The sequence below is a fragment of the Acartia tonsa genome, chromosome 4, assembly GCF_053477335.1.
Source record: "Acartia tonsa isolate MP-2025a chromosome 4, ASM5347733v1, whole genome shotgun sequence".
Taxonomy (NCBI): Eukaryota; Metazoa; Arthropoda; class Copepoda; order Calanoida; family Acartiidae; genus Acartia; species Acartia tonsa.
In genome coordinates this window covers 16,997,266-17,141,444 of record NC_137263.1, presented here as the reverse complement: position 1 = coordinate 17,141,444, position 144,179 = coordinate 16,997,266, and the positions used below count along the sequence as shown (strand labels likewise).

The window sequence follows — 144,179 nt, the reverse complement described above, 5'->3', positions numbered from 1 at the left end:
TACTCCATATTTTCATCAAGTTTCATTAGGATTTGCCAAAAAACTGGGGTGGGCTATATCGATTCCTACATTTCAAGTTTTCATGATTTTCTCTACTCCTATTCAAGATAGATGGTTGAAATTCAGGGATTGAATACTTTGATATTTTGCATAATTTTATGAAGTTTTATTGAGATTTACTTATTGGGGTTCTACCTCAAACATAAGAGTCCCAAATGTCGGAGTGGACAAATGCAGGAGTCCCAAACATCGGAGTGGACAAATGTAACAATGGGACAAACGTCAGAGTGGACAAACATCAAGGTGGACAAACATCGGAGTGGAAAACATTGGAGTGGACATTGCTTAAATAAAACCTAGGAGAATCTACTATTTTAATAATATTACAATTTTGAAATTTTTAATACCCCTGTCTACAAAATAATGACTATGGCTGCAGCGCTCAGCCCCCTAGCCTATATCCTAACCTAACCTAACTAAGAAAAGTAACAGGACGAAGGTAGGGGGGGCTGTGTTTGTATAAAAAAAATTCAAAATTGAAAAAAAAGTTTGGGACTCCTGTGTTTGTCCACTCCGACGTTTGTCCCAAAAATCCTGCGTTTGTCCACTCCAACTTTTGTCCCACTCCTGCGTTTGTTCCACTCTGACGTTTGGGACTCATGCATTTGTCCCTCCAATGTTTTTCCACTCCTACATTTGGCATGGAACCGATTATTGGTTGGGGTGCTAGTTTGATTCCTAGATTTGTAAGTTTTAAGGATTTTCTTTACTCCTATTAAAAAAAATTTAAAAGGCTGGGTTTATACCCCCCATAATATATTAAGGGGGGTGATTACCCCCATCTCTAAAAAAATTACCCTTTTACAAGCACCTCCCCCTAGATACTCCTGCACTCCCCCTTGTAGTGACTAGGCCAACTTTATGGTCTCTAGTTTCAGGAAGCCCATTCAATTATGAGAAGTTCACATTATAAGAGCACTCTTATAGCATCCTCTCTATTAGCATTACATGTGTAATGCATTATAGACAGACAGATAGATATTGTGAGGGATCCTACACTTTATAACACCTTGTTTTGCATGGTAAAAATTGTTCCAATAGTTCTTGATATTGATATTTTATTTAAAAATTACAATAACTTGAATATAATGATGTTTAAAAAATGCTGAAATTATAGTTATATTTAGACTAGAAAAATGATTAACATACCTATAGAAGCATTAAATAATTCTCTTTTTAATTATAAAAATATTTTTAGAAACAAGAACAAGAACAATGCATAGCAGTGTAAAATATAAATTGATATTTTTTTCAAAATTCCAAAACTATCCAGGGTCCTATAAGAAGCATCCATAAAACACAGAACTCAATAGGTACTGTAATTGTCAAAATCTTAAGCTGAAGACAAAAAAAATACTACTTTATATAATAGGATAATGAAATGCAGCTGTTTTAAGAGTTGCCAGCTTAATAATACAGACCGATTCAATAATTGTGTTAATATGTTAAGATGTCTAACTTTAAAATGGTCTAATTATAGTTATATTTAGCCTAGAAAAATGATAAACATACCTATAGAAGCGTTAAATAATTCTCTTTTTTATAATATAAATTTTTTTTAGAAACAAGAACAAGAACAATGCATAGCAGTGTAAAATATAAATTGATATTTTTTTCCAAAATTCAATTCCCTCTGGTGATGTTATAAATAAAATATCAAAAGTCAAATTTAGGTGGATGTTATATGAATATATAAAGCTTCTTTACAGCCAAAAAAATTGGGGAAAAAAATATCATTTATGAAGCAACAACAAAAGTGGGTTTATCACAAAACCTCGATTTATTAGTCAGCTGTTCCATAAAAAACCAAGTCATTACCTGTATATTATAAAGCAATGCCAGGCGATTAAAATGAGGTATTAAGCACTTTCTAACTCCAAAAATTGATTCTTCTAGAGCAAAAATTAGTTTAGCATTTTTGGTGACTTAAATTTGAAATTTGATTTGTAGCAAAAGAAAAATATTAAAAAAACTTTTTTCTATCTAAGAGGCAAATTAATGGTATCAATATATTCGCAAATGTCTTATATACAGTTTAATACACTTTTAAGTCCATTATTTTTGAGCTTTGAGTGAACGTCGAATAAGGTTGATTTTATCTCTTTACATTATTCTTATAAATTTCAGAAACTTTACAAATGTTAATGTTCGTTTGTCCTACCATCTGATTTTAGGGCTTAGCTTAACTTTTATGGATTTTGTCATCCATGTTGAACATTAGAGGAGCTTTATGGGTAGAATATTAAAACTAAATACGACTTTAGCTATGCCTTTTTTTAAAGTGTGCATTTATATTCCATACGCCGGGCGGGGAGTTTCGCCTGAGAATAAAGCTTTTGGCGTCTCTTATGAAAGTAGTTCGACTGTACATGACTGTGAGTATGTCTGCAGCTAAGGCTGCAGATTCCTGGTTTGAAATATTTTGCGCAAAATAATTAGACTATGATAAACTACTTTTAAATTACGGTTGAATGTCTACTTGATATTTAAGTGTGAATTTGAATAAATATACCTCAAAACTAGATAAAAAAAATCAACAGACAAAGTCAGTGCAATTAGAGGTACGGTTTTCAAACTTTTCAAAATTTAATTGTGCTTAAGAATTCAGTTTTTGTGCATTAATAGAAATAAATAAGTATTGATTAACTTAATTTTTAGAAGAATCTTTGTTCTCATATTTCTTTTCTCTTCAATCTATTATTATTTCGGTCTATCAACCCATCCCTTCAACTCTAAATATATTCCTTGTATATCCTAAATTATAAATCTAAACGTGGATACTTCTACGTACATACTGCATATAGAAATATGTATGAAGCATGCTTTGAATTCAGCTTATGTTAAATATATCCAGGCATAATAAAATTAGAATTCTTTTATAGAATAAATAAAAAAATTGTAGAAATTTTTATACTATATTTTTTACATAAAAATTTATAACAAATTTAGTACAGTACAATGTAGAAAGACTTAATCATACGATTTTTTTCAAGCCCACGAGCTTTGCAAGTAACAATTCTTGTAAATAAGTTACATTACATATGACGTCAGGGATCTAAATGGATAAGACAAAGGCCGATGTACATCCCCAATGATCAAACTAAAAATTACCCCATCTGTAGATTACAATTGGTGGTTGAAACGTTTGGACACTCAACTGAATGAACCAACCAGTCAAATTTCAATAAAAGCCAACGAACAAGAAAATGATATTCTAAAACTTTGGGGACAGCCCAATGTCCCCTCCCTCCCTGATATTAAGTTCTGTAAAGAATTGAGTTCAGAAACAATAAGAATAAGAAAGCCCTTGCGTAATAACTTCACTGTTGCGTATTTAATTTAGGGTTTTTTGCCATTTCAACTAACTTATCTATTGTCTTTTGGTTAATTTCCGTGGAAAAGATTTTTTTGGAGTATTTTGAGAAAAAATGCTTAAAACGTGAGCACATGGCTAAGCTGGTATTATGCCTAGGATTTAAAATTATTCTTCTTGTTGCAAGGCTGAAGCTATTAGGAAAATATAAAGTTCAAAGACTTTACTGAACATTTTTGTGGTGCTATTTATTGCTTATTATCTATAATACAAAGTAGCTTGATGTCTGTCCGTCCGTCTGTCCGTCTGTCCGTCTGTCCGTCTGTCTGTCTGTCTGTCTGTCCCTTAAGATCTCGGTAACCACTGAACCGATCGGATTCTACTCTTCAGGGTATATACCTATTGGTCCTGTTTTCTTAGGGGGGTGGGACACCCCCAACCCCCCAAAAACAAAAACATCCCCCCCCCCGTTTATTTTTTTTTTTTTTTTTTTTTTGCTGAAGATTTCCTTGGTCCTTTAACGAATTTCGCCTTAATTTTTTTCTATCACCTCTTGGGGCAAAGCCCCTGGAGGCTAGGGGCGAAGCCGCTAGTTATCTATAATACAAACTAGCTTGATGTCTGTCCGTCCGTCCGTCCGTCTGTCTGTCCGTCAGTCCGTCTGTACCTTAAGATCTCGGTAACCACTGAACCGATCGGATTCTACTCTTCAGGGTATATACCTTTTGGTCCTGTGGTGGTTTTAAGCTATTTTCTTTGAGGGTGGGACAACCCAAACCCCCCAAAATGAAATTCCCCCCCTCTAAAAAGAAATTGGAGGGAGAGTATGGTTCGGAGCACCAGAATTTTTTTTTTTTTAACTACCTCATGGGACAAAGCCCCTAGAGGCTAGGGGCGAAGCCGCTAGTCGTTGTAAAAAAGAGCGATTGTATCCATCAATAGCATATGTAGCAACAATCCTTTCAAATAAAGTAGTAAGGTTTATCAGTCTGAATCTTACGATTTTAATAACTACTGAACTGATAGATTTCACCTTTTTAAAAAGCTTCACAAAGGTCCTGGGATGGTTTTAGGCTATTATATTTATCGTATTATACATAGATAGTTTTACGCGGATAGTAAAATAAAAAATTTTACGATTAATTTCAGTTTTATTGGCCCACAAGTGATTTATTATAGGATTACTCCTTTATTTTTTTCATTTTCGTATCTAAGGTCATTTGTCTAAGAAAACCAAACCGTTTGATTCGCCTACCAGACAAAAAGGCAACAAATCAAGACAAATTTATAGAGTAGCTGCGCTGCTAACAGTCGATAGACTGACATACAAAGTTTCATAAAAAACAAAACGTTTGTTATCAAACAGGGAAGAGGACGTATTTAGATAGCGAAGCTCATAAATTTACTGAAATAACAAGAACACCCAAACAAACACATAGAAAAAGAGATATAAAAAGAAAATATGCTTTCATATCACAAGAATCTTAATAAGGTATTTCAGACATCTAACTTTGATGGCAACAGAGAAAATGTGAAAAATCCAACTCCGGATTTAGTTACAGGTGGACAGACAAATAAGTCAATAACATATCCTTCCCATTCCTTCCCCAATTATGATTCATAAAGTTACTCCTTTTGTAGATTAAAATTATTGGTTGAAAAGTTTGGAAATTGTTAGTTGTGTTTCATGACAAGAAATAGAATATAACATCACATAGTGGCAAATAAAATAAATTTGAATATAAACCCGAAAATGTATTTCTTTGGTTTTAAGAAGCGAAGCGTTACTTTAATTAGGATTTTACCGACCAGGATCGTGTCATGGATAAATATTTTCTGATAATGTCTCACCTCATTAATTAATAAGATAATTCATCTGACTGTCCTAAAGCCCTTGTAAGGTAGCTTCACAACTATCTCCTCATTGTGATCTTAAATAGTTAATAAGTTTGAAGGAATACGATGTGAAAAAAAAACTGTTCCAATCCTGGAGCTGTCATTTTGTGTTATCTGAAAGTACAAGACTTTCAGTAATTGGGAAATGAAACATTGAGGGGTATGCTCAGGAATGAAACAATTTATTTAGGCTTGCTTTGCTTCTCATGGGTGTGCCTCTGGTCATCTAAAATAAGAACATTTATAATGTACATATAGTACAGATATCTCGAGCAAAAATAAGCTATCATTATCATAAAAGTGCAGATATATTGTAAATAAATAAAAGAAAAAAGTTACAAATAAACCCCCGTTGCAAAAAGGTATCAAACATTAGAAATAAGAAAACGTGAGTTGATTGAAATATTGAGCGTTTTCTCAGATATATGACAGACAGTATTAACAATAAATTAACAACATATGAGAGCAGCTGGCCTCTAGTTTTCTAGAGACCTTTCTGCGAGGAGAGAGTTAATCCTTACAACATTTAAATTGATTAGTGTTTTAGGGGGGGGGGGGCGGGGGGGGGGGAGATGTAAGAAACAAAAATGCAAAATAAACAAATAAATAGCTATTTCCTACCTATGTGAAAATCAATATATATGTATGTGATGCTTTAGGAATTATTCAAATCTTGACTATAAACTCTTTATCTCCTGATAATGAATTTATTATTACTTGGATCTGACACCAGATTATCAAGGAAAGTAAAACTTATTGCTAACTCAAATAACTACCATCCCATCTACATAAATTGCCCTTAATACCCCATCCCCTCCCCTCCAACTGGATGAACGAACTAATCAATAAGTAATGTTCACGTTAGCAACCTAAATTGACGAAAATTTTTCCCTTGTCATAATATCCACGTATATTCTAGATCCATTCTCCTGATAAAGCAAGATGTCCTTCATTAAGTTTGCCTCCTCCAGGGACAAGGGAGATACAAAATAGAATGTTCATTATTAAGTTTGGCTTTACCAGGGACAAAGTATATGCGTTTATTTATGTTTGGCTCCAACAGGGATAAGGGATGTGCAAGATATCGTTTAATTGTGTTAAATTGAGTTTGTCTCCTCCAGGGACAGGGGGGTGCAATATAGCTTGTAGATGCGTTTATTTATGTTTGTCTCCTCTAGGGACAAGAGAGGTGCAAGATAGCGTTTACTTGTGTTAAATTAAGTTTGTCTCCTCCAGGGACAGGGGGGTGCAATATAGTTTGTAGATGCGTTTATTTATGTTTGTCTCTTCCAGGGACAAGAGAGGTGCATGATAGCATGCAGTTGTGTTTTATTAAGTTTGTCTCCTCCAGGGACAGGGGGGTGCAATATAGTTTGTAGATGCGTTTATTTATGTTTGTCTCTTCCAGGGACAATAGAAGTTCATGATAGCGTGCAGTTGTGTTTTATTAAGTTTGTCTTCTCCAGGTAAAATTGATGTGAGAGATAGTGCGTGTATGTATTCTAAGTTTTCTCCTTTAAGGACTAGGAAGGTGCAATATAACATGTTATTGCCTTCATCAAGTTTGTCAAAAGGGACAAGTGGGTGCAAGATAGCGTGCAGTTGCATTTGATAAATTTTGTCTCCTCCAGGGACAAGGAAGGTGCAGGATAGTTGGTAGATAGAAAAAAGGGGTTTAATGGAGGGACGGTTAAATTTTGCCTAGACTGGTAAATATTTAGGGTAAAACGGATGGCAAAATAAATAACTAAAATTGTCATTGATTTTGAGTGGTATAATTTTCAAAATCAAAGTCGTCTTAGATTTCATTCTCAATCCGTTGCTCTAAAGCTTTAAGGCGCTTTCCCCAGCTTATACCAAAAAACCTCAAAACTTATACATGATTTTCAGCTGTCGTTTTGGGGGTAACACTTTGGGGGTAAAATATTATTTCAGATTTAATTTGCTTGTTGGCTATACAATATTCCCGATTCCATCTAAACCTATTGTTTAGTCGACCTTCTCCCTGATTTCATAACTTTCATGAACACCAGAGTTGGCACGTATCTAAGAGGTTCATAAACATACATAGTACATTAATATACTATGTACATAAATGAATCCAGGACTATGCGGCCGCGGCCAGCCGTACTTTTTTATAAATCCGAGGACGTTCAAACTATCCTTGAGGAGAATTTACACTAGTGACCAAAGATTTACCCCACTTTTTCTTATTCGTTGGCTTAAAAACAAAAAACTTTGCTTGGTTTGTTCCGAACTTATTGTCCGCGGCCAAGCAGCGCGTTTCTCTAATCCTAAGTCGCAGCCTTGTTGCCAAAAAAGATTGCGGATACTAGACCCTGCGATAAATCCTTTTATTAAATACACTCTGTACACTTTAGATTTACATATTTTGATCATTTAGCTTTTTATCATGATCACTTTTTATGGTAAAATTTCTAGAAGAAAAAAAATTGTGTGGACGCATTTATTTGAAATGCTGCTGTGTTTCCTCGTGGATCTTTTTTTAGTAGCGAAGCTAATCTATAATTAGAAATGTCCTTTTGTCAGCTACGTTTAGGGGGAAACGTGATTTTCTCTGCTGCTTATCAAGATAGACGGCTTAATTTTTTATGTATGTTTATTATTAGCATCCAATATATAATTTACCTATATCGGCATTCTGTGACCGCCATTTTGGAAAAATCGTTTTTTCTCGGGAGCTAATACAGAAGGCTTATTTTTTTCGGGTTAAGATTTTCCTGTACAGTTAGTATCTACTCTACAACTAGAGGATATCAAATTTGTTTTTCTCTTCTGCCATTTGAGATAGAAGGCATATTTTTTGGTGAAAACTTTGCTGACCAATGCACGTTTGATCTATAAATCACTTTGTCCGTCGGTCTTTCCATTATATTATCAAAGATATTTTTTCAAAGATATATTAATCCATGTTTATTTCGCTTATTCCTGGGATGTTGTCATCCCTGTATATTGTTATTCAAGACCTTTTTAGTACTATATGAAGCTCTGTAAGTGCATCCATCTATCCTCCTGTCTAAGGTCCGTCTGTATGTATGGCTCTCTGTGAATTTCCACATACGTTCACGCATTACGCACAAAAACACCCGTTCAGACCTGTACACACATATACGAGTGCAGGAGCTCTGTTAACAATCAATATAATATAATTAGATGTTACACCAGATTTTCATGTATTCTGATAAAGTAATGCACGCAGCTGGCGATACCCCCCATTCACACACTTTACCCTATCTTCTCTCCATCTACTGGATGAACAAACTAACCAATAAATGAGTTCTATATTAGCAACCTAAATTGACGACGAATTTTCCTCTGTCAATATATACACGTATATTCAATATCCATTCTGATAACTTATATTTTACAGTTATTATGCAGGGAGTAAGGGAGGGGACAATGGATCGAATATTCAATTTTTAGGAGTCTCAGACTTTGGGGACTGGCTTAAAGGGAACATGCAAGAATTTAGCAGTTTCTAACCAATCTTGGGGACCAATTATGAATGACGTCACGCAAAATCATGCATAATCTCGCGGCAAACCAGCGCGTCAACAAAAAGATAAACAATAACAAGCAGACAGAATATTTTGATTTTGAAAATTATTTTGTAAATTGAATCATTACATTTTTTAATGTTAATTCATTCCAATTAGTGCGCTGTAGAAAGAAATTATATTAAGATTATTAGTTATTATGAGCAAAGCCTTCCTATAATTAGGTCCCGCACATTTGTACGTCCGTAACGGTTAGCTCTTTTCGTTACTTTAGACATGTTAGATGTTTCTTATTGATTTAATGTAAAGGCAAAAGTTTTTTGTCTTTAGCTTAATATTTCTGTAATTAATGATCCGATTAATTTCAAAATTTTAGGGAAAATTCACGAAGTCCTGAGTTGTTCAAGGTTTGTTTATCATTAAAATCTCAAGGTGGTGTTATTTTATTTTTCTGTCCTGGATGCTAGGAGCGCAGCTACCAGTTATCCTAAGATATGTTACTTAAACCTTAAGATCTTTAAAATTAAGATGTACTTATGTTTTCAACTATTTTATTTATGTAGTATGAAATTTTGACGCAAGGTATCTCATTTTTATTTCGTTAAATGAAATAACTTGAGTTAAAAGTTCTGTAGGAAGGTAATTGTTTTAGTAAGTTTTGTAATATAATTATTTAAAGGCTTTTTCATGTCAAAGCTTTTTAATAAATACAATAAAAAAAATTTGGGTAAAAGATGTTGTAAAAGTAAAATGGTATGTTTCCTTAATTTTCCGAAGTTTAAATAATAACAATTATGGAAATGTATTGTAAACAAGGGTTTTGATCTCTAGAATCATAGGCTTGTAGTAAAGCATCAGTTTAAGGATGGTGCATTTCGAATTAAAAACAATTCAAAAAGTCAAAAATTTCCACTAAAGGTTGCTATATTGCAAATACTTGTTTTATCTGGAAATATCTGGGTTTTCAACCTTAAAGGGTCACAACTATAAAATTGAATAAACTGCCCATTGTCCCCTCCCTTACTCCCTGGTTATTATGCGTATCTTGTTGCTGTGCTACTTATGGGCATAATTGTCCTTGTTAAATTATACCTCTTTTTTACAACTAAAACGTATAATAAATACATTCTGTTTTTCAGTGTAATCGTAAAATAATCTATTTTCCTTGTATTTTTCCAGGGTAAAAAACATATTTTATAAAACAAGACTGGAATTATAAACTTAGATATTGGGACTTTTTTATATCTATTATACTTTTCTGTTTTTATTAAAATATAAAAACTATATAAAAAGAAATATTTTAAATTGAAGTAATCCTATTATATAAAGTAGTTAGCGTTTTTTGTCTGTCCAAAAGGATCTCGCTAACCGCTGAACCGATATTGTTCTCCTTTACAGTGAAGCTTCTAATAGATCCTGGGAAGGTTTTGAACTATTTTAGGGGAGGGTGTCTTCACCCCATCCCCCCACCCAAGATATTTTCTTTACTCCTTTGGAACTCAAATTTAAAATGGGATGAGGTCGACTTTTCCCCCTCCTACCTTAAGTTCACCTAGAGGCTTCTAGGGGCGTAGCCGCTAGTAATCTATAATACAAAGTAGCTTGATGTCTGTCCGTCCGTCTGAAGCTTAAGATCTCGGTAACCACTGAACCGATTGGATTCTACTCTTTAGGGAAAATATCTACTGGTCCTGTGGTGGTTTTAGGCTATTTTAATGGGGAGGGGGGGGGGGGGTGTGACACCACCAATCCCCCCAAAAATAAAAGAGAATCCTCCTAATTTTGTTTATGCAGGTTATTGTTGTGCTGCATCACCAATACTACAGTTTTTTTTAATTACCTCTTTGGGCAAAGCACCTAGAGGCTAGGGGCGAAGCCGCTAGTATATTATAAACTAAAAGCGTAGTATACGAGAAGTTAAAGTGTAAAAAGAAGCCCCCATATCATGACATATTATTTCGTGTTTTTTGGATCTTACCTGTAATTTAATCTAGTCCTGTAAGAATCATTCTATAGATTTTAAATCTGGTAAGGATCTTAGTAACCAGGTGCGTGCACAGCGATTTAACAGAGGGGTGAACAAAGGGAAAGCTAGAAGTCTACAGAAAATATATATTTTTTTTTTGGGGGGGGGGGGTGTTACTATCCTTTGCTTGATCGTGGACAAAATAATGCCTTGTCTACCGGTCACTCGCCGTCATGCGTCAGGTTGAAAGGGTGACGCAAATTTCAGATCCCAGTTTTCGCAATTTGAGAAAAATTTATCTTTCTATAATACAAAGTAGCTTGATGTCTGTCTGTCTGTCCGTCCGTCCGTCTGTCCGTCTGAAGCTTAAGATCTAAGTAACCACTGAACCGATTGGATTCTACTCTTCAGGGTATATACCTATCAGTCCTGTGGTGGTTTTAAGCCATTTTCTTGGGGGGTGGGACACCCCAAAACCCCCCATAAATGAAAATTTCCCCTCCCCCCCCCCTCAAAAAAAAAATTCTTATTTTTTCTAATTTTAATGTTTTTTAAGTTTTTATAAAATTTTATACATATTTTAAATTTCTTATATCTTTTTATATCTTTTTATATTTTTTTATACTTTTTTATATTTTTTATAATTTTAATTTATTTCCTTCTATTTAAATTTATTTTCTTCATTTAAACTTTGTTTTTTCAAATTCAAAAAGATTGTGAAACCTTTCTACTCCTGTAGGGACGAAGCCCCAAAAAGGCTAATGTCAAAGAAATTTTTAAAAGAACATTAAAAAAGAAAAAAAAATTCGATGGGTTTCGAAAATATAAATTAATATAAATAAATATAAACAGTTATAACAAGTTATAAAGAGTTATAAAATGTTAAAAAGAGTTTTAAACAGTTATAAAATACAGAAAATATCTAAAAAAAATGTAAAAAAAAATTTTAATTCTCCCCTGAACCTTTAGGGGAAAAGCCCCTAGAGGCTAGGGGCGAAGCCGCTAGTATACTATATCGTATTAAATAATCTTTCAAGCATCGCTTTTATCTTATAAAGAAAAAGGAAATCAAATAGCAAAAACTAAGATCTGAAATTTGCGTCACCTTTCCAACCTGACGCATGACGGCGTATGACCGGAAGACGTGGCATTATTTTGTCCACTATCCTTAGCTTATTAATATATGAAACCACTCATGAAGTTAACAAGAAAGACAATAGAGTAGAAGTTAATATATTATATTACCTAATTTATGAGTCTAAACAAAATTGTTATTAAATTCATGATATTGTTTAAGAACATACCTATATTTTAATTACATGATTATAGAGATGCTTTGATTAAAACATGATTACCTCGATGTCCTTGGAATCAATAATTATACCATACAAAAATTTAAGTGAAAATGGTTAAAAATAAACATTTTTTAAATGGACGTACCTTCTTGTACCTTTCTGTCATAGGAATCATCATGCAAAGTTTGAAATAAAGGACAATTTTGTATTTCTAAATGAACGAAAAGCTTCTCAAATATTAATAATATATGAACACTATATATTGTATGTACACATAACAACAAAGTAAATATATTAAACAATTTTTCAAGGTAATCATAAATTAAGTTATAGATGTAAGGCTTCGAAACCGCTGGATAAGAACCGGTTCTAAGCCATACTGAAAACCGTACCGTTTTATAGCGAGTTTTTTTACGAATATTAAACTAAATATCATAAAATTGATATTTTGAGTTTTGTTATTCCAGGACTTTAACACCTCATGGCTAACAAAACTGGTTTTACTCATACAATTTTTCATTTTAATATCCGCGGAAAGCTGTGTATAATACAAAGCGATAAATAAATATTACTAGATTTAATGCGTAATTAATAGATAAGATACAGATTTGTAATTTTGAAACTTGCGTAAGTTTTAATTTTATGTAATATGCAAGAATGATAACAGTCAAAGCTCATGATTGTATTCTAATATATTTATTGCAAGATGATAATCCAAAACTTTAAATGATTTATAATAATTTTTTATACAATTCCATGTGGGAACAACGAAATTTCCTAAAAATCATAATTTTCCAAGGCAATATATTACCCTAAGAAGTTTAATTGTTTATAGATGTCTATTATTTTGGGTGAAATAAAAAAATGCCAATGCGTACCAAAATGCGTACACTTTGTAAAACAAAATACGAACGGATTTTTCCTACACTATGTAACTAATAAGGGATTGTTCATCTAGGAAATCTATATTTATTTACAAAGAAAAAAATATGGTACACAGGGATCTAAGGGAATAAGCCAATGGCTTATAAATTGATTTACATCCCTAATGATGATTCACATAATGCAAAAGACCTTATATGTAGTTGAAACGTTTGGACATTCAACTTAATAAAACAACCAATCCAAATATAATAAGAAAAAAAATTTGCGTAGCATCTGAGATCTGAAATTTGCGTCATCCTTCCAACATTGCGTATTACCGCGTACGACCGCGAGAAACAATTCACAATTTTATCACAATTCATCGATTCTCTTTCTCCTCTATCGTAAACTTAAGCCCCTAAGAGCAACAGGCGAAGCTATTGGTAGTTTATAAAGAACGAAAAGCGTATACTTTAGATTGAGAGGTTTTGTGAACAATTTATAAAATATACAAAAATTATATTTTATTAAAAATCTTCAACAAAAATTTAAAAATCATGTTTTTTAATCTATATGAAATATCAGCTTATACCAATAACGAAATTAATTCGGAAATAAATCACGAAACCTCTATGTGTTTTTCAGCTGTCGTTGGGGGGCAACACATCGTAAAATTGACGACCTCTCAATTTGCCCCCCAAATATTATTTTATGTTTATTTCCCTTATTGGTTATACCTTATTCCTGATGAAATATCTTTAAGCAAGCTTCGTGTTGGTCCTGCAGGGGTTTTGTTAATGTTTAGATTTCTTAAATGAATATTCTAAAATTTAAAATTTTTAGATGATCTTATATTTAAATCATTTAACAATTATTTTTAAATGGTGATTCCTATATTGATTATACACCAATCAACAAGTATCTTTATTATCAAGTCTAGAAATGTTAGTACAAGTTTTGCTTTTATGAATGTTATCATCCTTGTCGATTAGGGGAGAAACAAATGTATATATTGCTCTCTAAAGCAAACAAAATATATGTTTAAGACTACTAGGTGTACTTTTAAATTTATTATTTCTTTCTCCCTATCATTTTGTACAGGAGTCTAGAGGGATAAGTGAATCCCCAATGATGATGCACAAAATTATTTCAATTCTGTAGATAATTAGTCATTAAAACGTTTGGACACTCAACTTAATGAACATTCCAATCAATATTTAAGCAAAGTCCCCAAAGTAAATAAGGCAACTAATATAAAACCTAATTATAAAACATTGGGAACAAGAGAAATAAACAGCCCACTCCCTCCCAGATGTTTATGACTTGGTGTACTTTCCAGATTATTTTATCTTCCGCCCTATCATTTTGTAAATGTATTCAGTCTAAACTAGTTGCTGTTCCCCTAGCAGCTTGGGGTATGTATTCATAATAACTTTTCTCGTATTCATTCGAATCCGTTGGAAAGGAACCGGTTCTCATCCATACGAAAAAACTATTTCTAGCATCGTATTATATCCAGCTTTCTACGAATATAAAAATGTACAATCATAAGATTAAAACCAGCTTTTTTAGCCCGTGCCTTCGGCACCACGGGGCTAAAAAAACTGGTTTTAATCTTATAATTGTACATTCTATATCCGCGGAAAGCTGTTTATAATACGATACGAGAAATAACTATTCTCGTATTCATTCGAATCCGGTGGATAGGAACCGGTTCTCATCCATACGAAAAAACTATGTCTAGCATCGTATTATATCCAGCTTTCTACGAATATAGAAATGTACAATCATAAGATTAAAACTAGTTTTTTTTAGCCGGTGACTTCGTCACCTCGGGGCTAAAAAAACTAGTTTTAATCTCATAATTGTACATTCTATATCCGCGGAAAGCCGTTTATAATACGATGCGAGAAATAACTAATAACCATCCCAAGCCTTAAATCTAAAAACCAAAAAAGTCTAAAACTATGCTGGTCCCTATGAAGACACCCTCCCCAAAAATAGTTTAGAACCTTCCCAGGAAACACTGTGTCTATGGATATACTATGTATAATAGGAAGATATGAAATTAATATTTTATTGTAGTAAAGAAAAGCAACAACGTAGTTAAAAATATCCCTGTTACTATGTCAGGCTATATGCAGGGAGGGAGGGGACATTAGGCTGTTTATTACACAAGATCCCAAAGTTTTATAATAACGTTTTCTCTGATTCGTTAGCCTAAAAGATTTGGGGACATTTAATGAATTTCAATTAGTTGGTTCAGTTAGTTGAGTGTCCAAACATTTCAACTATTAATAGTAATCTTCAGAAAGGATAATTTTGTGTATCATCATAGGGGATGTACATCAATATATCGGCCATTGTCTTATCCCTTTAGATCCGTGGGCAATATGTATAGTTTAAAACATACAATATCAATAAGGAAAAAAATGTTTTGTCCCTTTTTTAAGTTATATAAGAAATCAAGATAAATGCTAGAGAGACAAAAATTCCATCCACATAAATTGGCGTTCCTATTTAAACTATTTACTTTTTTGCACACCAATTTAAATTTATATCAAACTGTTGTTATATATAAATCAGGGATCTTAAGGGATAAGATAATGGTCAGTAAAAAGATGTACCACCCCATTAATAATACACAAAATTAACCCTTCCGTAGATTAAAATTATTGTTTGAAACGTTTTAAAACTCAATTTAATGATAAACCAATTAAAATTTAATTAAAGTCCCCAAAGTTGTGGAGCCAACGAATAAGAAAACGTTATTATAAAACTTTGGGGACTAGTGTAATAAACAGCCCAATGTCCCCTTCTTCCCTGTATTTATTATATATTTACAAACATATTACGGAAATGGTGCACAAATGAGACAGCCTTAATTTGCGGCACTTTAAAATTGCCATTTTCACGCCAGTTTTTTGCGATTCAGGCTCTGAGGGACAGTCATGCTGTGTTTTTTTTATATCAGAAATGACTGGGAAGTAAGTAATAAGTAAGGAAGCAAGAATTTGGCATGAATTGCCCAGAGGCAAATTCAAACAAACAAACAAACTCAACATTTAAAGGGATCTACTATAAATAGGATTTTTTAAGGTTTCAATTTGTAAATTTGTTATGTAATGCAGTCTTGTCAGCTTATTCATCAGAATGAAATAAAGCGGGAAGCAGACAATTCCTTCTCTTCAAATCAGGGGGACATATTTTCCATCAATTTTCCAGCATTTTTAGATTTCATTTTATTTATAAACTTAAAAACATCTTTTTTTCCTTACCTGTTACAAAAGATAAAAGGTGAATCTTACTATGAAGATTATGCTCAACTGTACAACTCAAATTGTCCGTCTGTCTGACATTTGCATATACAGTGTATTTTTTCTATGAGAACTTTTTTGAAAGCAATTTTACCCCACTTATGATTAATGGCTTATTTTCTTCGTTTTTTTAAGGCAATTAATAGAACATCAAAAAAATATTTCAGTTTTTATTTAAAAAGTACAGTAAAATCTAAAATTCAAAACTTAGGTGTCAACATCTAAAAATGGTTTTAGCGCATTTTTCTTATGCTCAAATAACCAACCTTTTGCAAGAATGGCTGCTAAACACTTCAAAGTTGAGATATAGAGCTATACAGATACTATTAGGGACATGTACTAGAACATATCAAAGTTTGAAGGTCATATCTCAACCAGGGAGGGAGTACTGGCCCCCCAAAGTCGACTACAGAAAATCCATTTTTTAAAGAAAAATGCGCTAAAACCATTTTTATATGTTGACACCTAAGTTTTGAAATTTAGATTTTACTGTACTTTTTAAATAAAAACTGAAATATTTTTTTGTTGTTCTATTAATTGCCTTAAAAAATAAAGAAAATAAGCCATTAATCATTAAATTCTGATAACTATAAGTGGGGTAAAATTGCTTTCAAAAAAGTTCTCATAAAAAAAACACACTGTATAAATTAGCAGATTATTTTGAATTTGCGCATACCTACTTATGGATCCTTTGTCAAATCCAATTTTTATGCACGCACCTGGTTCTGTTATTTTAGGTTTATTAAAAACAAAGAACGTCAAAATCCCCAATGCTGATAAACAAAATTATCCCTTGTGTAAATAAAAATATTGGGTGAAAAGTTTGGACACTAATCAAACTTTAATAAAATAGTCCAAAGGAATAAATCTATAGAAAGAGAAATAGCGTTTATAAAACTTTGGGTACAAGTGTAATTTTCTGTCCAATGTCTCCTCCTTTCTGTGTTTAGTAATATTTTTTAAAATCTATTTCTTTAACATGTTCTGCTAAATATTTTGCAAATTTTATAGAATGTAAAAATCTAGTAGATCCCACATTCGCATGAGATACGAAAAGTCTTTTTATAATTGCAAGTCATATTAATCTACAGTAAACTCTATAAAGCTAGGTTTTCTGCGAATTTTAGCAAAATTCAAATAAATCATTATGATATGATATTTCTGTATATCAGTTACTTTATTTCTTTAATTATAAAAAACTTTTTGTTATATTTTTGAGAAAAAAAGTTTGTTTCATTGAATTATGTGTATTTCTAACGCCAATCAATTTGCCAAAATCTTAATAAACAAAAAAGATAACAGTATTATTAAATTTTTACCCCAAATTTACGAATATAGCAAAAAAATGGTCGCATATTAGTGACTAGCCGAGTTGACATGATTCGTAACTATTTTAACTCCATGTCCAAAGTGGATCCAAGGACATTTTAAACTCCCGCGCCATGTTTAGCACGATTAAGAAAAAGAAGGATTTATCTTTTTAACTCTTTTTTTTCCATCTCCAAAGTCATCCTTTTGTGTAAATTGTTAAAATTGTCATTCATGGTTTTTATTAATTTTGTAATTGTTCTTTTGACGCTTTAGTGTCTTTGAAAAAACTTTAAAAAGAAAGATTCTTTTATTAATGTTACTAAATATAAATGAAGTAGCTTGATGTCTGTCCGTTTGTCCGTTTGTCTGTCCGTCCCTTAAGATCTTGGTAACCACTTATTGATTGGATTCTACTCTTCAGGGAATATACCTACTGGTACTGTGATGGTTTTAGGCTATTTTCTTGATGGTGGGACACCTACAACTCCCCCAAAAACAAAAAAATAACCACCCATTTTTTTCTTTATGCGGAAGTTAGTTCACATAAACTACAGGCAGCACCAGTAGTACTTTTTTTAATTACCTCTTGGGGCAAAGCTCCTAGAGGCTAGGGGCGAAACCTATAAAATACCTATATACTCTATATCAATGATAAGTTCGTCGTTTGTTTATGGACAAATTTAAAGCAATGAATCATTAATTGCTTCCCAATAATTTTTATTGTCATTTTATGTGTTGTATTATGATTTAGATACAATAGCGGCTAAAAAAATCAATGTATCTCTAATTATAAGATTATGAAGGATGAATTGGTTTATAACCCCAATTATAATAAACAAAACCACCCTTTTTTAGAGGGCTACTATTTTTGGAAAAGTTTAGACACAACTTATTTTTACAACCTAATCAAGATTCCAAGTTCCCGTATGAGAACGTATTTTAAAACTTTGGGGACCGGTATAATTTACACTTTAATGTCCTCTCCCTTCTTTATCAAATGTCATTTAAATTTAAGAAGCTCTAAATCATTTCTTTATTAAATCATGTTTTTAAATAATTTTTGAATTGATTTTTTTGCGGATTTTTGTTCAAACTTCTGAAAAGTATGGAGTATTAAATGATTTGTTAATGTTCGTTTATCTGTCTTGTCTGGCAAATTTTAAAGCTTTGCTTGTATGGATGTTGTCATCCTTGTTTGTTCAATTTTCAGCATTAAATTTGTGGAACTCATATTAATAATGACGAGAGTGTGTAAGTGTGATTTCAATACCGCGCATTTGGAAATTATTAGCAACGCAAATTATTACCATAGCACAAACTGCCCATGTCAATTGCTTTAATCTTATTAGTATCAGGAATGGAGGGGACATTGGGCCGCTTATTACACTAGTCCTCAAAATTTTATTGTAAAGCTTTCTTATTCGTTGGCTTAATAACTTTTTAAATTGAATTTTGATTTTTAGGTTGAGTGTCCAAGCGGTTCAACTACTTATATTAACCTACATTAGGAGTAATTTTGTGTGTGTCATCATTGGGGATGGATGTACACCAATTTATTATTCATTTAGATAATAGCATGCGGATTCGCGGAAATTATTGCGCACTGCGTGTGTACACTATTACATGACAAATTTGCGGGCTTACAGTTATAGCTTTGGCAATATTTCTTGGTGCAAAGCTTTTCTACATATTCCTTTGAAACATTAGTATCCATTTGATAGTATAAGTTAGGATTGGTAATTAATACAATAAGATACAATTATAGCTTGGATGTCCTTTAACTTGTCATTTGAAGACATCGATTAACTGTTCGTCTGTCTGATTTATTAAACTTCCTTGTTTTGTGGATATTATCATCCTTGTTTTATTATGAACGCAAACCATAACATACTCATTGTCATAATTGACAATCTAATATTACTACCATTAAAACGTAGATGTAATCAAACAGTGAATTTTTTTATCAAAAGAAAAAAATGTTGCCTCTAACCATTTTGTCAGTATGATGAATTTAATTGATTGGTGTTTTTTATAAATCTTAGTTAGATACACAATATTGTTTAATTAGATAGATACAAAATTGACACAAATAAATGAAGGGGAAAAAACAAGGATGCCAACAGCCAGCCTCTACCAATAACGAAAATAATTCGGGAACAAATCACGAAACCTATACGTGTTTTTCAGCTGTCGTTAGGGGGCAACACATCGTAAAATTGACGACCTCTCCATTTGCCCCCCAAATATTATTTTAGATTTTTTTTCGCTTGTTGGTTATACCTTATTCCTGGACAACAGCGAGTCCAAAAAATCTGGAAATGAAGAAACGGACAAAGTTAGTTATAGAAAAGAAGTTCAGTTGTCACAGCAAAGAAAAGAAAGAGAGAGAAAATGTTAAAACTTAAAAACAGTTTTGAAACCTTTAGAAAAAAAGGTTTATGTCTTTTAAAGAACTTCCGACAGACAGACGGACAAAGCAATGTATGGAATCCTTACTTAAATTTTCAGCTGCCCATCTTCAATGGCAATTCCCCCAGAGAGTTATGTACTGACTGACAGACAGACAAAATTAATAATAGAATAGCTTTGCTACCGAAAATCCCAAAATTTTAATATGAGGGAGGAAAATCTATATAAAAGAAAAAATCGAAGTAAATAAAAAAGGGTTTTCATGCCCTATTGAACCTTAAAGATTTTTTTTGTTTATGTCGACTAAATTGTCCCAAACAGTGGTCAGTGCTCAGTAGAAATATTATGGACATGTTATGGTTACTACGTCTTCCTATAACTGTTGAAATAATAACTGTAACTAAGTCTAACAGAGTGTATACATGTTAGACAACAATAATAACAACATTCATAACTAGCGAAGTTCCAAAAACTCATGGAGGGAAGTACTGAAAAAGTGGTTCAATGAGCAGTTCAGTAATCAAAAATCAATAATCAATTAATATAAATCACGAAATCTTTCACATTTTTTTTCAATATTAATATTTTTGTAGCATTACAGACAGACTGACGGACCAAGTAAATACTGGATGATAATTGGTATAGGGAATCTTTGAATAACAAAAAGTTATCCTGTAGAGAAGCTGAGAAAATCACAGCATTACCACAGTGCGTTCGAAGGTGCTTTGACTTTTGTGTCAGAACCTTATAAATTGGGACCTAGTGCATTACATTACCCTAGGTAAGGTCACTTTATTTCACTTTTCAATCAAATATAAAATGCAGCTGTTTTTGAGAAAATTAAATTTGAAAATTTCAAGTTCAATTTGCATCCCCTAGGGGTTACCGCATAATCATGACAAGAAAAGCAAAGATTATTTATTATAAATTTTGAACAACTTTGCTTTTATGAAGTCTTTCATAAAACCTCTCTATATATGATTTATTTAAGGCTGAATTTTCGTGATCTTAGCAAAGCAACTGATAAAAATGACCATGAATCAACTCACTTCAGAAGTGGTTTTGTCAAGAACTTTATAAAAAGCAAACTTATTCAAAAATTTAAATAAATAATCTTTGGTTTTCTTGTCATGATTATGTGTTACGGACTGACGGACGGATAGACAAAGAGAATCATAGTGTAACTTTTCTTCTAACAAGAATAATAATATCCATAGAAGCTAAGCTAAACATACCAGGATAGAAGAACAAACTAGTATAAAAAAAAGACCTTATAACAGAGGTTTGAAGCCTACAATTTTATGACATCACACGGTTCATCTTTTGAGACACTTTGTAAAGCTTCGTGAAAAAATTCTTAAAATCTAGAATGCTTAATATACGAGATCACTTTTAATATGAGACTACAGACACTATAGAGGAGTTACGCTCATAACAGCCTCTACTCGTCCTTTGAATCACCATTTAAATAAAGTTAATAATGGATGTTTTCATAATAATTATTCCTATTCATTGCAGGAATCAACCTGAAATAATTAAAAATCGATAGGATCATTTTATAATTCCTACGTTTACGATTTTAGCTATTCGTTACGGACAAACGTAATGACTGAACGACGTTAACGTAGAAAAGCTACACTTTTGTTAAAACAAAAATTGAACGATGAAAAGTACAAAAATAATTTTATGATTGTTTTGATGTTCCTATGTTGAGAAAATGGTGTGTAATCACTTCTGCATATCAACAATATAGTTGAATATAAGATATACATGGATATAGTGATAGGGGAAAATTTGTTGTCAATTTAGCATTCTAATATGGACCTCAATTATTGGTCAGTTCAATCATCCAGTAGGAGGGGAGGGTATGTGGTAAAAGATATCCATATCCGTCTAGCGGCTTGCGACATCTTTTGGTACAAACAAACACACACAGAGACAAATAGACAAACAACCTGTTACTCTTATATATAGTACCAGAGCTGAGCTCGATATAATTATCTCGTGCCCAACTAAACATGAAATAAAAAAATGAATTTATTTTTCATACAGTAAGATAATGGGTCTTATCGTTCTGGTCAATGAGAGTTTATTACGGATTATTGGAGCACTCTGAGTTTTAAACATTTATCGCTTAGAAAACTTGAGCTTTTATATAGACATTTATTTCCTATATAGATCTGTCATGGATCTTGATGCAATGAAGCAGGCTGTTTTGTAAATGTTAAAAATTGGAAGATTTCGTTAAACAAAAGTTCCCGCAACTATAAGTATTAAATTAGCGGTTGTGAAGGTCCACCGAGAAAACAATCAGAAATTACATCACATCTTTTCAATCAAAATTGGACCGAGAAAAAATTGTTCGGAATTTAAATTCATTTTTCAAAATCTAAGTTCCTTTATAGATAAAAGGACAATCCATAATGTTTTTTTTTGTAAAAAGGTTTACGAAAAAATGAAAGTAGATTAATGGGTTTTTTAAATTGAAAATGAGCATATTTCCTTAACTTTTAACAATAACGAAAACTTCCACAAAAAAGTAAATTCTGACCTTAACCTAACTGATGAGTCCTGAAATATAATAATGCTTTTTTGACTGTAGGTTAATATCTCATAAATTTCAGGTTCGAATGGGTTATACTCTTTAGAGAAGCTTTGTTATCTTGGGTTGGTTTTAGGCTATTTTCCGTTCTCCCTTAAGCTTAGTGTTAAAGATAATAGTAATATTGTGGTAAGACCGCAGCATACGGACGGGCATTACACAGAGTTGCTACGCAGCGGCTTATCAAATCAAGCCTTCCGCGCTAATCCTATTATCACCATTTCACCCCTGCCCACTGAGACCCCACAGGCAGCGGTCAGATTGGACCGTCTAATAGGGGGAGGGACGCGGCCACTTTACAACCCCGCGCCCCAGGCAACTATCCTACCGGGAGGTGGTTACCTTCCCCTTGACTGCAGCTTACCCCACAAATGCCTACCGCCGCAGGGCTCCGCCCTTGTCTCCCCACACCCCCTTCAACCTAACCTATTGTTATCATCTATTTTCGTATATATAGTAATAACCCTATTGTAATTGTATTCAGTTTTAAATATATCTTTGTAGTAGTAAATACTGCTAGTTCTTTATTGGTAGAATTCTTCAAGGCTAGGGGCTCTTTTGGATTCGAACTCGCGACGGTAAGCTGAAACGCTTCAACTTACCACATCTTGGTGTCAGCGTGTTTCAATCGAGCCCTGCTAAAACTAGCCAATTCTACCTCTGATTGGACCCTTTTGCAAGTAAGGGGACAGTCAGCCGCCAACTAAGAAGCCAACTGACCCGCGAGACGGCCTTTTTAGGTCGATTTTCCATCATTTTTGAACGCATTATGTAGGCCTCTGGCCTATGGCAAGCAGATTTAGCCTGCTAAAAGCGCCAGTTGACGGCGTTTTCCGTACCGAGTGGGAGCTGCGCTAGGTGCGCAACCACGGTGATCGGATAATTTAGCTCAGACGGCTACAGAACTGAGTCTAATTTGGCACGTGTAGCTGGGACAAGCCCCAGGACACCCAGGCCAAACCTACGAGACGGACAGCTGCGTAGCTGGTCTCCCTGAGAAGGCGATGTGTGGCTGCGAAGCTTCAGCACACAAGTAAGGCCTACCACTTCGACGGATAGCAGAATTCGAGCCCAAGGCGCGGCAGGACGGGACATTCCCTGCCGTCACCTCTCAGGATTCGAACCCATGGCGCTGCAGGACGGGTCATTCCCTGCCGCCACCTCTCTGGATTCGAACCCGCGGCGCTGCAGGACGGGACATTCCCTGCCGCCACCACTCCAGACACAACCCACCGGCGCTTGCAGGACGGACATTCCCTGCTGCCACCGCTTCCAGAATCACCCTTAGAGCTCCTAGTGATAACTACACATAAGTGTTTATAAATGTCAACCAAGTGATAAAATATAAAATTGTTGACCCAGTGATTTGATAAGCTCAAGTGGTTCGAAGCTCAAGTGTAAACCACCACCAAAGGTTTGCACCCACTATGGTAGGCGAGAGCACCATAGCTGCGGCCCGACCGCCGCCGAAGTTCCGCCCGACACCGGCAGAACAGGAGGCCCCCTTGTCCAATGGCCAGGACCTCCACTTCCCCTGCCATATCGGGGTGAGGTTCCCCACTCACGACCCTGCCCAGCACGTACAGGTTGATGCCATGGTTGATTCCGGCAACCATGTACCAGGGTCCACTGTTATTTCCGAGTCCCTCATGCACGCAATGGGCGTGCAGAGGATGTTGATTCCAGACAACACCCAGATCCTGACCGCTAATGAGGAAGGGCAGCCCCTTCAGGTAATTGGAAAGTTATATGAATTATATACGGCAGTCTCACACACTCTTATACTCCATCTGTACCACGTGACCGTGGTACGGAATCTCTCGCATCCACTGAACTTAGGGGGGTACTTCCTTAGGGAGTTCGGAACTAGGCTCTGTTTCGACATGCAACCCCCCTGTCTGTGGGTGCGTGGGGAGTTTATCCCCCTCCGCGGCGTCCCTGTGGACCGGGAGACCGCAGAGAGAGAGTTGAGTTACGAGGGGCCCCTGCCAGGCCCTCTGCTGGAGCAGCCGCGCGTAGTCGAGCGAGGGACACACTGGGTGGATACCGCGCTGAACGCCCACAAGGGGACCAACCTGCTAGCCATGGGAGTGCCCCCAGTACCCCGGGTGCCTCTGGAGAACCTGCCAACGACGTTCCCCGAGATCTCCAGCCCTCCAGAGCCCATCTTCTCCACCGATACCTTTATCAACGGCCAGCCGTGTCCACCTGGCCCCCTCTACCTGGGGCCCCCAGCGACCCAACCCGCTAAGCCGCGGTTAGCTAAGTCCGTGCCCATCAAGTCGTGGCCGGACGCCCCCGGAGCCAAGGCTGGCCCTGACAACCCGGCCTCTCCCAGCGCCGAGCCCGTCAAGTCGTGGCCGGACGCCCCCGGAGCCAAGGCTGGCCCTGACAACCCGGCCTCTCCCAGCGCCGAGCCCGTCAAGTCATGGCCGGACGCCCTCGGAGCCACGAATGGCTCCGATGCCTCAGCCGCTCCTGGTGCCGAGCCCGTCAAGTCGCGGCCGGTTGCCCCCAGAGCCAAAGCTGGCCCCGTGCCAGCCACCACTTACAAGCTAAATGCTGTCACTCCAGCCAATGGCCAACCACCCCAACTCCGCACGGCCAAGCGGGTGGCCTTGCCTGGGCGCAGCATCATGGCTGTCCCTGTTGAGCTAGTGGGACACCGCACCAAGGATGCCATCCAGCTGTCTGCTCCGGAACAAAGGTTTGGGGAGTATCTTGTCATCCCAGAAGGCCTGTATGCGCACAGGCCTGGCTCCGCCAACGTGTTCCGAGTACTGGTGGTCAATGAGGGGGAGATGCCTCTCCTGCTGAACGCCGGCCTCCCCGTGGCTGGGGAGCTGGTGAAGCCTGACGTTCTGGAGGTCTCCGACGAGCCTCCCCCTTGCATCCATTCCTTCCAAGAGCCTGCTGAACCCCCAGATATGCAGCAGCTGTGGGCGGACCTTGAGATGGAGGAGAACGAGGCTGAGTTGGAAAGCCAGCTGGATACCTGGTTGAAGGAAGGAGTCATAGAGCCCTCGGACTCGGCCTGGAGCAGCCCCCTGGTGCCCATCAAGAAGAAGGACGGGAGCACCCGTTGGGCGGTCGACTACCGGGCCCTCAACAAGTGCCTTGAGCTAGACAGCTACCCCCTGCCCAAGATCCAGCAGCTGGTAGAACGAGCCGGGGGACACCGCGTCTACAGTGCCTTAGACGCGGTGGCTGCGTACTACACCATCCGAGTGTCCGAGGATAGCCAGCCCTGCACAGCCTTCACCACCCCTAGGGGCTTGTACCAGTGGAAAAGGATGCCCTTTGGCCTAGCCACCGCACCTTCCGTCTACTCCAGGTTCATTGCCGGGGTTCTGAACCCATTGGGCACGGCCAACCTCCAGTCATACCTGGATGATGTCTTGTCTTTTCACAATGACACCTGGGCCCACCTGGCTAGGCTCCGAGAAGTCTTGGAGAAGTCACCGCAGGGGAGGAATCCGCCTCAAGCCCTCCAAGACCAAGCTGTTCCGCGCCAAGGTAGACTATCTGGGCCACACCCTCAGCCGTGAGGGCATAGCCATGCAAGAGGGTTACAAAGACCGCATTCTCGACTGGCCAGCCCCCAGCACCCCCAAGGACCTGCTGGCGCTCCTGGGGTTCTTTGGATATTACCGGCTGTTCATCCCGGAATACGCCGACCTCACCTACGAGATGAATCGGCAGAAAACGGCCAGGACGCTGACATGGACAGCTGAGATGGAAGCCCAGCTGTTACAGCTCAAGGACAAGTTCCGCCAAGCCCCCATCCGAGCGCCACCCAGGTTCGACCTGCCAGCTGTGTTCCAGCTCACCACGGACTACAGCAGCCAGGCCATCTCTGCCATTCTCAGCCAGTGCCAGGACGGCAAGGAGAGGCTCATTGCCGCCGTGGGGCGCAAGATGACCGACCCCGAGACCTGCTACCCGTCCTGGAAGGGAGAGATGGCCGCCATCATGTATGGGATCCGGAAATTCCACGGGATCTTGTCCTACCGCAGCTTCCAGATCAACACTGATTCCTCAGCCTTACTACAAATGAAGTCACTGAATGCATCCACAGGGATGGTAGCCCGCTGGCAGGAGGAACTAGCGGCCCTAGACTTCACTGTCTGCCATCGTCCCAGCACCCAGAATACCAACGCTGACGCCCTCAGCCGCTGGGAGGATGACAACATCCGGCCCCGTCCGCCAAAGAATTGGCAGAGCAGGCCGAGTATCTCCACCACCTTTGCCAGCTAGGGGAGCCCGCAGCTGGCAGACCCTCCACAGTACGGCTGGATCCAGCACGCGTCTTGGAAGCCCAGACCCAGGATCCTCTCCTGCTCTGTGTCCGTGTCCGTGGGTGGCTGACGGGAAGCCCCCAACTAAGGCTGAGCTCCGGGGCAAGGACCGAGACGAGCAGCAGTGCGCCAGCCGCTTCGCAGCACTTGGACTTGACGAGACCACTGACAAGACCCTGACAGGGGAGAGAACACTGTACCTGCTGCCTTCGGCCCTCCAGCAGGACGCGTTCTTTCTGGCCCATGGAGCCCCCATGGCTGGGCACCATGGAATGGACGCCACTATAGCTCGCGTCGCCATGCACTTCTGGTGGCCCAACATGTCTCCGCCTGATGGTCCAGACCTGCCCCGAGTGCGTACAGAAGGTCACCAAGGAGAGGCTGAAATTAGGGATACACGTGCCCTCCTGGCAGGGGTATCCACAGCAAGTCCTGTTCATTGACCTGATAGGGCCCCTACCAGAGACGCCAGCCGGGAACCACTACATCCTCACCTGTCAAGATGGGTTCAGCCGGTTTTTCAGCCTCTATGCCATCCCCAACAAGCGCACCCTCACGGTGGCCGAGGCCCTACTGCACCGCCACCTAGCCACGTTCGGATGTCCCTTGAAGATCCACTCCGACAATGGGATTGAGTTCACTGGCCAGGTATTCAAGGAACTGGCCTCCAAGCTTGAGATTGGCCTGACACATCCACCGCCCTACAACCCGCAGTCCAACCGGGTCGAGAGGTTCCATCGGACGCTCAACTGCACCGCCACCTAGCCACGTTCGGATGTCCCTTGAAGATCCACTCCGACAATGGGATTGAGTTCACTGGCCAGGTATTCAACACAGGCATGCGGCTGTTCCTGGACCGAGATGACAACAACTGGGAGCCGCACTTGCCTGCTATTGCCTTCGCCTACAACACCAAGACCTGCAGGTCCACGGGCGTGACCCCCTTCCTGGCCTACTTTGGGAGAGAGGCCAAGCTCCCCGTGGACTTGGTGCTCCGGCTGCCGGACACTGAGTATGCGTCAGTCCCAGCAAACGTCCAGGCCCTCCTGCAGCGATACCACGCCGTGTATGACGCAATCCAGCAGCGAGAAGAAGGGACCATCCAAAGGAGCGCGGCAGCCTACGACGGCCAAGTACGAAGTTGAAGACCTGGTCTGGTATCTGGCCCCCGGCCTGGTGCCAGGTAAAGCAGCCAAGATTACCAAGAGATGGACTGGCCCCTGGAAGATAGTGAGACGGGCCACGGACGTCCACTACGTCATCAGCCCCGCCTCTCCGACAGCCAGGATCTCAGAAATCACTGCACATGTTGGCCGACTGCGCAAGTACACGGGAGATGTCACCGCCCAGCAGATTCCAATGGACATTCAGGACGACTTGGACGGCGACAAAGACGCCACTGAGCTGCCGGCCGGAGCCGCGGCGGTGCCATCCAGTGGACCAGTGCAGTTCCCCGTGTATCAACCGGCGGCCGCAGCAACAGAAGCCCCACAGCCTAGCTGCCAGGATCGTGACCCGGTGGAGGAGAACCTGCAGCACCAACCCAGTGAGCCACAGCGGGCGCCGCCGGCCCCAGAACCACCCACGGATGCAGTTTGGAACCCCGACGCGGACATGGAGCCCCTACCTGCCAGCAGCGAGCCCCCAGGAGGAGAAGTTGCCACTGAGATGGAAGTCGCGGCCCCCGAGGGTGAAGCAGAAGCGATGTGCCCCCTCCAGATGACAGCCGTCCCCATCCGGGTGGGAGCCAAGAGGCCGAGTAACCTGGACAAGATGGGCGCCCCTATGGAGTTCTACGCGCCTACTACCATCGTTGTCCCTCCCCTAGGAGCCTCTAGAGTGAGCCTGGGTCTCCGTGTCCAGCTACCAGCCAAGACAGAAATAGTCCTGCAGACAAGGCCTAACTTCCAACGCCGGGGCCTGGCCGTCGCCAACCCCCAGCTGGGAACCAACCGGGAGCTGACAATGCTGATATCCAACCACAGCCAGACCGAGCAACGAGTGTCCCGAGGAGCCTGTGTAGCCCGAGCTGTCCTACACTGCGCTGTGCCCCAGGGAGAAGCTGCCGTCCCCCACGGTTCAAGGCCTGGCGTCCCGGTGGTCCCGCAGCCCTTGAAGGGGAGGATGTGGTAAGACGGCAGCATACGGACGGGCATTACACAGAGTTGCTACGCAGCGGCTTATCAAATCAAGCCTTCCGCGCTAATCCTATTATCACCATTTCACCCCTGCCCGCTGAGACCCCACAGGCAGCGGTCAGATTGGACCGTCTAATAGGGGGAGGGACGCGGCCACTTTACAACCCCGCGCCCCAGGCAACTATCCTACCGGGAGGTGGTTACCTTCCCCTTGACTGCAGCTTACCCCACAAATGCCTACCGCTGCAGGGCTCCGCCCTTGTCTCCCTACACCCCCTTCAACCTAACCTATTGTTATCATCTATTTTCGTATATATAGTAATAACCCTATTGTAAATGTATTCAGTTTTAAATATATCTTTGTAGTAGTAAATACTGCTAGTTCTTTATTGGTAGAATTCTTCAAGGCTAGGGGCTCGTTTGGATTCGAACTCGCGACGGTAAGCTGAAACGCTTCAACTTACCACAATATTAAAAGAGACCTTATTATAAACGCCTTACTGTTTATATTTATAAATTAGTTTTATTTATTATCTACAATTTTAATTGTGCAAGTAATTTCAAACTGGCCTATCAGTATAATTTCGAAAAAAAGGAGAACTTTTTAACATTTAGAGTAGGAGGAAAAACTTTCAATAAACAAATTGCTTTAATAGGTAAATTTATTTAAAGTTAGAAAAATATTATTGAAAGAGTCATCTTCATAGCTTCTAATTTTATGGGGTTATTATCAATTTATCTATATTATCCTCTCCCTGCCAGAGAATAAATACAATTTTAGTTGATTTCTCTGCCGTTTTTTGCTTAAATGATGAGTTGGTTTAAAATGTGGTGATTAGTCAAATTTAAATTTAAAGTAATTCAAGGTCTTGGTTAAAATCCGCAGGGTCCAAATCTAAAACAAAACAACGATAACAATAACCATAAAAGCGAAGCCTAACAAATAATGTAATAGACTTACTAACATTAATAAAAGTAGAGTAAATATTGATATACGGACTTTATGGTAATGGTTATAGAGTTGCTACGATTTCTAAATTGTACCTAGCTAGCTGTTACAGGAATCTTCCATCATATCAAGTTTGAAGTCGGCAAGACAATTCTATCAGGCCTATGTTAACGACAAGAGCTATCCGTTATGGACGGACCGACCCTTAATATAGAAAAGCTTCGCTATCAAAAAATATTTTGTAGTGTATTTAGATGGTTAAAAAGATACATTTCCTATACAAAATTTTAATTTAGCCACCCCAAGCCACAGGCTTCAACCACTTACAGCATTTATAATTCTAAGCTGCAGAAAATCGCAGCCTTAGCCACCCTCCGCCACAGCCGCAAAAGCATCCAGTCTTAGCAGTCTTCAACTTCACCCAACACCCCATGCCAGGAATCAAGTGCACGCCCCTGATTTGCATAATGATGAGGCTTGTGTCCTACTATACTACTACTCTAGACAATTAGTATCACCAAAGATCACCCCACTTGAATTCAATGTATGTACTTCATGTTCATATAGAGTACAAAATTATAAATGTTCTGTACGACTAAAGAAAAATATGAGCGAAAGTTAGAGACTCAAATGAAACTTATGTGAATAACATAGCCAGGGGCGTCCAAGCTTTTTATTTTGGGGGGGGTAAAAATTTTTGAAGGGGGGGATAATTCGTTTTTTTGGGGGGGGGGGTAAAATCGAGGTAATTACCCCCCCTGAAATCTGTTGGCAGGGGTAAATTTAGTTTACCCCCCCCAAAATTTACCCCCGGGGTAAAATTTTTGGGGGTGGTAATTTAAATTTTATTAAATATATAGTATTAAAAATGCGCGCGAAGCGCGCAAAATTTTTTTTATTAGAGATTTTTTATTTTGGGGGGGGTATTTAGTATTTACCCCCCCAACCCCCCTAAAATTGTTTGGGGGGGGGGTAAATACCCCCTCCTAAATGGTTGGGGTGCCTACGGCACCTCCAGGGTAGGGGTAAATTTTAAATGGGGGGGGGGTAATCGCCCCATTACCCCCCCCCCCCTTGGACGTCTATGAACATAGCACTTTCTTGATAGAGATATCTAAAAGAACGTATAGAATGCATTCTACAATACCACTTGTGATCCTTTCTTCTTAGCTTTAAAAAATACATAGGTTTGCTTGTACTTTCATAAACATCCTATCGCTTTTTAATGTTCAACTGTCTGTAAGAAATGTAATGAAAAGATTGCTTATTCTTTGCAAACAATGGGGGAGATTGTTATTTTAGCCCGCTACAAGTTTCACTTTATTAGGGTAAATGTTAATCTGGTGTAAGATCCAAGTAAAAATTAATCCATTAAAATTATAAAATACAAATTTGGTTAACTTGAATAGTTAGAACGAAGGTAATTGTTTTCGAAATTCATGATACTAAACAATTAGGCTGAGTAAAATTTAGTAAATTTACTGTGTTAAAACCAAAAAGAAGAAAAACAATCCAAGTAAATTCATCCGTGTATGTTTGTTTGTGTGTGTGTGTGTGTGGGCATTTAAAGTATTTAAATTAGCAACTATTCAAATTAGATCAGTTTCTGTCAAAATTTGTTTCAAGTGACACTTTGCGAGCTCAAATTGGTTTTCGATTTTGTCTTCTTAAATATTTTAGTAAATTGTGGTAGTTGTGTTTCTTTTTAACTTTGTACAATTTATTTGTATAGATGATTGCTTATATGTAGGGCTCGGCACCCTGATTATATGATTCTTATCAAAATGGCCTAAACAGAATATGAAGAGCGAAAAGTTGAAAACCTTTACTATCAACACTAGTAAAAACTTAGATTACATTTTTTCTCCTGAAAATCTTCAACGGACAAATATAAAACTTCCCTGGAAAAGGTGAACTGTACTTGCAGCAGATCAGGAGATTTTGCAGACAAACATCCTATTATAAATTGTTTGAAAACTTTATTTTTTAAATATGAACACAGAAAAACGTTTGATTGGAAAGACATTTTAAAAAGTGCCATATTGGTGTAGAGAACAAGTTGAGATTGTCATATTCCATTAGAGGGACTGAAGCAAGCCTCCTCTGATACTTGAGACAGACAGACAGAGGGACCTTACATAATTTTTTAAAGAAACTCTTTTCTCGTATTCATTCGAATCCGGTGGATAAGAACCGGTTCTCATTTATACGAAAAAACTATGTATAGCATCGTATTATATCCAGCTTTCTATGAATATAAAAACTGGTTTTAATCTTATAAGCGGAAAGCTGTTTATAATACGATGCGAGAAATAACTATTTTTAAATATTTAAAATCTTTAGGGATCTTAAGGGATAAGACTATGGCCATTATATTAATGTACAGTACATACCCAATGAAGATAATCAAAATTACTCTTCTGTAGATTACTAAGTGGTTATGACCCTAACTACTAGTTTGTAACAACCAATTAAATTTAAACGAGTAAGAGTAACGTGGTTATATAACATTGAGTACAAGTGTAATTTACAGTCCAATGTCCCCTCCCTCCCTGAAAATCATACAAAGTTCAGGAAAGGAGGAGATGAATTTAATTAATAACCCTTTTTACCCTAAAAACATTCATCTATCAAAGACAGAATCTGACACATAAGTATTAGGTTTGAAAATCATTTTTCTTCATAAACGGCTCACTAAAGATCTGTATAAAGGTACACTTTATAAGAAAAAAAGAAACTTTTAAATCAAAGTGTTTTTGTAAAGCAACATAAATTTGTTTTAGTCTATTAGTGTACTATTTAAAACAAGTTTACATTTTTTTCCAATGCTATTTCACAAGGTAGTAAGTTTTTTTTGTCTGTTAAGATATCACTAACCACTGAACCGATAAAGCACCATTTTAGGTAAATTCTTCTTGGATCTTGGAATTTTACTTTTTAATTTAGCTTTGGGTTGGTTTTAGTATATTTTATTCTGCCCTCCCTCAGCTTTTTGCTAGAGGTGCAGCCGCAGTTATATATTTTCTTTTAATTTTACAAGAATATTTTATAAATAAAACTGTTTTTCCTTTAATATACCTTTTTCCTTTTACTTCCCCCAAAAGTAACTTTATGAATAAAGAAAGGTATCTTAATTGTTTTGGATAAAGAAACTAATCTGAAATCTGTATCAAGATAAGCTCTTCTTTGTCTTTTCAAGCACAATTGTTGATTCTCTAACAAATAGATGTATTACCCTAGATGCTCAATCTGTCAAAATAATCCGGCAAATCTAAATATGAATTTTAGTAATACATGATTTGATCCAATAATAGGAGCGATGAAATTTTTGACACCACACAAAGCTTTATCCAAAGAAATTCCACCATTTTTATTTGACATATCATATGGATGAAATGACAAATAACTGCCCTTTCATACCTAAATTCGTACACTATCTAACATTTAAGTGGTTGGATTGTTCCTACACTCTGTTACTATTGGTACAATTAATGGATTGTTCATCTAGACTTTCTATATTTATTCTCTGACAACATCTAAATCTAGAAATGAGATCTTCAAATCAATAGTTATTTGTCTTTTTGAGTCAAGGTACTCTATTCATGAGTCTATCCGTCCAAGGGAGGGAAGGGTAAATTGAAATGTAAATTACACTGGTCGTTTGTCGTCAATTTAGGTTGCTAACACGAACCTCATTTATCGGCCAGTTTGTTCATCCAGTAGGATGCGAGTAATCACTTTATTACATTACATAAAAATCTGGTGCAACATCCAAGTAATAATAAATCGATTATATGTGTACATTATTTTAGAACATGTGTATGTATGTAAACGTGAATAATTTCTATGATAGAAGATATTTTCCCGTTTTTAAATTTCTTTATTCTGAACTTGACCAAAAATAAGCAGAAAAGTATTTTTTAATGTTCATTTGAGGGCTAAACCTTAGTTAGAAATAAATTTTTCAAGGGGATGGTAGTTTTTCGTTTGCTTGCCTATTAGTTGTGGTTAGGCGAGGTTATATTTGGTACTGTTTAGCCCCCCGCAGGTTTAGCCTCCCCCCCCCCTTCCCCTCCAACTTTTTCAAATTATTTCAAAATTAATTATGAGGTGGTTCAGTGCTTGATAATCACTTTGAGGTAAAGCACCAACAGTACACTTTATTGACTGAGGCACATACAGATTATATGGCAGCTTTGTCATGCCACTTATAATTATCCTTAATCATTTAAATAACGGATACACAAGATTAATCAATTATTATGATAAGTTTACCAGGAATTCAGAGAACAGTAAGACAGAAAATCCAATACTAAGAAAGACAGTTTTCAAGATTTTTTTAGCTTTGACTCACCTTAGCATCTTAATTGCTGGCTGAAAAACATTAGTTAGAAACTATCATAGACGTCCAAGGGTGGTAAAGGGGTTTTAATCTCTCTCAAACTTTGAAACCCCTCACTTTAGCCCCCTAAATTTTTTTTAAAATAAATTAGATTACCCCCCCCCCCCCCCTCTCCCTCCAAACCTTTTAAACACCTTAATAATTAACCCCCTTAAAAAAATCTCAGTCTTATTTAACCTTTCGACTGCAGTTTAACGTCAAAGTGCAAAAATTAAATTATTCTTTATTTTGTTTGTATTTCAATTCTCCTTTCATAACTTTTAAAAATCCCTAGAACTTGAATCTTCACATTTTGTTTAATAAATCCTTCATAGACTCATCTCTTTGTCACTGTAGGATCTCTCATTTAGCATTATCACGTTGTTAAACATGTGAATATTCAGAATTATTCCCCTTGCTCTCTGCACTATTTTTTTTTCATTTAAGCATTGTATTATGCTTATAAAAATTGAAAATTAACATTTTTGAAAGAGGTGATTAAACTCAAAATTGAGTAAATAAGAGACATTTTTTGATTTTGATTTTCAATTTTCACCCTAAATTAATCATGTTTAACTTAAGTAAGATAAATAAAGTTTTATTTGCTCTATAAGTATGATTTAAATTAAAACAAATTTACTTTCTTTTCTGTTTGATTTTTGTGTATGAATTATGAATTATTAATTATTAGTACATAAGATATGTTATTGTCTGTCAGGTTATTTATGATAATACTACATAATATTAACCTTTTCACAATTTTTTTTGACATTCGAGTCTTGGTTTTTTACCCTTTAAGAAATGGGTTCTCGATTGTATGTGGAGTTTAATGGACTAATTTTATTTCGCCTAACTTAATGTAGATAATTTGCCTATATACATTCTAGTTACATTCTCTATTTATTGCTCCAGAAGCAAAGTTTTGACTCTAAGAATTGTTCTTATTTTCTTTTTAACAAAAGTATTGCTTAATAAAACCCACTTGCCATTGACAGAAATTAATAATCTATAGCTTAATTTCTTTATTGGGTTTCTTTATTGTCTTAAAATCCGCTTTTTCCAAAGTACCTATTTTTGGAAGATTTTTTAATCATGGCCAATTTAAAGAGTGTGCAAAAATGCGTGCATTTTTTAAAATCAAATTGCGCGGCTTGTGTTAATTGTAGAAAAATGTTATGCATATCGTTAGAATCGTAATAAACTCTAGTTTTTGGGTGTTTTTAAAGAATATATGCTACATATAGTTTAGGAGCCACGTGGTAAAATGTCCCAACTTACTTAAAACTTTTCAACCTTTCTCACATTTTCCAACGTAGCTTCTATACTACAAATAGCATGAATATGATACATAAATTTCCAAAAACTAAAGATCATGACAATTCTATCAATATGCGTAACATTTTTCTACTTTGAAAAAACAGGTTTTTAAGGCATAATTTGTTGAAAATCGCCAAGTATTTTTTTTCTTGTACAAATTGCCCCAACCCAATGAAGAAATTAAGATATAAAGGGTGTGCAAAAAAATGCGGACATTTTTAAAATTGAAATTGCGCGGCTTGTGTTAATAGTAGAAAATTCTTATGCATATCGTTAGAACCGTCATGAACTCTAGTTTTTGAAAATATAAGAACGAATCCTGTGCTACGTATAGTTAGGGAGCTACGTGGTGAAATGTTCCTATTGCCTTAAAACTTAACTTGCGAGTAAATTATCAAATATCAAAGTATAAAAAGATTGAATAAAAAAATTGCAAAACGAGTTTATCTTTTATTTTTAGAAAACTTAACCCTCTGTTCTTTTTGGGCATCATTTATTTTTTGTGTTCTATATTTGTGGTACGGTTTAGCCTTTGATGATTTTAGAAAATTTCTAGCAGTAGAAACACAAACACCTGTAGTGGCAGCAACTTTTCTTAATCAAGGTGTTTTTTTATTCAATAACATTTTTTTTCACTCTTTTCTGTACACTCTCTGGTGTTTTCTTCCGCCCATTAAATCCTCTATGCTTTAAGGACGAACCTGTTTCTTGGCATTTAGTGTAATTTCACACCAGGATGAAGATCTTGTTTGTCTTGTAAGATTATTCCATACCTGGGATGCAGATCCACTTTTCAAAAATTGTCTGACCACTCTTATGCTTGCTCCAGGGTACTTATTCAAAAAAGTTTCAATCTCAACTTTTATTTGATACCTTGTTGAAGGATCCATTGTAAAAGAATGATTTCAGTACAAATATTCGTAGATTTTTTCATATTCAATTAGAAGATTTGTATGACAAATAAATACAAATATTTAAAAAGCTTTAAAAATAGGTTTATTTTTTTTAATTTTCTTGTTTACTCGCAATTCAAGTTTTAAGGCAATAGGAACATTTCACCACGTAGCTCCCTAACTATACGTAGCACAGGATCCGTTCTTATATTTCTAAAAACTAGAGTTCATAACGGTTCTAACGATATGCATAAGAATTTTCTACTATTAACACAAGCCGCGCAATTTTAATTTTAAAAATGTCCGCATTTTTTTTGCACACCCTTTAGATTATTAATTTCTGTTAATGGCAAGAGGGTTATATTAAGCAATACGTTTGATCCATTAAAAAAAACATCCTGTACAATTGATAATGTTAGATTGTCTCATTGTCAGATTTGTTAATCTTCACTGTTTGGAAGTTATTATCCTTGTTAGGTTTATTCATATTGAATAGCTTTTTCAAAAGTGAAGTTGATTGAAAATTTGGCTTGGTCAGTCCGTACGTTCGTCCTTCCTTAACGATTAGCTTTTTTCGTTTACTTATAATAGTTCTATAGACTTCAAACTTTGCATGATGATTCCTATAACATTTAGGATTTAGGAAGCGCAGCAACTCAACAATCGTCCAGAAAGTCAGTAAACTCATTTAAAAATGCAGATTTATGTTTTTTAGGACAACAAAGTACAATATTATGAGCTAAGCAACTCTTTCTTATATATTTCTAAAAATAAAGGATGTCCGTAAACAGTATCCTGTAATTATGCAATTTTCCAAGAAAATTATGTTAAATTTTGTTTTACTTTTAACAGTTATAAATCTATCTCAACCATAACATTTATAAATTAGTAACTACTGCTGCTTCATAACGAAATATATTTCAAAGAAAAAAATCTTCATTATCAATCGCATCTTTTAGTGAAGTGAATCAAGCAAGTATAGCTTGGTCAGTTTTAGACTTACTAATTAATGTTCTGCTATTAAGTTCTGGCACTCTTCAAGAGAGTGTGCTAGTTTGTCATTCCTTATGATTTTAAAGTTTCGCTTTTATAGACGTTGTCATCCTTGTTTTAGATATGGCTATGATGCAACTTTCTACCAAATTTTTGCGCAGTTGTTAAATCAAATCTAGCAAAAAATCTTCCTGATAAAACTATTCTTTCTCCATTGTTTACTAAATTTTTCATGTAAAAACTTCCACACTTTTCCTTTTCAACAACTTTCTAATATTTATTTGTACAATGTACCATTACAAGGTGGAAAATTTCCACAAAAGCGAAGCTGTTGTATTAAAAAATCCAGAACACAGTAAAAGTGTCGAACTATGACGTCAGAAAAAATTAACAATTAGCCAATAAGAAGCCAGTATTCACTGTGGTAAAATGTAAAGCGGCCTCTCATTGGTTAATTGTTAATTTTTTCTGACGTCATAGTTAGACACTTTTACTGTTTTCAAAAATCCAATTTGGCAATTTAACTTGTTGGTTAAAATTATTGATTACAAACTTTCATACGGACTATATAGATTTTGAAAGTACAATTTTACTACAAGTTTTCTTTCAAAAGCTGCCTAAATAAGATGATCTGTCAATGACGTCAAAGCTTTATTCTTTAATGGTGGTGGGGTATTTAAAATTGTCCCGCGAAGTGGGCAGAAATTTTTCCACCCTATCTAAAAGTTTGGGGAGGGAGGGTAAAATTCACCTTTTCTTGTACAGAATGTAAAAAAATTACATAAAAATGTTTTTAGAACCATGGCGTAAAGTAACATGAATTGTTTTTGGTGGGATTTGGGGGTTTCTGGCCCCCCTTGGACACTCTTGGCATCTTATATGTGACCAATAACCCAGAAAGAAAATTCCAATACAGCCTGACTTTTCCTTGTATCGAAATTCTTTTATTCACAAAAAAATGCAATATATACCTTATCTTCCGTGACATTGTGACGTACATATCCTAATTGTAGAAGGGCTTCGCTTTTCCAAAAAAGATTGCAAATGTTAAAAAGAAAAGTATACAAAAGTTGATTGTCAATTCTGAAAGTGAAATATCTGAGATTGGTATCAGAGTACAGCTAGCAATTTTTTATACCAATAATATAAAAATAGGGTTACGTGAGTGTAGTAGTGGTGATATTGTTTCTTCATATCATCTATTTGGTGACTTCGTCCCTTGTCTCGTGGGGCGAAAGTCGGGGTAGTAATGAATATTTAATGATTATTGGGGGAAATTTTTTCTTAAGCATTGCATTTTTTTGTAAGGAGATGTACCAACCCCAAGGAAATTGTCTAAAACCTTGGTATGACCAGTAGAGATATTCACTGAAAAACAATAGGCTTCATCAATAACAGACTGACAGAAAATCCATTGTTTTATTTTAATAGAAAATGTTACGTTACACGTTAAAGTAGTACAGGATAAAATCAAGCAAAAGAATTTTTTAAACACTTTTTTAATTTATGCAATTTCTCAATACTTTATAGATTTTGAAATAATTCAATTTTGAATTTGGAAAAACCCCTGCACGGGATAAGGTTTTATTCTTAAAATTTAATCAAAATCTTTTATTCTTTCAAATTTCCAGAGTATAAAATGGATTCTAGAAATTTATTTTCAACTAGCAGCAACACCAACACTGGTGGGGGTGGCGGTCAGATTGTCTGTTACGGCTATGGCTGTGGTGGGGGAGGTGGGGGAGGTTACGGCGGCGGTCATGGAGGAAGTTTTGGGGATGACGGGTACGGAGGTGGGGGAGGGTATGGAGGTGGGCATGGTGGTGGTGGTGGGTATGGGGGAGGAGGTTATCATGGTCCTGTGTATGTGTACAGGCAGACAGAAGCTCCAGCAACTGATTCAGGTGAGGGCCCAGAATCCGACTTTAATTTGTACCTTGGAGCCATTAGTACATTGGAGAATTTTTCTATAAAACCAAACTAAATTAAATCTTGTTCTGTTTAAACTAAAAGTGTCCAAAATTTTCTACCTATGAATTTAATCTACGGAAGTTTCAATTTTTTTCCTGATTGAGATTCCTAATAATTATCCCTTCTAAAGTACATATAAACTAATTGTATTACTCTGAGGGCCATTTCACTATGCTGGACATCCAACTGGCAGCTCTGCTACTACTAGCTCTGCTGGCTCTACCTGTTACTAAAATACTTGTTTTGTACAGGTTTAGAAGCCCTGGGTACTGCAGCACTGGCAGCTCTTCTGGCTCTACCTGTTACTAAAATACTTGTTGTGTACAGGTTTAGGAGCCCTGGGTCCTGCAGCCCTGGCAGCACTGTTACCACTTGCTCTGCTGGTTCTACCTGTTACTAAAATACTTGTTGTGCAGAGGTTTAGAAACTCTGGGTACTGCAGTTCTGGCAGCTCTGCCACCACTTTGCTTTGCTGACTCTACCTGTTACTAAAATACTTGTTGTGCACAGGTTTAGAAACCCTGGGTACTGCAGCACTGGCAGCTCTTCTGGCTCTACCTGTTACTAAAATACTTGTTGTGTACAGGTTTAGGAGCCCTGGGTCCTGCAGCCCTGGCAGCACTGTTACCACTATGCTCTGCTGGTTCTACCTGTTACTAAAATACTTATTTTGTACAGGTTTAGGAGCCCTGGGTACTGCAGCACTGGCAGCTCTGCTACCACTATGCTCTGCTGGTTCTACCTGTTACTAAAATACTTGTTTTGTACAGGTTTAGGAGCCCTGGGTACTGCAGCACTGGCAGCTCTTCTGGCTCTACCTGTTACTAAAATACTTGTTGTGTCAAGGTTTAGGAGCCCTGGGTACTGCAGCTCTGATGGCTCTACCTGTTACTAAAATACTTGTTTTGTACAGGTTTAGGAGCCCTGGGTACTGCAGCACTGGCAGCACTGCTTCCACTTGCCCTGCTGGCTCTACCTGTTACTGTCACTTTAACTGGTGGAAAGTAAGTATTTTAATTAATATTTATGCATGTCTGTCTTTTATGTAAAATTGATAATTTTCACTCAAACTAAAAGTGGATCAAGTATTTTTTACGATTAATGTTAATATTAAGTTAGGTTCGGTAAACTATAATATAGCCTCTGTAGGGTTCAATTATTTTTCTTTTAGAAGATGAAAATATTAATCTTTTAAATAAAAGGCTTTTGTATGTGATAAGTCTATTAAAACTTCACTTTCAAATATGAAATAAAAAAATTGATAGATTTTTTTTTAAATTTTAAAAATAGAAATATTATCATATTTTAATTTTTAACCCACCCCGTACTTTTACATAAACTGACTTTCTAAAGTTAAATAAGATAATATTGAATATAATAAATCAGTTTTTGTCAAGATGTATTGTAAAATGCATACATCACAAGACATCAAATTTTTAAATTATTTAATTTTTTAATAGCTATATTAAGATTCAACTATTTAATATATATTACGTCGTAAATTTATTTATATTTTGCTTATCATTTCTTATGCATAAAAACCAAGTCATATCTAGAATTTAGATATAAAAAAAATTATATAATCTAAAAATTATATATTCTACATAAACATAAGAAGCTTGCTCATGCAAGGATTAAGATTTAAGGTGCAGATATTCAAATAAAATACCAAGAATTGTTTAGAAATGCATAATTTTTCCTTTAAACTATTCTGAATATTCTGTCAATACATAGAAATACCCGGGATAAAATATGCATTAGGAGGATTTTTGTCCACCTTAAAATTTACATTATTAAGTTATATTGTGGACATGGACAATATATTTTGCATATTTAAAGGAAAACCTGAATTCAAAATTATTTTTTTTAATGCGCAGGTGGTTTGATATTCAGTAGCAAATGTCATAAATTTAGTCAAAAACACTACCCTGCGTTTAGGAAACCTGTTGTGTGTAAAAATCTTTATTAAGAGCCCGCTGAATGTTAAACCCTATCTTTTATAATACTTACAGGGTGGGCCACATAAATCCGGACTTTTTTTCAAACGGCCATAGCACCAAAACTACTTGGCCAATCAGGACGTTTGACCATACTATAAAAAGCGTAGGTAATTACCTTTTGGCCCATAAAAATTTTGGAGGATGGAGGATGTGTACTCCGTGCTGGCAGTGCTTATGTTCAACATGGCAGATTCGAAATGAGCGCTAGTTTACCTTAGATTATCAATATGGGCCCACTAAATCTGATCTCAGCCCATCTGTAGCTGAGATAGACTTATAAAACTTGCTGGAGATACTGTTAGATACTTAATGAAGGCACTAGAAAAAACTAAAGCTTTCTATCACATCTGGTTTGTCCGTAGTACTCCGGCAAAGTGAAGCGTGGCAGATTTTAAGGTGTCAAAAATGTCAATAATCTTGAAAATTTCTTGGTTCTCGACTACAGGGGCCCATTTGGAACCTGAAAAATCGTATTAGACTATGTGTTGCGATAATAACCATAGCTTAATCTTCATGCCATTTCCAAAAAGGTATAAAACGTTGTTCTAGCTTAACTGTGGCCAAAATAAGAGCCGCCGTGTCGAATGGTAGCTTGAAATATGGGTATATTTGTTTCCTGCGGTTACTCACGTCCCTAAGGAGATGTGGCCTCCCAGCAGCCCTGATCTTCATACAATTGACTTATTGGCCTGGAGCGCCATTAAAGCACGAACTAATAGACGCGCCTATACCATAAAGACCTCTCTCATTGTTACTATCAAGGAGAACTTCGCCATCTTGGACAGGGACATGGTGACCAGGATCGGGGGCCGGTTTAGGGGGCGGGTAAAGGCGGTGATTGAGGCTAGCGGCGATTTTATTGAATAATCTAATAGTCATATACCTAGTTTACTTCCCAGTTTTTAAAATTCAATAAAATCTTTAAAATAGACGATTTTATGTTCATTTGTTTAAAAATAAGAAAAAGTCCGGATTTATCTGGCCCACCCTTTATATTTGTTTAATAAAATCTTCCATTTTTTAACCTTAACAAAACAGCCTGCTTTATTGCATCAAGATCCATGACAGATCTATATAGGAAATATAGATATATGAGCTCAAGTTTTCCAAGCGATAAATGTTTGAAACTCATAGTGCTCCAATAATCCGTAATAAACTCTCATTGACCAGAACGATAGGACCCATTATTTTACTGTATGAAGAATAATTTTTTTTTTTATTTCATGTTGCTATTTGAATTATATTGAAGTATTAAATTTCTATCCATAAAACAGAAAATTTAAATCAATAATATAGTAAATAAAAGAAAACTTAGTTTTAAAATAATTTGATACTGGTGATACGTGCATAATGTGGTCAGATATTGAACTAAAATTTAACAGTTAACTGAACATTTTAACCCTTTTCAGGGCGATAATTTGAAATAAAAAATATTAAGATCCTAAAATAGTTTAAAGAAAGAAATCGTCAGGAAGAAGATAATGGAAGAATAGGGTTAATAGTCAGAATTCAGATAACCAAAAAAAAGTAAATGAAACATTGAATAAACCTAGCCAATAGCAAGATAATTATATCGAGCCCAACTCTAGTATTGTATAAAGTCAATTATAAAGAAGCTTCACAAGGTTTTAGGCTATTTTTTTTAATAATCTAAGTATTGAGATGGCTTTAGGCTATTTTATTAAATAATTTAAGTATTGAGATGGATTTAGGCTATTTTTGTGTCCTTTCCATCCCGCTTGTAATAAAGAACAACTATATTCTAGAGTCTTAGTCGCTAGTTCTTAATATAGCAATATATAATTCAGTAGTAACTATTATTCAGCTAAACGTTTTAGTCGCAGCTTGCTAATAATCCTATTATATGAAGTTGTAAAAGTTTTTTTGTCTGAAGCTTAAAATCTATATAACTACTGAATCGATTGGGTTCTCTCTTTAAGGTAAGCTTTACATATGTCATGTGATAGTTTTAGTATTGAGGATGGCTTTAGGATATATCCACTATGCCCCTTTGAATGACTACAGAGCAACTATATGCCAGGGGCCTTGCCACAAGTCCTAAAAATGAAAAAAGGCCCTGGGAGGTACAGTTATAGAAAAATTACTTTAAACCAAATTACCTTTTAAACCCTTAGAATTATGACTTTTGCTAAATATTCCATATTAGACTTCATTAAGCTAAAAACAATTCGCGTACTTATTAACATTTTATGTTAAACTTTAAAGTTCAACGTAATGTAAATATAAAGTTTCACTTAAATTTTCTTAATTTAGAAGACGTAAGCGAAGTACGACACTCTGGGGTATTGACAGGATTGGTTCTACAGATCTGGAAAATGAATACCTTTTGTTTCACAAATATATCACACACAATCAGGACAGGATGCTCACATACAAGGATATCGTGGCCAGGTAATATTATAACAGGGTTGCCACACACAAATATTTATAACATGGTTGCCACATACAAGGATATTGTGGCCAGATAATATTATAACAGGGTGGACACATACAAGGATATTGTGGCCAGATGATATAATAACAGGGTGGACACATACAATGATATTGTGGCCAGGTAATATTATAAAAGGGTGGACAAATACAAGGATACTGTAGCCAGGTAATAATATAACAGGGGTGCCACAAACATGGACAATGTAGCCAGGTAATATTATAACGTGGTTGCCACATACAAGGATATTGTGGCCAGGTAATATTATAACAGGGTGGCCACATTCAAGGATATTGTGGCCAGGTAATATTATAACAGGGTGGCCACATTCAAGGATATTGTGGCCAGGTAATATTATAAAAGGGTGGCCACATACAAGGATATTGTGGCCAGGTAATATTATAACAGGGTGTCCACATACAATGATATTGTGTCCAGGTAATATAATTACAGGGTGGACACATACAAGCATATTGTGGCCAGATAATATTATAACAGGTTGGCTACATACAAGGATATTGCGGCCAGGTAATATTATAACAGGGTGGCCACATAAAGGGGCCAGGTAAGTATGTGACATAGTGGCCAAATTACGAGAAATTTTAGCTAGGTAACAATATAAAAGAGTGGCAAAAAAGGTCCATATTAGCAACGTAAATTAACAACAAATTTTCCCATGTCAAAATATCCTCGTATATTCTATATCCAAACAGCAGGCAGGGTAGCAATGTAGAGTAATATTATAGCTTAGTAACAAAATAAAAGTATTAATACATACAAAGGATATTGTAGCTAAATATTTGCTACTGTAGACCAAAAACTAGTGTATTCTAGAGCGCAGGATCTTTTTCAAAATTTTTCTGGCATGTCCGACATGAACTAAAAGTGTACTTTTAAACAAGATGGAAATTCTCAGTTTCGATACTTTGTACTTTGGAATTTATATGAATTGATATATTTTTTGTTTTGTCTGTAAAGAAAATTGCAACATGTTATAATAATCACCAAAGGACCTTTTTTTTCACAATTTTTCGTTATAAGGAAAAAAGAAAGATTTTGAGCTTTAGACAAGTTAACATTCCTCCTTTACCCCTAGCCTCTTGAGGTCTGACACTTGTGTTTGTGAGGTCATTGTCAAACCAATCTAAATAAAATCAAAGACTAGAATTACGCTTTCATGAAAAGCGGAAGTCAAATTAGACTAGCAGTTTCAAAGATATTTTTTCAAATTATTATTTATAGACAGAAATACTTGTTGCCATATTTAATCTGTTGTTTGTCACAGTTCTTCAAAACAAATTTAGGGTTTTGAATTCCAATATAAATTTTAAAATATTGTTTTTGCTATGACAAAATTTTTGATGGTCCTTTTAGTAAACTCCTCTAACAAAGTTTACAAAAATAGCAAACATGTCTACAGTTTTTTTTTTAATTTTTTAAATTCTTATGTTTTTGATATTTTTTTAAAGAATTGATATTGAATATTTTTATTAATGATCTTTAGGGCACAGAATCCACTTTATTATATATTAGCGGCTTCGCCCCCAAAAGGCCTAAAAAGTTACTTGAGGGGGGAGGAGACCCTCAAAAAGCCCTCCCCAAAAAAAGTTATAAACCTTCCCAGGATCTATGAGATGCTACACTATTCAGCAGAACCATATCAGCTCTGCTGTTAGTGATACCCATGGTACAATCAGACAGACAAACCTTCTGTAACTTTAATGGATAAAAACTTTTTTAGTTTTAAATTTTTCTGTTTGAATGCCTAAAACCTAAACTTGCCTGAGGACGGCTGTGAAAAGTATAAAGATTGTATACATATACTACATGGTATGTTCCTAAATATGTGAAACATGCCACAAAGATATCTTATTTTCGTGTACTTTCTTTTAAACAATAGAAATCAAACTTTGTAAATGTTGGCAAATTCTTGAAATCCCAACTAAATGATTTAAATGTCCTTTTGTTTACTAAAATTTTCTTCAACTCATAATAGGCTGCTATTCTCGTGCATAGAAGATTTCAGTAGTGTAGGCCTTAGGAGATCGACCTACAATAAAATCTTAAGTATAGATGTATAACCAGACAACTACCTGGATCCAAGGATGGTGACCTTTTTCGTCTTTTAGCAAATTGCGTTCTGCTCTTTTTTAGTGACTTGGCTATAAGCTTATTCAAAGACCCAATTTAAAGTCGTCACAGGGTCCAAACCTCTCCAACTCTATTATGTTACTTTTATGATCAAACATTGAGGAAGGCTTTTCTTTTTCCTTAGTTGGGGGCTCAGGTGATGTATAAATCCTCCTACTGAATGCCTCCTTGCACAGAGTTTTATTTCAATGATAATTAATAACTTAGTTATTTATGCTGACAAAACAACAACAAAATTTTCAGCTAGTCTAAAAGGGACAACTTAAACTATATGTTTTATTTTTGATAGATTTTAAATAAGTTTGGGGGGGGGGGAGTTTAATGCAACCATCTCGTAATCAATGCGCAAATGGCACTTAGATTCCGAATATCTTTATGAAATTTGGAATGAGTAATCCTTGGAAAGTCTATTTTCACAGAATTTAACAAAAAGTTAAAAAGTAACGGCTGGCGGCTTAGCCGTTTTTTGGCTATTTTCAGCAAGTAATGCGAATTTTAAATCTTAACTTTAACATTAAACTATATGTTTTATTTTTGATAGATTTTAAGTAATAAGAGGGGGGGAGTTTAAATTTGGAATGAGTAATCCTTGAGAGGTCTTTGTCCCCTAAATTGAACAAAAAGTTGGAACAGTAACGGCTGGCGACTCTGCCGTTTAGCCGGGTTTTTTTTTATCTATTTATAACATATGAATCAACTTTTTCATACATATTTTTGCTTTATAAATATGATAACCAATTGTATTTTTTTTTTAATTTCAAGTGCAAGTCGCTACAGGCTAGAATCGACTATAAACGGCTTGGAAAGGTCAAGGGTATGATGTGTAGATAGGGCTTGTAACATTTCTATGGAAAATAGCCTAAAACGGCAAAACAGCTGTGGCGCCAGCCTTTAACCGTTACTTTTCCAATTTTTTGCTCGAATTAGCGAAAATAGACCTACCAAGGATTACACATGCCAAGTTTCACAACGAAACTCGGTTTTCAAGAGCCATTTGCGCATTTATTACGAGATGGTTGCAAGATTTAAAATTCGCATTACTTGATTTTCTATGATTAAATGTATATTAACTAACTTTATTTTTTTATGACAACTGAACAGCTGCTCTATGTATATAACATTTCGTCCGTATTATATCCATATTTTTTATATCTCACTACTTATGAGTGTTGTCATTCTTGGTGATTTAATTATTCCCAACATATTTTTAGTAAGTTGACAGCACAAATACAGTAGCACCCATATGCACCTGTATTGATCTCAAAACCCTGATAACCAGCTCATAAACAATAATCATTTCTAAATGCAGCATATTCTATTATGGAAATATCTGTATATGTGTATTTTACAATTGTTTTAATATTTTCTATAAGCCAGGGGGCTCCATGATATTTGTGATTTGAATAAATATCGGTTCCATGTTTAGAATATTAAAATGTCTTTTTTTTACTGATATGGATCAAAAAAGTATGTATATGATATGCATGTATGTATATTTGTATAATATTAGTACAATCACTTGAAAAATTTAATTCTCATTTGAAAAAGAGTGGAACTTTTATTTATAAAATTAACAAGGACAATTTTCTACGTCAAAGAAAATAGAAATCATCGATTTAACAAGGGATATTAAGGGATAAGATAATGAACGATAAATTGATGTACCTATCCAATTCTAATAAGCACAAATATCCTATATGTAGATTATAAGTATTGCTCTGAATCAACCAATCAAAATTCAATAAGAGTACCCAACGTGAGCCAACAGAGAAAACGTAGGTATAAAAATTCGGGTACCAGTGCAATGTGTAATTTACAGTCCAACGTTCTCTCTCGTCCAGGATTTAACCCATTGATTTTTTAATTTCATGTCTTCTTGTGGGTCGTTAACAATGGGGCTAGGGGCTCAGTAACTTGCTTTTTCCAAAAATTAGCGGCTTCGACCAAAGAGGTAATGGGAAGTACCCTTTCTATGTAGAATCTTTCTTAAAGCATTGGAGATATAATCAAACAAAATAATCAAATTTAGTCTCTACAATCTGACATAATAAAACCCAAGAAAATAGCTTAAAACCATCACAGGACCAGTAGGTATATTCTCTGAAGAGCATAGCCCAATCGGTCCAGCGGTTACCGAGATCTTAAGCTTCAGACGGACAGACATCATTCTACTTTGTAATTACGATTGACGGCAAAATCAAACTAAAAACTATTTTAACAATAAAAATGACAACTCTTTAGCTATTACTTTTATGAAAAGTTCCATAAAGAACTTTTATAACAACAAACCAACATAGAAACAACAATGTTTTTCGGCCACAGTTTTTCCTTTACAGTTTTTTTTATTTCTTTTTTGTTAGGTATCATTTTAAATATAATCATTTTCACTGTTTAATAAGAAACATAAGATTATTTTAAGTTTTTTAACTCTATATATGTGTTTTGTATGTCCATTCTTAATTGGCCGTACCCCTATCGTAAATGAACAAGCATGACAACATCCATAAATAGCGAAGCACAATAAAATAATAAGTGGTACAAAGTGAGTCAGAGAGATGTTAAGTTGTCTTAAAAAAAGAAGATCAAATGAAGGGAGTATGTATTTATTTCTTATTTGAAATTTTTTCATATCCGACAGACAATTATATAAACAATATATACTTGAATCCCCTTGGTACAAGAAGAGCTTTCTATCTTAAATAATAGCCGAAAATCATACGGACAGGCGGACGGACAGATAACGGGAATAGCAATAAAATCAAGGCTCTTGCCTTCACCTTAAAGCATTGTCAAAAAATAAATTAACGATGAAAACAAATGGGATTCTTATTCTGCTTGCAATAAAAAGAATCAAAATTTTAGATTTTTTGCCTGTTCTGTTGGAGTTGGTGGACCAGTTGTACCTGACTTGCCTTACTTGCCTGACCTGCCAGTGCCAGAGATGGATAACAAGCTGACCGGTCAAAGAATGAACAACCCTTATAATTCGGCTAGAAATGAGACTACAGGTAGTGTTGCCATAAAAGTATACCCCTCATCAAAAAGTAATCAACTTTTTAAAGATCTCCTTATCTAAGTTTTTTTTTATAGAGTGCAATGGTATTAAAAAGGCTATGTGAAGCTAAAGATCTTAAACCGTGTATAAAATCGATATATCATTACGTAGATGTTGCACTAGATTTTCAAATTCTCTAATAAAGTGAAACCTAAATTAATGATAACCCAACCACCTCTCCTACTGGATAAACAAACTGATCCATAAAAAATGCCCATGTTAACAATTTTTCCCCTATCATCATACCCAACATATTCTATATCAATTTCTGACAGTTATGTTAATTGATTAGGTCTGGAGGCTCGGGTGCTGGATTGTGCTCTGAATTTGATCTGTTCTCTGCACTCCTCCAAGACCAGGATACCTAACATGGAGAACAATATTGCAAGCTTGTAAGTTCTTTGAATTGTTGGAAAATGCAACAATTTCTTTGCTCCCAACTCAAAGTAGGCCATACATATAGATACAACTGTTTCTGAAAAAAAAAATTTCTGTTTGGTAAGTTAGGACCCTTTTAATTATTTATCCTGTAATACAAAAAAATTTATGATTTTGGAAAGCGTTCTTCTGAATGGATTTTTCTTTTCCATGAAGCTTTCTAGATGTCTTGGGGTGGTATTAGTATTTTCCTGACCTCGTACACTCTCTCTAGAGGAAAGATAAAATAAAGATATCTAATTTGATTCTAAATATATTTGAGTAAAAAAAGTTTCGTGATTTTTAAAATCCTATTGTTTTATGTTTTCAAACAATCTAGCAAATTCAATTATAGCTTATTTGATAGTTACTTTCACAAAAAGTTTAATTTTTGCATAGCAAAAGTAATTTTTCCATACAACTTTTATGTTACTGTTAATAGCAAAATCCTGGGCACTTTTGCACACAGTAGGCTGGTGAGCAATTATCCCCCCCCCCCCCCCACTCCTACCTATTTTGAGTTTATTACTGCAGGCTAGGTTAGGTTTTTTAGGAACTTGGTAGCCCTGGAGAGTAGACAACCGCATGTATATGCCCCGAGTGGTTTTGGCATAGAGGAAAAACTTATCAATCCCCCATTATTTTTTAAAAGGGAAGGGGGAGGATGAGCACCAGATCCGATCCTGTCACTTCAGTATTTAATAAACTATTCCTTAGGGTTCTTACGAAGCTGAAGGAGAGTGGGCTGATAGAACTTGCTGATGCAGATGTACATGAGGCTATCAAACATGGGGAACAAGCCATCATCATCAACTCATCTCCACAACAACATTGTGCTAAATATATTTGCTCACTTACATAAGAGAAACCTGATCCTGGGTTGGTTCAATATTTTAGTCCATATTACATGTCAAGTTATATATCTAACCTTATGATGCAAAATTAAAGAAAAAAAATAGAGGGGGCAGGGGTTAATTATGTTACCTTTATGTTTACGGGGTGGAGACCCTGTGCCGACTTTCAATTAGGTCTTTGAAAAATAGCCAATAGCTTCGGAAATATCAGCACAACCAATTCGCTACAAAAGAGCAGAAAGCAATTTGCTAGAAGACAAAAAAGTCCCAACCAGGCAGTTGGCTAGGCTATACATCTATACTTATGCATTTATTTTACATACCCTATAAAAGCATTTGTTTTATTGGCATTTTTTAAAAAAATACATATTTCAAATAAATAGACAAAATGACAGTTTTTTAAACTTAAAATATATTTTTAAATGTATAGAAAACAGTTAACTTTTCTAGTGGCGGGTGAAAGGAGGATAAAAGATTAGGCCTTCATGATCATAATAAAGGATAAAGTTAAAGTGGGGGTTAGGTTTATTGTTTACCACTTGTTTTTTAATTCACTTTTACAACATTTCCGTTAATTTTCTGCTTCCCATCCCCATTTACACACCCATGAAAACATCTCAATTTTACCTATGGGGAGTACAAAAAGTATTTTTAAGAACCTTGGTCCTTCTCATCCCCCCAGTGAACCCGAATAACCCAAACCCATACTTTTTAAATTGTAACTTAGGCTTTTATTTTGAGGTCCATGTAAAATGAATAAAATTAGGATCAAACCAGGATTAGATATTTTTTGTTATTGTTACCAGGGCTCGGCAGCCGTGTATGTAAACCTCATTGAAACCATCATATTATATTCTTAAAATTCAGCTGGATGTCTAAACCTGTTCCTTGCAAGACAGTCAATATTTTCAAATTTATTATTTTTCAGCGGGTTTCAATTTGAGGCTTATGCACGGCTGCCGAGCCCTGATTGTTACTTTGCTTTTTGTTTTAAACTTATATTCTGTTATTTTGTTCATGTTTATGATTATTCGTTTTTATTATATTTAGTTACCAAACTAGTAATATATAATATATAAAATATATTACTTATAATTAAAATTGTAGATTTTTTATTATACATGTAATTAATTGATTTATTTGATTACAAGAGGCTTTTCTACTAGCCTTAAGGGGTTTAGCTTTTGAAAGAGGAAGAAGGGGGAAGTACAAAATAAAACTACACATTGATATATATGTGCTTGTTCATCATATTTTGTTTTAATCAAGAAATCTTTTAGGGAGTAATGACTTCGCCCTTGTCCTCAAGAAAAGTGTCATTCCTTTATATAAAATAGCATAAAACCTACTTCAAGATTTAGAAAAGCACAATTTAAACCCCTTACTACTCTATACAATAGGATTGTTGCACAACAAAAAAGATGTATGCATTATTATTGTTAGTGAATGCTTTTGGTATGGAAATTAAATCAAATTAAATTGATGAAGTCAAAGGTTATTTTGTTCAAATTATCTTTCTGTCGCTAATTTATTTATTGATATTTACATATACTTTATGACCAAGCTTTACTATTAGAATCATGCAAAACCAATAAAACACCATTATTCTTATTATGACCCTAGACTTGTGTTGATATCAAAATTTTCAAATTGCAGGCGTAAGAATGGATATAGTGGATATTGATAGGGGAAAATTTGTCGTTAACTTAGTTTGCTAATAGGGACTTCATTTATTGGTCAGTTTGTTGAGCCAGTAGGAGGGCGGTTAAGGGGGCGGATTGAGGTATCGTATTTTTAGCTAACCGCGAGCATCACTTTATCAGAGTACATGAAAATCTAGTGGTACATCCAAATAATAATAATGATATAGTATTGATTGGCGCAATGCTTAAGAACAACTTTATGATTTATATAATCCATCCTTGACCCCTGGTAATGTTAAGACATATTGTGGATGAAAATGCATTTTAAAAATGATGAAAAAGGAAGAAGAAATATAAAAGAAATCCTGACCAGCTGTCATCCTAAAATAAACAAGGATAACAAAATGTTTAGGCAGAAAAAATAATTTTAAAGGGGAAAAAGTGTGGACAATTTCACCTGGGGTGTTCTCAGGAACCACTTGATCAAAAATATGGATTTATTTTACCATTCACTCAAAGTGCCATGTTGTGCACTGAAACCTCACCCCCTTCTTTTTTGTATACAATTTAAAAATAAGAGGGAGGGGGGGGGGGGGGTAGGTTTTTGTTAGTTTGTTTATAGGTCGGGCTAGTTTATGTTATATTTGGCACTGGGCACCGAGGGTTTATGGGTATTGACATATTAATAAACAGACATCCTCTTACTATTAGTATATAGGAATACAATTAAAATAGTTCAGCTTTGTCGCCAAACAAGAATGATTATGGTATGGTGTAGCAAAGCTTTTAAACACGTATGTATTTTGTTGCAAGACCCATGGACTGGCAGACAAAGTAAGTTGTATACTGGATGCTTTCCGCTACTAAAAAATTTATTATATATCGATTAATTTACTTCCATTTTGTCAACATAAATAATAGTCAATTACATATTAGAAAAGTGTCATAACGATATTTTGTCATCTATGACCACTTTACATTAATACTATTTAGTATTCTTTCCAAAAAAACTAATATATGCTATTTTGTGTACGCTTTTAATCATAAGCCACATGACTAACAGTGTTATCGATTATTATTACTTGGATGTTGCAACACATTTTCAAGTGCTCTGATAAAGCAATGCTCGCAGCTGGCTAAAATAACGATACCACCCTTCCATCCCCTTCCCTTCTATGGATGAACGGACTGGGCAATAAATGAGGCCCATATTAGCAAGCTGTAAATATATATCTACGTATATCCTATATCTATTACCAGTGCAGCATTATACAGTCTGATCAAGTTGCAGAGTAGTAGAGCCACTTAATATGTGACAAATTATCACTTAATCATCTATATGATCACTGATAAGGGATAGACAAAAAAAAATTAATTCACATTAATTTTATATGAAATTAGAATGTTTGTGCGATTGTGGTATTTTTGATGCTCACAAAATAATAGTTATTTATCGCTTCGTATTATAGAAAGCTTTCTGCGGATATTAAAATGAAAAATTAAAAGATTAAAATTGTTATTACTTTTATGATTTTATTTTATTATTCGTGGAAAATTGTCAGTAATACGATGCTATACATGATGTTTCAGTATGGCTGAGGAGCGGTTCTAATCCAGTGGATTTTAATTTGCTTCAAAGCCATAATAGAAAACTTGTTCTATTTACAACAGTTGTGTCTATTAAGATCTCAGAAAATTTGTAACATTTAAATTTTTTCACGGGCCTATGTAAGGTTTTGTCCCTGTGTGTTGTGTATATTAGTTGTGCACTATTGTCCTTGTTAAGGTGAAGACAATCATTGATGATTCTAAATTTTTAAAAATGCATTTTATTGTATACGTTTTTCTTCATTTAGGGTTAGTCAGTTCGTCTATAACGTAGTTGTAGATTTGGACATGTTAGAATTGTCCTATCGATTTAATACATTTCATGTTGATTTCTTGATTATAAAGTACAATTTAAATAGCATGGCAACTCTATGATTAATACCAGAAAGTCAGTATGTCCGTCAACATGTATATATTTATCATGGAAAATTGATATAAACATCTTAAAGTTGTCAGTAACAATTCGCAGAGGAATTCATAAACCGGCATGTTTCATATTTTAAAATTTTTATTTTGACTAAAAATTAAAACTTTTTAAAAAATAATTATAAAAATAAATTCTCATGAGCATGAGCTTTGCAATATATGAACAAAAAAATGAACAGTTGACTCTTCTTTAAATTAATACCACAAAACTTGCGTTGCAAAAATTTGGCATTAGGTGGATGACTAAGTTGAAAACCATCATTGTGTCCAATCCAAAAATAAAAGAAACAGTAAATATGAATTTTTCTTTGCCCCTAACTACTGCATACCTGTTTTGTGCTAGAAACAAAAAATGGAAAACATGCCTGCATTCGACGCTATGTTAAGTGTAAATTCGTTCAGTCGTTGTAGTGATTGTTCGAGTCCAGGCCCAAATTACTTGGTAACAAAGATAAGGCATTCAAACATGTGGTTGCCTGTTGGATGTTATTTGTTCCCCTTAGTTAGCCGTTGTTGTTGGATTTTTTTTTATGTGATTCTACCTTCGCCTCAAAATACCTTTGATGATAAAAGTTTAAGAAATAAAAAAAACTTCTTTTGAGCAACTTCCTAGTAACATTATGAAGGTCAGTTTTTATAAGTGTACACAATAACGTCATTTAAAGTTAAATTTTTATTTATATGAAAACTAAAAAAATACTTCAAAGATCAACAGATATAAAAAAAACATCAAATAATGACTTAAAATTATCAAAATTGTCAACCAATTAACTGTTTTTTTGTTAAAAAATTTGCCCCTTTCAAATTAAACAAGAATAAGATGATTTGTAGGTGCAATTTGTTAAAAAATAATATGAAAAAAAATTACAAGAACAAAAGGAAAACTAATCATTAAAGTGTTTATAAAAAATATTAATAAAGATTTAAAAGACATCAAAATGTCTGCCCTGAAAAGCTTAAATGTAGACACTAATAATATGTTGTAATGAAAGAACGGAATATTGAGCCAAATTCTATAGAATTAGGCTAGCCTGAACACAGTAATAGTGTCTGACTGATTATGACGTAACAAAAAACAATTAGCCAATGAGAGGCCGTTATTGACCAATGGTAAAATTTATAGTGGCCTCTCATTGGCTAATTTTTTTTGTTACGTCATAATCAGTCAGACACTATTACTGTGTTCGGCTAGCCTTGATGTTGGGGTTTCCTAGGTCTTACACTTTTAAAAGCGAGGCTTTTATACCGTTTCAGATCTTCGCTTTAGTGGATGTTGTCACCCTTGTTTCTTTATATCTAAGTAAGCCTAAGGAAATCCTAAATTTTAGGCTAGGTTTGAAAATGTTATATATGATTTCGCTATAGTAATCTATAATACAAAGTAGCTTGATGTCTATCCGTCCCTCCGTCTGTCCGTCCGTCCGTCTGAAGCTTAAGATCTTGGTAACCACTGAACCGATCAGATTCTACTTTTCAGGGAATATACCTACTGGTCCTGTGGTGGTTTCAGGCTATTTTCTTGGAGGATGGGACACCCCCAACCCCCCTAAATCCCAAAAAAATCTCCACCCATTTTTTTTTTTTTTTTGTAGGAGATATCCTTTGTCCTTTTTTTGTAGGAGATATCCTTGGTCCTTTTTTTGTAGAAGATTTCCTTGGTCCTTCTGATTTTTTTTTTACGAATTTCACCTTAACTTTTTTTTATCATCTCTTGTGTCAAAGCCCCTAGAGGCTAGGGGCGAAGCCGCTAGTAAATTTATATAGAGTTAGTCAATTTATACACATGGGGGCAAATGCCTTATTCTTTTTAACAGATCAAGTAAACAAAGATAGACGAATGAACATATACGTGGATATTATGACAGGGGAAAAATTGTTGTCAATTAAGGTTGCTAACTTGGTCTTCACTTCATTTATTGGTCAGCTCATTCATCTAGTAGAAGGGAAAAGGATGACCCTAAGGGGGGGAAGGGTGAATAGTTATTTTAGCCAGCTACGCGTATCACTTTATTAGAGAACATGTAAATCTGGTGTAACATCAAACAAATAATATATCCATTGCCAGACGTCTTTTTTAAAAAGATGCTATGCATCTAAAAATACTACAAAAGGTATAAACTAACATCATTAGATCTTATCATAATATAAATTTCGTTCCCATCATTCAAACTATTGTTAATGTTTATTCTTTCTAATCCTTTTTGTATACTCAGGGATCTAAAGGGATAAGACAATGGCTAATAACTTGATGTACAGCCATTCTGTAGATTACTATAGGTGGTTGAAACGCTTAGACACTAAACTTAATGCACGAACCAATCAAAATTCAACAACGTTATCTAAAATGTTAAGTCAACGTATAAGAATAGTTATTTCTCGCATCGTATTATAAACGGCTACCCGCGGATATAGAATGTTCAATTATAAGATTAAAACCAGTTTTTTTAGCCCCGAGTTGACGAAGGCACGGGCTAAAAAAACTGGTTTTAATCTTATGATTGTACATTTTTATATTCGTAGAAAGCTTGATATAATACGATGCTAGACATAGTTTTTTCGTATGGATGAGAACCGGTTCCTATCCACCGGATTCGAATGAATACGAGAAACGTTATTATAAAAGTTTGGGTACTAGTGCACTAAACAGTCCAATGTTTTCTCCCTCTCTCTGAATTCTTCTATGTCAAGTCTTATTATATGTCTGTCACGTTTTAGAGAAACCAACATTTTTTTGTAAAAAATTCTTGAAGTAAAAAAAGTCAATCATTTACAATATTTAAAACCAGCTGGAAGTCTAAACCTGACCTAAATATTCCGAGAAAAAAAAACATCAATGCGGATTCAAATTTGCGGCTTAGTTGGGCTTAGTTGGGCTAGCGCGCGGCTGCCGAGCCTACCCATCTACTGTGTCTCTGTTTGTGTGTAATAATTGCCTTTGTTAAGGAAATATTTGTATTAAAAAGTGAACTCCTGAGTCATTACATACTCATTAGTTAAGTCAGGGGTGCACATCTATACATTATTATGTACTCTATAACCCGCGACCGTTTGTTCGAATCTCGGCTTAACACCCGAAAGACTTTAAAAATGTTTAGTTAGGTAAGGGGTATGCTTTGGTATTAAACAGGGACAACTCATTACCATTCCTAGTTAGGACTTTCAGATAAAGATCGTGCTATCAAAGATTTGGTTGTCTGGTGGGAGTTACTTAACCGAATACCCCGGGTGTTTGGACAGAAATAAAGAGATTTGGCTCCCCTTGTGAATCATGGTTGTTGCAACTGACTTTAGAGTGTCATGGACAGCAGCCTCGCCTGTATGAGGTAATTGAAGGTAATTTTGTACTTTATAACATTATAAAATATAAAATGGTGACATGAATCTAACTTATGAGAATGTACGCCTGTTTAAGAGTACAACAGCAAAATACAGACGGAATAAAGGACCGAATAGGTTATATAATTACTGCTCATTGGTAAGGTGAATGTTGACACACAAAATTGAGCAGTCTTTCATTCGAGAATATCACGTCTTCCTACACGTAGCTGACAGACGGGGTAGCTGGACAAAGTGTCTTAAAAAATCAGCATTGTGACCTCATAAATATGAGGAATTATCCATTTCTTTTTTAGGGGTTTTCTTTCCCATTTCTCCTCTCATCTCCCTCACTTTTATGACGTCACATGGCTGATTTTTGAGACACTTTGTCCAGCTACACTGACGGGCACTTGGACGTTGAACATTGAAATTTTAGAAAAGCTTAACTACTAAAAAGGAACTTAGATAGGGACGATCAAATCTAGCCTAATGGATATATACGAGGATATAATGATAGCGAAAAATTGTCGCAATTTTAGCTTACTAATATGGACTTCATTTAGTGGTCAGTTCGTTTATCCAGTAGGAGGTTAGCAAATAGGTTAAAGGTGGAGTATGTTTTAGCCAGCTGCGAGTATTACTTTATCACTATCAGAGTACATGAAAATCTGGAACAAAATCCATGTAATAATAAATTTACCCTTAAAACAAAACAATGAGTATTTGTTTCCTATCCAGGATCCCCATGCCTGCACACTCTGAAAACCAAAATCTAGCGGCATAATACACATCAACACAAATAAATTTTAAGAAAACAAGGATGAAAACATCTATAAAAGCGAAGCTCTACAACCAGAAGAAAGGACAAACGTACTTTAACTCATGTAGATTTCCTTAAAAGCAGCACATTAATGTGTATGCAAGTCTAAACAAAACATTACATAAATTTGTTGCAAAATTTTGTAAATATAGGATACAGTAAAATGAAATACTTTTAATTTTAGGATTTGATATTGAGATAATATAACATAATTATAGGATAATTATATCATACAAAAAGTTGATGTTAAAGAAGTTAAATATTAGCATGCTTTGAATGGGCGTACAAAATTTCTAGTAATGATAATAGATGTACGGACTGACCCTAATTATAGAAAAGCATCGCTACTAAAAACTGCAATGCAATGCATCTCCTGCAGAGAGTCTTATTCTCCAACTTTAATTACCTCCAGTCATTAAAACAATCTTTGTCTGCATTTTAGCATTATTTTGACATCTTTCTTTGTTAGTAGCGAAGCTACTCTACAATTCAAGATGACAGTCTTTATGTCCACCTGAAAATTATTGGGGTGACACTATTTTCCCTACTTTTTGTTCTGATTTTGAAAATAACTTTGCTTTTAATATTAAAACTTAATCGATAGTTGGCTTCATCCGCCAGGAGCCTCTGGGAAATCAACCTTTCACAAATATGGCAAACTCTCTTTTCAACAAAATTTTCAATTCATCTAAAAGGTATTTAATTTGAGGCTAGTCGCGGCTGACGCGCAATTGCCTAGCCCTAGTTCTAAGGGTTGTTTATTAGTAGATAAATGGACATGTAGCTTTATTGAAATTAAATGAAATTTAATGTTGAAATAATTTTAGACTATTATCAGTATCATATGAGTACCTTTGTTTTTTGGTTAATTTTTTTTGTCTTTCTCTTTCTTTCTCTTTCTCTTTATATTTTTCCTTTTGTTTATCTTAAAATTTCAAGCAGCTTCGCTACTATTGTTCTATATCATTCTTGTATTTAATTATTATTTAGATTTTAGACATCAAATGTTGACTAAATGTGACACTATGAGATAACCAGGTAAATTACAATTAGTGGTTTAAACGTTTGAACACTTAATGAACTAACCAATTAAAATTCAATAAAAGTCCCTAAGGTTATTAAGCCAACAAATTATAAAACGTTATAAGACTTTGGGACTAATGTAATAAACATCCGAATGTCCCCTCCGTCCTTATGGACACTTACAGCTTAGATTTACTTCGAAAAAACTATCTAAAAGTGTCTTACAAGATATGAACAGAAATACCAACTGATGAAAAGAAACAATAAAAATTGCCCTTGAACTTTTAATTTTTCAACTGCAAGTGTTGCAAAAAAAAGGATGACAAAGCGAAGCTCTGAAATGGAAGTACAAACGAACATTAACACTTGTAGATTGTCAGAACTGAATTAGCAGAATATTAATGCATCAGTACAAACAATATTGTAAATAAATTTGTTGCAAAACTGCATAAATAGATGATACTGTTTAAGGACATACTTACATTTTTGGGACTTGTTTATAGAGATGCTTTGCTTAAAACATTGTACCTTGTTGTAATAGGAATCAGTTTTCAAAAAATCAGAAGAATCGGATAATTTTAACATACAAAAATTTGTTGTCAAAAAGGTTAAAAATCGATATGTTTCAAATGGAAGTACGGACATTTTGGTATTGCTACGCTTTCTAAATTGTACCTAACTACTACAGGAATCATCATGCAAAGTTTGGAATCGATAGGACAAGTCTAACCTGTTTAAATGAACGAAAAGAGCTAAGTCTCTCTGTAACGAACGCACGGACGGACGGACCGACCCTAATTATAGAAAAGCTTCGCTTTTCAAAAGAAACGGTTTTGTTGTTTTGCAGTGCAGGCAGATTTATCAAAATGTGTTTAGAATCAGGGATTAGAAGGGATAAGACAATGGATGATAAATTTGTGTACATACAATTACATACAACTCATTCTTAGATTTTTTAGATTAGATTATTAGTTAAAAAGTTTTAACACTACAAAATTTTGTAAAAGTCTCCAAAGTTTATAAGCCAACAAATAAGATAACGTGGTTATAAACTTTGGGGACCAATGTAATTGGATTCCAATGTCCCCTCCCTCCCTGGTGTATAACACTTTACTTTCCACATCACTTCTTCATGGATAATTATTATCAAGTGTTCCTACAATATAATAATCATTCCTCCTTCAAAGCATAATTCAATCAGTCTCCCGAGCCATACTGAAAAATCATGAAAAGTATCGCATTATAGAGAATTTTGCACACAAAAAATAAAAATTGAAGGATTAATTCTTCCTTGTTGGCCTAGGCTTTCGACCCCTCGGGGCAACAAAATTGGAATTACTCATTTCTCATTTTAATATCCGAGGAAAAATATATGCAATACACGCGATAAAAATTATTAAGGAGTTTTCATTAAAATCTCTTAATCTTTATAAACATCATTACAGAAACAGTTTTGAGTCTAGTTAATCTAAACGATTTTTTTCACGCAATATAAGAACTAAAGTTCAAATTATTATCAAAAAAATTTAGGTGATCTTTTTTATCATTATTACATGAACAAATGCAAATAGTTATATTTGAGATATTTTAGATATTTAAATGCTATTTCCACTCTGTCTTAATATACATACATTTGAACTAATGAATATATTATTACTTGGATCTTACACCAGATTTTCATGTTCTCTAATAAAGTGAAACACGCAGTTGGCTTGATAACCATTTCCCCCTTCCACCTCTTTTACTACATCCCCTCCTACTGGATGAACGAACTGACCAATAAACAAGTTTAATGTTAGCAAGTTAAATTGACAAAAAAAATTCCCTTGTCATAATATCCACGTATATTCTACATCCATTGATGTACTGCAGTTTATTATTATACATTCAGATGTATAAGTACCAGCTTCGCCCCTAGCCTCTTATGGGATTAGAACTAGGAGGAAGGGACATCCAAGGTTTTGAATTTGTGGTAGGTAAAATGAGGGGTTTCGAAGGTTTCAGTGGGGTAATCTAATGTATTTTTTGGATTTCGAGTGATCATCCGCTTGTAATGAGATGTAATACTCAACGCCCACTGGTGGATATTGGGTTACAAAGACGTCCAAGCTTTTTATTTTGGGGGGTAATCGCCCCATTACCCTCCCCCCCCCCTTGGACGTCTATGTTGGGTTAAGTAACATTCAACAGACAAACAACCCTTTGATTGCACGATCTTTGTGTGAGAAATCCTAACTGTGCATAGTAATGAGTTGAGCCTGTTTATGGGCCAAGCCATTCCGCTACACTTACTTTTTATGTGGCGCACCTGACATAGCAGCAGTAGGAACCATTTTTACGTCTTTAGTTATGACGCGTTTTCGGGCCGTGATTCGAACCTATCACCACTCCGACGACGAGCGGATGCGCTATATGTTAAGCCACGGTCATGGGTTTTTTTTATGAAGATTAATATCCTTTGATTTTTATACACAATTTTGGAGAATTTAATCTTTCATTTTGGAATTCCCAACTTGGTATAACTCTTGCAACCCAGCTAATCTAATATTAACTTGAACAAGGATGACAACATTAATTTGCCCCGAAGCAAAGCCATATAAAACCATTTAGCAAAATATCAAAGAAAATAAGTTATGTACTGTATATAGTAGATGTAAAATATTTCTAAAGTAAAAAATAGAAGTCGTGAAAATCTAATTTGACGTCATGGTAGAGGGAAAGAGAAAGATAAGAGGTAAAGGTAAAGAAACACCCTAGAAAAGAGATGGGGTATAGGTTATATCCTGACGCCAATAGAATAGGTAGGCCAAAAGCAGTGACATCTATCCTCATTTTGCTAGGGCACTATAGACAGCTACCTGATTTCCCCATAGAAATCACATTGATATACAAATACACAAAGTAAGTTGTAGAGTAGCTTTTTATCATAAATAGGAGCAAAAAAAATTACGTTTGCTCCAATCATAGACAGACAGAAAATTGGGTTGTAGAGTAGCTTCGCTATTTATAATTTCATAAGTAGGAAGCAGTTTTAGTAGCGTATCAACTCTAAAATTCACCACCGTTACTTGATTAATTTTTTTGACCGTCCGATTCAGATTTCAGAAATTATTTTGATTTTAGAAGATGCATAGCATCTCAATCAATATCCATATATTTAGTTTTCTATACTTTTTTGATCTATCGTTAAACTAGTAGCTACGCCCCTAGAGGCCTCTAAAGAAACTTTTGTAAACAAAAGGGGGAAGTCTATCCCCCACTTAACATTTAGAATTCTAAAAGAAAATCAAAAAAATGTATGTAGGGTAATTCTATCAAGAATAATTTCTCATGAATAGTTCTGAACCTTCCTTAAAAATATAAGAAGCTTCAGTGTTCAGTGGTTTATTTGATCCTTAGCTACATTCACGTAGATCGAAAAAAACATCTTGTTTCTTTTCTGTAAGGATATATTTATTTCTTAAAATGAAATGTCTTCTTCCACGGAATTTTCATTTTTTGTGATATCAAGTTCATTTGGATAGTATAATTTAAAACCAGCTAATTTTAAGTTTTTGGCTTATCATCCGAGTCTTCAGCTGGCTCCACGGCTTAGCGTGGATTTTTCCTCTTTTTCTTGTAGTTACTGCGGCTGCAGCTTCTTCTTGCAGAATTGCTACATTAGAATTATATAGAAATTAGATTAATTTAAAACGATGGTTTTCTTCCTGTATGCCCTGTAATCATTTATGCTGATTACATCTGTTGCTACTACCTTGTTTTTATTATGCTGTATCAAAATAAAAATTTATTAAGAAAGGAATAAACGAGGAAAAGCTTTGGTTGGATGGAAGTAAAGATGTATAGAGAACATATAGTGAGTTTAGATATTATATATTATAAGATACTAGCGGCTTCGTCCCTCGCCTCTAGGGGCTTTGCCCCAAGAGGTAATTAAGATAAAAAATTGAACACAGTAAAAGTGTCGGACTGATTATGACGTAACAAAAAAAATTAGCCAATGAGAGGCCAATATTGACCAATGGTAAAATTTATAGTGCCCTCTCATTGGCTAATTTTTTTTGTTACGTCATAATCAGTCCGACACTTTTACTGTGTTCAAAAAAAATTGGAGCTGCCCCAGTAACAATTTCAAAATTTTTGGGGAAAAAAATTGCAGCTGCCCCAGTATCAATTTCAAAATTTTCGGGGGGGGAAAAAATTGGATCTGCCCCAGTATAAAATTCAAAATTTAGAAAAGAAATGGGAGGGGATTTTTTTTTTTTTTTTTGGGGGGGGGGGGTAAGGGTTGTCTCACTTCCCAAGAAAATAGCTTAGACCACCACAGGACCAATAGGTATATACTCTGAAGAGTAGAATCCGATCGGTTCAGCGGTAACGGTTACCGAGGTCTTAAGGGACAGACGGACGGGCGGGCAGACAGACAGACGGATGGACGGATGGACGGATGGACGGATGGACGGATGGACGGACGGACGGACAGACATCAAGCTACTTTGTTTTATAGATAAATGTATAATAAAAAAGAAATACAGAAATGGAAATATTTCTAGATAAAGAACAGAACTAAATACAAACTAGCCTTCAATGGCGACTAACAACACAAAAATAAAATAAGATTACGCAAATAATTACAAAATGTAAACCAGAGATAATTACTAAATGATTTTTAAAACTTTTGAAAGTCTTCATTGATGCTTATTGTGCTTTTTTATAGGACCGTTACACAAAATAAATTTGAGTCGTTCTTTCTCAAATTTCATCCTATTTATAAAGTTTTGTTTTATTTGTCTGTTTTTCAATAGCTACTGAACTGATTAGAATTCTTCTTTTTAGGGAAACTTTACATAGCTCCCAGGGTGGTTTAATGGCATTATATTTTTAAATTAAAGCCTTAAGATGGTTTTTGGCTTTTTTTCTGATCCATTCTTGTCCCTTTGAATGCAGAGAACATAGATGCTAAGGGAGCATCTTTATAATAAACATGCACTGGTTATACATAGACACCTATATTTTATAATTGCCTAGCTTGTTTAATGCTGTTAAAATTTTCAAATTGGTCAGTTCGTTCATTCAAAATGGGAGAAGGGGATGGATAAAGGGGTTGGGTATCGTTACTTTAGCCCGTTGCGAGTTTAACTTTGTTAGAGAACATAAAAATCTGGTGTAACATCAAAGAAATTATATATCCATTAAAGAAGTTCGGTCAGCCGTTTGCCTTTGAACAGCCTTCAAAGTTACCAGGAAATACCTTTTTCGTATATCCGACTTGATTCATTTTATTACAGAAAAAAATGTATTATTATTTTTTATGTTTCTTTTTCGCAGCGTATATAGTTATTTATCGGTTTCGAAGTCATATTTGAAAATATGATTAAAATTAATAGTCATTTTTGTTTAATTTTAAACCTATTGATGATCTTTTCAGTAAATGATAAAATAACAAATATATAGAACAAATAATCAATTAGAAGCAAAACAATTAGTTGGCCTTGAAAATGGTCCACAATGATTTGACAACTCACAAAGGTTTTTTGCTGATTTGCAAAAATTAAATAAAAAAGGTGACAGTTAACTTTGATATAAAGAGGTTTCATAATAATAATACAAAAATGGATATATTATATTATTTGGATCTTGCACCAGATTTTCATGTTCTCAAATAAAGTGAAACTTGCAGTTGGCTAAAATAACGTTACACCCTTCCACATCCTTTACCCCATTCCCTCCACTTTTTTTGGATGGACGAACTGATTAATAAACGAGTTTAATGTTAACAAGCTTAATTGACGACAATTTTTCCCCTGTCATAATATCCACGTATATTCTACATCCATTAATATAAACAAGAATGAAATTTGCAAACCAAATGTATAATCAGAACGTGTAATAATTTATCTGAAAAAAAAGTATAAAAATGTACAATAACAAGAAATTTTCATAAATCAAATATATATTTGCCAAAAAAAAACTAAATTTAGATTTTAGTCTTTCTAATATTTCGATAGTGTATGTCAAAAAGAGATTTGGGATTTTCAATTAATTTCTCGAGTGTTGTTTTGTGATTTCCCTCATACCTATAAATAATCCACTAAACCACTGTAATCTGTAATTTAATAAATTCCTGTACATTTTAACCTTTTGTGATTGTGAGGTTGCGTGAATTTGCTTTTGGTAAAGAATCATAAAATATACGAACTACGCACACAGTATACTTTGATATTTGATCTTGCAATATCATTTATTATCTGGACATCCATTTTTCTAGCTACTCCAATTTTTAATGTTTATATATTTTTTAAACTCAAATGAAATATATTTTACTCTCATCAACGTCAGAAGAAGGTTGGAAGAATATATTGAAAAGATTCACACATCAAAAAAAAACCTGCAACTATTTTTTTTTTCAGGGGAAACTCCCTTCCTTTTATTTTAAATAAATTGAACATAAGGATGGGAATGGTTCGTGTGTTTTGTTTTGTTAGGTTTCTCAGTAAGATTAAAGCCTAGCAGGTATAGGCCCAGCAGGGTTAAGGCCACCTACAGGGGCTAGTCATAAAGATAAAAACCGCCCTCTTCACTGATTTAAAATTTATTTCAAAATTAAGGGGGATTAGGGTTTCTGTGCTCGCTTGGCATTTTGACTGAAAGCAACAAAATTCAGGATCCAAAATTTTGGCAGGTCTGTGTGTTAAAATTGTCTTTTAATTAATTTACATATTTTTACTTGGAACTTACACCAGATTGTCATGTACTCTAATTAAATGAAACTTGTAGCTGGCCAAAATAACGATCTCCCCCAACCACCTCCTTTACTACATCTCCTCTCCTCCTTCTGAATAAATGAACTGACTAATAAATGATGTCCATGTTAGAAGCCTAAATTGATGACAATTTTCCCCTATAGCCAGGTATATTTTAAAACCACTTGTCTTCTTTACATATATTAACTGAGATTATAAACATACTAAATACTTTTTATAAATAAGAATTAACTTGAAATAAGATAAAGTTGTATGATTTCATATCATTTTAATGACTTACAAAATTTTACTACAGGGTGTTTCTAATTAACTGAATAGTTTTATTGGAGTTTAAGCAAGAAAAAATTTGTATACTTAGTTTAAGCTTACATTGAAAGATCAGATTTAAGATTAGCTCAGAATCCAGCGAAAATTAATCGGTTTCGGAGCTATAGTAGAAAGTAATTTTGTTTTCTTTTTATTCTTTATCTTTAGTTTTTACTTTAAAAGCTGACAGTTAATTATACACACCCTGTAAATAATCTATTGTTGGTTTTGCAAAACTATTCTTGAAACACATGAAAGAAAAGGATAACAATGGATATAGAATATACGCGGATACATTGACACGTCAATTTAGCTTGCTAATGTGGACCTCATTAATTAGTCATTTCGTAATTCAGTAGGATGGAGGCAATTAGTTTAATGGGGAAGGAAGGGATCGTTATTTTAGCCAGCAACAAGTTTCACTTTATTTGAATTCATGATAATCTGTTGCAAGTAATAATAATTCAATTATTTAAGCTCATATCAGCTTTGATTTAAAATTATAGTTATAACACTAGATATGAAGGCTTAACGAATTATTGAGCAGATGGAACAGTTTTTTACCTGGTAGGGGCAGAATTCTCGTTCGATTTCATTTCATTTCATTATCTAGAAAAGCCTGAGCATCATTCGATTGTAATAGGATGCGATAATCTAACGCCCGCTGTATTGATTGAGTAGCATCCAATTGATACAACCAACACTTTGGTTGAACGACCTTTCTCTGAAATTTTTAACTGTGCTCGTTAATATGATAATGAGTTGCGACTGTTTATGGGCCAAGGCATTTCCTTTACTCTCACTATTATTGTCGCATGTCAGACTTATATCAGCAGGAGGTAACATTTTTAATGTCTCAAGTATGACGTAGTGTTTAACAGAAACTATGTTTGGAACGTTGCACAATAGAAAGCGTAGCATCTCTATAACATTACCAAAAATCCGTACTTTCAATTTAAATATGTCATGATTTTATGCTATACTAGCGGCTTCGCCCCTAGCCTATAGGGGCTTTGCCCCAAGAGGTGATCAAAAATAATTTAGGCGATATTCGTAAAAGGACCAAGGAAATCTTCTGCATAAAAAAAGGACCAAGGTAATCTTCTGCAAAAAAAAAAAAGGACCAAGGAAATCTTATAAAAAAAGGGGGGGGGGATTTTCATTTTTGGGGGGGTTGGGGGTGTCCCACCCCCCAAGAAAATAGCTTAAAACCACCACAGGACCGATAGGTATATACACTGAAGAGTAGAATCCAATCGGTTCAGTGGTTACCGAGATCTTAAGCTTCAGACGGACGGACGGACGGACAGACAGACATCAAGCTACTTTGTATTATAGATTTGCACAAATATTTTTCAATATGTATATAATTATTAATTAATCTGACATTATAACCCGCGACCGTGGCTCAACAGTAACACATAGCGCATCCGCTCGTCGTCGTGAAGGTGATAGGTTCGAATCTCGGTCCGACACCGCGTCATAACTAAAGACGTTAAAAATGGTTCCCACTGCTACTATGTCAGATGCGCGACGTAAATAGTTAGAGTGGAGGGAATTCCTTGGCCCAAAACAGGCGCAACTCACTACCATGCACAGTTGGGACTTTTCAGACAAAGGTCGTGTATCTCAGAGAGTTGGTTGTCTGATGGGTAAATGGACGCTTTACACCGCAATCATAAGTATTGTATGTATGTTCCAAGGTGCGTGGAGAGAGGTCTAGTACCCGAAGCGAAACCTAGCCCCTTAGAGTCTTAACTCTTAACCTGACATTATAAGTTTTGGAAAGAGGAATTGTGGATGATTAGGCACAATACTATAAGAAAGCCAATTCTCTATAATGAAAACTTTAAAACGTAGGTATATCCTTATCCTGTATTCAATAATATTTAGTTCCATCATGATGATCTGTATGAGTTATTGTTCATTTGTATCATTTATTGTGCTTCGCACAATTGAAGTATAGTTTTATCTATGTTTTTTTTCATGTGCAAAAAGCTATAACAGAGTATCTTTATTATGTACAGTTTAAATACAAATACTTGAAAACATATTTCTTCTAATCATTATTTATCCATGCATACATGAGAGTGGCAATTTGATAGAAAAAATACTACAACAAGAATAAAAAAGGATGCAAAATTGAATTTTTCAAACCAAGCAGTCTAAAGTCAAAGTTGCTTAATATGTACATTTTTTTTTAAATAGATATAAAATATTTTTTTATTACATTTTTAAAAGGTACTATTTTTGCGGGGCGGGTAGAAGGTAGAAGCAAAACAATTTTAATTCTTCTTTGATAGGCCCTATTCCCTGTTCATAAGAATGTGTTGTAATTTTGTCATCAGAAAGGCTTCTGAAATAAATATCTTTGGGCAATGTCTCTTTTAGATGCAAAGTTTATCGATAATTTCAGTATGTTACCAGAAATGTTTTTCTAATTTCTTTCGTCTCAAGACACTCAAAAATATAGGAGCGCATCTACTCGTTTGTTGCATGTTATTTTTTTCTTTCTTACAATTTGTGATTACGTATTTATTTCACTGCCAGTATACAGGAAGGGAGGGGGGGGGGGGTATTAAGCTGTCTATTTTTTCTTATCCCCAAAGTTTTAAAGTAACGTTTTCTTACTCGTTGACATAACAACTGTAAGACTTTTATTAAATTTTCATTGGCTGGTTAATTGAGGTCAGTGTCCAAAAGTTTTAATTACTAACTGGAACCTTCAGAAGGGGTAATTATGTTTATCATCATCGAGGTCAAACAACAAACATCAGTTTATCTGTCATTGTCTTATCCCTTTAGATCCCTGGCCAATATATATCTGTATATTTATGTGTTTGTTTGATGTTTGTTAGTGTGAGTAAGTGATGACATGACATGGTTTATTTTTTGGGTTTGCAGTGAACCAGGAGAGAGAGAGAGAGAGAGAGAGAGACAGATAGAGAGAGAGAGAGAGAGAGAGAGAGAGAGAGAGAGAGAGAGAATATAGGAGGTACCTATGAGAGGTGCAAAAAAGTGTACTTACCAAATACGGTAGAGAAGCGTTTTTGGGGTAGTTTTAATAGACGCCATTAGTGTCAAATATAACGCCCTTTTCTTTCTCCTTACCTTCATCAAATTATTCCTCCCTCCAATGAATGAAGCCTATGTATGCTGAATTTACCCCTTTTAATGGCTGCATTCCATGCATATGGGGGGGGGGGAGAGCTGAGATTTTTTAGGGAGGGGCAGACACCCATTTTGTAACAGGCAAGAAGTGACCAGAAGTGTCCGTCTTTTAAATTAAAATTTGCGAAGTTGACATTGGAAATGGTGAATTACTATTCTGCAGTATGAATTCAATATTTCTTGTGGATGGTTTATGACACCTAATACATGCAAAAAAAAAATGAAATATAAAGATTTTTATAAATAGATGTTAAATAATCTTGTACAAAATATTTGTGAAGGAAAAGAAGTTCTTCAAAGTTTTTTATGTTGATAAAAATGTTTATTGTATGTGTAAATCTTAAAAACTTTTTCTAAAAATATTCAAAAATATTTATATTCTTAAGTTTTAACCTTACTTTCTAAGTCTTTATATTCAAGGAGGTAGGGGACACTGGGCTGTTTATTACACTTATCCATAAAGGTTAATAATAACGTTTGCTTATTTGTTGTCCTATTAATTTTTGAGACTTTTATTAAATTTTGATTCATTGGTTCATTAAGTTGAGTGTCCAGTAATTCTAATCTACAGAAGGAGTAATTTTGTGCATCATCATTGGAAATGTCCATCATTTTTTGGCCATAGTCTTATACCTTCAGATTCCTGAATTTTAAGTCTTTATATTCCATAATTTTTAATCAAACAAATAAAAGTGAAGGCCTACTATTAATTTTAAATTCCATTTCAATTATCTAAATTGGTTCATTACTATAAAATGTTTATGTATTCTTTTTGTTTATTTTTTTCTTGCCAAGAAGCATATTTAAGTTACTCCCTGTATTTAAGTATTAGGATCTAGTGATCTACTTCATGGGGAAATGTTCCGAGGAACAACTATCACCAAAAATCTATGAACTTAAAAGGCTACTAACTTCCAAACGGCTAAACGAACATGTTATTCCCGCACATCGTTATTAACTGCATTAGGAACCCTACAAAAAAAACTTGAATAACCAAGATAAAATGAAGCACAGGGAAAGCTTGGCTCAAGAGACAATTCTTTTTCGAGCATTTATTTGAGCTGCAAGATAACTGTGCGTTATTGAGTAACGTATATTCTAGATTATTTGTATTCCTTCTTATGTTGGTTAAAATTTTATCTTAAGATAATGTATAGGTTCAGCCGTTTGGCCGCCAGCAGCCTATGTAGGACATCGATTTTTGTAGATAATCGATGCCAGGAACATAAGTAATAAGGCAACCAGACAACTTTTTTACTTATTTTCATTTGCTCTGTTCTCAAAATACGTAATTTACTTTTAGGACTGTTTTTAATATGATTTTCTAGTGTTTTTTAGTCAAAACTTCACATAATTAAATTTATTTTTGAGTGAGATAGTTTTGCTGTCTAAATACCTGGCTTTTATCATTTTTTAGTCTTGATTTTCCTAGCTATGGATGTACAAAGAAATCAAAATTCAATAGTATTTTCTCATTTGGGTCATTTTTTGTTAGTTTTTGACCAAAACTGCAGGGTTTATATTAAAAAAAGTGAAGCGATTGTTTTTTTTAACACACTTTGATATACGTAGATACTTTGACATAGGAAAAATTGTCGTCAATTTAGGTTGCTATTTTCCCTGTTATTTATTGGTCAGTTCTTTATATTAAGTAGGAAGGAAGGGAATGTGGTAAAGAGGGTGGCGTGTTGTATCGTTATTCTAGCCACCTGTAAGGTTCACTTTATTAGAGTACATGACGAACTGGTGAAATATCTAAGCAATAATAAAAACCATTTTGCTGGCCATTATTTTATTTATGAATGGCGGCTTTTTTCACAGTTCAGCAAAGCCAACCCATTTTTACACAAAACTTTAAAGACAAAAAAGTACGTATGAACAAAAATTAAAAGTGAAAAGAACTTCTATAACCCTTATTTCACTTTGATGAAAAATGAAAATTAGACCAGGGAAGGAGGGGGCATTGGGCAGTTTATTACATTTGTCTCCACTAATTTTAATCTGCAGATGGAGTAATTTCGTGTATTATCCATTGGGGTACATTGTACATTAAATTATTAGCCATTGTCTTATCCCTTTAGATCCCTGAAATTAATTGGTTACTGTTGATTTAGTAATGTGCTTCCAGATTTCAGATGAATGGTCTTTCAGCTGCGGTTACTTTGCTCTGCTTGAGCTCAGCTGTGTGGGCTGATGGAGGTATAAATACATCGTATTATAGACATTTTTCCACGAAAATAAAAATGAAAAATTACAGTTTTGTTAGCCCCGATAGGTAGAAGATCCGGGCAAATAACCGAAAAGATCCTACGTGATATTTTAGTATGGCTAAGAACTGGTTTTGATCTTGCAGAAATTAATTTGATTCTAAGACATACTGGAAGTGTATTTTGCCATTTTACTTTTTAATGTTTAATTTCAAAAGATTCTCCAATATTATTGTACATAATCGTTACCATGAATTCTAAATGTATCAGAATACAGATATGTATATAAAAAAAACTCTAATAATTGTTCATCATTTAAGCAATCCGACCTAATATCTGTAAACTAAATTAAATTAAATTCATCACAAAATAAATAACATAATCATACTATCATAATTAGAGATGCAATTAAAATCTTACAGTTGAAAGTGCAGAATATTTTTAAGAATTTGAAAAAAGGAAAAATAAAGTCATTAGAGTAAAAAAATGGTAGAAAAACATTTGCATAATCATTACTAGGATTTTACTGGCATCACTATGATAGTAATAAACTTTTTAATTATTTTTGGTGAAAATTTATTTCTGTATTATAAAATGAAAATATTGATGTATATATTAACATTGAATATCTTTAATGATAAGGTGCATGTGTTTTGTGTGTTTAATGTTTGAAAAGAAAATCAAAAGTTTTTTTCTAAGTTTTGATGAATTTTATGCCTTTAGGTGGGCATGGTCACGGGCATGGTGGTGGGGGTGGGGGAGGGGGCGCATCCAGTGGTTACTCTGGACCAGCTCCAGCTGTGTCTGCAGGCACAGGATATGGAGGCCCTACAGGAGGCGGTGGAGGTGGCGGTTATGATTATGCTGACTACGGCGGAGGTGTAGATTCATACGGGGGTGGAGGAGCCATTGACTCGTATGGCGTTGGGGGAGGGGGAGGATTTGGAGGCGGTGGAGGAGGGGGATATAGCGGTGGTGGTGGAGGAGGCGGAGGGGGTGGCTACAGCAGCGGTGGAGGCGGAGGTGGCGGAGGCTACAGCGGAGGCGGAGGAGGAGGTAATAGTGGTGGTGGAGGATATAGTGGAGGCGGCGGCGGAGGTGGACACGGTGGCGGAAGCTCCGGTGGTGGAGGATACAGTGGTGGAGGTGGCAGCTCTGGTGGGGGGGGTTACAGTGGCGGAAGCACAGGTGGAGGCGGCGGATACGGAGGAGGAAGCACAGGCGGTGGTGGAGGTGGATATAGCGGCGGAGGAGGTGGAGGTGGACACAGCAGTGGAGGTGGTGGAGGATATAGTGGCGGAGGAGGCGGAGGAGGCGGTGGAGGCGGCGGATACGGTGGCGGAGGAAGCACTGGCGGCGGTGGATTTGGCGGAGGCGGAGGAGGTAGCACACACACAAGATAAATATTTGGTTATGGTGCTGGATTCACTAACAACACCAAGTTTTGCATGACTTCCATTTATTAATAATTAAAAAGAATAAACATTTTTTTTTTCTTAAATTTGTTTAAGCATTTTTAAAAATTAATATTAGATTTTACAATTAGTTTTAGATTAGAAGATTATAATGTAGTACCTAAAACTAATAAATCACCTAGTCATTACATAAAAAAAATATAATATCACATATAATTATACATCCTATTAATTATATAGTCGGGATTTATGTCTATATTTTATGATTTCAGTAACAATTGAACCGATTAAGCTCTAAATGTTGGGAAAGCTTTACATAGTTTATTTAGGGCTATCTTTTTTAGATATTTAAGTATTAGTTTAGGCTACACCTTCTATTATATTGCCACTAAATGCAAGGGGCGCAGCCACTAGTTTCACATTTAGATTTAACAAAATAAAAAATTATAATTTTAAACATTTAGTGTTTACATGCCTTTTATTTATCATCTATAGGTAATGTATTAACATTCTAAAAAATTATGATTTATTTAATTAAATTCAGCTAAGTAGCTTAGTAAAGCATGTTATAAAATTAAATAGTCTAATAGTATTTTCAAATTATGTTAAGAATTTAGTATAAAAAACTATGATTTAGGTTATGGTGCCCCATCCAGCGGCTACGGCGCTCCTTCCGGTGGTTTCGGCGGTGGCGGCGGCGGAAGTGGCTATGGTGCCCCCTCCAGCGGCTACGGAGCTCCTTCCAGTAGTTATGGTGCACCTGCAAGCAGCTACGGTGCTCCTGTTAGCAGCGGCGGCGGCGTTTCCTATGGCGCAACAACCGCGGCTGATGGTGGAGGACTCAACCTTGCCGCCCTGCTGCCCGCTCTGGCTATTCCCGCCCTTGGTCTGCTTGGTTTGGCCGCCCTGACATTGCCTGTTACCACAACTATTGGTAGGAAAAAGAGGTGAGGATATTTAAATTGTATTTGCATAGATTCATCCGTCGCCAATAATAAAGCACTACCGGCAAATTTCCTCTACCATTTTTCTACCATTTTCGCAAAATTGCAAAAAAATATCTATAATGCTTTAGGTGGTTTACCATCAAGGTGCTTAGCGATCCCCTCCCCCCACCCCCTTTTTTTATTTTCGTTGCTTATGTTTACCATAGGTTAGATTAGGTCATATTCGGAACAGGGAAAAAAAAAATAACCCGCCCCCTCCTTATTTTAAATTAATTTTAAAATAAGGGGGGTGGAGTGATCTGTCTCGCTAGGCACTTTACAACATGCTATTTCATTTAGATCTACAGGCTTGAACGAGACAAACACGGAGTACCAGGCAAACCTTCTCTCCAGCTATCTCCAGCTTCATGGATTCCAGCAGTCACAACAAAATTTTGATCTACAGAAAGAAATGATTGCTAGGTATTTATATATATGTAAAGCTAAGATGGAAATATGTTTTTTTTTACTTTTTTAAAAATCTGAATAAAAAAATTGCGTTTTGAGATTCAACTCCCCCTCCTCAAGTGTCCCCAGAGTCCTCTAGGGGCCTAGCCGCTAGTCCTTATAATAAAGTAACTGGGTGTCTTTCTGTCTGTTTGTATCAAAGGATCTCGAAAACTCCGAACCGATATGTTTCTCCTTTTCAGGGTAGCCTCTCATAGATCCTGGGAAGGTTTATAACTATTTTAGGGGAGGGTGCCCGCAATTTTAATTCGTAGCCGCTAGTGTAGGTAAATAGCAATAATGGTAGTATCAGATAACATAGGAAAAAAATAAGGATAGTAGAAAAAAGAGCAAAAATTTGACGAAAAGATAAACTTCTGTCATAAAAAATCTAATATTCAGTTATCTGGAGTGTGGAGGCAAGGGTAGATCTGGAGAGGTATTCTCCTGCCTGCAGAGACTCATCTGTAAATAATACTAACCTTATATTCAGTTAACTGGAGTGTAGAGGCAAAGGTAGATCTGGAGAGGTATCCTCCTGCCTGCAGAGACTCATCTGTAACTAATAATATCCTTATATTCAGTTACCTGGAGTGTGGAGGCAAGGGTAGATCTGGAGAGGTATCCTCCTGCCTGCAGAGGCTCATCTGTAACTACCATGACAAGTCACTCAGGCTGGAGGCGGAAGACAGAGATGTAGCTTCTATGTAAGTTTATTTAGAATTGTCACTTATCGCATCGTACTTTAGACATTTTCCCCCGGATATTTGAATAAAAAAATTGTACGATACGTCATACGATACGTGTTTCTTCAGTAAGGCTCTGAACCGGCAACGTATATATATTTGGATTCGAAGCCATTCTCAAAAAAAAAGTTTCTGCTAAATTGTGGATTTGTATCTTGTTCACTAAAATCTCAGAATTTAATGCTTTAATGACTTCTACTGCCGCTCATGTCATAAGTGTAATTTGAAGAAAAAAGTGAAAAATATTTGGCATTGTATTATATAAAAAAAAGTTACTGAAATCTTTTATAAAAGAGGGCCACCAAACAATCCATTACATCATAATATCCAAGATGTCTGTCTGACAATTATAATTACAAAATCTAAAATAAACTTTTTTTCATGATAACGACCCAAAGCCCACCCGTTTTTAATAAAGGCTGTGGTCATTCTTTTTTCCAGGAAGTTACGATTTTGAATTTTAAGCTTTTTTGTTAAAAATAATTGGCATAAAATTGAATGACATTTGGCAAAGATTTTACAAAAAATCCCAGCCTTCTTTGGCCTTTTCAGTTATGGCGAATAAAGCAACATTTGTAATTATAAAACCTAGTAGCAAAACTTTTCCGCAGTGCCTTTAATTGTAATTCCACCTGCATCATATTTTTGACTACCAAATGCACCAGCCTATTTTTAGAAGGCTATATCCTATTACATTTCGTAGGCTAGCCTAACAAAAAAAATTAGTATGATTTGGCTCCCTGGACTTTGTGTTATATGACTAACGCATCAATTATTTCCTTGGCTAATTTTTAAGACTTTGGGCACAAGCGCATAGAATGCCACTAAAAAGTTATTTGCCTAGCAGACAACAACACAAATTGTAGCAGACAATAAAGCTCTGTATGCAAAAGTAATAACCCTGGTGTGATTTGAACGTAATTGTACTTGTTTTAGATCTTGTATTAGTGGTAAGATTGCTAGTTCATTTAAATTTATTATTATATTGCAATATTTATCTTCAAGCCTTATAAAAATTATTATTTTTGTGATTATAAACTAAGTAATATAAAATTTCATTTTTTGTGTTAGTTGCTAAGGAAAAATCATCGGTTAAATTTATTATTTTTTGGTCTCCGTGTTTTGAAACTAATATCTTTTTATATATTTTAGAATTATCCGAACTATTATGGAAAACAGATACCTTTCAAAGGTTTGTATACTAGTTTTTTTTGAGCGTATCTACTCTATAACTATGAAATTTTCGACTAGTCAAGAGGTGATGGGGTTAAAACTAGGTTCAAACCATGTCATGACTAAAGACGCTATAAGTGGTAACTACTGCTGCTGTATTTGACTTTCAGACAAATATCATGCAATCAAATATTAGTGCCATGAAGCCTACTATAAAGGTTTGGCCCCACGTTTGTCATCTGTCCTATGAGTTATTAATCTGGTGTATTATATTCATATTTTCACAGAGCATGCTTAGGTTTCTTTGTATAATTCTGGCACTTAACTACGCATGTAACATAAAACAATTTAAAATAGAAATTAATAAGTTTTGTTCGCTTAGAGGAAAATATCTCTCATACTAATCGACCGATTGGTATGTGGTTTTCAAAGAAGCCTTTTTATGGTATTAAAATGATCTCATGGCACTTTCTGAAAAATCAAGTACAGCATCGCAGTACAGACAACTTTCCACAAATATCAAAATGAAAATAATAAAATTAATACCAGTTTTGTTTACGTTTCAATATCCACGGAAAGCTGTTTGTAATACGATTCGATGAATAACAATTATTGTATCAGGATTACAAGCACAGAATGTTGGCAGCTGGACGGAGGGGAGCCAATGAATCTGGTACCTGCCATGTCTATCATTGTGACAACAAAGTTTTCTACGCTTTTGGAAAATAGGTAAAGTATTCAGGGATCTAAAGGGATAGGACATTACCAGATAAATTTATGTATATCCCCAATGATAATAGACAAATTTACCCCTTCTGTATATTACAATTTGTAGTTGAAACATTTGGACACTCAACTTAATGAACCAACCAATCTGAAATTCAATATGAGCCCCCAAAGTTGTTGAGCCAACGAATAAGATAACGTTATTTTAAAGCTTTGGTGGCTTGTGTAATAAACACCCCAATGTCCCCTCCCTTCCTAAAAATATTCAACATTTGATGATAGCATAACTTGAGAAATTTCGGTAATTATCCTTGAACGTCCAGTTGATCACAGAAGTCCCCCTCCCTTCTCATTTTCAACTTTAAAAAGCGTGTTTTTACGCGTATTGGTGGGATTCGAACACTGCAGAGCTCTTGTAACCTAGAATGATCATCAACTATTTCAAAAGCAAAATGTTTGGACCGTTTTCAATGGGAAAATAATTTGCTAATCTTTTTCAAAATCGATTATCATTGACATTATTCTTTTATTTATGTAATCTAAAGTTCTGGGCAATCAAAGAAAAAAAATAGTTTATTATCTCTAAGCGCATAATTAAACCATTATTGTTTTCAAATTTAAAAATAATTCTTTTGTGTTTTTTTTTAACATTCAGTGAGATCCAATTCTTGTTTTGTTTAATTTTGTCGTTAAGGAACTAACACCACAATCCTTCTAATTAATCTCTAGACCATGTATATCCCCCCCCCCAAAAAAAAAAAAAAAAACTTTATGTTGATAAAATAATAGCTGAAAAGTTTAAAATTATAAGTTACAACATTTTTTTGAATAATAGGGGGGGACATTTTGCGGCTATTTAACTATTTGGACAGATATTTTCAATAAAAATAACCTTTTTATATCTTTATATATACGAATGGACCGAATGGATTGTACTTTTCTAAGAAGCTTATAAGTGTATTAGGGTGGTTTTAGGCTTTTTGCCTGACCTCACCCCCCCTCCCCTGTGAAAGGGGTGAGGAGACTAGATTTATTAATATTTTAAGAAGCATAAATAGTATTTTTTTAGGTATCAGTTAAAAGAAGAGAAAAAAAACAATTTGAAGAAAGAAAAAAAAACATTTATATTGTATTCAAGCAATCAAATCTAATTTTACCCCTCTCATAACAATCAAAACTATAAAATATTTTTATTCCTCACCCATAGACATAAATATGATTTGATTGTTTCTACTAAATATAAAATGTTATAATAGTTATTAATCTCATCTTATTATAGACAACTTTCCTCGGATATTAAAATGAAAAATTAGAATTGTATAACTGGTTTTGTTAATCCTGAGGGTCTGAAGGCCCGGACTAACAATAATTTGAATATATTTATTTTAATATTCGTGGAAAATTTTCTGTAATACGATGCCATACATATTCTTCCAGTATAGCTTAGATACGGTTCTAATCCAGCGGATATATATTAATCGGTTTCGAAGCCATACTGAAAAATAATTTCTAGATTTTCACGCCTCATTATCAAATTCATGGACAGAAGATTTTTTTATAGAAAATTTTTCATTTCATTGGAATTTTGCATAATAGGCGTTAAAATCATAATTTTTCATGTTGTAATTTATTTATTTATTTTAATTTATTTGTGTGTCAAGTGCAATATTTATCTGAACTACAATTATATGTTAAGTTTGTTCTTCAGAATAAATAACAAAGTAAAACTTTTAGTTTTAATAATCCATATAAAAAGTAGTATTTTGTCCGAGGCTAAAGATCTCAAAAATTGCTGGTCTAAATAGGTTACATTTTCAGGGGAACTCCTTGAATATCTTGGGGTGGTTTTAGGCTATTTTCCTTATATCTCCTACCCTCCCCTAGAAACTAGTGGTGAAGCAACTAGTTAACAATAAAGTTTATAATAAATGGAACAATAACTATGAAGCCTAAATAAAAAAAACAGTAAAGTACTAAACAGTGTGAGTAGAGAAAATGTTTTGCTTGAATTAAATTTTGAATCTAGATTAAATGATTAATAGTAAGAATCAGCTCTCAGCAGCCAAACCTTCAGTCGCTCAGAATAGACTAATAGTGACTTAAAGTGGCTGCGGCTGAACGTGGCTGAGGAAGTATTAGTTGACTGAATGAAAATTTTGTCAACTGAGGGAACACAGTAATAGTGTCTCACTGATTATGACGTAACAAAAAAAATTAGCCAATGAGAGGCCACTATAAATTTTACCATTGGTCAATAACGGCCTCTCATTGGCTAATTTTTTTTGTTACGTCATAATCAGTCAGACACTATTACTGTGTTCCAACTGAGGTATAGGGTGGCCCAGGCAGTTATTGTCAATAGACCCTTCAAATGACAGTTTCTTTTCATAGCTTATTTAATTTTAAGCAAATAATTTTTTTTGATTTAGTAAATTTTTTAAGTTACTGTATGACTTTGTCAAGAATATTTGATATCCAAATAATTTAGATTTATTTATAATAGAACTTACTGACAAAATCAAATTTTGTTAAAACTTGAAATTTGTCCTAGAAAAAAAAGATGAACACCATAAAATGAACGTTGCAAAAATTTGCTGATGTTATTTTCATCATATGGCAAAACTTATGACAATCACAATTTTTCGGTTGATGAGACTTTTGCGGTTTAAAGCGCGCACAACCACCCCTACACTTCAATGTAAACCATTGCTTTATTTACCCACATTTCAAATTCTCTCCCCCTAAATCAGAGGGGATCTGATATGATATGTAGAATTATATACTCATGTAACATCATGTTTGTTCCCCCTACTTACAATCCATTGTCTACACCCCCCTTCTTTATTTGTAAGGATTTATCTCTTTATTTCAGTTTTTCTACTGATCATTCACTCATCTTTACACCATATAATTATAACTGAGTTCTATCCTCCCTCCCCTCCTACCCTCCGTCAAAATCTTCTCAGAGTTTACTTTTTAAATGTGTTACAATTAATGGTCAGTATATTTGAAGACAACCTAGCAAGTGTATGGTTAGCTACCAATTATATAGCAACTATAAATAAAATTATAGCATTGTGAAAAAAAATATATAGTTTTAATTTGTAAACAGTCAATGTCTTTTCATCTTTGCAAAAAATTGCAAAAAAAAGATTTTTTACAAGTATTTTGTAATTTCTTAACTTATAAAGTTGTGCTAAAAATGTTTTTGCAAGTCTTAAGTCAAATTTTAATTAGTTAAGTTGTGTCAAAAAGATTTTGTAAATTTGTAAATTGTAAAGTTTTCCCTATAAAGATCTTTCAAGTATTTTGTCAATTCTTAACTAGTAAATATGTGCCCAAAAATAAAAGCTTTTTAGTTAATACGTCGATTCTTAACTTGTTAAGTTGTGCAAAAAAAGTTTTTGCAAGTATAAAGTCAATTCTTAACTGATAAAACTGTGCTCCTAAAAAAGCTTTTACAAGTATGTTCATTTACAGTATGTCCCAAAAATCTTTTTCAAGTAATTCGTCATTTCTAAACTATTAAAGTTGTGCTCATATTTAAAGCCAACTATCTAAAATCTTTTTAACTGTGTTAAAAATGCAAGCCCAACTTAGATCTCCCTTCCTTTTTTAATACATTTGGTTTTTTTGTCCACAGGCTAAAAAATATTCCCAATAAGTGTTTGTGCCTGTTCTTTAGCCTGTGTGTCGGTACTGATAGCCTGGCCCGATTTTATTAAATGTGCAGATAATTCCCTTCACTTCACTTTAATTTTTCTAGCCACACCTCTTCCCTTTCATATCTTTTCCTTTACATTTCATTTACTGTCCTTAACTTGACCAATTATCTATTTACCATTCACAAGAAGTTAACTATTTATCAGAAAAAAAGATAAAACGGAGCCAGCCTAATTGCGTTGATGGTTAATGGTATTGTTTGTTTTTGCTTTCAATTAGCTGCGCTACTGATAGACGTAATCGTTTTTGTTTCTTTTACAAAACTTCATAATATTCATTACTAAGTATCTTGCAAAATATAATTTGATTTAAGTTTACATCTATTGCTGAGTTTTGAAAATTATTCGTTTGGTGTCTTTTGGATTTTTTGGCTGAAAAACATTATTTTTTGTGAATTTGGAACTAATATGACTGACTGCTTTACAAAATTTATGCTTTATGCTAAATGTCCGCTTTCAGAGATGAACCCCCTAGCTACCATGGTTACTGTCCTCAGCCTTAGGGCTTCCGTCATGGCGGACTCAGGTATAGATGCTTGATGTCATTTGATAAGGATAATACTAAGGGCTCGGCAGCCGCGCGTCAGCCGCATGTAAAACGTCATATTATAACTAATGATAATTAACTGGATGTCCAACATCTTTTCGGAATAAATTGTTTCGCACACAAGCGGGTTTAAATTTGAGTCTTATCTGCGGCTGAGGCGCTGCTGACTAGCCCTGAAAATAATGACCATTAGTGGCGTAGCAAAAAAAAACAACTTTCTTTATGTCTTATGTAAAACTGATTCCCTTTTAAAAATAGTTGTTTATATCTTTGATAGCAGCCGAGATATGAGATAAAAGCAATCACACAGCAAGTAATATTTTATGCTTCTTTTTTCATTGAATATAGCTGAAAGACAGACACAATACTTTTATTACATATTAGCTTCGCTACAAATCAATATTGGGTGCACGATAATTTTTTATTCAGTTGTATGTAAATATATTTAAAGCATATATTTTATTATTTCTAATTTAAAAATCTTTATAACTTACTTTTTGCATATATTCTTTGTCATTAATGTTTTTTTCTATAAGAAAAAAAAATTATGTTTAATTACTTCATATTTTGTGTCATATGCCTTTTTTTCAATTCCTGAATTGTTTGCATGATTTATTTGATTTATTGTGGTGAAAAAGCTTCTCTTCATACTTATCGTATATTTTTATTGAAAAATTTAGAAGTTTCCAATTTTTGTTAACACTTTTTCTGTGATGATTTAAGGCGGGCATGGTGGTGGGGGTGGGGGTGGGGGCGCATCCAGTGGTTACTCTGGACCAGTTCCAGCTGTGTCGGCAGGCACAGGATATGGAGGCCCAACAGGCGGCAGCGGCGGAGGTGGTGGCTATGATTATGCCGACTATGGCGGCGGTTTAGACTCTTATGGAGGAGGTGCTAGTGTTGATACTTATGGAGGCGGTGGAGTAGGCGCAGCTGTTCTTGACACCTATGGTGGGGTTTCAGGCGGTGGTGGGGGAGGTGGCTATAGTGGAGGAGGCGGTGGGGGCAGTGGAGGACATGGAGGAGGAGGTGGGGGTGGTGGATACAGCGGCGGAGGAGGCGGTGGACACGGAGGCGGCGGCGGTGGCCATGGAGGCGGCGGAGGTGGATATGGAGGCGGTAGCAGCGGTGGTCACGGAGGCGGCGGCGGCGGTGGATATAGTGGCGGAGGAGGCGGTGGACATGGAGGTGGTGGAGGGGGATATGGCGGCGGTGGCGGTCACGGCGGAGGAGGAGGTAAAAGAAAGGTTAATGGTGAATGGGTAAATAAAAGCATGATGAAGTCATAATTCTTTTAAAAATATTCTTTTCGATTCTGTTCTTATTTTCTCATAAATATAATTCAATACCAACTTTTTCTATACTTTTTTAATATTCCAGCACAGTTTTTATAAGTTTATTAGCACAAATAGTAATTGCATCTCAACTTAAAATTTCTCTCATTGTATATATTTAACTTTAACAGGTTTAGGGTCTTTATTTTAACTATATCAACTTTACAAAAATGCATGTTTTTTCTTCTTTTGCTAATGAATCGAAGATGAAAATAGTTGTACATTTGATATTTGAACTAATTCCATTTGAAGGATACGGTGCCCCATCCAGCGGCTATGGTGCCCCATCCAGCGGTTACGGTGCTCCTTCAAGCGGCTACGGCGCCCCATCTTATGGTGCTCCATCCTACGGTGCTCCCTCTTACGGAGCTGCATCTACCACAGCTGCCGCTGGCGGTCTTGACCTCGGAGCTCTCCTGCCCGCTCTTGCTGTTGGAGGCCTTGGTCTGCTGGGTCTGGCTGCTCTCACCCTCCCTGTTACTACCACTCTCACTGGTGGTAAAAAGAAAAGGTATTTTTGAATATAATGTTTCCTAATTTTTCTTGATAAAATGTATTTTTGACGGAAATTTTCACCCCATTTTTTTATACCAGTACTATCAGAACTGCTCTTTCAAACATACTTCAATGTGTAATTACATCTTTTTTGTAACAATTTATTGTTTAGATCTGCTGATTTGAACGCTACAAGCGCCGAATACCAGGCCAACATTCTATCCAGCTACCTCTCACTTCATGGTCTTCAACAGAACCCAATCAATTTTGACCTTCAGAAAGAAATGATTGCTAGGTATTTATTTTCTAGAACAAATGGATATAGGATACGTGGCTATTGTGACAGAATCTCGCATGTCCTGATAAAATGTTTCACCTAGCTGGCTAATATAATGATACCCCATCCCTTTTCCTAATGACTTTACCCCCATTCTCTCCTCTGTCCATGGAAGAACATAAACTGTCCTACTCCATTTAGTAATAGCTTGGTTTTTAAATTTTTCTAAATGTAAAATTGAATGATTTTTTGACAATTTGTTTTCAATTCTATTTCTTTTTTGCATGAAAAATGTAATCCTGATATGCCGCTATATTATAAAGTTTATAATCTATGTTAATGAACTCTTTTACTTTAGCTATCTTGAGTGCGGGGTGAACGGTCGTGCTGCCGAGATGTCCTTCTGTCTGCAGAGGTTGGTCTGCAACTATAATGACAAGTCTGTGAGGCTGGAAGCCGAGGATAGGGACGTAGCCACTATGTAAGTAGTTCTTTGTATGTCTCAAAAACTCCATCCAAAAATTGAAAGTACTGTTAAAAACGCCAGAGACACAACCTTTGTAACAGGTTCAGACCAGTTATTATTTACTCTTTAATTATTTAAAAAGGTTTTACTTGTTTATTGAGTAAAGATCTTTAATAGGTTACTTTAAATTAAAGAGTATAATCTACTAATTCTTTATGTAGTTTTAATGAATTTAAGATTCAATGATTTCCAATTCTTCAAGAGCTGAGCATCTACTAACAATGCCTTTTCTAATATAGTGAACTATTAAACTTATATCAAAAAAAACCATTTAAGTCCTCATTTTATAGATTTGTAAAAGATATTAGATTAGATAACAAATTATTTACTTCAATATCCTCACTTCTATACTCTTTGCTATTTTGCCCAGACATATGTCTACTAGAAATCTATTCAATAGATCTTAGACGATGGAAATTTGAAACTGTCGGGTCAATATTTCTTTAATATTCCCCCTATTTTCTAACTGTCCAAAGACGTTTATAATAATTAGGGAAAGGGTTGAATTTGGACAGGAAACCTAAATATTAAAATCTTTTCTAAATTTTTACGATCCTGAAAGTTAATATTTACTGATATTTTCCAATAAATTTTTTCGTTTCGTCAAAATTTGGAAAAATAGCCAATATGGCTGTCTAGAAAAAACACGAAACCTCTACACCTAATATTTTCTCAGTGTTTTTTTTTACTTTTTATACAATTTTTTTTAAAAATTAAATATTGATGAGTTTTTTATTTTTATAGAATGAATTATAAAAAAAATAATATTGGTTGATTGGTTTTTGCGATATCAGAACCATATTTTGTATCATTGTTGGGGATGTACATCAATTTATTGGCTATTGTCTTATCTCTTAAGATCCCTGATTTTTCTTACTTTTAATTTTTATTGCAAGATATTTTGACTTTTAGACTGACATAACCTAAAACATAAAAAGGGAGGCGGAAAAATTAATATCCAGGGAGGGAGGGGACAATGAGCTGTTGATCACACTATTCCTATGTTCAACCCCTTCCTTTCTTTCCCCCCACCCCCCATTAATTATTTATGATGATGATAATCCCATTTTATGGGGGGGGGGGGGGGGAAATGTATGACATGTATATACTCAGTCATGGAAAATTTTAGAAAGGATTACAAGATCCATAAAAGCGAAGCACTGATACAGTAGGACAAACGGATATTAACACTTGTATAGTGTCAGAAGAGTCGAAGCAAAATTGTAAGTCAATTTGTTAAAAAACTGCTTGATATCTCAAACATGCCTAAATTAACAAAAAAAGCTATCCATTTGTGACGGATGGAAGGACCAACCCTAATTATAGAAAAGCCTCGCCTTTAAAATGTCTAAGCTATGATGAACATAAGCCTCCCCCCTCCCCCCCCCCAAAAAAAAAACAAACAAACCTAATAATAGACTTCAGATGGACAACTCATATCATATTACCTTAGATGGGGGGGGGGGGGTGGAGGGGCTGTAGTCCTGTATTCTTTATATGAGATCTAAAGGGATAAGACAATGGCAGATAAATTGATTCACATCCCCAATGATCATACACAACCCCTTCTGTAAATTACAATTTTTAAAGTTTAATAATTATAAGTTTAACACATAATACATCTTAAGACAAAGATAATAAAAAAAACATGTATAGAGTCATGAAAAATTAAAAGTATATTTCTGTTTTCAATATCTATTAAAATGTTTAAGTTTTTAACCATGCATAATATTAGTAATGTTATAAGCGAAGCATCTCCCTAATCAAGTCCTAAAAATCTTATATGTCCTTATATCTATTTATATTCTGCCCTCAGTTCTAACACTCTACAACTTACAAGTAATTATAAAGTTTATTTGTCCTACCATTACAGAGGTTCGCTTTGATATATGTTGTCATTCTTGTATTAGTTCTAATTTTTCTAAATGTTAGCGCCTCTTCTTATTGTAGAAACTAGAAATCTTTCTCATTTGTATTTTGAAGCTAGGGAAATCAGAAAATTGCTTCAAAACATCCCAAGACCTAAACAATAAATTGAATTTTGATTGGTTGATTCATTTAATTTAGTGTCAAAATGTTTTAAACACCAATTGTAATCTACAGAAGGGAAAATTTTGTATATCATGATTGGGGATGTAAATCAATTGTTCGGCCATTGACAAGTTACATGATCCGAAGTTTTCAATAGGAAGACAATATCATTAATGATCAGTCTACAATTTTCTGGTCTGAATTATTGCTCTATCCCTGTATCTTAGGAATGCAATCTTAGCATTTCTTGGGGGGGGGGGGGGGAGGAGTTAAATAAACACTCACTCTCTCTCACTTCATACATCCCCCCCCCCCTAATAATTCTTCCTATAGGACAATTTTGTCAATTCAAAGTTTTATGATAACGTTTACTTATTCATTGGCTTAACAACTTTGGGGACTTTAATGGTTTGTTCATTAAGTTGAGCATCAATCTTTGGGGATGTAAATAAATTTATCGCTCATTGTCTTATCCCTTATGGTTTCCCTTAAACTATACGGGGACCTATATGAAGCTTACCTAAGATGGATAACTTAATTTTAAGGAAGCTGTTTAATGATTAACTGGCTAAACCTAATTATAGAGGAGCTTCGCTTCTATGAACTATATAAATGTAATATTTTAGATTTTATTGGCCTTGTTAGAAACTCTATAATCGTTACCAGAATGTCCGTATGTCCATTTAAAACATGATGATTTTACTTTTTGCCAAATTTTTTATTTGTGAAATGATAACTAAAATAGACATGTTACAATTATACTATCGATTTTAAACTTTACATGATGATTCCAATAATAGTTAGGTATAATTTATGAAGTGTAGCAACTCTATAATCATTACCAGAATCACATCCATTTAAAAACATGCTGGTTCCTTTTCAAAAATTCAAACAATGTTCAATATTATAAGCGAAGCATCTGTATAATCAAGTGTTTTCTTTCTTTATCTTTTATATTCATTTTATCTCTTTTTCTCTTTCTTTCTCTCTCTTTCTCTTTTGTTGGTTCTTTTCGTTAATTTAGGCATGTTAGAATTGTCCTAATGATTTCAAACTGTGCATGATGATTCCTATGACAGTTAGGTACAATTTAGAAAGCATAGCAACACTATAATCGTTACCAGAAAGTCCGTATATCCATTTAAAACATGCTGATTTTCTTGACACTTTGACAAAACAATTTTGTATGACATAATTATCTTATTCATCTGATTTTTTAAATAATGATTCTTAGTACAACAAGGTAAAGTATTATAATCAAATCCTAAAATTGAAAGTAAATATTAGAGAAAGGGAACAATGGGCTATTTATATCACATGTCCCCAAAGTTTTATAAAAAGCATTTTCTTCATTAACACACATCCCTAATGTAGATCACAGTTAGTGGTTGAAACGTTTTGACACAACTAAATGAACCAATCAAAATTCCCAAAGTTGTTAAGCCAACGAATAAGAAATTTAAAACCCTAGAGACTAGTGTAATAAACAGCCCAATGTCCACTTCCTCCCTGCCAAATATTTATTTGAAATTGCCGTGGTTAAAACGGTCATGAGTGTATCTTAACGGTCATTGGAATGTGTGTTAATCCCCGCCCCATATTAAAACGGACATTAATCTCCGCCCATTTATTTCCTAAAAAACGAAACGGTCAGGTATTAATCTCTATTAGAATACGGTCATAGACTATTGTCTCCGCCCATTTATTTTTATTTAATGGTTATGAGTTAATCTGTACTTGATTTTTAAAAATTGGGGTTAAACTACCCTCCCCCCCCCCTCTCTACAATCAAACCAGGAGAGGTTAAAAGCCTGCCCAGGATTTATATAATACATAATTATTTTAATAGAGATTTTGAACATTGTTGTCATAGGAATCAATATTCCAAAATTCAGATGAATATCACACAAAAAAATGTTGCAAAAAAAACGTTAAAAATCACCCTATTTTAAATGGACATTCGGATTTTCATAGAGTTGCTATGCTTTCTAAATCGTACCTAACTGTTATTGGAATCATCATGCAAAGTTTGAAAACAATAGAACAATTCTAACCCATCCAAATTACAAACTGATGACCGTGCAGACAGAATTAGAAAAAAATCTTGTCTAAAAAAAGGTTTTCAAGAAAGAAATTTAAACAGTATAATGTAATAATGGAGCATGTATGAGATCTAAAGGGATATGACAATGGCAGATATATTGATGTACAACCCCAAAGATGATACACAAAATTACCCCTTCTGTAGATTACAATTGGTGGTTGAAACGTTAAGACACTTATTGAACTAACCAACCATTATTCTTCAAAAGTCCCCAAAGTTGTTCGACAAAAAAACTTTGTGGACAAGTGTAATAAACAGCCCAATGTCGTCTCCCTCCCTGGTATAATATAATAAGGGAAGATGTATGTAGCCTTGATGTGCATAGGTCTTACAAGTTTTCACCAAAAATTTTAGCTTTCCATTTTAAATAGTAGTCAGGAAATTTATGTTTCCCCTTAGCCATACAGATGGACAGACGCACCAAGTTATTTCTAGAGTAGCTTTGCTAAAAAAAAATTTATCAGCCATTGTCTTATCCCTTTAGATCCCTGATTAAACAACCCATTGTCCCTTCCAAAGAAATTTTTTCATCCCCATGTGGAGTACAATAAAATTGTCCTTTTTATCAATCTTTTAACCAATCACAATACTGCATTTGTAAAAATTAACCAATCAGAGAAGAGATATTTTTCTGTCCATGTTGGCTAGCAAGATAAGATTCCCCCCTTTTTTCTCCGCCCTATGACCCCTTTTTTTAAGAAGATGGATAGATAGATAGATAGTGTGCATATAATATAGGTTCTATTTAAAAAAAATATATATTTGTGTGTGTGTGTGTGTTTTACATGTGTAAGTGTGCGTTTTATGTGTGTTTGAGAGGGTTTTTTTGGGATGGGGAGTTAAAATGTTTAAAATGTTTACAATTTACCTAACACTATTTAGGACAAAAGTTTGTAAAATGAAATAAGCAAATGGGGGAAGGGAGTGTTCAAATGTTTTAACGACTAATTGAAATCTACAAAAGGGTTATTTTTGTTTATTATTAATGGGGATGTATAACAATTTATTGGTTAATGCCTTATCCCTTTAGATCCCTGGTGTACATATGAGACTGATAGCGCACAACTATATTATACAACTCTTGTAACAACCTTTGAAAAAAGTGATAAGGAAGAAAATATTGTAATGCTTATTTATGCTCAGGGGAGAGAGTGTAAAAAAAAGAAGATAGATTTGTTCTCTATTTTTCAAGAATTTTATCTAAATTATCCAGAAAGCACATTATCTTATAAATTTATGTAAAAAATGACTTAAATTTTCTTAAATGCATAAATAAATTTTATGATAACGTTATAATAAATATAAAAATTTAAATTCATTAATGTCCATTAAAACCTCGGAAATGCATAAAATTGCCAAAAATTTTCTCAATTTTAAACAGGATGTCAAAAATGTTTAGGGGTTTAAATAGAGAGTTTGGGAGAGGGAGATAGATAGATAGATACACATATTTATTTAATTTATTACTATTAGGTCAAGAAATGTGTTATAGGGTAGTATTGAAATGTATACCCACCTTTATATAATTTTCTCATAGCCACCCCTCCTACCCCTCCCCCCCCATAATAATAATGACTTTAACTCAAAGTACAAAATATATAAACTCTCCCCCCTCCCCAAACTTCCCCCTACCAGCTGAAGATGTGAAATAAAATGCCCTTTTCCCTTCGCCTCTTCTCCTTAACATTGAAAAATTTTCCCTCTAACCCTCTGAGAGATGTTAAAGCTTAAAACATACACCCCCACCCTTCTATGACTAATACCTCATCCCTACCTACAACACACAACCCAAGCTCTGTTCTTAGAACATTTTTTGATTTAACATTACAGCACGTTTTTGTACTGAGCTCTGGTGTGATTATAAGGATGTAAATTGTGCATGGAATCAGACATGCTGTATGTCGGAGTATACAGACCTTATCAACATAGTTTTCATAGATTATTTTAATTTTTAGGGATGTACATCAATTTATCGGCCATTGTCTTATCCCTTTATATCCCTGACACTAATTATGTAAAACTATTCTGATAATAAAGCAACAGGACATTTTTCTGTCTGTCTGTGTGTGCATGTTTCAAAGGATCTCGCTAATAACTTAATCAATATTGTTCTTCTTTACAGGTTATCTTTTCATAGGTCCTGGTAAGGTTTATATCTAGTTTAGGGCTAGCCGCTAGTCTTTAATATAAGAAAGATATTTGGTATCTTCAAAATTTCCCTTTTTTGTGAGCCTTTCATAAAAAAATCAAAAAAGGAAAGAATCGTTGAAAGTATAATAATATTGACAAATATATGTTGCTATGGGAAAATAAAAAAAAGTGGGGAGGGGGGTAAAAACTTGAGTTTACCAACTTTCCTTGATTTTACTACTCAGATTCAACAATTTTTTATTATTTTAAAAGTAATTTTTACATATATAATTTTGAAAACTAACATTTAAATTTGCATTATAAAAAGGATATCAGAACACAAACATACATTAAGCACTAATTGGTATAATTAGATAGATAGATATGTATTTCAACATAAGCATACAAAATGATAATATTATCATTACACATATATACATAGTTTTATGCATAGTTTGGTACTTTCATAACCTGGGTTGGCCAGAGAGAGAGAGAGAGAGGGGACAATAACATTGTTTATTACATTAGTCCCCAATGATTTATAATAAGGTTTTCTTATTCGTTGGCTTAACAACTTTGGGAACTTTAGTGAATTTTGATTGGTTGGTTAATTAAATTGAGTGTTTAAACGTTTCAACTTCTAATTTAAAACTAAAGAAGGGGTAATTTTGTGTATCATTATTGGGGATGAACATCAATTTATTGTTTATTGTCTTATCCCCATAGATCCCTGAATTATACCCATCCTCTTAAAAATATTTTATCCCACCCTTTTTCATATTTGTGACCCATATCAACCCTATAATAAGATTGGGAGGGCAGAATGGGGGTGGGGGTGACATTTTTTTTACCCTTTTAGTTTTGATATCCTGGTGCACATTTATAATTCAAACAATTAATTTTCTCTTGGGAGGGTGGTGGTACCCTCCCCCCAAAATAGTTATAAACTTCCCAGGGCCTATGAGAAGCTACCCTGTAAAGGAGAACCCGATCTGTTCAGCGGTTAGCGAGATCCTTTGGTACCCACAAACAGACAGAAAAACTAATACAGACATGCAAGAACGTACTTGCTTTTTTATTTGGAGGGGGTAAAATTATAAATTAAAATAGTTGAAATATATTTTAAAAATGTGAATTCAAAACTTTAAATCATGAGCCATCAAGTTTTAAATCAAGGGCATCAAGTTTTAAATGAAGCCATGTATGTATCTCCCCTGTGAAAAATATGCACATTAATAATCATTCCCTTTATCATTTTTACAAAAGTAATTTTGTAAAGTTGTATAAATAAGAAATATACTATTGAAATATTGAGACAAAATTGTATTACACAACTCATAAAACAGACTTTGTAAAAAGTGATAAATTTAGAGAATATAATAATGTATGATTTCAAGAAAGGAGATAAGACAAAAAAAGAAGAATGTGTGGGTAGGCATATCAGAGTATATGTGAACGTGTTTGTGTGTGTGTGTGGGGGGGGGGGGGGGTGCAAGGTCTCTCAGAGTAGAGATACAAATTTCACCCTTTTTCCACCCCACCCCCATCTATCTATCTATTCATTCTCTCTTGCTCATATGGGTGTGTCTACAATTCCACTTATTTTTTCTAAAAAATAATAATTAATTGCATTGAGTGCTTTCCTATGAGAGGCGCCATTTAATTTTATGATAAATTGAAAATAAGGTTGGTGTAGGTTTTTCTTCAATACCTAACCCCTGCAGGGCATAATTCTAATCCAGCGGGGCTACAAATATAACTGATATAACCTAACCTAACCAGACTTAAAGTAATGATAATAAACAAAATACAAAAAAGTAGGAGTGTACAATGATGAAAGAGAGGCAAAGTATAAGGTATAGTTTAGACTGTTTTAACAACTAGCAAAAATAAAACTATTGGGGAAATATAGACACACCACACATGAAAAGTGTTTTGGAGAAAATGTCAACTTAAATTATCCCCATAAATATGTTAAAAAAGGGAAACGGATGATATCAAATAACAGGGAATCTATAAATATATTGTTACAAATACAATTACAAACTATTATAAGTTAACTTTAATATATTTCATTATCGTTATATACTTTTTTTACGTAATGCAAAATTATCCTTTTTTAATATTAGGAAGAATTTTTATTTTACCCTGTAAAAAAAGCAATGAAAAAAGTAAGACGTCTAAAATGTCGTATTCTTAACAGGTAGACTTTTTGGAGTAAGGAAATTATGTCATCACATTAATTTCATAGAAAGAACCTAAAAGTCTAATATATCTAGTAAATTTTATTTCGGAATTGTTTAACGAACATACTTAATTTAAGATTGCGTGATTTATTTCGAAATAGAAATATAAAACGTAAAAATTTATTATTTTTCAAAATCTTCTATTTATTTACCAAGTACTTCGTATATAAATATTAAGAAATTTGAATATTTAGAAAAATAGAAATAGGGATGTATTTTTGAACGAAGTGAGAGGGGAATTAATATCCTATTTTTGAAATAGAATTCTTGCACACGTATATAAATATTCCCCAATTTCAATATTTTCATATCTCTAAATTCCCTTCCAAATTTTCTCGAAATACGATACGTTTAGGGTTTAGAATAGTTAATATTTAAAATATCTAGTAGACACATCATTGATTTTGCCATTTGGATAAATATTTTAATATGAATTAATATTTCATTGTAACATTTACAAAACTTTCTTACATTTGTCTTTAATATTAAGATCATGAAATAATTCTCAACCAAATATTACTCTATTTTTGTTAATAATGGATATAGAATATATGTGGATATTATGACAGGGGAAAAATTGTTGCTAACATGGACAGCAATTATTGATCAGTTCGTTCATCCAGTAGAAGAGGAGGGGATAGGGTAAAGGGGGTGGATAGGGAGTTTGTTATTTTAGCCAGTTACAAGTTTTACCTTTTTAGAGAACATGATAATCTGGTGTAAGATCAAAAAAAATAAAATATCCATTTGGTTAGGCCTGTCCTTAGCTACTTTCTTTGTCATTGAGTATTTTATGAGTGCTTCTGCTAAGTAACAACATTGATATTTTAGATAAATTCTTTCTTTTTCAAATAAAAGTATATAATATTTAAAACTGGTGTGACATAGTTTCCCAAAAAGTTTCTTAACAGCATTTTAGCCAACAGACAATGCAATTGTACAATGTACAACTCAAATAGGTGTGTTAAACGCAGGGATCTAATGGGATAAGACAATATGGACGATAAATTGTTGTACATCCCCAAACATGATACACAAATTTACCCCTACTGTAAAGTACAATTAGTGGTTTAAACTTTTGAACACTCAACTTAATGAACCAATCAATCAAAATTCAATAAAAGTCCCCAAAGTTGTTAAGCCAACGAATAAAAGAAAACGTTAATATAAAACTTTGTGGACTACTAGAATAAACAGCCCAATGTCCCCTCCCTCCCTAGTTTAATGACCCGAGTATATAATGCTCAGGGTTAATTTAAATAATTTTCAGCGGCTTTGTTAGCTTTAAAAATATGAAAACAAGTCATTTTGCAGAAGTGATGTATCACCCTTACAAATCTTGTTTAAAGATATTTTACACACAAAAAATTCAGATAATTGTATAATTACAAAATGTTTGATTTTTATATTTGCTCAAAAGAATCAAATTATTTAAAACTTACTAAATTAAATATTTTAATCATCTCAATAATAGTTATAACCATACTGGCTTATACGACCCTAGCCTCTAGAAACATTTTAAAGATAAATAAAAAAACTAATATGTGTTTTAATTTTAGAATTATCCGTACCATCATGGACAACAAATTTATCTCAAAGGTAAGTTTTGAAAGAGAGCACTTTGCAAGTTAAGGGAATGTGCGCCTGTTTGTCATTGATTAAAACAATTTTTGATATTTCTAGCGCATTTTTTTCTTATTAGATTTTCTTCTGAAATTCACTATTTTCTGTATAAAAGCATGTCTAATTTACACATTTTATGTCTATCGAATTATGTTAGAAAATTCAGTTTCGTTTTTTTATGGATGTTTTAACCCTGTTTTTTTTAAATTTATCTTAGTAAATCTTCTTCCTTTTAACGTAAATTATAATTGTAATTAAATCTAATAATTTGCTAGGATTACAAGCGTACCCTGCTGGCCGCTGGCAAGCGCGGAGCCCAGGAATCTGGAACCTGCCATGTATTCCATTGTAGCAACAATATGTTCAAGTCTGGTTAAACAGCAGGTTTATATATTTATTACTAGCGGCTGCGTCCCTAGAATTTAGGGGCTTTGTATACAATGGAGTAGTTAAGGACTGTAATATGGCCAAATCCTTATAAAGACTTAATCTTAACTTAAAACCACCCCAGGACCTATGTGAAGCTTCCCTCAAAAGGAGAAATCAATAGGTTGAATATTAATTAAAATTCTAAGCTTCAGACAAAAAATACCTCACTACTTTTTGTAATAGGATTGAACAAATACAGTTTACTTATCTCCTTTATAGCATTGCAATAAATTACCACACTTAACCTAACCTAACCTAACCTATCTAATGCTAATTCAATGAATTAAATATTCGCTTGAATATTCATGGGAATATTCTGTTCTAGTTATTACATAATGCATTTTCTTGTAGATAAGAAACACAAAATAGATTTCAACTACATTTATATTTAAATGAAAGCACCCATAAAATAAAATAAATAGGATTCTACAAAAAATTTATGGCCCAACGGATTGTTTTCTACAGAAAGAGAAAAAAAAAGAATATTCTAATTTTTAACAACTGCTTTTTAAACATTATTTCTCGTATTAATTCGAAACTGATTAATATCTGATAGATTAGAACCGGTTCTCATACATACAAAAAAAAACTATGTCTAGCATCGTATTATTTGCAGTTTTCTATAAATATAAAAATGTACAATCATAAGATTAAAACCTGTTTTGTTAGTGCTTTCGGCATCTTGGGGCTAAAAAAACTGTTTTTAATCTTATAATTGTACATTTTCATATCCGCGGAAAGCTGTTTATGATACGATGCGAGAAATAACTATTAATTATTTAGATTATGGACAGCCATGAAAAAGAAGCTTATCACCTAATAATAAAAATCTACATCTAACTTAAATATTTTTTTAAATATTAGGTATGTGTAGATTTTTTTGCACCATTTTCGTACTTTTAGCTTTATAAAATAGTTTTATTCCTTTACAGATTACAATTGGCAGATTTTTTAATTTGCAGCTTTGTACATTTTTATGGAATAATTCTTGTTTTATAAGCATTTCTTTCTTTCTTGCTAGTTATTTATGTTTATTTATATATTTATTTATTTATTAAATTATTATTTTTAGTTGAATTTGTTACTTTTTAAAAGTATACCATGTATCAACTGATTTGTTTACTAATTCTGTAGTTTTGAGGAATAAATGTTTTAAGCATAAAGGTTACCTATATCTTTTTATATCTTTTATGTAAAAGTAACAGGATGTCTAAATGTCAGTCTGTCTGTCTGTCTGTGTGTACTGAAGGATATTGTTAACTGCTTAACAGATATAGATCTACTTCACAATGTAGTTTTTCATAGGTCATGGGAAGGTTTAAGACTACTTTGATGGAGGGTACCACCATCTTCCTAAGATATATCGAACCTAAAAAAAAATAACACCCAAAATTTTTTGTTTCTTTTTTCATTTTAAAACTATTTGGTCGACATTACCCCTCTTCCCTTATTTGCCCCTAAATGCCTTCAGCAGCTAGTAATTTGAAAATTTAGAAATCAAAATTTTTCATTTTTTTTTATTAACATGGAGTTATTAACTGATTTTAGAGAGGCTACGATTTGTGTGAATGCGAAAAAAGTACATAGACAATTTAAAAATTCATAAAAAAAATCTTGCAGAGAGAGTCCCAGGAAGATTAGGCACGTTTAAATACATAGCATATTTTATAAAAAATCACTGTCACTTAACAATAAAAGATGTTCGTTTGTCCATATTCAAGATGGTCTGAATTAATTGGCTTCGCTGCTTTGGACAGAAAAGTACTCAAAATACGTGGATAATTTTCAATATAAAGAGAAGTTAAATTTGCAAGTATCAATTCTAAAACCAAGAGAATAGAGGAATATGCTCTATATTACTCTCTCTATCTCATAATCTCTCTAACTGTGTGTGTGTGTGTGTGTATGTGTGTGTGTTTCTCATGTAAGAAAAAAGAGAGAATTTACTCTTTAGTTCGGATAAAGTCATTGTCTGACCTAGAAGATCCCTGCGGGGGCCCATTCCAACGTTTGATAAGAAATATTCTAATATCATTTAATATCATCAAGTTTTATTTGTTCGTCATTGCGCCCGTCATGTTATTATTAAAATTAAAAATTTTGAAAAGAAAATCTATGTTTTTAATGGGTACTGTACCCCTCAGATAAAAAACATCGGTTAGAGCTACAGGCATTGCATTGGTGAAATTTGTTCACTCTTGTTAATCATTATTAAATTGGAATAACTATCTAAACAGAAGTCTACCTATTTTCTATTTCAATTATATTCGTAAAGATGTGAACAGTGGCTTGTAGTGGCTTGTTCACCAGCAGGGGCCTCCAAGCTTTTTTATTTGGGGGGGATAATCTTTTTTTCATAGAGGCATTTTTTTTATTTGGGGGAGGGGGGTAAATTGAAAATCCAAAATCATTTATTCATTTGGGGGGGGGGTAATCATCCCTTTACCCCCCCCCCCCCCTTGGACGTCTATGTTCACCAGGCCAGGCAAAAAAGGGGTGACAGGCCTTCCCAATTAAAATTTTTAAGATGTTAACACTGGATGTAAACCTAATTTTTATATGATACTTCTTAAAATTTGTGAGATTATAAATATATCGATCATGGTATAAGTAAAAATAAAAACTCTTTTGTGGTGGCAAAAATTTGATTATTGATTCTTAGAATAGGTGATATGTGATAGTTCTCTAGGAAACAAGTATGTAATTGTTATAGTTTAATGGATATAGAATATACGTGGATATTAAGTCAGGGGAAAGATTGTCTTCAATTTAGGTTGCTATGTTGACCTCATTTATTGGTTGTTGGTCAGTTTGTTCATCCAGTAATTGAAAAACTGGTGCAACATGCAAGTAGGTTTTTTTTCAACATTTAAGGTCGGTCCGTCCGTCCGTATCTGCGTAAAAGACAGTTTTCATTAAACAATTTTGAAACATTCATTATAAACATGGTAAATTTTGCATTTTTAAGACAATTTATTACATTGTATTTTGATATTTTTTTTTATTCCTTGGAAGATTGGGCTATATGGTGTTATTCATATGCAACTTTGTAACGAGAACAATTATTTAATGTTTAAAATTAATACGACGACTCTAACTTACAAAATATTAGATATCAGCGCACACATTGACTGAAGGATCTACCTACACTAAATATAGAAAAGCAACGCCTGAATAAACTGTTTGTTGGTTGAAAAAGTGTTTGTATAGAATGAGTGTTTAAAGTTAAAACTGGTAGTGAATGATTGAACCGGATATTGAAAAGATTGTCTGAAAAACTGAAGGGTTGTATTATCTTTCCTGCTTCACATCAAAAGTTTGTAGAGTGAAAAATTGTGTTTTCATCTTTAGCAGAAGTTTTTTTCAAGTAATATTTTTGGAATAATTGACTAATGACCGTGATTTTCTTTAGAGCGTAGCAATCGCATTTTTATAGGCAGTTTGGTGGGATTGGGATGACTTTGGATTTTAGAAAAAGGGTGACTGAGCTGCGGATTCGGTTAAAATTTTGGGATTCAGCCGCAACGTTGTGTATATGCGAATGTAAGCTTTCTCAAAATTTTTGCGGCTAATGTGCGGTTGTCTGAGCTACTAGGCTGTGGTTATCCATAAAATTGCGCATAGTTTTCAAGCCCGTCTAAAAAAAATCCGTTTAGGTGGGTGTTTGGAGGTGTAGACCGTATGAAGGTGAACGTCAACGTCAACAAATCATTACAGGGGCCAGAAAAGGAAAAATAATATTGTGAGTGGGTAGGGGGGGGGGGGGTGGGGTAACACTCCAAAAGGATATTTAAGTTTAAGTGTCAACACCCCCCCCCCTCCTCGCACTATCACCCACGCCCATACCTTCATAGCTAACAAAAGTGTAGATTCACATTTAAACTTTTATATTTCACTTTACAATTTTTCAAAGAAAAAGCTTTTAAGCTCGCCTAGTTTTTAAAAAAAATAAAAAGTTGAAAAAGAGAAAATAAGAAATCTATTATTGGATTTCTTCATAAATGTGAAAGATTTGAATTTCTAGTGGCATGGCTACTCTATAACTAGGATATTATCTGTTCGTTCTGCTGTTAATAAAAGAAAATATTAATGTAATCTTTATGATTTAATGACAATACCTGCCAAAAATTTACTGCGCTACTTATAAACATAATTGCCATTGTTGTTATTGAAACAAATATGACAACATCTGAAGAAAGGACAAACGAACAATAACTTTTGTTGAGTGTCTGAACTAAATAAGTAGAGCATTAATTTGTAAGTCTAAACAAAATCGATAGGACTATTATAATCTGTCCTAATAAACTAAAAGAGCTAACCGTTGCGAATGGACGTACGGAACAACCCTACTTATAGAACTAATTCGTTTTTAAAAAGAAACGTATAGGTTCGTTTGAATAAAAAATCGATTTAGATTCAACTGAAATCAAAAATAAAAAGATATGATCATAGAGCAGAATTTAGTACTTTACAGTAGATTTGTTCCATAGTACTTAGCTCCCTTACAACCCGAGGGCATCTCATGGAAGGTTGCGTGATCATAATCTGACAATTTGCGACAGCATTTGTCAACTAAGTGATAATTGAACTTGTCCCTAAAGTATTCGTATTTGTTGGATTACAAGTTTGGAGACTTTTATTGATTTTGAGTATTCAAACGTTTCAACCACCACTTGTAATCTTCAGAAGGGGTAATTTTGTGTAGCATCATTGGGGATGTATATCAAATTATCGGCCATTGACTTATGCCATTAGATTCCTAGTTTTTTTTCAACTACAACTTTTTGGGGCACATAACATTCCTGCGATCATTAATGACATACACGACAGAGCTTCTTAGAGTTACATTATTCTATATCATAACTTGATATGTTACAGGAGAAAAATTGTCGTCAATTTAGATTCCTATCATTCATTGGTCAATTCGTTAATCCAGTAGGAGGGGAGGAAAAGGGGTAAAGGGAGGGAATGGGCTAATCATTATTTTAGCCAGCTTTAAAGTACACTTTATTAGATTACATAATAATCTGGTGAAAGATCCAAGTAATAATAAATCCATTTGCAAATATTAAAGTAAATCTATATTAAAATCTTGAACAATATCTCTAAAAATTTTAATTAACATTTTGTTGTAATTTGATAATAAAATATGTAACATTTTATACAATTTATGAAAATAATTTTATTTGAAAATATTTATGAAATTGTTGAAGTGTTTTTTTTACTTCAAAAAAATTTATTAATAGTTATTTATCGCATCGTATTACAGCTTTCCGAGGATATTGAAATGAAAAATTATAAGATTAAAACCAGTTTTGCTAGCCCAGCGGAGCCTAGTACATAGGCTAACAATACTGATGTTGGTTTTGTTTTAAATATTGGTGCTAAATTTTCTGTAATACGATGATATACATGATTATGGCTGAGAACCGGTTCTAATCCAGGTTATATTAATCAGTTTCGAAAGCCATACTGAAAAATACTTTTCAGTGTAGCTCCGAAATTCCAAGAGTAATTCCTTGATTTAAAAAGTTTCAAGTATAAATCAACAGAACCTTAACCCTTTACAGTCGGGCCCCTTGCCGCACCTTAATCAGTCGGGGGGGGGGGGGCGTTCAACGCCCCCCCCTTATTATCTCAGTTCCTATTAGAGCTAGAGGGCTAAATTTTTTTGTGCAAGTCCCCTGTTTGATAATGAATTTCCGACCTTTTATAAGTCTAAGTCAATTTTCGCTTCCTTCACCCTTTTATTTAACAACCTTTGTTTTTAGGTCCTTTTTTACTTAAAAATTTCAAACGGCTGTAATTTTCTTATTTTTGAAGCTAGAAGGAAAATTTTTTTCCAGAAAATGTTTATCTTTATGTAAATTTTACATTAGAAATATCAAAATATAAATTTCAGCGGCCGCAGCTGTACTTGGCAGCTGCCAGCCGCCGCAGTCGGCGGTTGGCGGGAAAACGGCGGCGGATCTTCATGAAATTTTTATACGTTATGTAGACATGTAAGAAAAGCTTAAGTTTAAAATTTGAAGTCTCTAAGTCAAAAATTGCGGCCACAGGAGCCTTTTAAAGATTTCTGGAGACCTGGAGGATCAGGACCTGCAGGATCATACCTGGAACCTGAAAGTGACTTGAACACCTGTATTTCATATAAGGATGTACTACTAGAGGATTTTTTAGTATTTTGGTATTGTTTTAGTCAAAAAAATATTTTTGCTCTTTACCTGGATGACCCTGCCAGGTTTGCTGGCATCCTGTGCCCGCCAGGATGGAGATAATCAAAAAATTCCAACTCTCAGTTATGTGTCATACCCATACTTAAAAAGTCAAGCAGTTTAAGCTCTTCATCTTTTACACACAGAAAATGAGATAGAAAAAACCGGATGGGGGGGCGTTCAACGCCCCCCCCCCCCCCCCCGACCGTTAAGGGTTAATAGCAATCATAGTAAAATGTAAATTGATTTTTAAGAACAAAAATGTTTTGTTGGTTGTCAGTAGTTTGGATGTGTTGCCTGGTACCAGAACTGTCCACTCTTTACCTCATCCAAGTGACAGCTCCAGGTATGAGTTTACAGCTGGTGGGTTAGGTATCTTTAAGAGCATTTGTTTATTTTCTTTTTTAATGTAACCAAGTAAAATTTAGGTAATAGAAAAGAATACATAGCGACGCATTACGATTAAAGCCGAGCTAGTGTGGCGTAACACGCAAGTCCACTCGTTGTCGGGAATTTCAGCCCGACACTAAAGACTTTAAAAGTAGTTCCTACTGCTGCTATGTCAGGTACGCTGCATAAATAGTTAGAGTAAGGGAAATACCTTGGTCCAAAACAGAGCAACTTATTACCATGCAGAGTAAGGACTTCCAGACAAAGGCCAAAGAATCAAAGGGTTAGTTGTCTGAAGGACGTTAGACAATATAAGCACATTATTCATCAAGGTTTGATTCAGAGATACTCTATAGAGTAAGATGTGATGTTGTATCCTGTCCTCAAGGGCTATCTGAGCGGACTGTTCTCTACCAAATCATATTGGCATTATCGAAACTAGAGACACAAATAAAATATATTCCAGTATGGCTTCGAAACTGTATAACATCAGCTGTATTAGAACTTGTTTTTAGCCTTACTGGAAACCATGCATAGCATTGTATTACAGACAATTTTCCACGGATATTAAAATAAAAATAATAAAAATTTTACCGGCCCCTAAAGGTTAACAAAACTGGTTTTAATGTTATAATTTTTCCTTTTATAATCCGCAGAAAGCTGTTTATAATACGATCTTATAATGAACTATTCTAGAGTATGTAGTGGAGGGCGAAGGAGCGGAGCTGGTGTGTGACTATCAACCCACCCCCGGACAATTTATTGACAGCATCAAGTGGTATCTCAACTCTAGTGAAATATATAGAATTGTGCCGAGTCTCACCACAGACAGGTAATTTTTATCATCATTTGGGACAAGGTTTTTGCTATTTGGAGGAATTTTTCTCAGCCATGTTTTTGTTCTTTCCAATTCTACCCGCGACCGTGGCTCAACATGTAGCGCATCCGCTCGTCGTCAGGGAGTTGATTTGATTCGAATCTCGGCTCGACAACGCTTCATAACTAAAGACGTTAAAAATGGTTCCAACTTTTGCTATGCACTCCGCAACATTAATAGTTATAGTAGGGGGAATGGCTTGGTCATAAACTGGCGCAACTCATTGCCATGCGAAGTCAGAAATTCCTGACAGAGGTAGTGCAATCAAAGAGTTCGTTATGAGGTGGATTTTACTCCAGGTTCTTGGACAGCCTCGAGGTTCCGAAGGCCCGGGTTAAACTGGGATTTTTTTCTGATTTTTAATATACGTGGAGAAATGTCTTTAATACAATGCTATATATGATTTCTCAGTATGGCCGATAACTGGTTCCAATCCAGAGGATATTAATCGGTTTCGAGGCCATACTGGAAATAATATTTTTTATCTTAACCTTAAATAATTTATAATTTAGAGTTTTGACCTTTCCACAGCCGGGCTTAAAGGTTGACCTTCATAGATCAGGTTTGGATTATTAATAAAAATTTTATTTTTAGGGATCTAAAGTGATAAGACAATGGCCAATAATTTGATGTATATCCCCAATAATGATACATAAAATTACCCCTTCTGTAGATTAATGTTAGTGGTTGAAACGTTTTAACACTCTACAAAATGAACCAACTAATCAAAATCAAATAAAAGTTCCCAAAGTTGTTAAACCAACGATAAGTTATCATAAAACAGCCCAATGTCCTCTTCCTTCCTGTATAATTTTATTAATTATTAGGCTTATTACGAGCTGGGTCTCATAGACTAGTATTAACGCGGATAACAAGACACGGTCAAGGAAGATATGTTTGTCAGGTAAAACAATGGATCTATTATTACTTGGATGTTACAACAAATTTTCATGTTTTCTAATAATTTCAAACTCGTAGCTGGATAAAATAACGATTCCCCCCTTTCACCCCCTTTGCCCCCTCCCCTTCTCCTGAATAAACAAACTGACCAACACATGAAAGGGCAATTAACAACCTGAAATGACTTAAAATTTTCCCATGTCAAAATATCCACAAATATATTCTACATCCATTATTAATCTGTAACAATACTTTTGGAAACAGGGATAGGTTATCGGATAAGTAATCTGATTAATTAATTATTGCTTATTTTCCCAGGTTACTGAAAGTAGTCCACCATTCAACACTATGGAGAGAGGATTAGTCATTAAAACTTTAGGTAATTAAAATTATTTATTGTATTCTTTTTGAAATGAACAGGGACTACAATATTCATAAAAAGCGAAGTATAAAAATAGAAAAAATATATTAGAATATAAATGAGTTGCGCCTATTTATTTCCCACAAATTGCATGTCGGATTCTCCCCCCCCCCCCCGTATTTTAAAGATAAATTTAAAACAGGTGGTAGTACTTTTTTCCCCCGTTCCAAACTCCTACGGGAGGTCTAACCCTGCCTGCTTCTCGAAAAAAAAAAACGTAAAAATTATATATAATGTCTTTTTTTTATGTTTGGACCGAAACTCGAAAGGACATTGCGATCATTTTTTTTATTTTTAGCCTTTCCAACCAAGCATCTTCTTGTATCAAACTTAGAAAAGGAATATCATCAAGGTAAATAATTTAACAGTATTGCCAATCAACTATTTTATATCTGCTTGATTAGAACCAGTTATTAGCCATACTGAAAAATTATATATCGCCGTATCCTATTACAGACAATCTTATAATTTTTTTACAGACAAAATAAATTATAAAATAAGTATCATAAAATTAGTACCAATTTTGTTGATATGGCCCTATGGCACATCGGAGCTTGATCTTTAAATCGTTTATAGGTGATCTAAACCAGGGTGATTCATTCAGCGCACCATCAAATTTTTAATACCAATCTTTAAATCGAATTTGCATGGGCGATTTGGCGCGGCCAGTGGCGCGGTACTGGCGCGGCAATGCCACTCACCGAGTGGCATTGCCGCGCCAAATCAGATTGATTTATTTAATAAATAAATATTTTTTTTTTAATTACTTTAATATTTTATTGCAAAACTATCGTGAAAACATTTTTATAGTTATTTTTAAAATAAATCATATGTTAATGTTTTATATAAAATACCATACTGACACGGCATTTTATACAAAATACCTTACTGACACGGCTTTAGTAATAAAGTTGTACTGGCGCGGATCGATATTTTATTGAGTGTTGCAAGCGATTTAACAACACCGCGCCGAAAATCTTTTAAAAATCAATGTTTTATTGGTGCGCTGTGGCTCACCATCAGCGCACCTACGGTTCACCTCTGAATCGCCCCGATTCAGCGCACCATAAAAACGATTTAAAGATCAAGCTCGGGGAAAACAAAACTGGAGTTAATCTTTTTCGATGAGCTAACTATAGTACAATGTAATAAATAACTATATCAGTAACTAGGTTATTACAATTTACGCAAAGGTTAGGTATTTATTTCTTGTTTGGAATGAAATCTATTTTTCCCTTTCCGTATCCTCGAATGTGAAACTAGAATGTATATATTATTACTTGGATCTTACACTAGAGTTTCATGTTCTCTAATAAAGTGAAACACGCACCGGGCTAAATAACAAAATCCCATTTAGTCCATGGTGCAACATTCAAGTAATTAATAGATCAATAGAAAACAAAATTCAGTGTGATCAATACTATATGTTAACAGATACAATACACTTTGTTATAATAATTTTTTTAAATTTTTATATAAAAGGGCTAAATACATTTTTTTTCCATTAAATGTTCTTCATTAATTGGGTTTACTTTCTTTTTTTGAACCTTTTTTTGATTCTTTCATTTAAATCAATTGTCCTTGTTTTCCTATGATCCAAGAACAAGTGTCTAGTAACAACATCCCTTCATACCTCATCACCTATGGTTATTCAATGATTCAAAATAAAATGGTCAGTTCGTTTATCCAGTAGGAGGGGAGGGGATGGGGTGGATTTGGGGGGATCGTTATTTTATTAGAGTAAATCACTAGAGAGAGAAAGGGTTAAATAACTGTATCTCCCCATCGCAACCCTCTTGTGCAACCTTTCTATTAGGTCATTAAAAATCAACCAATGGTATCGCTTATATTACACACCCAAGTAGCAGAAAATAATTTAGAAGCAGACGAAAGAGGTCTTTGAAAAATGAATGAAGGTAGTTGTCTGTATGTTCATCTATATTATAGATCTGTTGTTATTTTAGCCCGCTGCGAGTTTCACTTTAATGGATACATTATAATCTGGTGTAATATCCAAGTAATAATATGTCCATATTTTAGGATCTCAGCTGAGAAGTTTGTGTGTGACTCCGCCAGTTTATCCTAAACCAAAAGTTCAATGGTTCATCAATAATATCAAGGTATACTTTCAAACATTTTCCTGTATGGATTTGAAACCAATTAATATCCGCTAGATTAGAACCGGTTCTCGTCCATACTGAAAAATATGCATATCATCTTATAACAGAAAATTTTCCATGAATATTAAAATCAAAATTATAATGTTTAATTATAACATCCACGGAAAGCGTAAATAAGCTTTATTAGAACTACTTCAGATAAACCCTATATGAATCGAACCAAAAGAGATACCTAAGACTATAGACGTTGGGGGTAAAGGGGTGTTTACCCCCCTAAAACTTTAAACCCTTCATTTCAACCCCCTCAAACTTTGAAACCCTTCATTTTACCCCCCTTAAATATTTGAAGTCACTTATTTTACCCCCCTCAAAATAAAAAGCTTGTACGTCCATGCTTACTAAGACCTTACTAAGAATCGATATTCAAGTTTATCAATTTTAGTAGATTTACCGATTTAAGGTTCTTAATCTTATAAATCATTATGGGCGTTTATGATTTACTAGAGGATCCGCCCTTGGCATCTAGGAACTCTTTATTGGAGGGGAAAGAAAGACAAAAAATAACTTGAAACCATCCCACGACTTCAATCTAAAATCACCCCAGGACAGATGTTAAGCTTCCATATAATGAAGACCAACCGATTAAGTAGCAATTGAAATCTTTAGCTACAGACAAAAAATATTACTACTTTATGTAATAGGATTTTAAAATTCCATGAAATTTTATTTTTAGTTGAATGAGATGATATCAACCGAATGTAAAGTAGTGCAGCCCAACTCGCTGTGGACCTGTAGTTCCCACCTGACCCTGACAGTCCCGCCGCCAGCAGTGAAGACCTCCCTGGAGCGCAGGCTGACCCTGACCTGCAGCATGGTCCTCCTACCTGGCATCACCTACAATGCCACGAAGGAGAGCATATTAGTGTCATCTTCGGGGCCTCTGGAGGAGCCTCTTACATCAAATTCATATTTAATATATAATATTCATATCTTTATTTTCAATCAACTTTTAATTTTAATAATGTTTATGCTTTAAAAATCTGAATTATTGAGAAAGATAAACAACTGAAGAAAACTATTCAGCCTATAAAAATTTTACATTTCTCTTAATAAATTATAATTCAAAACTTAAACTGGCAGATTTTTTTTTTAACCTAGATTTATTTCAAGTGTCATATCACTGTTATCTATAATCCAGTATGGCCTCGAAACTGATCAATATCCGCTGGATTAGAACCGGTCCTCAGCATACTGAAAAATCATGTACAGCATCATATTACAGACAACTTTCTACGAACATTAAAACAAAAATCATAAAGTTAAAACCAGATTTGTTAGCTTAGGCCTCCGGCCCCTCGGAGCTAACAAAACTAGCTTTAATCTTGTAATATCCACGAAAAGCTGTCTATAATACGATGCGATAAATATCTTCATTATCTTCATTGTCATAAATTGAACAATATATAGAATACAATAATTGCTAAAGATATTATTCTTTATATAAAGCGTAGCTACTCTTTAACTAAGGTAGTCCGGGATCCAAAGAGGAGACAATGGCTGCTAAATTGATGTACATAAATACCCAATGATGTTAAACAAAATTACCCCATTCGCAGATTACAGGTAGTGGTTGTAACATTTGTACACTCAACTTAATAAACTAACCAATCAAAATTCAATAAAAATTCCCCAAAGTTGCTAAGCCAACGAATAAGAAAACGTTATTATAAAACTTAGGGTACAAGTTTAATCAACCAACCCAAAGTGCCCTCCCTCCCTGCTTGAATGACCTTGTTATGTTATGTAAAACCTACTCGGCCTCGTTTTTTTCTGTGTTAAGTTTGTAATTTTATTCTGAATATAAACTCACATCTCTAACTTGATTAGTTTTACACAAACACAATTACAAATTCCACCGTGCAAACTTTACAGTTGGGAGCAAGAAACCAAGTGTCTCTATATAGAAATAAAATTACAAATTCCACCGTGCAAACCTTTTAGTTGGGAGTAAGACACCAAATATTACTACAGAGAAACAAAATTACAAATTCCACCGTGCAAACTTTACAGTTGGGAGCAAGACACCAAGTATTACTACATAGAAACAAAATTACAAATTCCACCGTGTAAACTTTACAGTTGGGAGCAAGAAACCAAGTATTACTACATAGAAACACAATTACAAATTCCACCGAGCAAACTTTACAGTTGGAAGCACGAAACCAATTGTCACTACAAAATAACAAAATTACAAATTTCACCGTGCAAACATTATATTTGGGAGCAAGAAACCAAATGTCTCTACACAGAAACAAAATTTTAAATTCAACCGTGCAAACTTTACAGTTGGGAGCAAGAAACCAAGTATTACTACATAGAAACAGAATTACAAATTCCACCATGCAAACTTTACAGATGGAAGCAAGAAACCCTCTGAAAAATTCCCCTAAAGAAATTATTCTCGCTCCCAACTGTTCAAGGCACATTTTACACCCAGAAACATTTTCACATTACTAAACATCAGGGTTCTAAAGGGATAAGCCAACGGGCGATAAATTAATGAATATCCCTAATGATGATACAAAAAAATTACCCCGTTTGTAGATTACAATTAGATGTTGAAACGTTATTTTACTCACCTTGATGAACCCACCAATTAAAATGAAATTAAAGTTCCCAACTAATAATAAGGGGAACTATTATAAAACTTTGGGGACAAGTGTAATAAACGGCCCAATGTTCCCTTCCTCCCTGACTAAACATGCACACACATTAACATGTTGTTATATATATGGTTATGTTACATAATGCACATTTTTGGGACACTATGGGTCACTTCGGATAATGGTAATTTTTTTATGAATATTTTAGTGGCAGAGCTACTATATCATTTAATTTGGTCTATCAGTCCCTCTATTGGAAGGAGAGGTAAATGTATTTTAAAGAATCAGTTACGAAGAAAAGTAGAAATGTAGCAACAAATTATGGAAAAATATTTTTTTTTCTTTTTGATTTAACTAGGGCGTGGATTGTCATGGATGGCCAAATCATAAATAGGTTTATACAATTGTAAAAGGTTGATTTCCCTGCTGCTTATGGCTTAGGCGCGGGTGCCAAACCCGTATTTTTACTAATATACATATATAGATATTTCTTTCCTTGATAGTTGCAATGCATTTTATTACTTCATAAATAAATGCAAATATTTCATTAAATTTTAAGTATACATTTAACAAATAAGATATTACTTTTTATAAAAGTAATAGAATTTTTAGCATACCTCAAGATATTTTCTAGTATGTCTTCGAATCCGATTAATTCTCGGGGCTAACAAAACTTGTTATAATCTTTAAAAATTTCATTTTAACATCCGCGGATAGCTGTCTATAATACGATGCGATAAATAACTTAAATAATACAATATTCGCAGTGCACTAAAATTAACTAATCTTATCTTTGTCCCTGTTTTAGGCCTTTCGGTCCAACAAATATGGAATTATTCTTTACTAGCTGCAGAAAGCTGTCAATAGTACGTTGTGATACACAAATATTCCAACCTATTAATTAAAATTGAAATATGTAATTAAAACAAAAATTTAACTAAAAACATTTAGAAATTTTACAGGAAGAACAGAAATAATATCTAAAAATTTGAAATAATTTTGAAGTATCAAATATTTCTTCTTCTAGTACTATATAGACATACTATACTATGTAGGTGTATCAAACAAAATGGTTTTTGCATAAAATCTTTTTACAAAGATACTAAAGGAACTAGGTTTCTTTATAAACAAGGATGACAACATCCATAAAAGCGAAGCTCTGAAACGTTAGGACAAACGAACATTAACACTTGTATAGTGTCAGGACTGAATAATCAGAATATGAATGTATAAAAGTCGAACGAAACAAAATTGTAAGTAAATCAGATAAAAAACTGATTAAATACAGGATTTGTTTAAGGACATACTTACACTTTTAGGACTTGATTATAGAGATGATTCTCTTATGACAATGTACTTTGTTGTCCTAGGAATCAGTATTCCAAATATCAAACCAATCGGATGATTTTATCAAATAAAAATTTGATGTTAAAAAAGTTTAAAATCAACATGTTTAAAATGGACGTACGGACTTTCTGGTAACGATTATAGAGTTGCTTTGCTTTCTATCTCTTACCTAACTCCTATAGGAATCATCATGCAAAGTTTGAAATCGATAGGATAATTCTAACATGCCTAAATTAACGAAAAGAGCTATCAATTACATACGGACTTACGGACGTACGGACGGACGGACCGACCTTAATTATAGAAAAGCTTCGCTTTTAAAAAGAGACAATAATCAAAATCCCATTGAAATGGCATGTCGAAAAAAAACATTTTTTTTATTTTCTGTTGCTTTCCCTCACAGTTCCTATCGAGCACTGAAACCCTAACCCTTTTTTAAAATAAATTTAAAATAAGGGAGGGGGATCCATATGGGGGGGGGGGCTAACCCAAACGCGATTTGGCTTCAATGTCATTAACCTAACCTAACCTAACCTGACCTAAAGTAAAAACAAACAATCTAAAAAAAATATTTCCCCTTCTCTTAGCTTTAATTTTGCGGGAAGGTAGGTTAAGAGAAGTATAAAGTCAAAAAAAGGTATGTAGATGAACACGTCTAACAATACTTGTAAGAGATGTGCTGATTTTTAATTTCCAAATGTGTATGCAGTTTCCGCGGTGCTTCCTCATCCTATCTCAATATTTACTACTTGCTAAAAAAGCTTCAAACTTTTTTTTAAATCAAAAATTTAAAAATTAAAATTTTTAATGTTTAAATCGTTCATACGGTCAAAATTTTGAAAGTTTTAAGCTTTTTTAGCTAGTAGTAAATATTGAGATAGAATGAGGAAACACCGCGGAAACTGCGTACACATTTGGAAATTAAAATTCAGCAAATCTTGTAAGAAGATTATTAATTTCAAGTAGAATCATTAAAAAGGCAAATACAGTTATAAAACAAATTTAGTTATCAAATATATCAAATATTCCATTAAATAAGATAAAATCATTATTTTTATTGGATGGATCCGTCTATCCGTATTAAAAACTCATGTTCGGAAATTCATCAACGAAAGATAAACAAGGATGACAACATCCATAAAAGCAAAGCTCTAAAACAAGACGGTAGGACAAACGAACATTGCAGAGTGTCAGAACTTAATAAGCAGAATATTATTATATAAATCAATCAAACTATTATATAAAATTATTTTTTTGCAAAATTACTTTTTACAGGATACTATTTAATGATATACTTACATTTTAGAGATTCTTTGCTTACACTATCATACCTTCTTGTCCTAGTAATCATAATTCAAAACATCAGATGAATCATATAATTAATTATACCCTGAAAAAATTGTTGTCAAAAAGATTTAAAAATCACCATGTTTTAAATCATATCTTACTGCTACAGGAATCAATAGAACAATACTACCACGTCTAAAAAAACGATTAGAGCTGTCAGTCACGGATTGACAGACGGACATACCCTTCATATACACAACACAAAAGCTTCGCTATTAAAAGAGTTAAATATTTATTCTTATTATATAGACAAAGATAATTTTTTGTGCTTCTTTTTTTATTTGTTTGCTTGTTTTAATACTTTGATATACAGATACAATGAATGAGATGGGTAATTTTATAAAATAAAAATAAAAAAAGACTTTGTAGAAGTCAAAACTTTTTGGAATAAGATTTATGTCTACAGAAGTGTGAGTTCACATGCCCGCTGCGAATTTCAATTTATTATAGAACATGATAATCTGGTGTAACATCCACAAGTAATAATAAATCTACTAGAGAAGAATGTACCCTTAATTTCAGCACACAAAAAAAAACATTGGGATAAATATTTTCTGTGTGATGGTTAATTTTCAATGTTTTGACACAACAACAAAACCACAACCTGACGCCAGAGATTTAGATCTGATTTTCAAAGTTTTTTCAAAAAAAAATTTTTATTGTATTTGCTTGGTTCTTACACCAGATTTTCATATTCCCTGATAAAGTGACTCTTGCAGCGGATTAAAATAACGATTCACCCGTCTACTCACGTCACCCCATCCCCTTCCCTCCTACTGTATGAACGAACCGACCAATAAATGATGTCCATGTTAGCAACATAAATTGACAACAATTCTATATCCATTAGTATTATCTAAATATATTTATTAAGGACTCGCAGCCCTGAATTTACCACACTTCTTTTTGTTAAATGTTTTATTTTGTTGGTTATAGTTATCAGATATTGGAAGTCCAATAATTGTAACTCCCAAGGGATATACACACCTTAGCTACACTGTAAAAATTAAAGAAAAAATAAAATTGTGGTTTAATCCCTTTTCCAGTATTACTTCGAAACCGATTATTATCTGCAGGATAAGAACCGGTTCTCAGCCTTAATGAAATATCATGTATAGCATCGTATTACAGACAACCTTCCAAGACTTCTAAAATAAAAATCATAAAAAATAATACCAGTTTTGTTAACACGGGCCGTCATTTACTGTACTATTACATGTATTGCTCTAATTAAACTACCCATTGAAAGGGGTAAGAAGAGGGCAGAAAAATATTCTAAACCCATCCTAGGATCTATGAGAAGCTTACCTTAAAACGAGAACTTAACCAGTTTAGTAGTTATCGAAATCTTAAACTTTAGACAAAAAAAAAGTTACTTTATGTAATAGAACATAAATCTTTACTTGATCAGAATATGCAGAAATATTAAACAAAATCGTATATAATAAAATATATCAGGTCGGACAGACGGTCGTTTTAGTGTAAATGCTTTAGGTGCATTATTTGCCAAATGTACCACTTTTCTGCACTACCTCTCCGATTTTGTTAATACTCTATATTTTGGTCCGTTGGGTCATTCAAGGATGCTGGATGGCCAAAAAAAAGTTTCAGAGTCCCTGGATGTCTAGATATCTAGCTATCTATGAAGGTAGGTAACAAAAATGTAAAAAACACCCATTTTTTCACAATTTTAAAAATTAATTTTTTCATCAATCTTACATCCAATCTATACATTTTATACACCAAAATGATCGTTTATTCATGTAAAAAGCGCACATAATGCTATTTTGGCCAAAACTCTAATTTTACAGGGTGTCCAACAAAAAGTGTATTTTGGATATCTAGCGTAATACCCAAAATACCTGTCCGAAAAAAATCATTTTTTTTGGCTTAAATCCTGTGTTTTATATGTGTGCATATGTGGTATATAACGGTTCGGACCACCCGGGACTATAAGGTTGTCAAATTTGACTTTGGGACACCCTGTAAATGTGATTTTTGCGTCTGTAGAGCTAAAACTTGGTCCAAATTGGCTATTTTTTTCAAATTACTCTAATATGTGTCTTAGTATGTTTGGCCATAGTGTTTTCTGACCAGATCAATATTTTCATATTTTTTGGACACCCTGTATTTTCAAAAAAAGAGAAAAATTTTTTTTGTTTTTTTTTTAATTTTTTTTCTATTTTTAAGTTTCTTAAAACTATCATATAGATACAGATTTTGACTAATAACAATAATATTTGCCTATTTTACAATTTTTTACACTTTTGGGACACCCTGTGCATGTTTTTGATAAATGATGGTTTTTGCCCATTTTTGGGGGGAAGAAGTCGTTTTAGGGCCATAGACTATTTCTTCATTTTTGTAGAACTTTTCAAGACACATCATTTGTTAATTATGCAAAAACCGCAAAAATCAAACCGTTTTGCCGTTATTCACCGCCAAAGGCGGAATTTTTTTTACGTTTTTGCCGTTCCGGAGGTTGTAATGGGCATTTGTGGTAAGAAAACGTTGATTTATCAAGATCCCTCTTAAATACTTTTATTTAGGTAATTTAATTTAGTAAATTTCATATTAAGTAAAATTTTTTGTGCAGAGATGGATTTCAATTGTTTAAACAAGAAAATGAAGTGAATATAACATAAATAATTGCTATAACATAAGTGATAAAAGAAACATAAATCATGTGCATTTGAAATTTCTTTTGACAAAAATTGGTTGGATATACAAAAAAATTTACTTCACATGAAATTTAGTAAATTAAAATGCCTAAATAAAAGTATTTCACAGTTATCTTGATAAATCAACGTCTTCTAACCACAAATGCCCATTAGAACCTCGGGAACGGCAAAAAACGTAAAAAATTCTGCCTTTGGCGGTGAATAACCGCAAAACGGTTCGGTTTTTGCGGTTTTTTGCATAAATAACAAATGATGTGTCTTGAAAAGTTCTACAAAAATGAAGAAATAGTCTATGGCCCTAAAACAACTCCTTCCCCCAAAAAATGGGCAAAAACCATCATTTTTCAAAAACATGCACAGGGTGTCCCAAAAGTGTAAAAAATTGTAAAATAGGCAAATATTATTGTTATTAGTCAAAATTTGTATCTATATGACAGTTTTAAGTAACTTAAAAATAGAAAAAAAATTTAAACAAAAAAAAAAAAAATTTCTCTTTTTTTGAAAATACAGTCCAAAAAATATGAAATTATTGATCTGGTCAAAAAACACTATGGCCAAACATACTAAGACACATATTAGAGTAATTTGAAAAAAATAGCCAATTTGGACCAAGTTTTAGCTCTACAGACGCAAAAATCACATTTACAGGGTGTCCCAAAGTCAAATTTGACAATCTTATAGTCCCGGGTGGTCCAAACCGTTATATACCACATATGCACACATATAAAACACAGGATTTAAGCCAAAAAAAATGATTTTTTTCGGACAGGTATTTTGGGTATTACGCTAGATATCTAAAATACACTTTTTGTTGGATACCCTGTAAAATTAGAGTTTTGGCCAAAATAGCATTATGTGCGCTTTTTACATGAATAGACGATCATTTTGGTGTATAAAATGTATAGATTGGATGTAAGATTGATGAAAAAATTAATTTTTAAAATTGTGAAAAAATGGGTGTTTTTTACATTTTTGTTACCTACCTTCATAGATAGCTAGATATCTAGACATCCAGGGACTCTGAAACTTTTTTTGGCCATCCAGCATCCTTGAATGACCCAACGGACCAAAATATAGAGTATTAACAAAATCGGAGAGGTAGTGCAGAAAAGTGGTACATTTGGCAAATAATGCACCTTTACTAAAACAATTTTTACAGTGTGAATACATTCTTTAATCCGTCTGTAGGTTTTTAGCAAAAGGAAATAGAGAGTATTGTACATTCTTATTGGTACCACTATCAGCCTTTGTCTATAGCTTCTAGTCAAATTCATTAAGAAGTACGGTATTTTTTCTGTAGCTTAAGATCTCACCAACCACTGAACCGATTGGGTTCTCAATTTTAGAGAATCTCCACATAGGTCTTGGGGTGGTTTAAGGCTATTTTTTTCCTCTTTTACACCCTTTCAAATACATTGCCTCTAGGTGCTAGGGACGCAGTTGCTAGTAGTAATTATGAGATTAATTAGAATATGTTTAGTTTATGGTAAATTTTAAAAGTTTAAGGCAAATCAAATTTTAAAAATCGTATCAAAAAGTAAATTTAAGTAGCTCTAAATCTGTAGGACAAACTAATGTTAACACTTTTAGGGTGTTATAACTAAATAAGCGGTTTACAAATGTATAAGTCTAAACAAAATTGTGTTGAAATCTGGTGCATAAATACAAGATTATTCATGGAGCTGCTTCATTGTGCTTTATTGTCATGGGAGTCATATTTCCAAAAATCAGTTAAATAGGATAACTTTATTTAACAAAAAAACATTTTGTCAAAAAATATCACATCTTTTAAAGGGACTGTGAACGTAAATTTTTCTCATCTTAATATCAAATCTTAACATTATCTCATTCATAATATCTCACAGATAGAGCAAAACGCGCTTTTGTTTGCTTAAAAAACGGCTTTTTCCGACGATTTTTATAAGGTACGGGGAAAGGAAGAAATTTTCCGTATTATATAAAATGTGCATTAAATTGCTTTTTTCTCCCATTATAGCTAAAATTAAACTTTTTCACATAGTTCTAGATTTTTCCTAACAGTTAAGCTGACTTTTAACATAATCCTTGCTTTAATCCAATGTATAGTTACTTAGAAATTGATAAAATAAGCAATATTTTTTTATTGAAAACCAAATACAATAACAAAGCCAGAAACAGGTTTTTTATTAGTATCCAATTAACTTTAAATGGCCCATCTCTCGCCCACCTTTAATTACAAATTTGTAAATAATAAAGACGCAATATTTCTTTATAAACAGTCTGATAAAAGTGTAAACTAATTCTCCAAAGTGGGTTATTTATTGTTCAACACAATAAAAAAGGATATTATTATTTTATATAACCTATGAGATTCAACCCTTTGTAGACAGTGAGGTATTTTTTTGTCAATAATACGAATTTAAAATATGTCTTTATTACCTAATTACTACGTTATAAAAAAACGAATTGGCAATTTTATAGCATAAAATAAATCCTTAACAGTAAGTAAATTGTTTCAACTATATATGACAAGTTAAATATCCCTACAAACATTATAAGAAACAAAAACGTTCAGATTTTCCCTGTTTTTCCTTTTTCCCTCTCAAAATACCATAAAATCAAGGCATTATTTCTGGATATTTTTGTGAATAGGACATTTTTGGTTGATCAGTGTAGTGAAATGTGCTTAGTAAATGTTAAGATTTGATAATTAGATGAGAAATTTTTACGTTCACACTCCCTTTGAATAGACGGTCGTACATTCTCGTAACAATTATGTAGTTGCCGCGCTTTCTAAATCGTAAATTCCCTTCCTGTATATTGTACTCTATGATATGCACCCACGATTGGGCTCGCTACGTGGGGCAGAAGGCCGGGGAATTTTACATACAATAGAAAGTTTATCCAGCTTTCTATTATACTTATGTGACCAGGGTGTCAAGTCAGAGAATTGTAATGATGCATTATATTTTTTAAATCAGCTGTTTTTGCATTAAATTTCTTCAAATAAATAGGCAATACAATACAGTTTACTAAGAACGATGTATTTTATTAAATCAAATATTCTTACTTGCATTATTAAAGACTTCATAAACTAATTATATTCATGGAGAAACATTTTATTGTTAATTTACGGATTTTGTACAAAAATTATGACACCCTTGTTTCTAAAGCAAGAACAATCTTTGAAGTACAATAGTTGAAAAGTGAATATTTAGAAAAAGAAATATTTTGCTACAATTGTAAGAATGGACGAAGCTGTGCAGATTATATTTGATAAATTTGAGACAAGTGACACCTTTGCATCAAAACTAAATGCGTTCAGAGACTGTGAACAAATTGTTGAATTTGTCAGGTGACTTATAATTCAAAGTAGTATAATGTTTGTCCGTATGCAATTAACATTCAAGATTACAAACTTTATGAAATATAATCATATAACGCAAAAAATATTTATGTTTAGATAGGACATACTGACTTTATGGTGATGATTATAGAGTTGGTACGCTTTCTAAATTGTAGCTTTAACTGTTAAAGGGAAAATTATGCCAAGTTCGAAATTAATGGGACATTTCTAACATAGCTAAATCAACAAAAATGTCTATCCGTTACAGACGGATAGACACTCAGGCCCTAAATGTATAAAAGCTTCTCTTTTGAAAAAAAATAATACAGTAAAGCCACAATGGATATATTATTACTTGGATCTTACACCAGATTTTCGTGTTTATTAATGAAGTGAAACATGCTGCGGGCTAAAATAACGATACTGCCCTTCTATACTCTTTACCATATCCCATCCCCTCCTACTGGATTAACGAACTGGCCAATGAATGGGTTGGATGTCAGTAACCTAAATTGACAACAATTTTCCCCCTGTCATAACATCCACATATATTCTACTTCCATTAAAGATTCTGACTGAAGCTCTAGTACTAATAGTGCATATAAAAAAGGGGATTAATCTAAGAACTTTTGGCCGAAGTAACCCGAATGACGTCATATTAGAATATTTTTTTCAGGGTTAAATTACACATAAAAGAAAGTGAAAAGGATGGAAATAAATCCGTGGCACACAGGAATAGAGGGAACAATCTTTTCCAGGCATGTTAGGCTTTTTTCTTCTTAATATTATCTTTTAAAAATATCATTTTAAATTTTACCTAAAATTTAATTGGAACGATGTACATATGTTTTACAACTGGATTATTATTATGATTGATTAATTAATTAATGGTAAATTAAGGGGTTTAGCTGTTTTTCGATCATAGCACAAATTTCCATATGCTTAAAATATTTTTTAATGTAAGTATTTATCGCATCGTATTAAATACAGCTTTCCACGGATATTAATATGAAAAATACAAGATAAAAACCAGGTTTGTTAGTCCCGAGGGGCTAAAACCCTGGCTAACAAAACTGGTATTAATATAGGGATTTTCTATTTTGATATTTGTGAAACTGTCTGTAATACGATGCTATATATGATTTTTCAGTATGGTTCTAATCCAGTTAATATTAATTGGTTATATTAGAATTATATGAAAATATTATGTTTTGTATAAATGATATGTTATTGATATTTGTTTTGATAGAAAAAGAAAGACGAAGAAGCTTTAATGGAATATAACGAAGCAGTAAAATTTGGATTGCAAGAAGATCAATCTCTTAGGTTTTTAAATATTCAATATTTCTTAGCGAATGACCTATTTTATTAATTGCTAATTATTTTTTTTCTCATAATTTATTTGCAAATAGGTTTAAGTAACATGTAAATAATTTATTTTCTTTATAACCCCAGAAAGCAGGGACTTTTGGGGAGTGTACACATCTCCTGACAAACTTCTGTGCACATGATGGCCTTATTCAAAAGTTGTCTATTATTAATTTGGTTTATACCCTTTAAATTCATGTCCCCAGTTGTAACTGAATTGAGAGCTGTTTACACCTATAAATGATAATGCAACGGGTCGTCAGCTACATCTATAGCCAAGCGGCTGCAGCTGAAGATTGCGGCCTCTAATAGAGGCATTGGCTGACATAATGTTCACAATCCTTCAATTTTGCTTCTTTTTTCCAAAAGATGTATGAGAGAGGGTCATCCCCAAACTTTAAGGCGATTTTCTGCCCCTTGGTGGATGAAATGCTTTTTTTATCAACCTTTATCTTTTTATGTTAGCTTGTAAATGTTTAGAAATGTAGAACATTCAGGAAGGGAGGGAACATTGAGCTGGTTATTACACTGGTCCCCAAAGTTTTATAATAACGTTTTCTTATTGTTGGCTCATTGTTGGTTCATAAAGTTAAGTATTCAAACGTTTTAACCACTAATTGTAATCTAGAGAAGGTGTATTTTGTGTATCGTCATTGGGAATGTACTTCAATTTATCCCTTTAGTTTGGTGAAACAACAAATTTTTCAAGATAATAAATCTTTATTCAGAGAAGTTAGTTGGGCAAATTAATACAAACATCTTTTTGCTAACCTTCAAGCAGGGCTCGGCATTCGTGCGCCTGCCGTATATAAGCCTTAGTAAAATCAACCTTTCACAATTTTGAAAATCAGCTAGAAATCTTAGCCTGACCCAAATATGGCAAATCTCTTTTCAAAAAAAATATGTCAACGCATTAAAACGGGTTTAAATATGAGGCTTAGTCGCGGCTGCCGAGCCGTGCTTTCAAATCAACAAAGACAACAGCATCCATAAAAGCGAAGATGAACAAATCAGACGAGGCGGAGAGCTGTCTATAATACGATACGATAAATAATTATTAGTAGTTTTCTTTCATTTGTAATTAATTAATTGTCTTGGTAATTAACAAAATAGTTTTATTACACCAAGTAAAATAAAAATCAATTTTTATAAGCTAAGCTTTTCTATCGTTAAAGTCTGTACGTCCGTTTGTGCCTAAGTTTAATTTAGGCATGTTAGAATTGTACTATCGATTTTAAGCTTTTGATTTTGTTACAAGTTTATATACAATTTTGTTTATACTTTAATTTAGTTTTCTGCTTTTAAGAATTTGACACTCTATAAGTGTTGATGCTCGTTTGTTCTACCGTTTGATTTAATATCTTTGGAATTTTTTATGGGTGTTGTCAACCTTGTTATAATTAAAACAAGGCAAATTTTAATGTTTTTAAAAATATTGAATAAATTTATTATACCAGCTTGTCTCTGGCCAACAGATCTGCTATTCTTTTCAGGTAAGCGCAACATCCCCTAAATGACCGTATGTTCGTTTGTAAGGCAAGAACATTTGATCCGTCCGTACGGCTGTAAAGTTTCAAATCGATAGGACGATTATAACATAAGTTAATTAAGAGAGCGAAGCTCTTTATAGTGCCTATAATAAAAGGATTTTAATTTAAAAACTTTCAACGAAAGAATTCCATATGACGTCATATTAGAGTATAATAGATTATAATAATATGACGTCATTAGGATTCTTTGGTCAAATTGTATTTTCAATAGAGCAGCTGCTTCTATAAGTGTTAGCAAGGACATCTTCCACTAGCTAAATTAGGTTATTTTATTGTTTGTGATATGCGTTTTTAGAGATATGTATTTTTTTGAGATAGGCGTTTTTTGAGTATAGTTGTTAAACTGTGCTCTTTATTTTGAAAAATTCTTAACTAATTTGATTTCAGGAAGGGATTTCACAAGGAAGTCATATCAGACATAGGCAATCTTTATTTTAAGATTGACAAAGATGATTATGTTGTAGAGTAGCTTTTTTAAATGACAAGGTGTCTATGAGGGTATATACAAATAAAGAAAAAGTTAGATAAAAAGCTTATCATATCTGCTGGGAAGGTTTATATCTATTTTAGGGAGGGTATCACAACTATCCCAAGAGAAATAGCCAATTTGTGTTATGTGTAAGCGTGTAATATATAGGGAAGTTTAGGTTTTAGGCTTTTGGGTGGAGAGGATGCGACCCTTAACCCCCCACCCCCCAACCACAGACATTAAAAGATCATTACAAAAATAGATTTATGGGCCATCCCCACCCCCCCCCCCCCCTCCTTCTACCAACACCTCGAGTGGCGAAATGGATATAAATTTACGTATATATTTTGATAAGGGAAAAATTGTCATCGATTTAGGTAGCTAACATTAGCATCATTTATTGGTCAGTTCGTTCATCTAGTAGGAGGGGAGGGGATGGAGTAAAGGGGGTGGAAGAGAAGAATCATTATTTTAGCCCTCTGCGAGTTTTACTCTATTATACATAGGATATGAAAATTTGTTGTAACATCCAAGTAATAATAAATCCATTAATAAAGATGATGTAAAGATTATGCTTTATTGAGTGGATATCCGCAACATTTACAATTCAAACTATTGGACAGAAAAATTAGATCTTTAGTTGCACTAGGTATGTTCTTATTAGATATTAATAGCTAAAAACCTGACTTTGTAAATTGGAATATCAGCCCAAGCAGCGTCACAAACAAAGACGTTAAATAAGTATAATAATATTAAATATATTGAAATTATCAAATATTCAGATGTGATAATCTATAAAAAAAATGGCGGTTTCCCTCATTTCGCATTTGTGCCACAGTGTAGACTTTGATGGTCAGACAATACGTTTGAATTGAAGCATCATAAAAATTGATAAAGTTATCAATTTTTGTTTATAAAAATAACTTTTTGATATTAGTAATTTTAGCAATAAAAATAGGGTTCTTGATTCATGATTCTGTTTTATTTAAGATTTAAGCTTTCAGATGGTTTTAGGCTATTTGTCTGACAATTTCTTACTCCTAGAAGAGAAGCCGCTTGTATTTGTATATATTTTATTTCAATTACAAGCACAGTCAGTACAAAAATTTACTGTTCGTTTGTCTGGTAGGTTAAGCTTCGCTTTTATGGATGCCGTATTTGTTGTTTTATCAGGAAGAATACCAGAAGCTAAGAAAACTCTGATGGCCGCTGAACTTTCAACAGATAAGGTAAAATATTTATATGTATTATGTACATTATATCAGGGATCTAAAAGGATAAGACGATGGCCGATAAATTTATTCACATTCCCAATGATGATACACAAAATTACTCCATCTGTAGATTACATTTATTCAAATTAATGAACCAACCAATAAAAGTTCATATAAGTTGTTAAGCCAACAAATAGGAAAACGTTATTATAAAACTTAAGGGACTAGTGTAATAAAGAGCTCAATTTCCCTCCCTTTCTGATATTCTATAAAAAAAACCTGAACGAATATATACTTCTGTCCTTGTGTAAATATAATAGAGGTAAGGATTTCTCTTTGTCAATGTGTATCAAAAGATCTCGATATTGAACCCCTAGACTAAAGCAATAATAGGTCACTAGAAGATATTGTTTTAAATACTTTTTTGGATTGTACCTCCCTTCTAAGATCTAAATTACCCCTTCCACATCCCTTTTCAAGTTTATAAAACAAAACAAAAAATAGTTCCTGTGCCTTAATCCTTTAGGGGCCGTGTACTTTTATAGGTTTGGCGAGAAAAAAAGTGATGGTGGGGGGGGGGGGGAGTGGTATAGTTTTTTTTTCAGAGGGTGGGGGTGGTCTAACCTTCTGTGTAGTATCCTTTAATCTGCACTGGACCGATAAGATTAATTACCCAAGAAATAACATTATTTTCTATTTTGAATTTAAAATTTAGAAGCATAGGTTATTCCTTTACAATTCAACTTAATACCTAAAGGCTTGTGATGCTTTCATATATCATTGTTGAAAAAAGCTTCATTTGAAAGTTACAGTTCATTACATAAGGGTTGATAAACGCACATTTCTATTAAAATTTTTATTTACCCCACATTTAAATCTAAAATGAAATTAATGAGGTAAAATTTGTTTCGTGACTTTGTAAAGTTGATTACAAGAAAAATATCAGGGCTAGGCAGCCGCGCATCAGCCGTGACTAAGTCGCAAATTTAAACCTGTTTGGATGATTTGAAAATATTTTTGAAGGGATTGCCAGGTTTAGACTTCCAGCTGATTGTTTTTAATTGTAAAATCTTGATTTCTCTGTGGCTTACAGGCGGCTGACGCTCGGCTGCCGAGCCCTGAAAAATATGAAAGTTTGCAATTCACGGCTCATTTCTGCATTCTATTTTCTCTCTCTCTTTCTCAAGATTCCTGATGAACAAAAAAGAGGAAACTTCATAGAAACACTGCAGGCTCTGGAGGACCTGATTAGGAAAACAAGTTCCAAGGATGATATGCTTGTTACTGGCACCAGGGTGGCTGCGGATAACCTACCAGGATTCCAGGCGGATGTGAACCTTCCTGGATTTCAGGTTGATGTGAGTTTGGATTCATCACAACAGTCGGGCAGATTTGTCAGGGCTGAACAGTCTATTCAGGTCAATTATTTTTTTGAGGGGGGGATTTTTTTCGGGAGAGGGTTGTCCCACCTACCTAGAAAAAAAGCTTAAAACCACCGCAAGACCAATAAGTATATACCCTGAGAAGCACAACCATAACAGTCCTAACCATTACTGGCGGCTACGCCCCTATATATCTAAATGGCCTCTAGTTATGTAAATTATGTTTTTTGCGATTTCTCTTGAGAGGGAGATGGTACCCTCCCCACACAAAAAAAATGTTTTTAACCTGCCCAGGACCTATTAGAAGCTATACAGCAAAGGAGAACAGTATCGGTTCATCAGTTAGCGCGATCCATCGGTACAAACAGACAGACAGAGATCGTGTTACTTTTACATAAAAATTAACAAATTTTATAAGGCACAACCCTAGCCAGAGAACTGAACTGAACATGCTAAACATAAAAATCATTTCATACTTATGGTGTTTATAAAACTTTGACAAAGAAAATGAGTTTTTAAATGGAAATCTTTAACGGAAATTACTAGTGACGTATATATTTTGTACAATTTGCATGATTAATATAAAATAATTTTATTCTTCATTGACACAGGGATCTTAAGGAATAAGACAATAAACAATAAATATATTTGCATTCAAAATGATGATAAACAAAATTACCCCTTCTGTTGATTAAAATATTTAGTTGAAAATTTTGAACACTACTAGATTGTAACCAACCAATCAAAATTCGATAAGAACACACAAAGTTTTGGATCCAACAAATATGATAACGTTTTTATCAAACTTTGGGTACCAGTGTAATTTCCAGTGTCACCTCCCTCCATATATTTATATAAATTATAATTACAGGTTGGTCAAGTTATTTGTGAAGAAAGACCTGTCAAGAGTCTAAAAATGGATGAATGTAGAACTAGATGTAATAACTGTCTCCTGCCTACAGATCCTGCTCCTTTATGGTGCTCACACTGTCTCCAGGTATACAATTATACAGGGTCATTACCCCGTCCCGGATTTGAATAATTTTGTTAAAATTTTTGCCCCCAGCCAAAATATGGTTGATTTATGCATAAAAATGACCCATGCAAAATATTTTTTCAGTAATGCAAAAATTGCGACGGTACAAGCACTGCAAAGTTTTTAAAACCTGCAAAAAACCCTGTTTTTATGGCATATTTGGGGCTTTTGTACCATCCCAATTTTAAAGATTTTTACAAAATTTCAATTCAAGTGTGTTGATATATACCTGAAATTTACCAAAAAAAATGGGGGCAGTCTCAATTATAACATATGAAGGTGTAGCAAGTAATCTTCCAAATACAAAATTGTCAAATTGCATACATATATAATAGGATTGGGCCGGATACTTTTTTGGACGGATACTGGATATCTGGCTGATTTATAATGCCGGATATCCGGCAAATATATGTTATTTGGCCGGATATCCAGTTATTCGACCGGATATCCGGTTATTTGGCCGGATATCCGGTTATTCGGCGAGATATCCGGTTATTCGGCCGATGTTCTTTTATTCGGCTAGATATCCAGTAATTTGCCATATAACGATTATCTGTCATTAAAAATCAACCGGATATCCGGTATCCAGCCAAAAAAGTATCAGCCCAACCCTATTATATATGTATGCAATTGTTTCTTCTTTACAGTAAAGTTACTGATAGATCCAGGGAATGTTTCAGTTATTACCACTTAAATTAAATTATAGGATCAACCCTTCTCTCAGGTGCCCAAGAGTACTTTAGGAGCGATACCGCTAGAAAGTACTATGGTGAAGCTCTTCTTGTGAAAATTAGATAATTTTTAACATTATCTTTTTATGTGTCATTATTCATTGTTTATCTCTGTTAATTTTTGAAAAAGATGTCTTAGCTTATAAAAGATGTTCGGTGCTTTCCCTCAAAATGTCTTTGATCACTGACAACCCCTCCCTCCTTATATTAACTTGCAAGGGTCCCTGGTAGCCAATATAAACTATCCCAACCTGACCTTATATAATTAAGAAACAAACTAGAAAGTATCCCTCCTTTTTTCAAGGTCGGGATATGGGGGGGGGGGTGTGCTCGACTTGGCACTTGGGAAACTTTCTACTACTAATTTTAATCTACAGAAGGGTTAATTTTGTGTATTATTAATGGGGATGTACATTAATTCATTAGCCATAGTCTTATCCCTCAGATCCTTCAGTAACATGTTATTTCTTGTTATGTAATAAAAATGAGTGTTCCATTTATTATTAGACTTTGGGTACAGGGAATTAGAGGGATAAGACAATGGCTGATAAATTTATTTGTATATCCCATGATGATACACAAACTGACCCTTTTTTGTTGATTACATAGTGGTTGAAACGTTTGATCACTAAACCTAATGAACCAACCAATTAAAATTCAATAAAAGTCTCCAAAGTTGTTGAGCCAAGAAATAAAAAAATGTTATGATAAACCTTTCGGGACTAGTGTATTACTACCTAGTTATTATTAGACTTGTGATACACTCTTGTATAGTTCAGGGAGGGAGGGGACATTGAGCTGTTTATTAAATTAATCCCCAAAGTGTTATAATGGTGTTTTCTTATAATTGGGTTAAAACATTGGGGAAATTCAGTAAATTTTAGTTGGTTGATTTATTAAGTTAAGTGTTTAAAAGTTTCAACTTCTAGTCTTAATCTACAGAAGGGATAATTTTTTGTATCATTATTGGGGATGTACATCAATTTATTAGACATTGTCTTATCCCTTTAGATTCTTGAATAACATGTTATTTCTTGTTATGTAATAAAAATATAAGTGTTTCAGTTTTTATTAGACTTTGGGTACAGGGATCTAGAAAGAGAAGACAATGGCTGATAAATGGACGTGTATACCCCATGATTATACACAAACTTACCCTTTCTGTTGATTACAATAGGTGGTTGGAACGTCTTATTAAACCAATTAAAATTTCAAACAATCTAAAAAGTTGTTGAGCAAACAAATGAAAAAGTTTTTTAAACTTCGGGGACTAGTGTAATTAACAGCCCATTGTGCTCTGCCTCCCTAGTTATTATTAGACTTTTGGTACACTCTGGTATAATTCAGAGAGGGAGGGGAAATTGGACTGTTTATTTCACTTGTCCCCAAAGTTTTATAATTGTTTTTTCTAATTCATTAGGTTAACAACTTTTGAGAATTTTATTGAATTTTGATTGGATGGTTTATTAAGTTAAGTGAATAAACGTTTCAACCGCTAAGTTTAATCTACAGAAGGGATAGTTTTGTGTATCAAACAAATTTCATACTTATATAATAGAGGTAGGCCGGATACTTTTTTGGCCGGTTGATTTATAATGCAACATATTTGGACTTGGTATCCGGCAAATTACCGGATATCCGGCCGAATAACCAGATATCCGGCTAAATTACCAGATATTTGCTAGATATCTGGCCAGATGTCGGATATCCGGCATTATAAATCAGCCAGATATCCAATATCCGTCTAAAAAAGTATCCGGCCCAACCCTATTATATATGTATGCAATTTGACAATTTTGTATTTGGAAGATTACTTGCTACACCTTCATATGTTATAATTGAGACTGCCCCCATTTTTTTTGGTAAATTTCAGGTATATATCAACACACTTGAATTGAAATTTTGTAAAAATCTTTAAAATTGGGATGGTACAAAAGCCCCAAATATGCCATAAAAACAGGGTTTTTTGCAGATTTTAAAAACTTTGCAGTGCTTGTACCGTCGCAATTTTTGCATTACTGAAAAAATATTTTGCATGGGTCATTTTTATGCATAAACCAACCATATTTTGGCTGGGGGCAAAAATTTTAACAAAATTATTCAAATCCGGGACGGGGTAAGGGTCATATAAGAAAGAGTATAAAAATGGATGTATGTAGAACTAGATGTAATAACTGTCTCCTACCTACAGATCCTGCTCCTTTATGGTGCTCACACTGTCTCCAGGTATACAATTATACAGGGTCATATAAGAAATAGTATAAAAATGGATGTATGTAGAACTAGATGTAATAACTGTCTCCTACCTACAGATCCTGCTCCTTTATGGTGCTCACACTGTATCCAGGTATAGAATTATACAGGGTGTAATAACTGTCTCCTGCCTACAGATCCTGCTCCTTTATGGTGCTCACACTGTCTCCAGGTATACAATTATACAGGGTCATATAAGAAAGAGTATAAAAATGGATGTATGTAGAACTAGATGTAATAACTGTCTCCTACCTACAGATCCTGCTCCTTTATGGTGCTCACACTGTATCCAGGTATAGAATTATACAGGGTGTAATAACTGTCTCCTGCCTACAGATCCTGCTCCTTTATGGTGCTCACACTGTCTCCAGGTATACAATTATACAGGGTCATATAAGAAAGAGTATAAAAATGGATGTATGTAGAACTAGATGTAATAACTGTCTCCTACCTACAGATCCTGCTCCTTTATGGTGCTCACACTGTATCCAGGTATAGAATTATACAGGGTGTAATAACTGTCTCCTGCCTACAGATCCTGCTCCTTTATGGTGCTCACACTGTATCCAGGTATACTATTATACAGGGTGTAATAACTGTCTCCTACCTACAGATCCTGCTCCTTTATGGTGCTCACACTGTATCCAGGTATACAATTATACAGGGTCATATAAAAAAGACCTGTTAGAATAAAAACGTAGAACTGGATACTTTTTATTGTCGTATTTATCACTAGTAAATTGAAAAGTGATTTTAACTATTTATCTTTTTTTAGGTTCAATATTGTTCAATTGAATGTATGAACGCTAGCAAGGAAAAGTTTAAATTAATTTTGTATTTGAATATAAATTTGTAATACCATAAAAGAAGATTCATTGTTTTTATATTTTCCATGATTTTTAATGGTTTCTCGTTACTTGTATGCATCTCTATAATGTATAGAACTGTTTCATAGAACAATATATTTCAATATATCAAAATAACAGGATGTCTGTATGTCTTTGGTGAAAGAAATCACGAAGCCTTAAAAGAAATACTAATGTCTTTTGAAGTATGATTGACCTACCGCGTAAAGGGGGGGGGGGGGCGTAATGACATAAGCTCTTAAACCGTGAGCAAAATGGTCTAAATATTGAGCTAGACCCTTCAAACTTGGTATATAAGCCTAGTCCTACAGGTGTTACATCTAAATGGCAAAAAAATCCAAAATTTTTTATTTTTTAGGTTAGGTTAGGTAAGAAAAACCCTGCGGAAATGGGGTTTTTAGGCTCTTTTTGGTCTATTTTGATGTGGAAACTTGCCTTAAATTGTTTATTCTTAGGGTTTTAACTTAAATACACTGTATCTATTCATATGGACATAATTTAAGATGATTCAGCAAGTCGGGGACCGACCCCAGGGGGCTAGGTGGGTGGCCCGCAGGGGTTAAGTTCATTTTTCCCAATATATTTGTTGTGATTCATCAAATTATAGGTTTTTTAGGTCAAGGAACTCAAATTCAGAGCTAAAATAAGCATTAGATTAATCTGAAGCTAGCCCCAGCGGGCTAGGTTGGTGGCCCGCAGGGGTTAAGTGCATTTTTTCTAATATATATCTTGTTATATATCAAACTATAGGTTTTTTAGGTCAAGAAACTCAAATTCTGAACGAAAATTAGCATTAGACTGACTTGAAGCTAACCCCCCCGGGCTAGGTTTGTTTTCTGCAGGGCTTAAGAGCATTTACCTAACCTAACCTAGAAACTTACTTATATTTTCACAGGTTTTTTTCTTGAATAAACTGTGTCTATTAATGAGGACTTTATTTAAGATGATCCAGCAAGTCGGGGACCGACCCCAGCAGGCTAGGTGGGTGGCCCGCAGGGGTTAAGTGCATTTTTTCAATATATATGTTGCGATACATCAAATTATAAGTTTTTTAGGTCAGTTAACTCAAATTCAGAGCTAGAATTAGCATAAGACTAATCTGAAACTAGCCCCAGCGGGCTAGGTTGGTGGCCCACAGGGGTTAAATGCATTATTTCCAATATAGATCTTGTTATATATCAAAATAAAGATTTTTAAGGTCAAGAAACTCAAATTCAGAGCTAAAATTGGCATAAGACTTACCTGAAGCTAACCCCTGCGGGCTAGGTAGATTTTCCACAGGGCTTATGTGCATTTTACCTAACCTAACCTAGAAACTTACTTATTCTTTTTTGTTTTTTTCCTTGAATAAACTGTGTCTATTAATGAGGACATTATTTTAGATAATCCAGCAAGTTGGGGACCGACCCCAGCGGGCTAGGTGTGTGGCCCACAGGGGTGTAGTGCATTTTTTCTAAAGTATGTGTTGTCATACATCAAATTATAGGTTTTTTATGTCAAGAAACTCAAATTCAGAGCTATTTTAAGCATTAGACTGACTTAAGGTTAACCCCCGCGGATTAGGTGGGTGGCCTGCAGGGGTAAATTTTCCAAATTATGTGTTGTTATACATCAAACTATAGGTTTTTAAAGTCAATTTGGAGCTAAAAAAACACAATAGCAACCTGATGCTAGTTTTTTCGTGGTATGTGGTATACATTAAATTAAAAAATTGTATCCTATTAGCATATTAAATTCTTCCACCGCTAACATTGTACTATCAAAATTTAAATTCTTTCAAATATATGCCATATAAATATAGTTTAACCAACTAACCAGGAAAAAATATGCAGTTCACTAAATTAAGTTCAAATGCATTTTGTGAAACTACCCCTTTGAATTTCTGGATCTAAAAAACCTATAATTTTATGTATGACAACTAAAATTGCACCTTACCCCTGCGGGCCATGCACCTAGCCTGCTGGGGTCCTAAATCTTAAATAATGTTCTAATAAATAGACACAGTTTATTCCAGAAAAAAAACCATAAAAAAAACGAGTAAGGTTCTAGGTTAGGTTAGGTAAAATGCACTTAAGACTTGCAGGCAACCCACCTAGCCCGCTGGGGCTAGCTTCAGATTAGTCTGATGCTTTTATTAGCTTTAAATTTGAGTTTCTTGACCTTAAAAACCTATAGTTGGATGTATGACAACAAATACTTTTTTTTTTAAATGCATTTAACCCCTGAGGGACACCCACCTAGCCCGCTGGGGTCGGTCTACAACTTGCTGGACCATCTGAAATAATGTCCTCATGAATGGACAGTTTTATTTGAAAAAAAAATATTAAACGTAAGTTTCTAGGTTAGGTTAGGTAAAATGCACTTAAGCCCTGTGGGCTACCTATCTAGCCCGCTGGGGTTAGCTTCAGATTAGTCTAATGCTTATTTCAGCTCTGAATTTGAGTTCTTTGACCTAAAAAACCTATAATTAGATTTATCACAACATATATATTGGGGAAAATGCACTTAACCCCTGCGGGCCACCCACCTAGCCCGCTGGGGTCGGTCCCCGACTTGCTGGATCATCTTAAATAAAGTCTTCATTAATAGACACAGTTTATTCATAAGGTCCTCATGAATGGACAGTTTATTCTATAAAAAAAAACCTAAAAAAAATAATAAATGTAAGTTTCTAGGTTAGCTTAGGTAAAATGCACTTAAGCCCTGTGGGCAACCCAGCTAGCCCGCTGGGGGTTAGCTTCAGATTATTCTAATGCTTATTTTAGATCTGAATTTGAGTTCTTTGACCTAAAAAACATATCATTTGATGTATCACATCATATATATTGGGGAAAATGCACTTAACCCCTGCGGGCCACCCACCTAGCCCGCTGGGGTCGGTCCCCGACTTGCTGGATCATCTTAAATAAAGTCCTCATTAATAGACACAGTTTATTCAAGAAAAAAACCTGTGAAAATATAAGTAAGTTTCTAGGTTAGGTTAGGTAAATGCTCTTAAGCCCTGCAGAAAACCAACCTAGCCCGGGGGGGTTAGCTTCAAGTCAGTCTAATGCTAATTTTCGCTCAGAATTTGAGTTTCTTGACCTAAAAAACCTATAGTTTGATATATAACAAGATATATATTAGAAAAATGCACTTAACCCCTGCGGGCCACCAACCTAGCCCGCTGGGGCTAGCTTCAGATTAATCTAATGCTTATTTTAGCTCTGAATTTGAGTTCCTTGACCTAAAAAACCTATAATTTGATGTATCACAACAAATATATTGGGAAAAATGAACTTAACCCCTGCGGGCCACCCACCTAGCCCCCTGGGGTCGGTCCCCGACTTGCTGAATCATCTTAAATAATGTCCATATGAATAGATACAGTGTATTTAAGTTAAAACCCTAAGAAAAAACAATTTAAGGCAAGTTTCCACATCAAAATAGACCAAAAAAAGCCTAAAAACCCCATTTCCGCAGGGTTTTTCTTACCTAACCTAACCTAAAAATAAAAATTTTTGGATTTTTTTGCCATTTAGATGTAATACCTATAGGACTAGGCTTATATACCAAGTTTGAAGGGTCTAGCTCAATATTTAGACCATTTTGCTCACGGTTTAAGAGCTTATGTCATTACGCCCCCCCCCCCCCCCTTATATACTTAATACTCACATTGGTACAGGGAGGGAATCTTCACCATAAAATTTTATCTGTCTAAGTAGCAGCCGAGAAAATCTAATTTTTTCCATACTCGACAGACCAACAAAGTGAATTATGATGCATCTTCACTACTAAAAATCGTAAAACTTGTCAACCTGCAGAATGCTCATGAGTACGAGTGTGGGATGACTCATGAGATATCCGACCATATGCTTCAGCATGACATTATTCAGTGTTATCCTCAGTTTTATCATCTGGCATTTCAAATATATGCTTCAGCAACTCAGGAATACTTCCTATCCAAATTTTTTTGTTATTATCATTTGTTAAACAACTTAAAATACTGAGCCTATATGTAGGTTAAGATCATTTACATGTTTTTTGGTGGGGTGGGGGCCATAGGTTCTTAAGTTCACCCCCCCCCCCCCCCAAAAAAAAAAAAAGTATATAGATTTTAAAAATCAGCTAAAATTTTTTACATTTCACACCAAAAATGTTGGTTTTCCCTAATGTAGATTTTACCCCTTGGGATAAAATAATGGGGGTTTGGGCTTCTTTTTACTCCTACTCTTGAGATGTTGTACCCAATACAAAATTGGATGACCTTACAATTTCTGTATAATTCTCTAACGATAGGAAGGAAATTTTCAGGAAGAGTTAAACAAAGCGGTGACAGAATTTCTACCTCTAACAACATTAAACGATAATATAAATGTGAAGGGACAGAAAAACAATTTTGCCTCTCTTCTAAACTTGTGTGGCTGGGAGGAACAAATTAATCTTGAAAAAGATTTTTGGACATTTGTCATTATTCTGCTTTATATTGGTAAGTTTTTTATGTTTATCATCATTCATAAAGTTTTTAAAATCCTTTATGCTAAATGCAACAATGCATATTTAATAAGTTTTTTTTAGCAGGGCTAGGCAGACGCGCTATGAATTTTCTTTTTTTTTTAATTAGGAGGGACTGTCATATTTTGGTCAGATTTAGGTTTCTGGCTGCTTTTTAAAATTCTAGAAGATTGGTTTCCTGTTAGGCTTAAAGGCGGCTGACACGCGACTTCCGAGTCCTGGTTTTTAGATCTGCAATAATATTTGAAGCTTTACATTATTTTAGCAAAGGTTTTTTAAGATGTGGGAAGGGGGCGGCGGGGGTAGGTCAAGAACAAAGTCCCCACCCCCTAATCTTTTTTTCCTTCTGGTTAAAAAACGTTCCCCTCCGTACCTTTCTTAGATCTTAGAGATTAGTTAAACAGTAAATTATTTGACACCCTTGTTTACTTCAAGGTAAAAAATATATTTTTTCTTTTTTTAGAATTGCTTGAGCAAAAAGGATATTATTCAAAAATGAATATAAATAAAGAAGATACCGGCCATCTGTTGTTCAGACTTTTTAAGGTAAACAGGTAGAGGTAAAAACTAGGGCTAGGCAGCCGCGCATAATACTCAAATTTAATCCCGCTATAGTGCAAAAATAAAATTTTGATAAGATTGATTGCCTATTTAGTTAAGGGTTTAGACATCCACCTGAATTTTAACTGAATGTAACTATTTCTCTGAGGCTTACCCGCAGCTGCTAAGCCCTAGTAAAATGTACTTACTTTTTCCATTTTTCAAAAGAAAAGTTTCTCTATAAGTATGGTCGGTCAGTACGTCCATAACTGATAGCTCTTATCTAAAAGTTATTCATGTTAGAATCATCCTATAGATTTCAAAGTTGACATGGTTTAGAAAGCGTAGCAACTATATTAAAAGAAACTCCCTAGGTCCTTTTAAAAGTTTTTTTTGACAACAATAATTGATGTGCTATAATTATTCTATTTATCTGATTTTTGGGTTAGTGAATTTTAGAACTAATAAGCTAAGCGTCTCTATAATCAAGTCCAAAAAATGTAAGTATGTCCTTAAACAGTGTTCTAAAAAAACTTTAAAAATAACATTTATTAAAAGTACTTCTTTAAAAATTTGAAGTTTGAAGTAAATTTTAAGAGTCTTGAATGTTTTCTGCGTAAAAAAAAACTTAAACTTTGATGAGTGATACACAGTAATGTCCGCATCATTTAGCCCTGATGATGTGGGTTAACTGATTTCAAGCAGAGGCGTGCTCAGTATACTAGGAGGGGGGGGGGAGTTACAACCCCTTGCTTTAATTAATGGTCTTTACATCAACTAAAAAATAAGGAGCTTTTCCTTAAAAGTTCTAGACATACAAGGATTCCCCCCCCCCCCTTATATTTGGAAATAAATTTTTTTTAAAAGGGTGACTGGAATGTATTTTTTTTGTCTGTTTGCTTATTATATTAGATCGCGCTAGGTTAAGTTAAATTGAGTTGTTGTTGTAGACATGGCGGGCATTTCCAGGTGTTGTTGTAGTCGCGGTGGTTCTTCAGTCCACTGCAGTTATCCTTTTTCCTGACATGACACCGAGCCTTGCATTTTGTACAAAAAAAACTATTTTTGGTTTTCCAATTGACGATTTTCTTACAGACCGGACAGTTAGGATTAGTTGGACCAGGATTAGGTTATATACCAGCCATTAAAAGCAGAATTTTGATTAGGCTAGCAGGACAGAGTGTTGAGTAAGGCGAGAAAAAACTTCATAAGATGTGGATATGAAGGCTTGGTGACGTCTCATGATGTGTTGAGTAATGGGAAGTGGTACCCAGCAGGAAACAAAAGCATAAAAAGAACTTGATATCAATTTATTTAAAACTGAGTGACTGAAAGGTAGCATAAGAAACTACTCTTGATGATTAATCAACTCAATGTGGAAAAAAGGATAAAATTTGACATAAATTTAGGGTTTAAATGGCAAACATGGGCTGTTCATAAAACAAAATCTCAATATAAACCTATGATATTTTAGGTTTTATAGCTCATCTTAATTTTTAACACCCAATTAATCTTGCGCTTCGCTTAACCCCCTTTTAAATGTCTGTGCACGCCCTTGCATTGAAGCTATAGATATCTTAAGGATTGCAATACTTCTTCTCTCAATACTCTTTTTACAATCAATTTAGTTTATGTCTTTCTATTCTATTTTATTACTACAGCTCAAGTATGTATGGACAATGGACTTATTACTTCTTGGATCTTACAACAAATTTTCATGTTCTATAATTAAATGAAATCTGTAGCAGGCTTTAAAAACGATCTCCCACATCCACCACCTTCTCCCCCATCTCCTCCTCTCCTACTTGATAAACAGCCCAACCAATATAAGCGAAGGGAAATTACAACCTAAATTGACGACAATTTTTCTCCTGTTATATTATCCACGTATATTCTACATCCATTGTATGGACATTTTCTATGGACACTGAAATCTAAATCTTGAAAATATATTTACAATTTTAAGTGATTTATAAAAAGTCAAATGTTTCAAACTTTAATTTAATTTTAGATCTTGCAGCATAATAGTCATTCTATTGTAGAAGCTGTTAATAATCCAGGTAAACTTTAAAAACTTTAATAGTTATTTCTCGCATCGTAGAATATTCGTAGAAAGCTGGATACAATACGATGCTAGACATAGTTTTTTCGTATGGATGATAACCGGTTCTTATCCACCGGATTCGAATGAATACGTGAAACAGTTTACCTCAAAGTTATTAGTCAAGCACTGAACCCCACCTCAAAAACTAATTGAAAATAAGAATGTGGTTAATTTTTTTTCTGTTGTTATTTTTACCTTAGGCTAGGTTAGGTCAGGTTATTATGGGCAGATGTTAGCCCCGTGGGGAAAGGGCACCGCAAGTAGGGATAGCACATATGCGCTTTGATTTAATTAAAGGCGCTTTGAGGGAAAGCACCTTTAATTCTAATGAAACAAAGTACAATTTAAATATTTTCTAGTATAAAACGTTATGTTGCCTCTATGTTTATTAGTACCAAAAGATATTGCTATTTATCCTATATCAGACTTTTCAGGAAGCTTAACTTAGAATTAATGTCAGGTTTATAATCTATTTATTTGTTTCCCCAAAATTTAACAGACTCATATTAACCAAAGATTTTCTTATTAGATTGCTTCAAGATGGAGACCATAGGCAGTGGGATTTACAGCCAGGCAGCTTTTCTAAACCATTCCTGTGATCCAAATACCATCAAATACTTTGTTGGAGACAGGTTGGGAACTGCATATAGTGTCCAATAAAAATAACGTCATACAATACAAATGACCAATGATAGGCCACTATACAATTTACCATTGGTCAATTACAATTTACACTGGCCTATTATTGGTCATTTGTCTTGTATGGTATCATTTTTTATTGGACACTATACGCTATTCCATAGGTTGGTGCTGGTGGCCTGCCGTCCCATACATCCTGGAGAGGAAATAACAGAGAACTATGGTCCTCACTTTGCCTTAGCGTCCAAGATTGCGCGTCAACTTTGGACAAAGGTAAACATAATTGATATATTCTTACTTGGATGTTGCACCAGATTTTCTTGTACTCTGATAAAGTAACACTCGCACCTGGATTAAATAACGATTCCCCTCCTATTAATTGAACGAACTGACGAAAGCTAAATTAGGGAAAACTTTTCCCCTGTCTATTATATATCCACACATATCCTATATCCATTATGGTATACATAAAAATGCAAAGAAAGTCTTAACTTTAATATTTCTAGTGGCAAAGCTACTCAATAATTCAAAATGTCCGTCCGGCATTGGGAAAATGTAAAAATCACAGATGCTATTCAGGACAGACGTCCAATATTTTTAGTGAAGATCTTTGTACCAATGAGCACCCATTATATAGTTTACTTTGTTCGTCGGTCATGCTACAGAGACCTACATATGTATATTTTTGACAGAATATTTCGTGATTTTTTGCTTTCATTGCATTTATTGTTTTATTACAAATTGGATGTATAATGTATGAGGATATTATGACAGAGAAAAATTATCCTCAATTTAGGTTGCTATTGCCTTGTCATTTATTGGTCAGTTCGTTCATAATGTAGAAGGGGGGGGGCTAAATAGGGTGGATCGTTATTTTAGCCCGCTCCAAGTTTCACTTTATTAAAGTACGTGATAATCTGGTGTAAGATCCAAGAAATAATAAACCCTTTTAAGAAACTGAACATTTGCTATATATCTAAATTTGTCCGACCATTATTTGTTTTGTGCTTCGCTTCTTTTGTATGTAGTGATTTCATATTTAAGAAAACATTTCCTTTCAATTTTTGCTTTGCGGGGTTGGGTTTTTGTTTGTTTAAATTAAATAGATGTAATTATTTATAAACACAATTTAAAAATTAAATTTAGGAATACCATGGATTTAATTGTTGTTGCCAAGCCTGCTTATCAAATTATCCAATGTCAGGTAAGTTTTATTAAATTAAAATGTGATCAAAAAAGTTATTTGGTCCGTTCCCTCAAAGAATCAATTAAGACCCGTCCCTTACTTTTGAAATGAATCAAAAATAATGTGGGGACTAACCACCAAAATTTTTTTTTCAATCTTTAGCAAAAAATAAGCAAAAGAGTAAAATTAGCAAATTAAATATATTTAAAAGGACCCCCCCTTAGTCTGTGTATTGGCCTATCATTGGTAATTTATATTATATGGCGTCATTTTTTATAGGCACTATGAAAAGCTTAATTTATTTTAGAATTACTGACAGATGAAATATTGCACCCTGTGTGTCCTGACCGCGGAGGGGATCAGGTCCACAAAGGTGTTGGCCTCCGCAAGGATGATGATACCTGGAAGTGTACCTGTTGTCAATACAGAGTCAAGGATAGTCAGCTGAGAAGCAGCTTGGTGGCAGTAAGGAAGAAACTTATGACTGTTATTCAGGTACCTAGATTTTTTAGGGATGATTTACCTCAAAAAAACACAGAACCCCCCCCCCCCCCACCTACCTTAAATCTATTTTATATAAGTGGGAAGTGGGTTCTTTGCTCGCTTGTTACTTTGTGGGAAACTGACAATTCATATTTTAGCTTATTCATTTTTTTTTATTGAAACCTTCAAACACAAGGATTACAGCTTCCATAAAAGCGAAGTTCACAAGTTAACAAATCTATTTTCCAAGATGGTTTGCCGTACTTTTTGGATGTTATAATATAGAGGAATGGAAATACATGGATATATTGTCAGGGGAACATTTGTCGTCAATTTAGCTTGTAGTAGGTGAGGGTATTGTTATTTTAGCAGCTGCGAGTATTACTTTATCAGAGTACATGATTATCTGGTGCAACATCCATAAATATAAATCGATTAAGAATGGCAATCTCTTGTATACCAGGAAAATTAAATACTGGCATTTGTTTGTTTCTCTTTATACTTTGTTATCTTTGCAAATGATTCATAGGTTTAATAGGGCCTTTTTGCCACTAACAAACTTATCTTAGCAGTGATGCCTCTAGGTTATAAGAAGGGAGATATGTCGGGACCTTACAAATTAAGTATACTAAATCATGCTTTCTCTCATCTATGCTATGAGAGTGCCATTCAATATGGTGGCTAAAAATGAAACACCTGCCATACTAAATAAGACCAGCGTGATGTAATAATTGAGAAACAGGGCTACTACAACAACAACCTTGTCTATAGATTAAAACTATGGTATCTAATTTAATTATTTATTTTTAAAAGGTTGAATCGTGTACGAATGACCGTGTAAAATCCAGATGTCAGTATGAGAAGTGTATAATTGAAATAGCCTCTGTGATCCAGCATCCCTCTGCCCTGCTCCTATTGGCGGAGAAAATGTACTGGAGGGCGCTCAGAAGCACCAATGGAAATCAAAGAAAAGTTGATTAGTACATTATTATTTTTGTCATAGATTTAGTAATTTGTTGTATATGTATATATTTTTTACTTAAAATAAAGCTCTTATTATTGTTCATGTCGTTTTTTTGTTAAATTATTTACTAAGTATATTTGCGATAACTTTTATTTAACAGATTCTTCCAATTTTTAACATTTACAAAACAGCCTGCTTTATTGCTTCAAGATCCATGTCAGATCTATATAGGAAATAAATGTCTATAAATGAGCTCAAGTTTTCCAAGGAATAAATGCTTAAAACTCATAGTGCTCCAATAATCCATAATAAACTCCCATTGACCAGAACGATATGACCCATTATTTTACTGCATGAAGAATAAATTATTATTTTTTATTTCATGTTGCTATTTGAATTATATTGAAGTACTAAATTTTTATTCATAAAACAGAAAATTTAAATTTATAATATAGTAAATAAAAGAAAACTTAGCTTTAAAATAATTTGATACTAGCGATACGTGCGTAATGTGGTCAGATATTGTACTAAAATTTAACAGTTAACTAAACATTTTAACCCTTTCAAGACGATAATTTTAAATAAAAAATATTAGGATCCTGAAATATTTCAAAGAAAGAGGAAATACTTTAAACAGGGATAGGACAATGGAAGAAAAATATTAATATTCAATCTAGCTAATAGCGGAATAATTTTAGAACGCCACCTCTAGTATATTATATTCTATTGCAATCCAATTACTAGCTTCTTTATTTGTGCATCTTTGACTATAGAAAAGTATTTAATACCTTAACTTATGGTAGCTACCCTACGTAAGGTATAAAATTACTTATTTATAACTTAAATTGTATTACATAATGGTACATAAAGATTTATTCCATATGCGATATTTGGCTGATTATATTTACATTTTATATATTTTAAAAAATCTTTTCGTAGGTATAAGTGTTCCAAGACTTTTAAACAGGAGTACAACTTTAAAATTATAATGCATGGAAGTTGCTTTAATGGAATATAACGTGGATTTGTGAAAAAACGGCGGCCCAATCGCCGAATATTTATAATGGGCATCGCGTTGCTTGTGGAAAATACATTTTGTATCTATTTGTGTATCTTGGACTATGGAAAATCCTTTAATACACAAGCTTTAATCAGATATAACAGACAGTCCCAATTTATAAAAGGCCTCGCCTCAAAACTGCTGCAAAGTCGAAGACTGGTTAATGACGTGTCGTATAATATGATATCAGATAGTTAATCTTTAATTACTTCTTATTTTTTTCCTTACATAGACATCGCTTTTCAGATTTGTTCTTGATGTAAACTATTGTTCTTGTTGAATTATATTTGTATAACTTCTCGACAAGGTGTGAATATTTGCATATTAGGGAATAAAGAAAGAAATATATGGAACATTTAGAAACTATTTATAGGAGGGTAAAACAAGGGGATGTGTTGCGTTAGTGGGTTTTCTTCCAGTGTTTCGTATCAGACTTTCATGTTCTCTAATAAAGTGAATCTTGTAGCGGGCTAAAATTATGACCCGCCCCTTCCCCTTCTAGTGGATAAACGAACTGACCAATGTACAATAAATGAGGTCCATATTAGCAAGCCTTATTTACGACAATTTTTCCCCTGTCATAATATTCATATACTAACGGCTTCGCCCCAAGAGGTTTGATCAACCTATTTTTGTGTTATTAAGATTTAAAAAGAAAAATTTTAAAAAAGTTGGGGGGGGGGGGGATTTTTCATTTTTTTGGGGGTTTGGGGTGTCCCAACCCCCGAGAAAATAGCTTAAAACCATCCCAGGACCATTAGATATATTCCCTAAAGAGTAGAGCCCAATCGGTTCAGTGGTTACTGAGATCTTAAGCTTCAGACAGACAGACATACATCGTACTACTTTGTATTATAGATATATGCTATTTCCATTATTCTGAACTCCAGGGTTGATTCTTAAGTTGAATCTCTGGATCCACTTGACTTTGGTGCATGTGTGTGTGTGTGTGTGGGTGCGTGTCAGGGAGGGAGGGGACATTGAAATGTTCATCACGCCAGTCCCCAAAGTTTTATAATAACGTTTTCTTATTTGTTGGCTTAACAACTTCGGGGACTTACATTGCATTGGTTCTTTAAGATAATGTCAAAACGATTCAACCATTAATCATAATCTACATAAGGGTTAATTTTGTGTATAATCATTAGAAATGTACACCAATTTATCGGCCATTGTCTAATCCCTTGGGATCCCTGGGTGCGTGTGCATCTTCACGCAAATCACTGCAAACTAGAATTTATAGAATTCATTTCATCCCACATTTTTGTTGAAAACTGTAATAAACATAAAACAATAGAAATAGAAGAGTAGAAGAATATTCTGAACCCTTTTTTCGTCAAATCTAAGAGAGAACATTCCTAGCAGACAAAAGTATTGTTTACTTTCGACTCAAGCTGATGTGGATTCTTAAAAAATGATAGACTCGCTATTCGATAGTGAGGCAAAATTATTTTTGTGAAAAATCATCCAAAAGCACATTAAAAATCTACAAAAATTAAACAAAATCATATGTTAATAACCCTCTTAAGATTTTATTTCATTTTTGTAAATTTTTTTATTCGATTTTGGAGGATTTTTCACAAAAATAATTTTGCCTCACCAGCGAGTTGCCAGCCTAACTTTTTTTTTTAAGAATCCAACTTTGTTTCAAGCTTTCAAATTGTAAACGAAATTTTTGGGCAATTAATTCTGATTCCGCAAAGCTTTCTACTAAGAAAATATACTGTTAACAGCTGACTTTTATGTATGTATGAAATGAAAAAAAACATGCCTTCGTAGGAAAATGTGTACATAATTTCAACCAATGAGATCCAATGTAAATTCCGATGCGATTCTCCTATTGGCTCAATCAGACATTCCCTCTCTTTCTTAGTACCTTTATTCATAAAACAAGGATGACATCACAACATGCCTGCATTAGACTGGTCCAAAAAAACATGAATTTTTAAATCTTTACCATATCAATTTGCGGTTACCTTGAAGTTGTTACCGGCTCAAATGTAGACCTTTTAGTGAAAACTAGACCTCTCTACAATGAAAATTGATCTTGAAATTTCAATCTTATGCTTTTTATCAAAAACTTCATATTTTCATGATTTTAACAAGAAATAATTAAAGAACTGCCAACCTAAAATAATGTAACTAGAGTTCAAATATGAAGCAATTATAAAAAGTTGACAGAACCGCCATTCCTGCCGAATAATTCCGAAAAACGTCTAAAAACATTGTTTTATTTAAATTGATAATTTGTGTAAGAAATTGAACTAAAACAGTAGCTATTAGTCTTATGAGAAGAGAAATGATGAAAAACTTTAAAAAATATACATTTTAAAGGCATAAAATAGGAAAAAGTGTTTTTAATAAATTTCATGGCTCAACAGACATTGTCGCCAATAAAGAGACAATTTACTTAAATAAAAAATTTAATGAAGGTAAAAAAAACATGTAATATACGTATTCTCATATTCAACTTTTAAAAAAAGCATACTAATAAAAAAATTAATATTGCAAAAAATAATTTGATTGTTTTTTATTAAACCAGGAATAAAGAGTAAGGCTTATCTTTAATTATTTTTCTTCAATGATTTTGCATTATGAATTAGCTTTCCCAAATTATTGTAATTGTACATAAATAAATTTTTATACTTTCTTTCTTCATATGTTTATTCCTGGTGATTTTAATATTTTATTTCAATGTTTGTAAACAAACAGACAGAAAATTTGATGTTTTGCTTTATATCTGGTGTAAGGCTTTCATAATTTGGGGAGAAGAAGGTGAAAATAAATATGCATTTGACGAGATAGCGATAGATTTTTTCTAAAAATCAATTATAGGGCTAAAATCTACAAACAATACATAACCTATTTTTACATAACGCACATTGAAAAGCGATTTAGACCTTCATTTGGGCCACACTAGCCTGCATACATTGTAAAACATATATTTAAGAATATTAGTTTATGTAATTGACATAAGGGATCTAAAGGGATAAGACAATGACGGATAAATTGATGTACAGTACATCACCAAAATGATACACAAAATTATCCCTCCTGTAGATTACTACTAGTGGTTGAAACGTTTGGACACTCAACTTGATCAATTAAACAATCAAAATTAAATATAAGTCTACAAATTTGTTAGGCCAGCCAATATTATATTTACACTAACAGTCCAATGTCCCCTCTCTCCCCAAATAGACATATAATAATTATTATAGAAATTCTAGATCCTCGATCTCTTAATTCAATTAAATCAATAGGAAAACAGTTTTAATACAATCCGATCATATTGTTGGTTAGAAAGTGTACACATTTTGTGTGCAAAACAAATATTCCAAAAAGATGGATTGTCTGTTTAGGAATAGGTTTAAGCGCCCAGCTGAATTTTAAAGTTGTAGTATGACGATTTCACTAAGGCTTACACGCGACTGCCGAGCCGTGGGAAAATATTTTGCCTTGTTGTTTGTTGATCTTTATGTGAAAAGTTCCATTGAGGATATTTTTCCTTTATAGCTATTGCTTCAATTTAAAGATTTGTTTTTAAAAACAAACCATTTAATCTTGTTTATTTTGTTCATATGTACAATTGGGCAGTTGAAAAGTTACAGCTTTCTTAAATAAACTTTTTATCATTTCGTACCCGAGAAAATTTCTAATCTTTTTAGACCTTATTCAGGTAATTTAATGGATCGCTAGTTTGGAACCAACCAATCAGATTTACATAAAAGTAACCAAAAGTTTTTGGGCCATCTAATCTAAATCCATTTATAACTTTGAGTACAAGTATAATTTATGGGGAGAAGTTACCAATTTGGCTAAAGGCTGTATTACCTAAGGGAATCAAGGGCCAAAGCAACAAGACAATGAAAAGGTAGTCAAGAGAAATCCAGTTTTTTCGGTTATGGAATCCATTGAAATGAATAAAAAAAAACAATTTATCTAGATTATTATGTGCACTAAAATATTTACAAACAAAACATTAGGAAAATACCTTTATTTGATTCATTTCACATTGAAAATTCTACAAACAAAAAAGAATTAAATAAAATTAGATCTCGTGCAGTTCACGGTAAAATGTTATGTGAATTTAACTTGAAAAATCTATTATCTTTAAAGGCTGTTAGCTGCCAAACGGCTGAACGTATATGTTATGCCTGCACATCGCAATACGCTGCGATATAACTGTGCATTGTTGAGTAATAGTTATTCCAGATTATTTGTAGGCCTTTTTACGGTTAAACAGTTTTGTGTTTACATCATTGTCTGTCTGTGTATCTATGTGTCTGTACCGAAGGATCTCGCTAAACGCTGAACCGATTGCGTTCTCCTTAACAGGGTAGATTCTCATATGTCCCGGGAAGGTTTTTAACTATTTTGGGGGAGGGTACCAACACCCTCTAAAGAGAAATCACAATAAAATCGGAAAAAAAATTAAATATTTCCGCCGCATAGTGTCGCTAGCGTAGTCTCGCTGCGTAGACGCAGGAATTTAAGAGCTGATAACATAGACAAGTTATTTCTCAAATTAGATATTCAAAATAAAAAATAAAAACATTTAAATGCCACTAGAGGCCTCTAGGGGCGTAGCCGCTAGTATATATATATATGTCCAGCCGTTTGGCCGTTTGCAGTCTTTTAAAATACATAGATTTTTTTTGGAAATAATCGATATAAGGAACATTTTACCGTGAACTGAACCTGATACATAAAATTAAAAATCTTTTATTTAAATTGAGCTAATATCACAGGAATTTGGATTAAATTTGATAACTATCTTAATTTTTATCTCTTGATATCACAATGCAGTGTGATTATTAAATTAACAATCTCAAAAAATTAAACTTAACAACTATGTTAAAAATTGGTCATTGAAGATTAAAACAATAGA

At 34.2% G+C, this 144,179-nt stretch overlaps 7 protein-coding genes across 7 annotated transcripts; all 7 read left to right on the top strand.

The window, feature by feature from the left end:
* Positions 1-39,155: 39,155 nt before the first annotated feature.
* LOC145318252 (uncharacterized) lies at positions 39,156-50,756 on the top strand. Its single transcript, XM_080159576.1, has 6 exons — positions 39,156-39,424; positions 40,405-40,495; positions 43,766-43,903; positions 48,957-49,102; positions 49,442-49,541; positions 50,284-50,756. The coding sequence occupies exons 1-6, from the start codon at positions 39,160-39,162 to the stop codon at positions 50,426-50,428; spliced, it is 885 nt and encodes a 294-aa protein (XP_080015702.1). The 5' UTR covers positions 39,156-39,159; the 3' UTR covers positions 50,429-50,756.
* Positions 50,757-71,575: 20,819 nt separating this feature from the next.
* On the top strand, positions 71,576-78,915 carry LOC145316292 (uncharacterized). Its single transcript, XM_080156722.1, has 8 exons — positions 71,576-71,698; positions 72,430-72,762; positions 73,759-74,068; positions 74,408-74,530; positions 75,139-75,261; positions 76,453-76,492; positions 77,095-77,202; positions 78,269-78,915. Exons 1-7 carry the CDS (start codon positions 71,635-71,637, stop codon positions 77,200-77,202), a joined length of 1,101 nt encoding a protein of 366 aa, XP_080012848.1. The 5' UTR covers positions 71,576-71,634; the 3' UTR covers positions 78,269-78,915.
* A 2,399-nt stretch (positions 78,916-81,314) lies between these two features.
* LOC145316291 (uncharacterized) lies at positions 81,315-95,827 on the top strand. Its single transcript, XM_080156721.1, has 8 exons — positions 81,315-81,447; positions 82,192-82,704; positions 83,055-83,313; positions 83,470-83,592; positions 83,933-84,055; positions 94,171-94,210; positions 94,510-94,618; positions 95,447-95,827. The coding sequence occupies exons 1-7, from the start codon at positions 81,330-81,332 to the stop codon at positions 94,609-94,611; spliced, it is 1,278 nt and encodes a 425-aa protein (XP_080012847.1). The 5' UTR covers positions 81,315-81,329; the 3' UTR covers positions 94,612-94,618; positions 95,447-95,827.
* Positions 95,828-101,136: 5,309 nt separating this feature from the next.
* On the top strand, positions 101,137-106,997 carry LOC145318251 (uncharacterized). Its single transcript, XM_080159575.1, has 8 exons — positions 101,137-101,224; positions 101,965-102,100; positions 102,658-102,707; positions 102,973-103,049; positions 103,364-103,424; positions 103,765-103,818; positions 105,507-105,586; positions 106,320-106,997. Exons 1-8 carry the CDS (start codon positions 101,140-101,142, stop codon positions 106,620-106,622), a joined length of 846 nt encoding a protein of 281 aa, XP_080015701.1. The 5' UTR covers positions 101,137-101,139; the 3' UTR covers positions 106,623-106,997.
* Positions 106,998-116,772: 9,775 nt separating this feature from the next.
* On the top strand, positions 116,773-120,336 carry LOC145318432 (uncharacterized). Its single transcript, XM_080159718.1, has 5 exons — positions 116,773-116,958; positions 117,626-117,707; positions 118,199-118,275; positions 119,775-119,810; positions 120,255-120,336. Exons 1-5 carry the CDS (start codon positions 116,852-116,854, stop codon positions 120,334-120,336), a joined length of 384 nt encoding a protein of 127 aa, XP_080015844.1. The 5' UTR covers positions 116,773-116,851.
* Positions 120,337-120,905: 569 nt separating this feature from the next.
* LOC145318431 (uncharacterized) lies at positions 120,906-123,974 on the top strand. Its single transcript, XM_080159717.1, has 4 exons — positions 120,906-120,985; positions 121,510-121,565; positions 122,738-122,968; positions 123,804-123,974. The coding sequence occupies exons 2-4, from the start codon at positions 121,539-121,541 to the stop codon at positions 123,972-123,974; spliced, it is 429 nt and encodes a 142-aa protein (XP_080015843.1). The 5' UTR covers positions 120,906-120,985; positions 121,510-121,538.
* Positions 123,975-127,332: 3,358 nt separating this feature from the next.
* Positions 127,333-138,328, top strand: LOC145317979 (histone-lysine N-methyltransferase SMYD3-like). The gene is made up of 11 exons (XM_080159271.1): positions 127,333-127,444; positions 127,728-127,766; positions 131,622-131,750; positions 132,115-132,286; positions 132,776-132,858; positions 134,864-134,912; positions 135,486-135,588; positions 135,760-135,868; positions 136,742-136,799; positions 137,089-137,276; positions 138,078-138,328. Exons 1-11 carry the CDS (start codon positions 127,364-127,366, stop codon positions 138,243-138,245), a joined length of 1,179 nt encoding a protein of 392 aa, XP_080015397.1. The 5' UTR covers positions 127,333-127,363; the 3' UTR covers positions 138,246-138,328.
* The last annotated feature ends 5,851 nt before the right edge of the window (positions 138,329-144,179 follow it).

What these genes read in the sequence shown, in the direction of transcription:
- LOC145316291 (XM_080156721.1), top strand. Translation starts at nt 81,330, where the DNA reads ATGACTGACTGCTTTACAAAATTTATGCTTTATGCTAAATGTCCGCTT. An exon ending in CGGTCACGGCGGAGGAGGAG is followed by an intron (nt 82,705 to 83,054) that starts GTAAAAGAAAGG and finishes TTCCATTTGAAG; the next exon opens with GATACGGTGCCCCATCCAGC. An exon ending in ACAACAAATTTATCTCAAAG is followed by an intron (nt 94,211 to 94,509) that starts GTAAGTTTTGAA and finishes ATAATTTGCTAG; the next exon opens with GATTACAAGCGTACCCTGCT.
- LOC145318251 (XM_080159575.1), top strand. Translation starts at nt 101,140, where the DNA reads ATGTTTTGTTGGTTGTCAGTAGTTTGGATGTGTTGCCTGGTACCAGAA. An exon ending in CATCCAAGTGACAGCTCCAG is followed by an intron (nt 101,225 to 101,964) that starts GTATGAGTTTAC and finishes GAACTATTCTAG; the next exon opens with AGTATGTAGTGGAGGGCGAA. An exon ending in CCGAGTCTCACCACAGACAG is followed by an intron (nt 102,101 to 102,657) that starts GTAATTTTTATC and finishes TTTATAATTTAG; the next exon opens with AGTTTTGACCTTTCCACAGC.
- LOC145318431 (XM_080159717.1), top strand. Translation starts at nt 121,539, where the DNA reads ATGGCCGCTGAACTTTCAACAGATAAG. An exon ending in CTGAACTTTCAACAGATAAG is followed by an intron (nt 121,566 to 122,737) that starts GTAAAATATTTA and finishes CTCTTTCTCAAG; the next exon opens with ATTCCTGATGAACAAAAAAG. An exon ending in GGGCTGAACAGTCTATTCAG is followed by an intron (nt 122,969 to 123,803) that starts GTCAATTATTTT and finishes TTATAATTACAG; the next exon opens with GTTGGTCAAGTTATTTGTGA.
- LOC145318432 (XM_080159718.1), top strand. Translation starts at nt 116,852, where the DNA reads ATGGACGAAGCTGTGCAGATTATATTTGATAAATTTGAGACAAGTGAC. An exon ending in CAAATTGTTGAATTTGTCAG is followed by an intron (nt 116,959 to 117,625) that starts GTGACTTATAAT and finishes TATTTTTTTCAG; the next exon opens with GGTTAAATTACACATAAAAG. An exon ending in AGATCTGCTATTCTTTTCAG is followed by an intron (nt 119,811 to 120,254) that starts GTAAGCGCAACA and finishes ATTTGATTTCAG; the next exon opens with GAAGGGATTTCACAAGGAAG.
- LOC145316292 (XM_080156722.1), top strand. Translation starts at nt 71,635, where the DNA reads ATGAATGGTCTTTCAGCTGCGGTTACTTTGCTCTGCTTGAGCTCAGCT. An exon ending in AGCTGTGTGGGCTGATGGAG is followed by an intron (nt 71,699 to 72,429) that starts GTATAAATACAT and finishes TTATGCCTTTAG; the next exon opens with GTGGGCATGGTCACGGGCAT. An exon ending in ACTATTGGTAGGAAAAAGAG is followed by an intron (nt 74,069 to 74,407) that starts GTGAGGATATTT and finishes TATTTCATTTAG; the next exon opens with ATCTACAGGCTTGAACGAGA.
- LOC145317979 (XM_080159271.1), top strand. Translation starts at nt 127,364, where the DNA reads ATGGATGTATGTAGAACTAGATGTAATAACTGTCTCCTACCTACAGAT. An exon ending in GGTGCTCACACTGTATCCAG is followed by an intron (nt 127,445 to 127,727) that starts GTATAGAATTAT and finishes ATCTTTTTTTAG; the next exon opens with GTTCAATATTGTTCAATTGA. An exon ending in ATCAAATTATCCAATGTCAG is followed by an intron (nt 136,800 to 137,088) that starts GTAAGTTTTATT and finishes AATTTATTTTAG; the next exon opens with AATTACTGACAGATGAAATA.
- LOC145318252 (XM_080159576.1), top strand. Translation starts at nt 39,160, where the DNA reads ATGGATTCTAGAAATTTATTTTCAACTAGCAGCAACACCAACACTGGT. An exon ending in GTCACTTTAACTGGTGGAAA is followed by an intron (nt 40,496 to 43,765) that starts GTAAGTATTTTA and finishes TTCTTAATTTAG; the next exon opens with AAGACGTAAGCGAAGTACGA. An exon ending in GAGAACAATATTGCAAGCTT is followed by an intron (nt 49,542 to 50,283) that starts GTAAGTTCTTTG and finishes ACTATTCCTTAG; the next exon opens with GGTTCTTACGAAGCTGAAGG.